This window comes from Anolis sagrei, chromosome X, assembly GCF_037176765.1.
Source record: "Anolis sagrei isolate rAnoSag1 chromosome X, rAnoSag1.mat, whole genome shotgun sequence".
In the NCBI taxonomy this organism is placed as follows: Eukaryota; Metazoa; Chordata; class Lepidosauria; order Squamata; family Dactyloidae; genus Anolis; species Anolis sagrei.
In genome coordinates this window covers 52,024,548-52,168,726 of record NC_090034.1, presented here as the reverse complement: position 1 = coordinate 52,168,726, position 144,179 = coordinate 52,024,548, and the positions used below count along the sequence as shown (strand labels likewise).

The 144,179-nt window shown below is 43.2% G+C and overlaps 4 protein-coding genes and 1 pseudogene across 5 annotated transcripts in view; 3 read left to right on the top strand and 2 right to left on the bottom strand.

The window, feature by feature from the left end:
- Positions 1-7,786, top strand: part of COPE (COPI coat complex subunit epsilon) — a 13,566-nt gene extending 5,780 nt beyond the window's left edge. Inside the window, exons 4-10 of the mRNA XM_060785088.2 lie at positions 253-405; positions 1,794-1,847; positions 3,769-3,850; positions 4,075-4,230; positions 5,605-5,673; positions 5,791-5,865; positions 7,507-7,786. Of these exons, the coding sequence (XP_060641071.2) occupies positions 253-405; positions 1,794-1,847; positions 3,769-3,850; positions 4,075-4,230; positions 5,605-5,673; positions 5,791-5,865; positions 7,507-7,554 (637 nt within the window). The 3' untranslated portion in view covers positions 7,555-7,786. The remainder of the gene's footprint in view (positions 1-252; positions 406-1,793; positions 1,848-3,768; positions 3,851-4,074; positions 4,231-5,604; positions 5,674-5,790; positions 5,866-7,506) is intronic.
- Positions 7,787-49,787: 42,001 nt separating this feature from the next.
- CERS1 (ceramide synthase 1) lies at positions 49,788-72,087 on the top strand. Its single transcript, XM_060785089.2, has 7 exons — positions 49,788-50,162; positions 62,734-62,893; positions 64,276-64,456; positions 64,877-65,038; positions 65,934-66,081; positions 69,363-69,469; positions 71,754-72,087. The coding sequence occupies exons 1-7, from the start codon at positions 49,881-49,883 to the stop codon at positions 71,794-71,796; spliced, it is 1,083 nt and encodes a 360-aa protein (XP_060641072.2). The 5' UTR covers positions 49,788-49,880; the 3' UTR covers positions 71,797-72,087.
- Positions 72,088-74,945: 2,858 nt separating this feature from the next.
- Positions 74,946-79,074, top strand: GDF1 (growth differentiation factor 1). Its single transcript, XM_060785090.2, has 2 exons — positions 74,946-75,407; positions 77,526-79,074. Exons 1-2 carry the CDS (start codon positions 75,131-75,133, stop codon positions 78,311-78,313), a joined length of 1,065 nt encoding a protein of 354 aa, XP_060641073.2. The 5' UTR covers positions 74,946-75,130; the 3' UTR covers positions 78,314-79,074.
- Positions 79,075-80,440: 1,366 nt separating this feature from the next.
- On the bottom strand, positions 80,441-129,188 carry UPF1 (UPF1 RNA helicase and ATPase). 2 transcript variants are annotated; one of them, XM_060785091.2, is made up of 24 exons: positions 128,804-129,188; positions 118,396-118,538; positions 117,175-117,264; positions 116,516-116,683; positions 116,226-116,406; positions 112,915-113,076; positions 112,665-112,749; positions 112,477-112,575; positions 111,962-112,079; positions 111,714-111,873; positions 111,503-111,621; positions 107,959-108,123; positions 104,850-104,964; positions 104,455-104,598; positions 103,378-103,591; positions 98,412-98,529; positions 97,897-98,053; positions 95,521-95,663; positions 95,068-95,242; positions 90,854-90,935; positions 87,862-88,023; positions 86,227-86,444; positions 84,842-84,961; positions 80,441-82,858 (listed from the first exon to the last, which is right to left on the bottom strand). In XM_060785091.2, exons 1-23 carry the CDS (start codon positions 129,044-129,046, stop codon positions 84,845-84,847), a joined length of 3,378 nt encoding a protein of 1,125 aa, XP_060641074.1. In that variant the 5' UTR covers positions 129,047-129,188; the 3' UTR covers positions 80,441-82,858; positions 84,842-84,844. The 2 variants fall into 2 exon arrangements, with proteins under 2 accessions (XP_060641074.1, XP_060641075.1); XM_060785092.2 differs by having other exon boundaries at positions 111,962-112,070.
- Positions 88,045-90,847, bottom strand: LOC132781123 (tuberin-like; annotated as a pseudogene).
- Positions 129,189-144,179: the final 14,991 nt, after the last annotated feature.

Genomic DNA, 144,179 nt, shown 5'->3' with positions numbered 1-144,179 from the left:
TTCATCTGATTGAGATATTTGTTTGATAGGTATATCAGAACCTTTAGAGTTGGAAATGACCCCCAGGGCTTTCCAGTCCAACTCCTTTTGCCAGACAGTAAGACACCATCAGATCCCTCCTGACAGATGGCCATCCCGCTTGAATGGGAAACCCTTTGATCTGTTTCTGCTTTGTGCAATGTCAAATACCACTCAGTCAGAATGTCCCTTGAGGCCATCTGACATTTGCCCTTGTGACCCTTGCCCTCTCAGGGATGCCATTGTGGCAGAGCTGGACAAGAAAATGGCCAAAAGTGTGGATATCACCAACACGACTTTCCTGCTGATGGCAGCCTCTGTCTATTTCCATGACCAGAATCTGGACGCCGCACTTCGGGCCTTGCACCAAGGAGAAACCCTTGAGTGGTGAGTACATTAACATGGGCATATATCCTTAATAATCAAAATAACAACAACAACATTTCTGTTTATCTCAGGGACTCAATCCTTCAAGCCAATGTCCATGTGATAGTCCCCCTGCCCCAGGACAACTTCTGGAGGAAACATATCATGAAATTACACTGGAAGACTAGCAAATTCTTAGAAAAATCATGTTTCCCCCAGAAATCATAATGCAGATACATTTTATTTGTTACGCATCTTGAGGTGGGGTACAGCGTAGTTAAAATACATAGACCACACAAAGGATAGATAGATTTGTTTATTGATTGGTCCACTGACCATATCAACAATGAAAGACAACAATACACAAACAGGTAAACACAAATCACTATCCTAAAGCTCTTGTAATAGTTAACTAAGATAAATTAAAACACTATAAAGGTTTATTAAAATGGGATGAAGTTACAAGTTGAAAGCAGGGGGAGTACATTGGCAAAGGACCATCAAATAGATACATTAAAAGACATAGATTAAAATGAATATTAATAAAATGTAAATGTAAAGATTATAATCTATATCTTATCTATACACATGTTAAAAGTGAAAAATGTGTGTGGCTAGCTTTGGCCTAATAACTCCAACAGGTTTCAGCCTACTATTTGAGTGCTTGACTCACACTTTTGTAATCAAAAATACCTAGTTAATATTTAATATCTCCCCCCCCCCCCCCCCCAAGTAATCAAATTTCTGCATATCAGATCCATTGGTGATGGTGTTCATAGTGCTCTCTGGATGTAGGTGAATTACAAGTCTCCCAAATCAAGGTGAATTTTCCCCAAAGACCTCCAGTATTTTTTGTTGGTCATGGGAGTTCTGTGTGCCAAGTTTGATCCAGGTCTATCGTTGCTGGAGTTCAGAGTTCTCATAGATTGCAGGTGAACTATACATCCCAGTAACTACAACTCCTGTAAATCATGGTGAATTCCTCCCAGTCCTCTCTAGTATGTTCAGTTGCTGATCAATACCTTTGTATTGAAAAGAATAGGAAAGGGTTAAGTGAGAGGCAGTGGATGGGGTCATGCAAATTCCACACCAATGGAGAGAGTAAGAAACACTGGGATGTCTGTGGTACAGGAAACATAAAATCTAGGATGAAATTGTCCTGGTATTAAAGCCTTGTTTGTAGAGGACGTTGGCAGGGTTCTTGCCTGCAATGTCATTGGAGGGAGGGACATTAGTGTCTTCTGAGTAGTGAGAGCAATAGTTGTTTGTGGAGGCAGGATCTTGTCTGTGTAAGTGGACATCCCAGCCACACACACACACATTTACACTTTGATTATGTGTATAGATGATTTCCGTATTGAGAGCCAGCCTTTCTTCTCATCCCTTCTTTTTTTTCTCCTTCTTTCCAGCATGGCGATGACCATCCAGGTCCTGCTGAAACTGGATCGTCTGGATTTGGCTAGGTAGGTGCCTCTATCCCTTTTGGTGCCTTCCTTCCCCAGGAGTAGTACTTTCCTGAACTCATTCAGATCCTTTCCTTTTGGGAGGAAATAGCAACTTCTTTCAAACTTACGATGCAAGACGTTTTGCTGTCCTTCCAGCGGCAGGCTAAACCTTTTATTCAGGCAGGCTTTTAAAGAAGGAAGTTTTTTCAAAGATCGAGTCAGGGGATGCTGTGGTTTTGGCTAGGAATGGGTCCTCAGGGTTTTAACTATTTTTATGTCCATTAATACTTAATTCTGTTTTGACTCGCATATGTTTTTTGGATTGTAAATTGCATTTGCATCCATTGTACTGGAAGACACTTTTTGAAGCGAAAAAGGCGGTATAAATTATAATAGAAATAATAATATATTGTTATTATATATATTATTATATAATATATTATAAAGAAATAATATATATTAAAGTGAATTGAGAATACAGTTATAATGTACTGTATATACTTGAGTATAAGCCTAGTTTTTCAGTCCTTTTTTTAGGCTGAAAAAGTTTCCCCCGGCTTATATTCGAGTCAAGGTTATTTATTATTTTACTTTGTTGTTGTTATTATTATTATTACATTTATTATTTTATTATTGTTATTATGACATTTATTATTTTAATCTATTTATTATTGTTATTGTTACATTTATTATTTTACTGTATTATTATTATGACATTTATTATTTTACTTTATTATTACTGTTATTATTACATTCCATTATTTTACTCTATTATTATTATTTTACTCTATTTATTATTATTGGAGGATATGTAAGCATATTTACATTGAAGAAGGTTAGAATAATGGTTTAATCAGAGTTGGACAGTCTTATCTTGAATTACAGTTTTATGTAAATATTCAAAAACATTTAACCTACTGATGCCTAAATTAATATAATTTTATTGGTATCTATTTTTATTTTGAAATTTACCAGTAGCTGCTGCATTTCCCACTCTCGGCTTATATTCAAGTCAATCCATTTTCCCAGTTTTTTGTGGTAAAATTAGGTGCCATTCTACCGCTTAATATGGGCCCAGTTGTTTGATTTTGTGTAAATTTACATGATGTGATTATGTCTGCTAGGATTGTTGGTTTGATTTTTTTGTATATTCTTATTTGGTATTAAGTTTACAATTAGGCTGTTTTATATTGTTTGATGTATCTCGTTTTGATGTAATTTGTTGATAGGTTTCTTTGTTGCCATTGAATGCTTGCCATATGTGTTGGAGGGTGGTGCAATGGGTTAAATCCTTGTGCCGGCTGAACTGCTGACCTGAAGGTCGGCGGTTCGAATCCATGAGATGGGGTGAGCTCCCGCCTGTCAGCCCCAGCTCCCCATGTGGGGACATGAGAGAAGCCTTCCACAGGATTGTAACACATCCGGGTGTCCCTGGGCAATGTCCTTGCAGACGGCTGATTTTCTCACACCAGAAGTGACTTGCTTCTGACATAATTTTAAAAAATGTGTTGGAAACCACCCTTGGGGAGATAAGGTTGTCTATAAATAAGGTATTATTGTTATTGTTATTGTTATTATTATTATTATTATTATTATTAATGTCCGAAGCAACTTGAGAAACTGCATGTCGCTTCTGGTGTGAGAGAATGGGCCGTCTGCAAGGACATTGCCCAGGGGATGCCCAGATGATTGACATTTTCCCATCCTATGGTAGTCTTCTCTCTTGTCCCTGCATGAGAAGCTAGAGCTTGAAAGACAGAAGCTTACCCTTTTCCCCGATTCGAACTGCTGACCTGTTGGTTGACCAGTCCTGCTATCACAGGGTTTTAACCCATTGTGCCACAGAGGGCTCCTCCTCCTCCTTCTTATTGTTATGTATTTTTTAATTCATTATTTTATCATCATTTTCAAATTCCTCCCTTTCTTGCTCCATTTTTAGGAAGGAGCTAAAGAAGATGCAGGAACAAGATGAAGATGCCACCTTGACCCAGCTAGCTACTGCATGGGTCAACCTTGCTATGGTAAGTTATACAGTCTTGATGGCAAAAAAGGGGAAGCGGGACTGTTTGAATTCCCTTCCTTTGTGCCTTCATTGTGACCTTGCCTAAGGGGCATTGGGGGAGAAATGGTGACTGTTTTCTGTTTTAAACAAATCTCTTCCTGGCTGGAGACAGTTGGACTTGTAGGATCTGAAGCATTGGTTGTCTTCAGATTCCATCCCTGCCTTTTCTGCTCTCGCTTCCAGGGTGGAGAGAAGCTGCAGGACGCCTACTACATCTTCCAGGAGATGTCCGAGAAGTGGTCGCCCACTCTTTTGCTGTTGAACGGCCAAGCCGCCTGCTACATGGCCCAGGGCAAGTGGGATGAGGCCGAAGGGGTGCTCCAAGAAGCCCTGGACAAGGTGGGCTCCTGGCTCTAGGGGTCTGTGATTCTCTTGCCCTTTTCTCCATGAGGCTGGGTGGCCATCTGTTGGGAGAGCTTGGATTATGTCTGCCTGCCTGGCAGAAGGGGGGTTGGACTGGATGGCCTTTGGGTGCCCCTTATGAAGTAAAGATAAAATGGAGGTATCAATTCAAAACCTCAAGAAAAGAGATTCCACCTGTTGTGTTTTTGGGCAGTGGACTATGCTGCCTGGGAATCCATTGGAGTCTCTTCCTTTGGATGATTTGAAGACGAGGCTGCCTGGCCATCTGTCGCAAGTGCTTTGATTGTGTCTTCCCAGATGGCAAGGTTTTGGACTAGATGGAGTCTCTTCCAACTCTAGGAATCTCTGATTCTAAAGCACTATTTCTATATGAACCTGCTCATATCTATGAGGCTGGATGGCCATCTGTTGGGAGGGCATGGATGGTGCCTTCCTGGCTGGCAGAAGGAGGTTGAACTGGATGGCTTTTGGGAATCTATTATTCTTCAATTTCTACACGAACCTGCTGATGTCTATGAGGATGGATGGCCATCTGTCAAAAGGGATTAGATTGTGTCTCCCCACCTGGCAGAAAGCCTTTAAGGTCTCTTCCATGAGCTGGCAAAGACATTGATTGATTTAGAAAGGCTTTTTGAATAGGAGCATTTTAAAGACAGGATTGTCAAGATATTATTATATGTAATATATAATATGTAATAATGTATTATTATTATTATTATTATTATTATTAGAAACACCACAAGATGAGTCCACAGCAGACATTCTGCTGGCTGTTGTATTGGATCACACGTCGGACACTTCCCAAGTGTCTAGGACTGTGTGATGCATCGGCGAATTATGCGTACAGATCCCAGTAAGGTGGCCTTTTGCAGCTGGCAGATGGTAATCTTGTCAGCTCCGATTGTGTTCAAGTGCAGGCCAAGGTCTTTAGGTACTGAACCCAGTGTACCGATCACCACTGGGACCACCTTGACTGGCTTGCACCAGAGTCTTTGCAGTTCGATCTTTAAATCCTCATATCGTGTCAGCTTTTCCAGTTGTTTCTCTGCAATCCAGCTGTCACCTGGGATTGCAACATCGACAATCCATACTTTGTTTTTTAACACGATTGTGGGGTCAGGAGTATTATGCTCCAAAACTCTGTCTGTCTGAATCCGGAAGTCCCGGAGTAGCTTGACGTGTTCATTTTCTGTAACTTTTTCCAGCTTGTGATCCCACCAGTTCTTTGTTGCAGGCAGATGGTATTTGTGGCACAAGTTCCAGTGAATCATCTGAGCAACGGTGTTATTATTATTATTATTATTATTATTATTATTATTATTATTATTTCTCCCTTGGCTTTTCTTTCAGGACAGCAGCCACCCTGAGACCCTGATCAACTTTGTGGTTCTCTCCCAGCACCTGGGGAAACCCCCCGAGGTGAGTCCTGTTCTTGGCCATAGAACTGCCTTATTATAGATGGATAGATAGCTCCTTCCTCTAACTCCTTTTTGAGGTGGTTCTGACCCCCTTAAACCCCTTAATTCCTCCCTCCAGGTCACCAACCGCTACTTGTCACAACTGAAAGATGCCCATCGAAACCACCCCTTCGTCAAGGAGTACCAGGCCAAGGTAAGGGAGCCTTCTCTTCCCCTTTCCCTCCCAATTTGGGGACCCAAAATTAAGGCCACTCATCGGGACAATTGATAGAATATGATATGTATTTGATTGAAATGCCTAAATCAGCAAACAGTCCATGGAAGGGAATATGCAACAAGCAAAGCATGTACAAACCAACATACACAAATACTTTGACTTTTATATTATACTAGCTTGAGTTCATAATGCACTCTGGAAGTAAGTGAACTACAAGTCCTACAAATCCCTCCAAAGAGGCCATGGGGGTTCTGTGTGCCAAGTTAGTTCCAGATCCATGGTTAGTGGTGTTCAACTTGGAGTTCAGACTTCGCCATGGTGAGCCATGCTTTTGTTACATCCAGGATAGACTACTGCAATGCGCTCTACATGGGGTTGCCTTTGAAGACTATTCGGAATCTTCAAATAGTCCAAGAGACAGCCAGGCTAATAACTGGGATGGCATAAAGGGAGCGCACAGCTCCCATGTTGTGTTAGCTCCACTGGTTCTCAGTTCGCTATGAGCACAATTCAAAGTGCTGGCTTTGGCCTATAAAGCCCTAAATGGCCCTGGCCCAGTTTACCTGTCCAAACTCATCTCTCTCTATGAAGCACCGCGGAGATCTCCCAGGGAAGTGCTGCTCTTGGTCCCGTCACCGTCATAGATTCGATTGGCAGGGACGAGAGAGAGGGCCTTCTCAGTGATTGCCCCCCGGCTATGGAACTCCCTCCCTGGTGAGATTGGATCAGCCCCCTTCCTCCTGTCCTTCAGAAAGATGGTAAAAACTTAGCTGTGGGACCAAGCCTTTGCGGTAGTGCAGTAAGGCAACAATAGGAAACTCTACCCTGCTGACCGGATCCAATATGGGTGATTTGAGGTGGTTTTAAACAATTGATTTTAAAGTGGATATAACTGATTTTAGTGTTTGTGTATATTTATAGTTTCTTTTATGTTTTGTCATTGAATGTTTACCGTATATATGTTGAGTCCCCTTCGGGGTGAGAAAGGCAGAATATAAATGCTTTAAATAAATAAATAATAAGTAAATAAGTTCAGAGTGCTCTTAGATTGCAGGTAAACTATTCATCCCAATACCCACAACTCCTATAAATCATGGTGAATTTATAGAATTATGGTGAATTCTCTCCAAACCAAAATGTCCAGTTGCTGATCAGTGGGCGGGGTCATACAAATTCCACAACCATGGAGAGAGTAAGGAACACTGGGATGTTTGTGGTGGAGGAAACACATAAAATCAAGGATAAAACTGTCCCCGTATGAAAGCTGTCACTTGAGTGGTGGGCAGTATGGTGTTGATGAAGGACATTGGCAGGGCTCTTATACATGTTCATGGTGCTCATTGTAACCTGCAATGTCATTGGAGGGAGGGTCATTGGTGTCTCCTGAGCAGTGGGAACTATAGTTGTTTGTGGAGGCAGGAGCTTTTCTGTGGAGGTGGACACTTCAGCCACATATACACATACAGTACAGATTTTAACTTTTATTATGTGTATAGATTAATATATGTTGTATTGTTCTATTATATCACATATCGTGTAATATGATATATTAATATATGTTATATTATTTTATTATATGTTAATATTATAATATATGTGTCTTTTATTCTTTCCAAGGAGAACGACTTTGACCGCCTGGCCTTGCAATACGCTCCTTGTGCCTGAGCCTCAAGGAGCACCAAAAAGGAAAGAGTCTTTCTCTGCTGCATATGGATCTCCCTTTTTGCTGTGGACGATCGAATATGATGTCTTGGAAGAAGACGGCGTGGGATTCCCCCTTTCCTGCCTGCCGGCCATACCTCCAGTATATATTTTTGCCTTTCAGTTAACACAAACACAAGGGGAAGGTGATTCCCAGCCCTGAAACATTCCTAATAAAAACATCCCTTCAGGTTTACCTCTATGGCTGTTTCAATGGCTGTTTGGTTGACCCTGTCTTCTCCGAAATACTTGGAGATTTGCAATATTTCTACATATATATAGATAGATAGATAGATAGATAGATAGATATCTTGGAGATGGGGCCCAAGCACATGTTGCGAAGGACACTCAAAACACAATATTCACCACCATTCTGTGCTTTGGGATTTATGTGCGTCTTGAAGCAACATAAAGCAAAGGGGTTACTCTTTTAGCTGTTTCCTTTGTAATAATACTAATACCTAATTCTTTTTGCCAGAGTTTCCAGTAATAATAATAATAATAATAATAATAATAATAATAATACATTCATTTTAGCCAAGGTTTCCAATAATAACAACATCACCACACTCCTTTTAGCCAAGTTTCCATAATAATAATAATAATAATAATAATAATAATAATAATAATAATGGGTTGCAGTGAGTTTTCTGGGCTGTCTGGCCATGTTCCCGAAGCATTCTCTCCTGACGTTTTACTCACATCTGTGGCAGACATCCTCAGAGGTTGTGAGGTCTGTTGGAAACTAGGCAAGTGGGGTTTATATACCTGTGGAATAATGTCCAGGGTGGGAGAAAGAACTCTTGTCTGTTGGAGGCAAGTTTGAATGTTGCATTTGGCCACCTTGATCAACATTGAATAGCCTTGCAGCTTCAAAGCCTGGCTGCTTCCTGCCTGGAGGGAATCCTTTGTTGGGAGGTGTTAGCTGGCCCTGATTGTTTCTTGTCTGGATTTTCCCTGTTTTCTGAGTGTTGTTTTTAATTTACTGTCCTAATTTTAGAGTTTATAAATACTGGTAGCTAGATTGTTCTAATTTTCATGGTTTCCTCCTTTCTGATGAAATTGTCCACATGTTAGTGGATTTCAATGGCTTCTCTGTAGTTTTACATGGTGGTAGTTGTCAGAGTGGTCCAGCATTTCTATGCTCTCTGATAATATTCCAAGGTTGGTTCATCAGGTGCTCTGCTAAGGGTGACTTCTCTGGTTGGATCAGTCTGCAGTGCCTTTCATGTTCCTTGATTCGTGTCTGGGCAATGCTGCTGCATTTGGTGGTCCCTGTGTGGACGTGTCCACTAGTGCATGGTATACGGTAGACTCCTTTAGAGGTGAGAGGATCCGTCTTGTCCTTTGCTGAACGGAGCATTGGTTGCATTTTCTTAGTGGATCTGTAGATGGTTTGTAGGTTGTGTTTCTTCATCAGCTTCCCTATGCGGTCAGTGGTTCCCTTGATGTATGGCAAGAACACTTTTCCTCTGGGTGGATCTTTGTCTTTACCTACATAAAAACTCCAACCATCACCCAAATCAAAAAAGAAGCCATTAAAGCATTGGCAGACCGTGCAAAATGAATCTGCGAAGCCCATCCCCTTCAAGGTGAACTGAACCACCTAAACCGGGCCCTACAGGCCAATAGAGACTCCACCACAGACATCAGAAGAGCTGCAAGACCAAGAACAAGCCACGAGAGGAAAGACAAAGAGCAATCATAATAGTAATAATAATAATACCACCACACTCCTTTTAGCCACACTTTTGTTTTTAATAATTATAATAATACATAACTCTTTTAGACAGGGTTTCCTTTAATGCTAATAATAATAATAATAATAATAATAATAATAATAATAATAATAATAATATCATATTCCTTTTTAGCCAATGTTTCCATAATAATAATAATAGGAAAAAATTGAGAGCAAAATTGACAAGGAAAAAACATGGATGTGGCTCACAAATGGAACTTTCAAAAAGGAGATGGAGAGCCTGATTCTTGCAGCCCAAGAATAAGCCATTAAAACCAATGCCATCAAAGCCAGAACTGAAAAGTTGACAACAGATTCCAAGTGTAGACTCTACAAGGAAGCAGGCAAAACGATGGATCGCATCCTCAGCTACTGCAAGAAGATCACCCAGTTGGACTGCAAGCAGAGGCATAACACCATTGCTCAGATGATCCATTGGAACTTATGCCACAAATACTATCTCCCTGTGACAAATAACTGATGGGATCACAAGCCGTAAAAAGTTACAGAAAATGAATGTGTCAAACTACTCTGGGACTTCCGAATTCAGACTGACAAGAGTTTTGTAGCGCAAGACTCCTGGCCTCACAATCGTGGAAACCAAACAAAGGATGGATCGTCGATGTTGCAATCCCAGGCAACAGCAGAAATGACAAGAAGCAACTGGAAAAGCTGACACAATACAAAGATTTAAAGGTCAAACCGCAAAGACTCTGGCACAAGCCAGTCAAGAGGGTCCCAGTGGTGATCGGCAGATTGGGTGCTGTGCCTAAAGACCTTGGCCTGCACTTAAAAACAATCAGCACTGACAAAATTACCATCTGTCAGCTGCAAAAGGCCACCCTCCTCAGATATGCACACATTACTCACTGATACACCACACAGTCCTAGACACTTGGGAAGTGTCCGATGTGTGATCCAATACAACAACCAGCATAGTGATCTTGTTTACTGTGTATGAATCCTGCTGTGTATCAAATAATAATAATATCAAACTCTTTTAGCCAGGTTTTTTTTTAAAGACGATGATGAGGATGGTGATAATGATAGTAATACCTCATTTGTTTTAGCCAGGGTTTCCATAATTATCATCATCATCATCATCATCATCATCATCATCATCATCCACATTCCTTTTAGCCAAGGTTTCCTTTATAATAATAATAAACTTTATAATAATAATAATAATAATAATAATAATAATCTTCATTTATACCCCACCATCATCTCCCCTACGGGGACTCGGGGCAGCTTACATGAGGCCAAGCCCATACAACAAATTACAATAAAATAAGATACAAGTTACAATAAAACAAACAATATCGCAGAAAAATACAGAACATATGACTACAATAAACAAAAAAAAAATCTCATCCCAAAGGGAACCCAGGGCAGATCACAGAACACCTATATGGCAAACATTCAGTGCCGTTATACACTGACAGGACAGACAACTCTACCTAGATAGAGGTATATAGGCTTTCCCATCTTTGGTGTCTTGGAGGTTATGCTCGATTCCATGGGGGAGTGCTGTCGCTCCATCCTCCATGTCACAGAGCCCTGTTCGCAGATTTTCTGGTATTTCCTTATGGTGCCATTAAAATACTTTCCTGCTTAAGTGGTACCTGTTTATCTACTCTGTTTTCGTTCTGCTAGGTGGGCATGAGCTGGGCTGAAGGTTGGGTGTTCACCCTCGACCCGGGCTTCGAACTGTCAACCTTTGATTGGCAAGATTTATTGCAGCCGTGCTTAACCTGCTGTGCTAAAGCCCGGCCCTAACTCTTTTAGCCAGAGTTTCCTTTAAGAATAGTAATGATGGTAATAATAATAATGGGTGGCCATCTGTCAGGAGGGTTCAGATGGAGTCTTTTTTATTATTTAGGATATTAAAAAAAATACCAGCCAAGGAGAGGGCAGGCCAAGCGTCATTGTGGAAAGACGCCACAAAAGGCAGAATGCCTTTGTGCCCCCCCACCCCTTGCCTTGTTTTTCTGAATGGGGCCTTTGTGGCCTTTGCAGTGCCTCCTTGGCAGATCCCTTGGGCAGCAATGAAGGGCCCCTTTGTCCGATCAGCAAAGGCCCCTTTGATTTTATCGCCTTTTATTACGTCCCCTGTGTTTGGGACAGCCGCTATTCATCCTTTTTGCAGCAGTTCTGTCGCCTATCCATCCACCCCTTTGAAAAGAATGAACAGAGAGAGTTGTAGTTCTCCCACTCTGTAGCCTATGGAGTTGCCTCCTTTCTCCATGGCTGAATGGGCCTCTGTCAGGAGGGATCAAATGGTGCCTTTTGACCTGGGATGAAGGGCTTAGACTGGATGGCTCTTGGGGTCTCCCCCACCTCGAGGATTCTATCAATCTTTCTATTTCTCTCCATTAATCTATTTTAGGGAGTTGACTGGATGACCTTTGGGAGTCCCTTCTGACTCTAGGCTTCTGTATCCATCCACATCAATATCTATCTATATTCTATCTACATATCCTCTCCATCCATATACATAATCTGTCCATCCATTGGTAGCTATATAATTCTATCCATCTATAACAGTGGTTCTCAACTTATTCGATATTAATTTATGCAATGCTTTTGATACGAAATAAATACATTTGTCAATTCTATATCTGTATGTGGTGCAAGGTTATATAATAATGATTTTTTACTATTTATAAATATTTTATATATTTGTATATATACTTGTCGTGTTTTTATTCTAGGTAATTTATTGTATATATTTTAATGTTTGTCGCACTCGAGCCATCGGGAGAGGTGGGTAATAAATAAAAATTAATAATTATTATAATGTTATACAATACAAATAATATAAATAATACTTTATAATATATAATAATAAATAGTCTTATATGTGTTGTCGAAGGCTTTCATGGGCCGAATCCCTGGGTTTCTGTGAGTTTTCTGGGCTGTCTGGCCATGTTCCAGGCGTTTCACCTGCATCTGTGGCAGGCATCCTCAGGGTTTGTGAGGTCTGTTGGAAATTAGGCAGGTGAGGTTTATATATCTGTCGAATGTCCAGGGTGGGAGAAAGAATTCTCGTCTGTTGGAGGCAAGCATGAATGTTGCAATTGGCTACTTTTAATGGCCTTGTAGTATCAAAGCCTGGCTGGTTCCTGTCTGGAGGGAGTCTTTTGTCTTATATATTCCATAAATGAAACCGCAGATAACAATACTAATAATATTAGTATTATTATCTCCCTCCATGTACCAACCCGGGCCCTTCGATCTTCGGGGGAGGTCCTCCTTTCACCTCTACCAATCTCACAAGCCCGTCTTGTGGGAACAAGGGAGAGAGCCTTCTCCTCTGTGGCTCCCCAACTTTGGAACTTTTTACCTTGAGAGATCAGGAAAGCCCCTTCACTAGAAATGTTTAAAAAAGAACCTTAAAACCTGGCTCTTCCGCTGCAGCTTAGGTGCACATCACGACATTTTGCACCCCCCAACGCTTTTGCTACTGGAGCTCACGCTCCCAAATGGGATGTTTAGCCTCACAGCTCTATGTATTTTATGAATCCCCCGTAATTGTCCTGCTCCTATTTTATCTCATTTCAGTCGGGGTATAAATAAAGTTTATTATTATTATTATTATTATTATTATTATATAATTATATGCTAATCAAGATGGTCAGTTGAAACATTCGCACCTAGCTCCAGCAGACAAGAGTCCTTTGTCCCACCCTGGTCATTCCACAGATATATAAACCCTTTTTCCTAGTTCCAACAGACCTCACTACCTCTGAGGATGCTTGCCATAGATGCAGGAGAAACGTCAGGAGAGAATGCCTCTAGACCATGGCCATATAGCCCGAAAAAACCTACAACCTACAACAACCCAGGTAATAATTTAAATAATAAATAATAATAAATAATCTTCTAGATTCCATAAATGAAACCGCAAATAAAAATATAGTATAATAAATAATAACTTGTATGTTCCATATATGAAACCAGATAATAATATAAATAATATATAATAATAATGTATAATAAATAATAACTTGTATATGCCATAAGTAAAACCGCCAAAAATATAAATGATATATAATAAATAATAACCTATCCATTAATGAAGCCACAGTTTATAATAATATGAATAATATATAATAAATAATAACCTATCTATTCTAGAAATGAAACTGTAAATGATAATCATAATATATAACAATACGATCCCCACAAATGACAGACCTCGACCAAACTTGGCACACATAACCTTCATGACCCGGTTTACGTCCTGGTGCAGTTTGGGGGAGGATGGACCATGGATGATGGGATTTGCAGTACCTTCAAGTGCTTCGGCACTTACAGACCACTGCGCCCCCCAACAATGTCAGATCATGACCAAACTTGGCACACAGAGCCCCCATTATCCATGCTACACCCTGGTGTGTTTTGGGGGAGGATGGGCAATGGATGATGGGAGATGCAGTACCTTCACTCATTTCCTGAGACCACTGCAACTGTTATCCTATGACCTATAATCACCAAACTCGGGACACAGAGCCCCCATGACCTACCTACTCTACATCCTGGTGCAGTTTGGAGGAGGATGGACCCCGGATGATGCAACTTGCATTATCTTCACTCACCTCCGGAGACCACTGCGATCTTCATCCAATGACTGATAAAGACCAAACTTGGCACACAGAGCCCCCATCACCCACTCTACATCCTGGTACAGTTTGGAGGAGGATGGGCCGTGGATGATGGGACTTGAAGTACCTTCACTCACTTCACTCACTTCCTGAGACCACTGCAACCCTCATCCAATTACCGATAAAGACCAAACTTGGCACACACAGTCCCCATGACCCCAGAGTCCTCATCCTGATACGATTTGGAGGGGGATCGACCATGGATGATGAGACTTACAGTACCACTGCAGCCCTCATCCATACTTGGCACACATGGGACTTGAATTACCTTCAATCGATGATGGGACTTGCAGTACCGTCACAGACTTCATGAGACCACTGAGACCCTCACCAATGACAGATCAAAATTGAACTTGGCCCAAAGAGCCCCTATAACCCACTCTAAAAGCTGGTGCAGTTTGGAAGACTTTGGACCATGGATGATGGGAATTGCAGTAACTTTGCTCACTTCCTGAGGCCATTGTGACCCACAACAATGACTGATCAGAATCGAACTTGGCATACACAGCCCCCATGACCCACTCTACATCCTGGTGTAGTTTGTGGGATGATGGACCATGGATGATGGGACTTGCAGTAACTGCGCTCACTTCCTGAGACCACTGCGACCTTCATCCAATGACTGATCAAGGCCAAACTTGGCACACACAGGGAAGGAAGGAAAACATCATTATCATGTATCTCTATACTTAGGAGCCAGTAGCTAATCCTTTCTATCTATATACTGCCCTCTTGTGGCTGCATTTAGCTCTGCAAACATACAGATATACAAAGGTCAATGGGCTGCCTTTGAGCACTGCATACATTTATACCTAGAGGCCCATACCTCGTTTTTCGATTTATATACTGGTCTCTCGTGGATGCATTAGCACTGCATACATTCATATCTAAAGCCCAGTAGCTAGTCTAGCTATATATTGTCCTCTTGTGGTTACATTAATAGGTAAGGGTCATTAGCCCTTTCTCTCTACTGCCATCTTGTGGCTGTACCTGAACACTGCATACATACTTAGAGGCCAGCAGCTAATCCTTTCTATCTACATACTGTCTACATACTGTCTTCTTGTGGTTGCATTTATTTGTAAGGGCCATTAGTCCTCTCTCTACTGTCATCTTGTGGCTGCACCTGAACACTACATACATACTTAGAGGCCAGCAGCTAATCCTTTCTATCTCGTCAATCTTATCTAGAGGCCAGAAGCTAATCCTTTCTTTCTTGTTAATCCTATCCATATACTTCTCTTGATAAATGAAATGGGGAGCCCTGATACCACAGATACGGGGTTTGTAATTTAAATGAAATGGAGTGCGTCAATACCACAGATACAGAGTTTGCAATGTAAATGAAACAGGAGACTGATACCAAGGATACGAGGTGTGTAATGAAATGGGGGACCGATACAATGGATATAGGGGTCATAATGAAACAGGGGACCGATGCCACCGACCCGGGGGTTTGTAAAGTCAATGAAATTCAATGCTTAAAACATCATAAAACAGTTTAAAGCAATTAAAACAATAACATGATAAACAATCAATTAAACATCATATAACATCTCATTATTGTCTCATAGTTAAAACCAAGAACCAGTCTCATCATCCAATTGTTCCATATTCCTATATTTGTTACACTGCCTATTCAATGCCTGCTCGAACAACCAGGTCTTCACTTTCCTCCGAAATGATAACACGGAGGGGGCCGATCTAATTTCTGTAGGAAGGGTGTTCCATAGCCGAGGGGCCACCACTGAGAAGGCCCTGTCTCTCGTCAGACTTACTTGTGATGCAGGTGGGACCGAGAGCAGGGCCTCCCCAGATGATCTTAACATCCTACCTGATTCATAGGAGGAGATGCATTCGGACAGGTAAGTTGGGCCAGAATTGTTTAGGACTTTATAGGCTAAAGCCTGCACTTTTAATTGTGCCCAGTAGCAAACTGGCAGCCAGTGGAGCTGGTGCAGCAGAGGAGTTGTATGCTTCTTGAGCGCCGCCCCTGTTAGTAACCTGGCTGCCGCACGTTGGACCATTTGAAGCATCCGGACAGTCTTCAAAGGCAACCCCATGTAGAGAGCATTGCAGTAGTCTATACGGGATGTAACCAGAGCGTGGACTACCGTGGCCAAGTCAGATTTCCCAAGGTATGGGCGCAGCTGGTGCACAAGTTTTAACTGTGCAAATGCTCCCTTGTTCACCGCTGAGACCTGGGGTTCCAGGCTCAGCAATGAGCCTGGGGACCGATACAATGGATATGGGGTTCATAATGAAACGGGGAGACCGATACTATGGATATGGGGTTCATAATGAAATAGGGGGACCAATACCATGGATATGGGGTTCATAATGAAATAGGGGGACCCATACCATGGATATGGAGTTCATAATGAAACGGTGGGGCTGATACCATGGATACGGGGTTCCTAATGAAACAGGAAGACCAATACCACGGATACAGGGTTCATAATGAAACGGAGGGACCGATACTATGGATACAGGGTCCATAATGAAACAGGGAGACCAATACCAAGGATCTGAGGTTTGTAATGTTAATGAAAAGGGGGGCATGGATACCACAGATACAAGGAAAATGAGTACCGGTCTAGTGGGTATGGGGTTCACATTCGTGCTTTGTACGTTAAATGAAACCAGGCTCTTGGGAGGCTATAGAAAGGACTCTTGGGGGGAGCACTCGGACCTGTGTAGTGACCCTGCAAGTAAATACAAAACAAGACCCCTTCCATGTCCATACCAACGAAGGCCGACAGGGGGTCATGGAAGAAGGGGTACCCAGCAAAGAAGAGCAGGTAGGTGCTGTAGGACCAGGAGAGGGTGTAGAAGGCCAGTTTCCATGCGCTCTCGGGCATCTTGGCCGCATCTTTGGGGGGCAGCTGGCACCATTCGGCAAAAGGCTGCAGGCAGGGAGACACGAGTCAAATCACCCAGTCCGAGCCCCCAAATGCTCCAAACCTCGACATTCTCTGAGCATCCAATGCAGTCCTGAGCATCCAACGCCCATTGCTTCATTCACAGGATGTTATAAAACAAGTTGCATAAAATTTCCTTCAGACTATGCATATAATCAGGTGTATATGAAACATCAACCAATTCGATATTTCAAATTAAAACTACCTTGAGGCTATATGTATAAACAGGTGTAATCAGGTGCCTACGAAACACCAATTCATTTCGTGTTTAGATTCGGGGAACCATCTCTAAGGTAACTCATTATGTGTATGTATACATATATGAGTGTGTGTGTGTATAGATAAAAGCATATGTGTATATATATGTCTGTTCCTATATGTGTGTGTGTATATGTATGTGTGGATGTATATGTTTATGTGAATGTGTGAGAATTTGTAAAAATAACTGTGTGCAAATGTGTGTATCTCCACTTGTATGCATACATGCACACACATTTCTTTACATATACATCTATATGCACATTGATAGATAGAAGGTGTGTATGTATGTATGTATTTATCTATATGTTCTGTCACTGGAGTACACGTCCGTCCCCCCCTCTTGTGGGAAAGTTTGATTCCACAACCCCTGCTATAATGAGCTCTCCTCCGCAAATAACCTGCTTCTCCTTTATCTCACCCAAGTTTTTAATTAGTTTTTAATTAGTCTCTCTTTTAATTACTACGTGTTAGCTGCACATGTTTTTTTATTATTATTTTTTTGGTCCTTGCACCTCCATTGAGCCCTCCCCTCGCCGATCCGGGAGGGGGTGAAGTGCTCCAGCAGGCCTTGCATTCTCTATCTGGCCCCCTTGCTAATCCAGGAGGGGGCTGAAGAATTGCTAGGTCTTCGTGTCTCCATTGCCCTCCCCCCCCCCCCCCCCCCCGCTGATCCGGGGTGTGTGTGTGAAGAGCTCTACAGGCCTTGCGCTTCCCATCGGGTCTCCTCGCCGACCCGGGAGGGGGCCAAAGAGCTCCAGCAGGCGTGCGTCCCCCATCGGGCCCCCTCACCGATCCGGGAGGAGGCTGAAGAGCTCTGGTGGGCCTTCCCCTCCTGCTCTGAAGAGGACGACCTTCATCCTGGTTTCTGTCGCAGTCCGTTATCTCAAATTTTTATTTTAATTTCCTTTTTTTTAGTTGCTATTAGTTCTCTGAATGTTGCGTGTTTGTTTGTCTGTTTTTAGTGCGAGAGTGAGATAATTTTAATTAATTTTTATGTGGAGGAGTAGTGGGGTCTCATGGGAGTAGATGGGGAGATTCTAAAAAACATAGGAAGTGATCACATAGGAATTGGGGTGGGAAGTCCATCGTTTCCCACGTGAGATCTTTGAGTTTGATTGACTGGTTTTTGATGGTCACGGAATGTGATCGATGGTTTGAGTAGGGTTCTGAATTATGATTGATGGTTTGTGTATGTGGAAGATCTGCGAGGTGCTAAGGAAGTTTGTCTGTGATAGAAAATAGGAATATTGTGCCAGCTGCGTAGGAATTTTTTGAAGGAAGTGAGTGGTTACTATAGGAAAGGTTTTTGTAGTGATAGGAACAAGTATGGCGGAAACTCATACGAACAATGATCTCTCCCATCTATGTGAACTCCTGGGGAAATCGCTCAGCCTCATGCTGCAGCAGATCGAGACTCTGAATAAGAAAATTGACTACCTTTTTAAAGGAATTTCCCTAATTGTGAAAAATCCCACTCCTGATGACATTCTGGAACCTGAGCTTGTTCTATCTACGAGCATCGCTGAGGATTTAGTTGCAATGGAAGGCCAGGAGAGGAATGAGTTTGAGGGGTGGAGGGTAGCTGATGAGTTTATATGTGAGGTTTCTGGGGGAGAGGATGGATTGACTCCTTTTCAAAAAGGACAAGGAAGGACGGGACAGGAAAGGACAAGCTGTGCTGAGCACAGTGGAGACAATGGTTTAATATCTGAGTCTGTTGAACAATTTCTGGAAACTCCACACCACTGCCAACACCTGTTAAGAACAAATAATCTGGTCGTGGAAGTCTTGGACTCGTTGTGGAATAGAGGCAGGTGGACATCAAAGAGAGTGGTCCAGATCTCGCTATCTCAAATTTTATCTGTATGCTGGTCAGAAGTGAAGATCAAGACCATTGACTGGCTCTATAGAGATTATCAAACTTGGGACCATTCCACGTGCCTTCTTGTTGCGTTAGAAGACAGGTTGCTAGTGGAGGAGCTGTTCTCATGTGGGCCTCAAGTGAAGCAATGGGGCATTGTTTTCAGAAAGGTGTTTGTGGATCCATCAATTCACCCTTTGGCCAACGGGCTGAGATCGCACCTACAGGTTTTCAAAAGCCCCAGCATTAGAGTGGAAAGCCCACCTGTTTTGGCCCCTTCCCCCCAGCTAGAATCCCATTTCGAGTCTCCCCCCCAGCTTCCATACCTGCCTCTTCCAATCACCAAACCTGCCCACTCACGCTTCAATTGTTCAGCCCCCTCCCTATGTCGGATGCCTCCTTTTCCCTATCTCCTGTGGAGATCTCCTCCTTCTCCAGGAAAACAAACTCATTAGGTGGTTCCCCAGTACTGAAGAGCTGACTAATTCCCTCAGAATTCCCTCAGAATATAAATCCTATCGGTCCAGCCTTCAGGAAGGTGGGGGTTCAAATGGGTCGGGTACCATTGAGGTGGTGTGGGGCAGGAGGAAGAACGGTCACTCTTTACCCAGGGAGAAGCGCAACAGAGTTCTTGCGACCCTGGAGAAGGATAGGTGTGGTAGTCTCCATGACAGACCCCTTGGACTTAAGATCCTGCTTCTGAATGCCAGATCCGTCAATGGCAAAACACCTGTCATTCAGGACTTGATCCTGGATGAGGCGGTGGATCTGGCATTCATCACCGAGACCTGGTTGGACGAGTTGGGCAGGGATAAACCTTACCCAGATGTGTCCTCTGGGCTTTGGGGTGCATCAGCAGACTAGGTCCGGGGGGTGGGGAGGAAGGGTCGTGGCGATCTTTCGGCAGACCATTGCCCTGATCAGATGCACCATTCCGCAATCTCCAAGGTTTGAATGTGTCTACTTGAAGGTGGGAACCCGAGACAGCCTGGGGATTCTGCTGGTGTACCATCCACCCCGCGACCCAGCAGTTTCCCTGCCTGAGCTAGCAGAAGTGGTCTCGAATTCAGCACTGGCCTCCCAACAACTTTTAGTTTTGGGAGACTTCAACATCCACACCGAGACCACATTGACAGGTGCAGCTCAGGATTTAATGGTTGCCATGATGACCATGGGGCTGACTCAAGTAATACACATCAGGCGGGGCACACGTTGGACCTTGTTTTTATTGTGGACAGTGGAACAGTCAGAGTGGAAGAGCAAAACATTATTCCATTGTCATGATCTGACCATCATCTGATCTGTTTAAGATTGGCTGTGCCCCCTAACCTCCGCAGGTGTGGTGGACCCATTAAGATGGTCCGCTCCAGGAGGCTTACGGATCCAGAAGGACTCCTGAGGTCTCTTGAGGATCTTCCTGTCCTGGAGACTGATGATCCTGTTGATACCCTTGTTGATCGCTATAATAGCGAGATGGCCAGGGTGATTAACACGATCACTCCCAAATGTCCCCTTTCCTCACGCAGAGTCACACCAACTCCTTGGTTCACAGAGGAGCTGGCTGAGATGAAGTGCTGAATGAGGGGTCTAGAGGGCATCTGGAGGAAATCTCGAGATGTATCTGGCCAAGCACGGGCTAAAGTCGTTATTAGGGCTTACTCCGTGGCTCTGCGGGCAGCCAGGAAAGTATTCTCGACTGCTCACATAGTGACTGCAGCAAGTAGACCATCGGAGTTGTTCCGGGTTGTTGGAGAGCTCCTCCGGCCTCCTGAGGTTGGGGAGCTTCCTGATGACTCGGCGACTCGGTGCAGCGATTTCATGCACCACTTTGCAGGCAAAGTTGCTCAGATATGCCTTGAGCTGGACTCCAGTTTGAACGCAGTACCAGATGAGGTAACCGAAGCACCTGTCTGTTCGATCTTATGGGATTCTTTCCATCTTGTTCAACCTGATGACGTGGAGGGGATCCTTGGGACGGTGGGAGCGACCACTTGCACTCTGGATCCTTGCCTGTCCTGGCTAATTAAACTGGCCAGAGAAGGGTTGTTGGAATGGTTTGTTGCAATAATAAATACTTCACTGGGTCAGGGAAAATTCCTGTCCTGCCTTAAGCAGGTGGTGGTAAAACCTCTGCTAAAGAAATCCTCCCTTGACCCGACGGTATGTAACAACTACAGGCCAATTTCCAACCTCCCTTTTTTGGGCAAGGTTCTGGAGTGGGTGGTTGCCTCGCAGCTTCAGGGATTCCTCCATGATACCGATTAGCTGGATTGCTCGCAGTCTGGATTCAGGCCTGGGCACAGTACCGAGACGGCTTTGGTTGCCTTGGTGGATGACCTCCGCAGGGAACTGGACAGGGGGAGTGTGGCCCTGCTGGTTCTCTTGGATATCTCAGCGACTTTCGATACCATCGACCATGGTATCCTGCTGGGGAGACTCACTGGGATGGGACTCGGGGGCACGGTTTTACTGTGGTTCCGGTCCTTCCTGGAGGGTCGTTCCCAGTTGGTGAAGCTGGGGGACTCCTGCTCGGACCCCTGGCCATTGATCTGTGGGGTCCTGCAAGGTTCTATTCTGTCCCCCATGCTATTTAACATCTACATGAAACCACTGGGAGAGGTCATCCGGAGTTTTGGAGTACGGTGCCACCTCTACACAGATGACACCCAACTCCACTACTCATTTCCATCTGATTCCAAGGAAGTCCTGAGGATACTGGACCAATGCCTGCCTGCTGTGGTGACCTGGATGATGAAGAACAAGCTGAGGATCAATCCTGATAAGACAGAGGTCCTCCAGGTCAGCCGCTCGGCTGACCGGGGTATTGGGTGGCAACCTGTGCTGGATGGGGTTGCACTCCCCCTGAAATCACAGGTCCGCAGTTTGGGGGTCCTCCTGGACTCAGCGCTGATGCTTGATGCACAGGTGTTAGTGGTCTTCATGCAATTAAAATGTGTGTGCCAACTGCGACCTTACCTCGTGAAGTCTGACTTGACCATGGTGGTCCATGCCTTAGTTACCTCTAGACTGGATTACTGTAATGCTCTCTACGTGGGGCTACCCTTGAAGACGGCCCAGAAATTACAACTTGTCCAACGTTCGGCAGCCGGATTAATAACTGGGGTGACCTACAGGGAGCGGTCAACCCCCCTGTTTAAGGAGCTCTACTGGCTGTCGTTTATTTTCCGGTCCCAATTCAAGGTGCAGGTTATCACCTATAAAGCCCTAAACGGTTTGGGACCTGTCTACCTTTATGACCGTATCTCCCTCCATGAACCACCTCGGGCCCTCTGATCTTCTGGGGAGGGCCTTCTCTCGCCCCTGCCAGCTTCACAAGCTCGCCTGGTTAGTACAAGGGAGAGAGCCTTTTCTGCTGTGACTCCCCAACTCTGGAACTCACTGCCTGGAGAAATTAGGAAAGCCCCTGCCTGGAGAAATTAGGAAAGCCCCTTCCCTAGAAATTTTTAAAAAGAACCTCAAAACCTGGCTCTTCCGCTGCGCCTTTGATGAGTAGGTATATAATCTCACATTATTGCTCAAGTTCTATCATCGGAGTATTCGTCGTTTCCCCCCTCGTGGGAAAGCCTGCTTCCACAACCCCCCCTTTAATTGAGTTCTCCTCCGCAAATTACCTGCTTCTCTTCTTTATCTCGCCCAAGTTTTTAATTAGTTTTAATCAGTTTGTCTTTTAATAATTACACGTAGCCCGCCCATTATTATTGTGTCTGTGCTTATTGTAATGTTACATTGTTATATAAGCATATGTTTTATGTTAATATGATGCTATTTTTTATTGTTTGCATTTTCGGTTTGTGTTTTGGGTTTTTTTTTTCTTTATTGTAATTGTTGTTTGGGCTTGGCCTCATGTAAGTCGCTCCGAGTCCCCATCGGGGAGAAGGTGGAAGGGTATAAATAAAGTTTATTATATTATTATTGTTGTTGTTGTTGTTGTTGTTGTTGTGTTTATTGTAATTCTATATTGTTATGTATTCACATGTTTTATGTAATTATGATGTTGTTGTTTATTGTCTGCGTTTTCGGTTTGTGCTTTCAGTTTTATTCTGCTGTAACTTATTGTTATCAATATACATACACATATACATATGTGTATATATGTGTGTGAATATCTATATGTATATATGTATATGTATGAGAATTTATAGGTGTGCGTGTGTGCAAATATGTATGTGTATATCTCAGTGTATGTATGTGTATACACACTCACATATATACACACATTTGTGTATATACAAGATATGTGTATATGATATATACATCGACATATATACTGTCGATGCCCTGGTCTCTCGCTGGGATAGTGAATTGACCAGGGCAATTGACACAATCGCTCCGGAACGCCCCCTCTCAAGTAACCGAGCTAAACCAGCTTCTTGGTTTACTGAGGAGCTGGCAGCGATGAAGCGAAAGAAGAGGAGGCTAGAGTGCGTGTGGCGCCGGAATCCCACCAATCCAGCTCAAACACACCTGAATGCCTTTCTAAGGTCCTACGGTGTGGCAATAACGGCGGCTCAGAAAATATTCATCACAGCCAATATTGCATCCGCGCAGAATCGTCCAGCTGAGCTTTTCCGAGTCGTCAGAGGCCTGTTAAATCCGCCAAAAAGCGAGGCCTCGGATAACTCGGTGGCCCGCTGTGAAGCATTTGCTCGATTCTTCGCGGATAAAATTGAGCGGATTCGGTCGGGTTTTGACGTCATGTTAACGGCAGTTTCTGGGGATGTAACGAGAGCATCTGCTTGTCCAGTTTTGTTGGATTCGTTTCAATTGGTTCAGCTTGAGGATGTGGACAGGATCCTTGGAGAAGTGCGACCCACCACATGCATCCTAGACCCCTGCCCTTCCTGGCTGGTCAAGGAAGCCAGAGGGGGTTTGGCGGAGTGGGTGAAGGTGATGGTTAATGCCTCCTTACAGAAAGGAGAGTTTCCAGCGAGCTTAAAACAAGCTATTATAAAACCGCTGTTGAAGAAACCATCACTGGATCCCACCCAATTCGACAACTTTCGGCCAGTTTCCAATCTCCCCTATTTGGGCAAAGTCATGGAACGTGTGGTGGCAACACAACTCCAGGGGTTTCTGGTAGACACTGATTATCTTGATCCGGCACAGTCTGGCTTTAGGCCGGGACATGGGACTGAGACAGCCTTGGTCGCCTTGGTAGATGATCTGCGCAGGGAACTAGACAGGGGGAGTGTGTCCCTGTTAGTTCTGCTGGACCTCTCAGCGGCCTTCGATACCGTCGATCACGGTATCCTTCTGGGGCGCCTCATGGACATGGGGCTCGGGGGCACTGCTCTGCGGTGGCTCCGATCCTTCCTTGAGGGTCGGTCCCAGAAGGTGTTATTGGGTGACACCTGTTCGACCCCACAACCGTTGTTGTGTGGAGTCCCACAGGGTTCAATTCTGTCCCCGATGTTATTTAACATCTACATGAAGCCGCTGGGAGAGATCATCCGGAGTTTCGGAATGAGATGTTATCTCTACGCGGATGATGTCCAAATCTGTCACTCCTTCCCACCTGTCACCAAGGAGGCTGTCCAGACCTTGAACCGGTGCTTGGCTGCTGTGTCGGACTGGATGAGAGCTAACAAATTGAAATTGAATCCAGACAAGACAGAGGTCCTACTGGTCAGTCGGAAGGCCGAACAGGGTATAGGGTTACAGCCTGTGTTAGACGGGGTTACACTCCCCCTGAAGACACAGGTTCGCAGCTTGGGAGTGATCCTGGACTCATCGCTGAGCCTGGATCCCCAGGTCTCAGCGGTGGCCGGGAGAGCTTTCGCACAATTAAAACTTGTGCGCCAGCTGCGCCCGTACCTTGGGAAGTCAGATCTGGCCACGGTGGTCCACGCTCTTGTCACATCCCGGTTGGATTACTGCAACGCACTCTACGTGGGGTTGCCTTTGAAGACTGCTCGGAAACTTCAACTAGTCCAGCGGGAGGCAGCCAGATTGCTCACCGGAGCGGCATACAGGGAGCATACCACCCCCCTGTTATGCCAGCTCCACTGGCTGCCGATCCAATTCCGAGCACAATTCAAGGTGCTGGTTTTGACCTATAAAGCCCTATACGGTTCCGGCCCAGTGTATCTGTCCGAACGGATCTCCCTCTACGTCCCACCTCGGAACCTAAGATCTTCTGGGGAGGCCCTGCTCTCGACCCCGCCTTTATCACAAGTGAGACTGGCGGGGACGAGGAGCAGGGCCTTCTCGGTAGTGGCCCCCCACCTGTGGAACTCACTCCCCGGGGAGATCAGATCAGCGACTTCCCTTCTTTCATTCAGGAAAAAGCTGAAAACTTGGATGTGGGACCAGGCGTTTGGAAACTCTGGCAGCTAGAAGAAAGACCACAATGATGGGCAAATAATGACGAAACGTAATGGACCTATGGAACTCGAAACACTGACCATGAGACTGTTACTATTGTGCCTTGTGTTTATTCTGATGTTTTAATCTGTTAATTGTTAATTATTTTAATTGTTTATATATGTATGTATTTGATATGGGCATCGAATTTCTGCCTTTTTTGTAAGCCGCCCTGAGTCCCCCCTCGGGGGTGAGAAGGGCGGGGTATAAGTAACAGAAATAAATAAATAAATAAATAAAATGTGTGTTTGTATATAGATAGATATGTGTATATATGTGTGCGTTCATATAGATAGATGTCTGTATGAATGTATATAGATGTCTATCTATCTATCTATCTATACAAAGACACATATACACACATATATATACACAAGCACACACACACGTATATACACACATCTATCTATACAAAAACTGATCTATATATGTACATATGCACACACATCTCTCTCTCTCTCTCTACATTTACGTATATATGTATTCACACACAATCTATTAACTAAAGGCATTGCACAAATCCAACCAACAAGTTAAAATCAGAATTATTTATGCATGTGCAGGACAGATCCCCCTCTTTCTGCATTCTTTCTTAGCGAATTTGCGGGTCATTTCCAAGGCTGGAAGGACTGGGAGAAACAGGAGAAGCCGGCCCTCCAAAAACCCCTGACGGCGGAGGGCTAAATTAAGCCTGCAGCTGCTCTTGGCAGTGAAAATACAGCCAGAGAAAAGAGCTGACTAACCTTGAGGGCAAGATGATTCAATTGGCAGAGATAACGCCATTGGAAGGGCACCCCAGAGGCTATCTAGTCTGGTCCTGTTCCTGGACAAACCAGGGCTGACCCTGCTTAGCAACACACAAACATCCAGATTGTACATTTATAAACCCTGAAAGTCAAAAGAGGTCTCGACATCACCTTATTATGACACTTGATCGATGAAGAATAAAATCAAAGTTAGTGGGCTAGATGGGACAGGATAATTGCTTCTTTTTGCCCCTAAACTCCTATATGATTCCTATTTCTATATTATTCAACAGCAATCATGTCCCACACTTGATGTGTGGTAACTGCATTGCAAAAAAGGCAGCATGAATTTGAAATACTTTATAATAGTATTTATTTCTTTAAAACATTTATATTCTGCCCTTCTCACCCCGAAGGGGACTCAGGGCAGAGCACGGCCTATATACAGCAAACATTCAATGCCGGGACAAGAATTCATATGAGTATACATAAACATTAAAAACATTTATCAAAATATTAAAATACACCGTTTAAAACCGTCTTGGTCATCTGCATCAAATCTAAATTGGCCGGGTAAGTTTCCTATCGCTGCCTTATTGCACTGTCCCGAAAGCTTGGTCCCACAGCCAAGTTTTTACCATCCTTCTGAAGGACAGGAGGGAGGAGGGAGGGGGCTGATCTGATCTCACCAGGAAGGGAGTTCCATAGGCGGGGGCAATCACCGAGAAGGCCCTGTCTCTCATCCCCAAAAATCGCGCCTGTGACAATGGCGGGACGGAGACCAGGGCCTCCCCGGAGGATCTTAATCTCCGTGATGGTTCATAGGGAGAGATGCGTTCGGACAGGTAAATCGGGCCTGGGCTGTTTAGGGCTTTATAGGCCAAAGTCAGCACATTGAATTGTGCCTGGTAGCAAACTGGCAGCCAGTGGAGATGGCATAACATGGGAGTTGTGTGCTTCCTGTATGCCGCCCCAGTTATTAACCTAGATGCCTCTCGTTGGACTATTTGAAGCTTCCGAGCAGTCTTCAAAGGCAACCCCACGTAGAGTGCATTGCAGTAGTCCATCCTGGATGTAATGAGAGCGTGGACCACCATGGCCAAATCTGACTTCCCAAGGTACGGGCACAAGTTTTAATAATAAGGGCAAAGTAATTAGAAATGATCTAACTGAGAAAGAGCCTGCCCATGCTATCGGCACAATGTTCCCATTCATAACTCCAACATACAGGGCTTTCGACATTGATGAGACTTTCTTAATGTGATAACCATAAAGTAATGATTACATACGACAAGGAAGTTGCATTTTCAAAATAAGCAAAATTAATAAGAAAACAATGCATTAAAGATGAGGCAATTAGCAAGGGAAGGCTTTGCATACGGTTCCCAAGGAAGATTCACAGAGGGATATATATATATATAACTATTCAGTGGACGTAGGATATATGGCTGGATGGGATGCAGGGCCCTCCCCAGAATAAATCCACTTTATATGGGATTAATATTGAACGGCGGATTACAACATAATCCTGTGTCAGAAGGCTTTGGAGGAATGAATGCAAAGGCCTTAAGTCAATCCCATGGAATAGAGCCTGGCTAACTAGCTGTATTTCTGAAGACAAAAAATTAATTAATTTGACAGAACTAATAATAATGATAGTAATGATAATCATTATTATTATTGTTATCTATACACATAATAAAAATGAAAATAAGTATGTGCGTATGTGGCTGGGGTGTCCACTTACACAGACAAGCTCCTGTCTCCACAAACAGCTTTAGTTCCCACCACTCAGGAGATACCAATGGCCCTCCGTCCAATGACAACGCAGGTTATAGCGAGCACCGTGAACATGTCCAAGAGCCCCGCCAGTGTCCCCCACAAACACCACACTGCCCACCACGCAGCTGAAGGCTTTCATACAGGACGATTTCATCCTAGATTTTTTGTCTTTCCTCCACCACAGACATCCCAGTGTTTCTGACTCTCTCCATTGGTGTGGAATTTGCCTCTCCCTTAATCCTTTCCTATTCTTTTCTATGGCACACAGCAAACAAAGGAATTGATCTGCAACTGAACATATTAGAGAGGTTTTGGGGAATTATAGGTACTGGGATGTATCGTTCACCTGTAATCTAAGCACTGCACTCTGAACTCCACCAACAATGAACCTGAAACCAACTTGGTACACAGAGCTCCCATGACCAGCAAAAATACTAGAGGTCTTTGGGGAAAATTCATCTTGATTTGGGGGAGTTGTAGTTCATCCTGAGAGCACTATGAACCCAAACAATGATGGCTCTGAACTAAACAGGAGTTGTAGGTCCTGGGGTGTATAGTTTACCTGCAGTCTAAGAGCACTCTGAACTCCACCAACAATGGACCTAGAATTAACTTGGCACACAGAAGCCCCATGACCAACAAAAATACTGGAGGTCTTTGGAGGGATTTATAGAAGTTGTAGTTCACCTACATCCAGAGTGAATTATGAACCCAAACAATGATGGATCTGGACCAAACCTGGGATGCATACCTGATATGCCCAAATTTGAATACTGGTGAGTTTTGAGGGGAATTCGCCTAGACATTTTGGAGTTGTAGGTACTGGGAGTTATAGTTCACCTGCAATCAATGAGCACCCAAAACTCCACCAAAGATAGAATTGGATTTATTATTATGTTCTACTTTATCTCCTTAAAAACCCAATACTACTACCACTACTACTACTAATAAATATTATATTAAATTATTACTACTGCTAATAATAAGTTATATTATTAATATTATATTAAATTATTATTACCACTACATTATTATTATATTCCACTTTAAAGTGGCAAACAATACATCAAACAAAAAAACCCTAATAATAATAATAACAATAACTGAATGATGATAATAAATTATAATATTATAAATATTAAATTATTACCACTAATAAACAATTATGATTACAAATATTATATTATTACTATGTAAAATAAATTTCTTTCTATTACTATGATGATTGTGATGACCCACCAAGGTAAAAGGAAGACGATATCTTTCAGACAAGTTCTGAGGCAAAAGGGCTAAACCAACTGAGCCAATCCTCTAGGGCAGTGTTTCTCAACCTTCCTAATACTGCGACCCCTTAATACAATTCCTCATGTTGTGGTGACCCCCAACCAGAAAATTATTTTCATTGCTACTTCATAACTGTAATTTTGCTACTATTATGAATCGTAATGTAAATATCTGATATGCAGGGTGTATTTTCAGTCACTGGAAATCCCAGCAACTACAACTCCCAAATGGCAAAATCAATCCCCCCCAACACCACCAGTATTCAAATTTGGCAAAAATGCCCAATAAGACCATATTTGAATACTGGTGGGGTTCGGCGGGGGGGATTGATTTTGTCATTTGGAAGTTGTAGTTGCTGGGATTTATAGGAGCCCCCGGTGGCGCAGTGTGTTAAACCCCTGTGCCTGCAGGACTGAAGACTGACAGGTTGCAGGTTCGAATCCGGGGAAAGGCGGATGAGCTCCCTCTATCAGCTCCAGCTCCTCATGCGGGGACATGAGAGAAGCCTCCCACAAGGATGATAAAAACATCAATTCATCTGGGCGTCCCCTGGGCAACGTCCTTGCAGACGGCCAATTCTCTCACACCAGAAACGACTTGCAGTTTCTCAAGTCGCTCCTGACACAACAACAACAACAAAAGTTCACATACAATCAAAGAGCACTCAGAACTCCACTAACGATGGAACTGAACCAAACTTGGTACACAGAACTCCCATGACCAACACAAAACACTGGAAGGGTTTGGTGGGCACTGACTTTGAGTTTGGGAGTTGTAGTTCACCTACATCCAGAGAGCACTGTGGACTCAAACAATGATGGATTGGGACCAAACTTGGCATGAATACTCAATATGCCCAAATGTGAATAGTGGTGGAGTTTGGGGAAAACAGACCTTGTCATTTGGAAGTTCCAGTCACTGGGATTTATAGTTTGCCTATAATCAAAGAGCATTCTGAACCTCACCAATTATAGAATTGGGCCAAACTTCCCACACAGAACACCCATGATCAACAGAACATACTGATGGTCTTTGGCGACCCCTCTGACACCCCCTTGCGACCCCTCCAGGGGTCCCGACCCCCAGGTTGAGAAATGCTGTTCTAGGGTTTGTTTGTTTTTTTTAAAAAAATCTTTATTACAAATTTCAATACACGTAAAAACAGGGGAAAAGGCGGGGAGGGGGGAGGGGGGAAAGGGTTGGGTATGGGATAGATGGGGAACTGGAAGGGGAAGGCTAGGGCGAAATACTAGGTGGGGAGTGTGAATGGGGAGAGGGATGGGAAGGTGGGGGGGGGTGTAAATTACAAATACTTCCAGGTTGAACAGACAGGTAATTGTTTCTCTTGTACAAAATAACAACTGATAATATATCAGATTTTATCCTATGACGATCGAGGTACCGCTCAAACTTCATAAGTTCTTATCTCTCCTTTTCAAGATACTCCATGAAATTGCCCGTATTTTTCTTCTTGTCTCCATTGACTCTTAGTCTCTGTGTCAGTAGGTCCATATTCATCACATCATATACCTTTAACGTCCATTGTTCTGTTGTAGGGACCTCTCTGGATTTCCAGAGCTGAGCCAGTTGGATTCTGGCCGCTGTCGAGAGGTGGAAAAAGATCTTACTTTCATTCCTATCTAAATCAAAATCAGTAATACCCAAAACAAAATATTCAGGCTTTAAGGGAAATGTCTTTTTAAAGATTTTTTCTGTTTCTTTATGAATTACACGCCAGAAGGCTTTCACTTTTTTGCACCCCCACCACATATGTATAAAGGTTCCAGTGGTTCTTTTACATTTCCAACATTTCGCCTCCAGTTTCCCTTTACTGAGTTTGGCTAGTTGTTCCGGGGTCAGGTACCATCTATAAAATAGTTTGTACCAGTTCTCTTTATAATCATTGGAATATGTACATTTCAATTTTTTGACCAAATTCCCTCCCATTCCGTAAAGTTGATTGAGCGGCCTAAATCCTTCGCCCATTTCACCATGTTAGCTTTAACTTGTTCTTTTTCTGTTTCCCACCTCAGTAACAGTTGGTATATTTTCCGTATGTGTTTACCCTCAGATTGTATGATTTTGTCCCAGAAGGACTCTTCTGTTTCAAAACCTGTCTTTTGATCTAAATTGTAGCTTTCTTTTATGTGGTGGTACTGAAACCACGAGAGTGTAGGATCATACTTTCTTCACTCCTCCTGGGTTTTTAGGGATGGTTCATGTGGGGTACCTTTTATTATCTCTTTGTAAGTCAGCCACTTTTCTCTTCTGGCCCCTCTAATTTGACTGGCCTCATTTGGAGAGAACCAGAGCGGGACTTTTGTGTGGAATTTGTTCTTATAATTTTCCCAGATTTGGATAAGTGGGGATCTTACAAAGTGGTTTTCAAAGAAACTCTGTTCTAGGGTTTTTTTAAGCTAAAACTAAGCACAAATGGAAAAGTCCACACCAAAGGGATAACAAAACAAGGAAATGAAACAGAGGAGGGAAAAAAGCTAGGCCAAGACATCACAATGATTATACTCTATCTCTTTTTAAAAGGCATTTAACAATACTACAAATGAGAAAACCTGAATAACATAATAATAAAAATATATGCTATAATAAATATAATATTTAATATTAAATTAGAGCCCCTGGTGGCGCAGTGGGTTAAAGCACTGAGCTGCTGAGCTTGTTGATCGAAAAGTCGCAGGTTCGATTCCGGGGAGCGGTGTGAGCTACCGCTGTCAGCCCTAGTTTCTGCCAACCTAGCAGTTCGAAAACATGCAAAATGTGAGTAGATCAATAGGTACCGCTCCGGCGGGAAGGTAACGGCGCTCCATGCAGTCATGCCGGCCACATGACCTTGGAGGTGTCTATGGACAACGCTGGCTCTTCGGCTTAGAAATGGGAGATGAGCACCACACCCCAGAGTCAGACATGACTGGACTTAATGTCAGGGGACTACCTTTACCTTTTTTAATATTAAATTATTACGATTTATAATAATGCATCATAATAGTATTTATATTTATTTATATCTTTATCATAATAATAAATGGAATATACATACTACTATTACTTATAATGATTAATAATCATTGTTATTAATGCTATAAATAAATAATAGCCGATGCTTGTTTTTCCTCCCATAGAAATTCTGCCTTTGCCTTATAAGGGCTAATAGAGAGCCTAATAGAGAGCATCATGACCTGGTCCTTGTTGCCCACTTCATCCCTGGTTGCCTTGGCAACAGAGGTCTTCCCCGCACAACAGTTGCCGTGGCAGCTGGGCAGCAACTGGTACCCTTCATTTGAGAAAGATGGAGGAAAGAGGCAGATGCAAGGTAAGTGCCAGAAAAGCACCTCAAAGAATGCGCTCTTCATTTCGAATCATTATTGATGTCGATAATAATAATTTATTGTTATTATTAGTATTAGTATTACTATTAGTATTAGTATTAGTATTAGTATTAGTATTAGTATTAGTATTATTATATAGAATAAAATAATAATAAAATTTATTACACAAATAGCCGGGAGGTCAAATAATAAATTGAAGAGCTCTTGAGATTTTCACGGCAACCGCCGGAAAAATTGAGCGATACGAAGCTAGAGTCATCCAATTCAAACAAAATCAACTCTCTTCCAATCTGATCAGAGGCAGTTCTACCAGAGTCTGAATCAGCAGGTGGCTTTGAAAAGTGAAAAACCAGAAAAAATAGCTACAAATGCATTTTGGAAAGTTCTGTGGGAAACAGAAAAAGGTTACAACAAAAAAGCTGAGTGGATAAAAGACTTTGAAAATAAATTTTCAGAGAACAAAATGAAATAACAACAGAAATAATCACTGAAAGAGCGAAGAAAGTCAAGAATTGGACATCACCTGGTAATGATCAACTGCATGGATTTTGGCTTAAATGGGTTGTTGTGGGTTTTTCAGGCTATATGGCCATGTTCTAGAGCAGTGGTTCTCAACCTGGGGTCCCCAGATGTTTTTGACCTACAACTCCCAGAAATCCCAGCCAGTTTACCAGCTGTTAGGATTTCTGGGAGTTGAAGGCTAAAAACATCTGGGGACCCCAGGTTGAGAACCACTGTTCTAGAGGCATTCTCTCCTGACGTTTCGCCTGTATCTATGGCAAGCATCCTCCGAGGTAGCTTAAATGTGATTTTGGCTTAAATGGGTTGTTGTAGGTTTTTTTGGGCTATATGGCCATGTTCTAGAGGAATTCTCTCCTGATGTTTCGCCTGCATCTATGGCAAGCATCCTCAGAGGTAGTGAGGTGAATAGTGGTAGTGGCAGGCGAAACGTCAGGAGAGAATGCCTCGAGAACATGGCCATATAGCCCGAATAAACCTACAATAACCCAGTGATTCCAGCCATGAAAGCCTTCAACAATACTTTGGCTTAAATATCTGAATAGCTTGCACTCAATGGCTGAACAAATAAATGAGATGCTGCAAACTGGAAACATCAGCAAATGGATAACAAATGGGAAGACATATTTGATACAGAAAGATCCATCAAAAGGGATAATACCAGGAAACTACAGGCCAGTAACATGTCTGCTTACAATGTTCAAACTGCTGACAGGCATAATCGCTGATCAAATCCAGGATTACTTGGAGGAAAATAACATCTTGCCAGTAGAACAAAAAGGCAATAAAAGAAGAAGTAGGGGCATGAAAGATCAACTTCTGATTGACAAAATGATACTGGAGAATTGCAAAAGCCGCAAAACAAACCTCAATACAACTTGGATTGATTCCAAAAAAGCATTTGCCTCACTGCCACATTGTTGGATTATCAAATGTCTAGATGTCATCAGAGTTTGTGAAAATATTAGAAAGTTCACCAAAAATGCAATGAAACAATGGAAAACTGAGTTGTTCGTGGTCAAGGAAAGCTATGGAACTGTTAACATCAAGAGAGGAATTTTCCAGGGCGACTCACTGTCACCACTGCTTTTCATCATTGCAATGATCCCTCTGACTAATTCTGCAGAAAACAAACCTGGGCTACCAAACAGCAAGAAATTCACCAAAGATTTCTCACTTACTGTACATGGATGATCTAAAGCTTTACTGAAAATCAGAAACTGAAATCCAGTCACTGACCAACACTGTCAGAATCTTCAGCACTGACATCAGTATGGAGTTCGGCCTAGACAAATGTCCCACAGTGGCATTAAAGAAAGGGAAAATTACTCACAGCGAGGGCATAGAGATGCCAAACAGACAAACCATAAGAGAAGAGAAAACTGGCAAAAGAAGGCTCTCCATGGACAGTTCCTGGCAAAAATTGAAAGCCAAATTGACAAAGAAAAAACATAGCTGTGGCTCACAAATGGAACTCTGAAAAAGGAGATGGAGGGCTTGATTCGGCAGCCCAAGAACAAGCCATTCGAACCAATGCCATCAAAGCCAGAATTGAAAAGTTGATGGCAGATCCCAAATGTAAACTCTGCAAGGAAGCAGATGAAACAATAGATCACACCCTCGGCTGCTGCAAGAAGATCGCGCAAACAGACTACAGAGGCATAACACCGTTGCTCAGATGATTCTGCGATAAAGAACTGGTGGGATCACAAGCCGAAAAAAGTTACAGAGAATGAACACGTCAAGCTACTCTGGGATTTCTGGATTAAGACAGACAGCGTTTTGGAGCACAATACTCCTGGCCTCACGATTGTGTTAAAAAACAAAGTATGGATTGTCGATGTTACAATCCCAGGTGACAGCAGGATTGAAGAGAAACAACTGGAAAAGGTGACACGATACGGATTTAAAGATCAAACTGCAAAAACTCTGGCACAAGCCAGTCAAGCTGGTCCCAGTGGTGATCGGCACTCTGGGTGCAGTACCTAAAGACCTTGGCCTGCACTTAAACACAATTGGCACTGACAAAATTACCACCTGCCAGCTGCCACCTTCCTGGGATCTGCACGCATACATAATGAAGGGGGCTTTGGGTGAAATTAGCAAGGAAACAAAGGAGAAATGTACCCCTCCCTGCAGAGAAAAAGCAACATGTCAGAAGGAGGAGGGTGTTCTAAAAAGACAAGAAGTTTTGCACCCCTCTCTTTCGAGGTAACATTTAAAGTGCCTGCTAGCTATATGCCTGACTTAAGTTACGTCAGGAGACTGAATTGACATGGATACAAGTGCTTCCAATGGCTCTACTCAGGGTCAGGTGTACCCCAACTAGGTTCTTAGGATTGTCCCCTTTTGAGTTGATGTACGGGAGGCCACCTCTAGGGCTGAGGCAATTAAAGGGAGACCCAGCTGAGCTTGGGAAGCAATAATTGATCAAAGAAGTACAGTTGCTGGATACTATTTTAAACAAGTTAACAAAATACACTTCAGAGTTAAGGCCCCCATTTCCTGTTACTGCCTTGCATCCTTTTTCACCAGGAGATTCTGTACTGCTCAAGGATTGGATGATTGAACCCCTGCAGCCACGGTGGAAAGGACCTTATGAAGTGCTACTCACAACCCCCACAGCAGTGAAGGTGATAGGCGTTCATCCTTGGATCCATTACACCTGAGTGAAGAAAGCTCCTCCCGAGTGGACAGTGACCCTGTTGCCAGATGACCCATTGCACCTGAGGTTTCAACTAGAGCCAAGGAGATCCGGAAATCAGGATCAGGACCAGGAACGACGGGAGTCAAGAGTTCCTCCCCGAGGAGGAGTTGGGATTGGGACCAGGAACGACGTGAGCCAAAGACTGACAACTTCTTAAACAACAGATACCAACTGGGCCGACACCAGGTTTTGACGCAATAGCACATCACGCAGCTCAGGTTCACATTCACATACAGCCAGGTTGCCAACAGTGTACCCTGATCTCTCAATATAAGGCCAAAGTTGCAGTTGAGGCCCAGATCTTAGATGAAATCCTAAGTGAGCCATCACCCCAGCCATCCTTATCCAGTGTACAAGTACATGGGGGGAACTACTGAAGGTTTAGTAACTTCTGTAACCACCACTACGGTCCCCAGGTACTTGATAACGGGTAATTGGTTTAGAGTGCTGATACGAAAATACCGTAGACATGCTAGAGAGATACACCCTAACTTGGTTCCCCATTGTGCAATTTGCAACATCCTAGCCCCTTACAGCACCACGCCAGGTATCCCCAACCCTTCCAGGTACATTACACGTTGTTTGCTAGGTTTTGAGTGGATAGTGATTCAGAACTAGAAGGAGAATTTGAAGCAGACTCTGAGTGGAGCACAGACTCGGAAGAAGGAGAACAAGATTCGAGACTGGAAAGGGCAGCCGTAGCTGCCAACTGGGAAGGACTGGATAGCTCTGATTCGTGGGAGACAGAAGGGGAGGAAGAAGAATTTGTGTAAACCCATGTTGGTGTGGTGGGAGTGGATTATTGTGACTATTATCAATAGCATATTGGTAATAATTGCCTTGTACTACTGTTATTCAGAACACCGAGCTTTCTTTGCACCTGTAAAGAACCAGGATTATTATGTGGAACTTAAAGAAACTTCTATCCTTGTGGGTGGGGGTTGCTCTCATGTTACCCTTGCCCCATGCAGAATGGAAGTACAACCTGTTCCACCAGTTAATCCAAGGGATTGTTAATGCAACGACTGCCACTGACTGTTGGGTCTGTACCCATGGTCCTCCCTCTCAGCGTCAGGGATGGCCCATAATGATAGGACCACTGCTAAGTCAGAAGGAGTGGAGTAATCTAGAATTCCAAAGCTATGAGATGTCCAAAAAGTTACAAGACCCAGGGCAAGCTATGGTGACCCACGGGGGAGTTTCACCTAAGGCCCCAGTGTGTATTACTTGGGAAAAAGATACAAAATGGGCAAGAGATCAGAGGGGCCTTCCTCTGACTGAGATAATAGATCTTGGTGACTATCCTACATGTAATCTCACCCTTCTGGTGTACGAATCTGAGATCCATGAGGATCACCCAGACCTCCGAGACCTTGCTAGCCCTCCCACCTGGGATCAGAACAATCCACGAGTTCTTTGTCTACAGAGGTTACGGAGAACTACTGGTTGCACAATTTGGCACCCTGGCGGTCGCTCAGAGCAAGTGACACAGAGTTATGGAAAAGTTGGTCCCGTAAAACAGATAGAAGCAAAACAGGTGCCGGTAGAGGCCGAGGGGGTGCCACAGATCAAGCAAGACCAAACGAGATATGGAAGAGGAGGCCTGCCTCCTGGGCTATATTGGATATGTGGACAATGGGCAGGAAAGATCCTACCCCCAATGTGGACAGGTACTTGTACAATAGGTACCCTGATTCCGGCAGGAATAAAGATTTATCCAAAACAACAACTCCCAGTGGATTGGGAGAGACAGTTCGGATGGTACCGCTCAAAAAGAGCTTATGATGAAAAATATGGATATGATCCAGACCACACCTACCTCAGTGAATGGGGAAGATTTGGTGAGATCTTATTCCCTCCTGCAGGAGTAGCTTTCAATATAAGACAGATCCGGAAACTGTCAGCACAGGTAGAAAGGTTGGCCAATCAGACCATCACCAGGATACAGGCCCTACAAACTAAGGTTGATTCACTGGCAGGAATACTAATGCAACACAAGCTTGCTTTGGATTATCTGCTGTCTAAAGAGGGAGGATTATGCATTTGGCTGAACACAACTTGCTGTCATTACATCAACGAATCTGGAGAAGTAGAGACCAGTGTTCAGAACATCCATAACATTGTGGCCACCATTCAAAATACATACTCCCAAAATGGCCATTGGTGGGAATGGCTAACTTCCTGGTTACCTGATTCGGCATCGCTTAAGCGTTTGTTTGTGCTGATATTAGGGATTGGAATAATATCCCTTCTAATTTGTTGTTGCTCACGTGTTGCTCGACTGTGTAGGAGGTCAATACAGGCCTTAGATACAACACAGAGACATATACCAATCAATGCGCCGGCTAGAAGCATATATGACAATTACAGTGATGGTGATTATATAACCCCAATATAACCAATTTTGCTACGCGCTTCTGTAAAAACGCTTTGCAAAAGAAAAGACGAGGGAGTGAAGGGGGCTTTGGGTGAAATTAGCAATGAAATAAAGGAGAAATGTACCCCTCCCTGCAGAGAAAGAGCAACATGTCAGAAGGAGGAGAGCGTTCTAAAAAGACAAGAAGTTTTGCACCCCTCTCTCGAGAGGTGACATTTAAAGTGCCTGCTAGCTATATGCCTTACTTAAGTTGCCAGAATATTAAATTGCAGAATTACTCAGCTTACATAGGAAATAGGTTTGCATTGAAGCACAAAGTTTGCAAGGAAAGAACAAATTGCAGTTTTGACAAACAAAGGTTCAGGCCCGGTGCAAGAAAATGCTGATAATCAAAAGGTTGGAGAGAGGGGGTGTTGGAAGGAGTGAAAGGTCAACTGTCAAAGGTACTTTCCATTTGCTTTGTTTACTTGAAGGTATAAAAAGGTCTACAGAAACCAAGGAAGGGGTGGCAGTCATTTGGAAGTGTTGGTGCCTTAGCACAGACTGTTTGTCGGGTTTCTTCATAGCCACGATGAAATTAAAATAAAAACCTTGCCTTTGATCTTCTCCTGGGGACTGTCTCTCTTCTTCACATGTTCTCATGACCTGGACCTGAATATTAAGACTCGATTTAGAGTCTCTAACAATAACACAGTCCTAGACACTTGGGAAGAGTCCGACGTGTGATCCAAGACAACAGCCAGCAGAGTGTCTGCTATGGACCCATCTTGTTCTGTTTCAAATACTAATAATAAGCCATTTGTGACAGTTGCATTGGGGAAAAACAACCGGAAAAACTCAGCCGTTATCAGGACCTCAAAATCGAGCTGCAAAGGCTCTGTCATAAACCAGTGAAGGTGGTCCTAGTGGTCATCGGCACACTGGGTGCCGCACCAAAATATCTCAGCCAGCATTTGGAAACAATAAACATTGACAAAATCATGATTTGTTAACTACAAAAGGCCACCTTACTTGGATCTGTGCGCATCATTCAAAAATACATCACACAGTCCTAGATGCTTGGGAAATGTTCGACTTGTGATTTTGTGATACGAAATCCAGCATATATGTTTCATTTGCTGAGACATACTGTTTTTGTATCAGTAAAATAATAAGCCAAAACTTTTATTATTGGGGAAAGTCAAGTAAGAAATTATTATTATCATTATCATTATTATTATTTTCACATAGTCTTTCAGCAACTTTGACTCTCCTTAAGATAAGAAAGTGGGATACAATTATTATTATTATTATTTGCATAGCCTTTGAGCTGCTTTGAGTTTCCTTAGAAAAATAGAATACTTATTATTATTATTATTATTATTATTATTATTATTATTATCAACAACAATAACATTTTCACATACACTGCTTTCAGTCTCCTTAATGGAGGAAAGTGTGATGCCAATCTATACACATAATAAAAATCAAAATATGTATGTATGTATCTATACACACAATAAAAATCAAAATATGTATGTATATGTGTGCCGGGGGTGTTCACTTACAAAGACAAGCTCCTGCCTCCACAAGCGGCCATAGCTCCCGCTACTCAGGAGACATCAATGGCCCTCCCTCCAATGACATTGCAGGTTGTATGAGCGCCGTGAACACGTCCAAGAGCCCGCCAATGCCCTCCACAAACACCATTCTGCCCACCACTCAAGAGAATGCTTTCATACAGGACAATTTCATCCTAGATTTTCTGTTTTTCCTCCGCCACAGACATCCCAGTGTTTCTTACTATCTCCATTGATCTCTCTCTCTCTCTCTCTATCTATCTATTCATATATAACCTTCTACCTTCTATATATAATCTATCCATCCATCCCTATATATATATATATATATATATATATATATATCCATCCATCTATCCATCCAGATATCTATCTAGCCATCCATCCATATATATCCATCTATCTATCTATCTATCTATCTATCTATCCTTCCTTGCATCTGGATATCTATCTATGTCTCTATCTATCCATCCATATATAACTTTCCTATCTATCTATCTATCTATCTATCTATCCATCCATCCATCCATCTATCCTTTCCTTCCTTCCTTCCTTCCTTCCTTCCTTCCTTCCTTCCTTCCTTCCTATCTATCCATCCATCCTTTCTTTCTTCCTTCCTTCCTTCCTTCCTTCCTTCCATCAATCCAGATATCTCTCTCTCTCTCTCTATCTCTATCTATCTATTCATATATATCCTTCTACCTTCTATATATAATCTATCCATCCATCCCTATATATATATCTATCTATCCATCCATCCATCCATCTATCCTTTCCTTCCTTCCTTCCTTCCTTCCATCAATCCAGATATCTATCTATCTATCTATCTATCTATCTATCTATCCATATATAACCTTCTACCTTCTATATATAATCTATCCATCCATCCCTATAATATATAGCCATCCATCTATTTATCCATCCAGATATCTATCTAGCCATCCATCCATATATATCCTTCTATCTATCTATCTATCTATCTATCTATCTATCTATCCTTCCTTGCATCTGGATATCTATCTATCTATCTATCTATCTATCTATCTACCTATCTATCTATCTTTCCTTCCATCCATCCATCCATCTCTATCTACCTATCTATTTATCCTTCCTTCCTTCCTTGCTTCCATCCATCCATCCATCCATCCAGATATCTATCCATCCATCCTTCCATCCATATATATATATATATATAGACATTAGTTTATCTATCTCTCTATCTATCTGTCTACATCTATGTATCTATCTATGTACATATTTTATCTACCTATCTATCTGCATATCTACCTACCTTTATATCTATCTATCTACCTATCTAATCTACTACCTACCTACATATCCACCTACTTACCTACCTTTATATCTACCTACCTACCTATCTTATCTAACTACCTACCTTTATATCTACCTACCTACTTACCTACTACCTATGCATCCAGTTATGCCTGTCTGTCTTTTATCTACCTACCTATGTATCTGCCTACTACATACCTACCTATCTTACCTACCTACCTAATCTACCTACCTATCATATGTATCTATCTACCTACATATCTTATCTACCTACCTACCTTCCTTTATACCTACCTACTTACTTATCTATCTGCATATCTACCTACCTTTATATCTATCTATCTATCTAATCTACTACCTACCAACATATCTACCTACTTACCTACCTTCATATCTACCTACCTATCTAATCTACCTACCTATCTTATATAACTACCTAATATCTACCTACCTACCTACTACCTATGCTTCCAGATATGCCTGTCTTTTATCTACCTACCTATGTATCTGCCTACCTACCTACCTATCTTACCTACCTACCTAATTTACCTACCCATCTTATCTAACTACCTACCTTTATATCTATCTACCTACCTATTACCTATGCATCCAGATATGCCTGTCTGTCTTTTATCTACCTACCTATTTGTCTGCCTACCTACACACCTACCTATCTTACCTCCCTACCTAATCTACCTACCTATCATATGTATCTATCTACCTACATATCTTATCTACCTACCTATCTACATATCTACCTACCTACCTTTATATCTACCTACTTACCTATCTATCTGCATATCTACCTACCTTTATATCTATCTACCTACCTATCTAATCTACTACCTACCTACATATCCACCTACTTACCTACCTTTATATCTACCTACCTACCTATATAATCTTCCTACCTCCCTATCATATGTATCTACCTACCTATCTTATCTACCTACCTACCTACCTACCTACCTACATATCTACCCAACTACCTACCTTTATACCTACCTACTTACCTATCTATCTGCATATCTACCTACCTTTATATCTATCTATCTATCTATCTATCTACCTACCTACCTACCTAATCTACTACCTACCAACATATCTACCTACTTACCTACCTTTATATCTACCTACCTATCTAATCTACCTACCTACCTATCTTATCTAACTACCTACCTTTATATCTACCTACCTACTACCTATGCATCCAGATATGCCTGTCTGTCTTTTATCTACCTACCTATGTATCTGCCTACCTACATACCTACCTATCTTATCTACCTACCTATCTACCTACCTACCTACCTACATATCTACCCACCTACCTACCTTTATACCTACCTACTTACCTATCTATCTGCATATCTACCTACCTTTATATCTATCTATCTATCTACCTACCTACCTAATTTACTACCTACCAACATATCTACCTACTTACCTACCTTTATACCTACCTACCTATCTAATCTACCTACCTACCTATCTTATCTAACTACCTACCTTTATATCTACCTACCTACCTATCTATATGCATATTTACCTACGTTCATATCTACCTACCTACCTACAAATCACCTACTTACCTATCTTTATATCTACCTATCTACCGATCTAATCTACCTACCTACCTATCTATATGCATATTTACCTAACTTCATATCTACCTACCTACCTACCTACAAATCACCTACTTACCTACCTTTATATCTACCTACCTACCTACCTATCTTATCTAACCACCTACCTTTATACCTACCTACTTACCTATCTATCTGCATATCTACCTACCTATCTATCCATCTACCTACCTACCTACCTACCTACCTAATCTACTACCTACCTACCTATCTACCTACCTACCTATCTATATGCATATCTACCTAACTTCATATCTACCTACCTACCTACCTACAAATCACCTACTTACCTACCTTTATATCTACCTATCTATCTTATCTACCTACCTACCTACCTACATATCTACCCACCTACCTACCTTTATACCTACCTACTTACCTAACTGTCTCCATATCTATCTATCTATCTATCTATCTATCCATATATATCCTTTTACCTTCTATATATAATCTATCCATTCCTCTATATCCATCCATCTATCCATCTATCTATCCATCCAGATATCTAGTATCTATCTATCTATCTATCTATCTATCTATCTTTATCTATCTTTCCTTCTTTCCTTCCTTCCTTTAATCCATCCATCTCTATCTACCTATCTATTTATCCTTCCTTCCTTCTTTCCTTCCTTCCATCATATATGTCTACCTACCTACCTACCTACCTACCTATCTACCCACCTACCTACCTTTATACCTTACTTACTTACTACCGATGCATCCAGATATGCCTGTCTTTATCTACCTACCTATATATCTGCCTACCCACATACCTACCTATCTTACCTACCTGCCTAATTTACCTACCTATCATATTTATTTATTTATTTATTTCGCATATATCTACCCCACCCTTCTCAACCCCCGAGGAGGGACTCAGGGCGGCTTACAAAAGGCACAATTCGATGCCTACACAATATGTATCTACCTACCTACATATCTTATCTACCTACCTACCTACATATCTACCCACCTACCTACCTCTATACCTACCTACTTACCTATCAATCTGCATATCTATCTATCTATCTATCTATCTATCTATCTATCTATCTATCTATCCATATATATCCTTCTACCTTCTATATATAATCTATCCATCCATCCCTGCATATATATATCCATCCATCTATCCATCCAGATATCTATCTGTCTATCTATCTATCTATCTATCTATCTATCTATCTTTCCTTCCTTCCTTCCATCCAGATAGCTATCCATCCATCCATCCTTCCATATATATATATATATATATATATATATATATATATATTCTAATATATAGATATTAGTTTATCTATCTATCTATCTATCTATCTATATCTATGTATCTATCTATGTACATATTTATCTACCTATCTGCATATCTACCTACCTTTATATCTATCTATCTACCTAACTATCTAATCTACTACCTACCTACATATCCACCTACTTACCTACCTTTATATCTACCTACCTACCTATCTAATCTAGCTACCTACCTATCATATGTATCTACCTACCTATCTTATCTACCTACCTATCTACCTATCTACCTACCTACATATCTACCCAGCTACCTACCTTTATACCTACCTACTTACTTATCTATCTGCATATCTACCTACCTATCTATCTACCTACCTATCTACCTACCTAATCTACTACCTACCAACATATCTACCTACTTACCTACCTTTATATCTACCTACCTACAGACCTACCTACCTACTTATCTACCCAACTACCTACCTTTATACCTACCTACTTACCTATCTATCTGCATATCTACCTACTTACCTACCTTTATATCTACCTACCTGTCTAATCTACCTACCTACCTACCTATCTTATCTAACTACCTACCTTTATATCTACCTACCTACCTATCTATATGCATATCTACCTACCTTCATATCTACCTACCTACCTACAAATCACCTATTTACCTACCTTTATATTTATTTATTTATTTATTTATTTCTTGCATTTATTGACCGCCCCTCTCAGCCCGAGGGCGACTCGGGGCGGTGAACAGCAACAAAGAAAGACAGTGTACAGTGAATCACGACAATACAAACCAGACACATACAACACAACATATACTTATACTAAAAATCCGCTTCGTCAAGTCCTGGGGTCATAGCCAAAATTCGTAGTCCTAGTTCATTCCTGAGTCATTCCAAGATACACTCAGTTGAAGGCCTGCTCGAAGAGCCATGTTTTCAGGCCCCTACGAAAGGCCATCAAGGAGGGCGCCTGTCTAACTTCAGCAGGGAGGGTGTTCCACAGCCGGGGGGCCACCACCGAGAAGGCCCGCTCCCTCGTCCCCGCCAGACGTGCCTGTGAGGCAGGTGGGACCGAGAGAAGGGCCTCCCCGGATGATCTCAAGGCCCTCGTGGGCTCGTAGGCCGAGATGCGGTCTGCAAGGTATTTTGGGCCGGAACCGTTTAGGGCTTTGTAGGATAACACCAGCACCTTAAATCTACCTACCTATCTAATCTACCTACCTACCTATCATATGTATCTATCTACCTACCTAATCTACTACCTACCAACATATCTACCTACTTACCTACCTTTATATCTACCTACCTACAGACCTACCTACCTACTTATCTACCCAGCTACCTACCTTTATACCTACCTACTTACCTATCTATCTGCATATCTACCTACTTACCTACCTTTATATCTACCTACCTGTCTAATCTACCTACCTACCTACCTATCTTATCTAACTACCTACCTTTATATCTACCTACCTACCTATCTATATGCATATCTACCTACCTTCATATCTACCTACCTACCTACAAATCACCTATTTACCTACCTTTATATCTACCTACCTATCTAATCTACCTACCTACCTATCATATGTATCTACCTACCTACCTATCTTATCTATCTACCTACATATCTACCCACCTACCTACCTTTATACTTACCAATCTATCTGCATATCTACCTACCTTTATATCTATCTATCTATCTATCTTCCTACTTACCTACCTTGATATCTACCTACCTATCTAATCTACCTACCTACCAATCTTATCTTTTTATCATATCTACCTACCTTTCTAACTACCTACCTATGTACGTATCTATCTACCTACCTTCCCATCCATCCATCCATCCCTCTATCTTGATTGCTTGGGGGACTGTACTGGACAAACTTGACATCTGGACCCCTGGGGGGGGGGGGGTCACAAGAGGGTGTCAGAGGGGTTGCCAAGTGCCATCAGAAAACACAGTCATGGGGGTTCTGTGTGGGAAGTTTGGCCAAATTTTATCGTTGGTGGGGTTCAGAATGCCCTTTGATTGTAGGTGAACTATAAATCCCAGCAACTATAACTCCCAAATGGCAAGGTCTATTTCCCCCAAATTCCACCAGGGTTTACATTTGGGCATATTGAGTATTCATGCCACGTTTGGTCCAGATCTATCATTGTTTGAGTCCACAGTGCTCTCTGGATGTAGGTGAACTACAATTCCCAAACTGAAATTCAATTTCCACCAAACCCTTCCAGTATTTTCTGTTGGTCATCGGTGGAGTTCAGAATACTCTTTGATATTAGGTGAACTATAAATCCCAGCAACTACAATTCCCAAATGACAAAATCAATCACCCCCAACCCCACAAGTATTCAAATTTGGGTGTATTGGGCTTTGTGCCAAATTTGGTCCAGTGAATGAAAATACATCCTGTATGTCAGATATTTTCATTACAATTGATAACAGTAGCAAAGTTATGAAGTAGCAATGAAAATAATTTTATGGCTGGGGGTCACCACAACATGAGGAACTGTATTAAGGTGTTGCGGCATTAGGAAGGTTGAGAACCACTGGCTAAGGGGACTGGACTGGATGTCCTTTGAGGTTCCCTTTGCTGAGCTGCTGAGCTTGTTGACCGAAAGGTCGCAGGTTCAATTCCAGGGAGCGGAGTGAGCTTCCGCTGTCAGCTCCAGCTTCTGCCAACCTAGCGGCAGGAAGGTAATGGTGCTCCATGCAGTCATGCTGGCTACATGACCTTGGAGGCGTCTATGGACAACGCTGGCTCTTTGGCTTAGAAATGGAGATGAGCACCAAAGCCCAGAGTCTGACACAACTGGACTTAATGTCAGGGAAAAACCTTTACCTTTACCTTGCATCCTTGGATTCCTCGGTAATAGTATGAAAGCTGGGTCCGGAAGCTCTGAGCCTTACGCTCTTTCCGCTTCACCCCTTCAAGAGCGTTGTTTGCGCAATGCAGAACGGAACACGGATATTATAGAAGGAATGTAAGAATTCTTTAAGGGTAAAACCATAACCCTTAACCCTAACCTAACCCAAACCAGTTGGGAGCCCCCCCCCCCCCCCCGCCCAGCACCAACTACTGCTCTAAGATCAGAGTGAAGAGAGGGGCCATGAAGGCAGTTCCATCTTGCCTCTAGTGTCATCAGTTGTAAGTAATCTCCCCAATAAAAAGTGTCAATTAATTGTAACCTTTCCCTCTGCCATAGTATTACTTTGTGTCCTTTACTGCCTCAAAACTTCTCTTTCAATAAACCTTTCTCCTCCTGGGCTGCAGATGGCTGCCGGCCCTCCTGGGATGCGATTTTCGTGTCCCAGGGAGACCGAAGCTGCGCTCCTTTGAACCGTGGATATCGAAACCCACTGGGTCCCCGTATCCACGAGTCAACGGATTGCTTCAAAAATGGTGTCATTCTTCTCCTGGGAGAATTCTAAGACTAATGGCTATCTCGGTTTTGCTCTGCTGCCCCTTCCGCCCCGGGAATAACCTTTTTTGCCTCTGAAACCCCAACCTGGAGTCCAGCTGTTTTTCCAAAGATGTTGCCTCGCTGCCACCATTTTGTGGATGTCCAAGGAGCCTGCTGATCCTGGGAAACTGTTGCGGTCAACCCATGGGATCCCTAAGATGTCGGCGGGCCGCCTTGGTCCTTGATGTGGAGGGATCTGTAGTTCTCTCCATGGATCTCGATCTTCAGCGTTGGTGGATGGCCATAAAGACTCTGTGGACACTGGGACACCTTTTCTCGCTTGCCTTTTCTGGATTTTACAACTTTGAACAACTTTCCCAAACTTTTGAGGACTTTTGAAAACTTTATGGAACTTTTCCCCAAGCCCTATGGACTCCCTTCTCATGATAGAGGGATGATATGATTTCTTACTTATGGACCTATTCTTTTGGACTCCGGTGGGTGGGATGGGTGTATATGAAATTCCCTTATGCTTCATTATTCCTTATGTATCTCCTGACCCCTGTGTGTATGTCTGTATATGAAATATGGAAAGCCACCTTTTCGTGACCTCCGGCATGACATCAGCCTTGGGTAGCCCATTTCCCAAGGCTTATCCCTATTGATTCAAGGTTTTAAACAAAGACTGATTGCATGACAATATCCTGGCCCCCTCAAGTATCGGAGCAGGACCACTTGAGGGGAGCCCCCTGGTGAACTAGTCATCTACCAACAAAGAGGCATTCTGCTTTCAAGGGAAGTCGGGATGTCCCAGATTTCCTCCCTTTTGTCATTTCCCCATGGACCAAGTAAAGCTTAAGATAACCAAATGAACTTCACATGTGTGACAAGGAAATACCAGAACTGGGTGATCGTACCAGCCATATCTGCATATCTCAACCTTTCAAGGAACATGCCCAGTTTGAGGAATCTATTTTTAGATTTATTGCCGGCCATTCGGACACATTACGTGACTTTAAATCGATCATCTGGACATTTGCTTCATTGTTCTTCCCAAGGACCGCCACCTTCGCTCCCATTGGCTGAGGGCTTGAAGCGGCACTGGCTTTCTGATTGGCCGAGGTGCGGCTAAACCGGCTGCACCTCCCCTCCAGCTGATGACAACAGCCAATCAGGGAGATGCTGGCTGAGGGGCGGGGGGCGGGAAATTTGAACTTTGACAGCTCTGTTTTTCTATAAAAATGTACTAAAATGCATTGCATGTATGTCTTTCCTGATGAATTATCGCGGTTTGATATCCATTCCAGCTGGACGAAATAAATACAACTTGGTGGCTTTTCTTCAACTTTGAGGAAATTTATTTGGGAAAATTCAGGGAAAATTCTTGGCTCTTTTCTCTTCGCTCGCCAGAGTACCGGACTCTCTTTGGTGGGTCTAAGGGCTCCTCTCTCCTGGGTGGGAGCCTCTAAATTCTAGCTCGATATCACTTCCAGTGTCATCAGTTGGGAGCCCCCCCCCCCCCCACACACACACACCATCCAGCACCAACCGCTGCTCTGAGATCAGAATGAAGAGAGGGGCCAGGAAGGCAGTTCCATCTTGTCTCCTGCACTTTGCTCATAAGAGTCCCTCCAGAACTGCAAGCACTATCTCAGGCAAATATTGACAATTTATTCACACTGTCATTACTTGCAGCAATAGCTGATGTAGTGAAGCAACCAAGTGGGAGTGTGCATGTTGAATGCTCTCATTAAGGAGGCCAGACTTGGTGGAGGTGGTTGACAGGGATGGAGCTGCAGGCTATTGAAGGCTGCTCTGCCCTCTGCTGTTCTCTTTGCTTCAGCGTGAGCTAGGCGGCAGGTTTCAACCCTCCCCCCCCCCGGCCGAAAATTTCAACACCCCCCCCCCCGAAAATTTCAACCCCTCCCGAATTTTTTTTCTGGCTACGGCCCTGAGAGAGGGGCTAGGCAAGGCTCAAGGACCCGGCCCCTTTGGGAAGAGGATCGCCCGGCAGTGAGGCAAGAAAGCCGAGGCTCCCCCCGGACTGCTAGGGCTGTTGTGAGTTGAGGGGGCGCTCCTCAAGTGGCGGTCGAGGGGCATTTACAGAGGCGCCTCTGCGCCCCTGGCAAAACAAAGTGTTCTGTGACCGCTTACTTCGCATAATGGACGAGCCGCCCCTGCCCAAACCCTACCCTATACCTTATCCTAACCCTAATGCCCTCCTTTCTATCCCGCCCTCCCCTTCCCTTATTCTCCACCGCCCTTGCGGAATGTGCGTAACCCTCGGAGCTTCCGGACCCAGCTATCATACTATCACCGACCCCTCTTCCTCCCTCCCTCCCTCCCTCTCTCCGAGGCGAGTGTGCTTCTCTGGCGCGCCCTCTGGCGTCGGCGTGGCGCGTGGCGCATGCGCGAGGGAGCCTCCGCCGCCGCCGCACCTGCCGCGCTCTCTCGCTCTCTCTCTCTGAGCGTCTCTCTCCCAGCTGCAGAACCGCTGCCTGCCTGCCTGGAGGATGGAGGCTGCTGCTGGACTTCCCTTGGCTGCTTCGCCGGCGGGGCGCTCTCCGGAGCCGATGCCGGGCTACTCGGCGCTGGCGGGGCTGTGCTGGGGCAGCCTGTCGGGGGCGGCGCGGGAGTGCTCGTCCAGCGGCGCGGGAGGGGGCTGCGGGTGGGAGCGCGCCCTCCACTCCTGGCACCACTACGCCCAGCCCGCCGCCAAGGAGGCCCTCCTCTGCCTCCTCGGCGCCCTCGCCCTCACCCTCGCCCGCCGCGCCGCCGCACACACGCTCCTCCGGGTGAGAGGCAGGGCCAGGCTAGCGGGGGGCCAGGCGGGGGGCCAGGGGGGAGCTCCAGGCCCAGACCCACCTCTGCCTGGCATGGCATCGATGGGCACATAGGTAGATCGGTCGGCAGGCAGGCCTTTCCAATGCCCTCCCTCGCATTGCTCTACATTCCTCTTGTATGGCATTGCCTTTGGACTGCATCGCCTTGCCATTCCATTCCATTGCCTTGCCTTGGGTGGAGAGAGAGAGAGATACCTGGGTGGATGGATAGGCTTTTCCCGCCGTCTTCCATTGCATTGCATTTACTGCATTGCCTTTGAACTGCATGGCCTTGCCATTCCATTCCCTTGACATTGAACTGCCTTACTGGATGGAGGGATAAAGACAGATAGATATCTGGACGGAAGAAAGGAAGTTGAGATGGATGGATGGATGGATAAATGGATAGGTAGATAGATATTTGGATGCATTGATAGATATATGGATGGATAAATGGATATATGGATAGATAGGTAGATATTTGGATGCACAGATAGATAGATAAATGGATGGATAGATATATGGATGAATAGATATTTGGATGGATAGATCGATATTTGGATGCATGGATGGATGGATAAATGGATAGATAGATATTTGGATGCACAAATAGATATATGGATGGATGGATGGATGGATAGATAGATAGATAGATAGATACTTGGATAAATGGATAGATATATGGATGGATGGATAGATATATGGATGGATGGAAAGATATATGGATGAATGAATGGATGGATAAATGGATAGATAAGTATTTGGATGGATACGTAGATATTTGGATGCGCAAATAGATATATGGATGGATGGATGGATGGATGGATAGATAGATAGATATATGGATGGATAGATAGATACTTGGATACATGGATAGATATATGGATGGATGGATAGATATTTGGATGCTGGATGGATGGATGGAGAGATAGATGGATGGAGAGATAGATGGATGGATAGATATTTGGATGGATAGATAGATATTTAGATGTATGGATAGATATATGGATGGATGAATGAATGGATAGTTGGATGGATGGATGGATGGATGGATGGATGGATGGATAGATAGATATTTGGATGCATGGATAGATATATGGATGGATGGATGGATGGATGGATAGATATTTGGATGCATGGATAGATATATGGATGGATGGATGAATGAATGGATAGTTGGATGGATGGATGGATAGATAGATATTTGGATGCATGGATAGATATATGGATGGATGAGTGGATAGTTGGATTGATGGATGGATAGATAGATACTTGGATGCATGGATAGATAAATGGATGGATGGATGGATGTATGGATGGATAGATAGATGTTTAGATGGATGAATAGATATTTGGATGGATGGATATTTGGATGGATATTTGGATGAATGGATGGAGAGATATATGCATGGAGAGATATATGGATGGATAGATATTTGGGTGCATGGATAGATATATGAATGGATGGATATTTGGATGGATGGATGCATGGATAGATACTTGGATGCATGGATAGATATATGGATGGATGGATGGATAGATAGATAGATAGATATTTTGATGGATGGATAGATATGATAGATAGATAGATATCTGGATGGATATGCCTTTAACTGCCTACCCTTGCATTGCATTACATTGCCTTGTATTGAACTCCCTTGCATTGCCTTTCCGTTGCATTGCCTTGCAATCCCATTTCATTGCTTTGGCTTCCATTGATTTGCATCCCTTAGAACAGTGGCTCTCAATCTGTGGGTCCCCAGATGTTTTGGGCTTCAACTCCCAGAAATCCTAACAACTGGTAAACTGGCTGGGATTTCTGGGAGTTGTAGGCCAAAACACCTGGGGACCCACAGGTTGAGAAACACTGCCTTAGACTGAACTGCCAACATCTCATTGGCTTGCATTGCATTGTTTTGCATTGCAGTGCATTACTTTGCCTTAGATTGAACTTTATTAATTGCACTGAACTGCTTTGCCTGTAAACTGCCTTGCACTGAACTTGGTTTTATTCCATTGCATTGCTTTGCATCAGATTGCCTTATCTTGCATCGAACTGCTTTGCATTTCATTGTGAAGCATATTTTCAAAGATCTAGTATTGTGTAAACCCTTTGCATTAATAGTCCATTGCATCCTCTTTCTGTGTATGTATGTATATATGTATATACACACACACACAAACATTCACACACACACACACACACACTGGATTTTAGATGGAGGGATGGATAGATAGAAATCTGGGTGGATGGCTAGATAGATGGATAGACAGACAGAAGAATGAATAGATAGATATCTGGGTGGATGGATGGATGGATGGAAAGACAGATAGACAGACAGATAGCTGGAAGGAAGGATTGATAGAAGGATAGATAGAAGGATATATAGATAGATGTCAGGATGGATGAATAGATAGATATCTGAATGAATGGATAGATAGATGGATGGATGGATGGATGGATGGATGGATGGAAGGAAGGAAGGATGGATGGATGGATGGATTGATAGAAGGATAGATAGATAGATAGATAGATAGATAGATAGATATCTGGATGGGTGGGTGGGTAGGTGGAAAGACGCAAAGATAAAGAGATAGATAAATATCTGGATGGATTGAATGGATGGGTAGATATATAGATAAATATGGATGGGTGGATGGATGGATAGATAGATAGATAGATAGATAGATAGATAGATAGATAGAGAAGGATATATTTGGATGGATTGATAGATAAATCAATCGATAGATGTCTGGATGGAAGAAAAGAAGGGAGGGAGGGAGGGAGGGAGGACAGACAGACGGACAGATAGACAGATAGATATCAGGACGGATGGATGGATAGATATCTGGATGGATGGAAGGAACGATGGATGGATGGATGGATGGATTGATGGATGGATGGAAGGAAGGATAGATAGAGATGGATGGATGGAGGGAGGGAGGGATGGATAGATAGATAGATAGATAGATAGATAGATAGATAGATAGATATCTGGATGGAAGGATGGATGGATGGATGGATGGATGGATAGATATCTGGATGGATGGATGGATGGATGGATGGATGGATGGATGGAAGGAAGGAAGGAAGGAAGGAAGGAAGGAAAAATAGATAGGTAGATAGAGATGGAGAGAGAGAGAGAGAAGGATATATATAGGGAGAGGGGGGTTGGATAGCTATAGAAGGTAGATAGAGTGATATATATGGATAGATAGATAGATATATTTAGATGAATTGATAGATAAATAGAGTGCTATCCGGATTGATGGAAGGAAGGAAGGAAGGAAGGATATGGATAGATGGATGGATGGATGGATGGATGGATAGATAGATAGATAGATAGATAGATAGGATAGATATATATGGATGGATAGATAGAGATATAGATAGATATCCGGATGCAAGGAAGGATAGATAGATAAATAGATAGATAGATAGATAGATAGATAGATAGAAGGATATATATGGATGGATGGATGGATAGCGACAGATAGAAGGATAGATAGATAGATAGATAGATAGATAGACAGATAGATAGAGATGGATGGATGGATAGCTAGATAGGTATTTGGTTGAATGAATGGTAACGTGCTTTTGCTTCTTTGTACAGAGAAAAGGAAAGGTGCCTTTAATGGAGATTTCTGTATAAAGTAATATGCAGTTCAATTTGTGATTTTTTTTTGCCTGGAGGAGATTTATTCTTCTCCTCCTTTCACTGTCTTTCTTTTCCATTTTCTCCCACGTTCTTTTCTTTTTCTGTATTGGGCCATTAGCTGAGATGGGATGTCAAAAAAATCTCTTTTGAAATAGATCTATAAATATGTACACATATCTGACTGCAAAGAGATCTTTCATTTGTACTGACCATCACTTCACGAAACAGGATGAGGACATTGTTGTTGCAAAACCCCCTCCTGCCTTCCCTCATGTGCGTTTCATGGCGGCAATATTTATCAAATGATTCTAATGTCTAATATTCATTATGCAGATGAGGGTTGAGCTGCCTTTGATTACAACGACTGCGACTTTTCTTTTTTGGAGATGGTTTCAATGCACAGAATTTAGTTTGCTCAAGATGCATCATGGGTGGGATTCATTGTGCTCTTTGGCTGTAGGGTAAACTACAACTCCCACTATGGTGAGTCAGTCCCCTCAAACCCCGCAGTAGGTTGATTTAGTCATGAGGGCTCTGTGTGTCAAGTTTGGTCCAGGTCCATCATGGGTGGAGGTCACAGTTTCTCTGGTTGTGGGTGGACTACAACTCCCAGAAAGGAAGGTTAGTTCCCACAAACCCCTCCAGTAATCAAACAAGTTTGATCCAGATCCATCAGTGTTTGGGTTCACAGTGCTCTCTGGATGTAGATGAGCTACATCCAGAGAGCACTACAATTAACCACAACTTCCCCAAATCAAGGTAAATTTCCCTCAAAGACCTCCAGAATTTTTTTGCTGGTCATGGGGGCTCTGTGTTCCAAGTTTGGTCCAATTCCATCTTTGGTGGAGTTCAGAGTGCTCATTGATTGCAGGTGAACTATACATCCCAGTACCTACAACTCCACAATGCCCTGGCCAATTTCCCTCAAAACCCACCAGTATTCAAATTTGGGGATATCGGTATGCATGCCAAGTTTTGTCCAGATCCACCATTGTTTGGGTTCATAGTGCTCCCTGGATGTAGGTGAACTACAACTCTCCCAAATCAAGGTGAATTTCCACCAAAGACCTCCAGTATTTTTGCTAGTCATGGGAGCTCTGTGTGCCAAGTTGGTTCCAGGTCCATTGTTGGTGGAGTTCAGAGTTCTCTTAGATTTTAGGTGAACTATACATCCCTACAACTCCTATAAATCATGGTGAATTCTCCCCAAGCTTCTCAACTGTTCTGTTGATGATCAATTCCTCTGTTTGCTGTGTGCCACAGAAGATAATAGGAAAGGGTTAAAAGAAAGTCAGTGGGCAGAGTCATGCAAACTCCACACTAATGGAGAGAGTAAGAAACACTGTGATGTCTGTGGTGGAGGAAAAACAGAAATTCTAGGATGAAATTGACCTGTATGAAAGCATTATCTTGAGTGGTGGGCAGAATGGTGTTTGTGGAGGGCATTGGCGGGCTCTTGGACGTGTTCACGGCGCTCATACAACCTGCAATGTCATTGGAGGGAGGGCCATTGATGTCTCCTGAGTAGCGGGAGCTATGGCCACTTGTGGAGGCAGGAGCTTGTCTGTGTAAGTGAACACCCCCGTCACACATATACATACATATTTTGATTTTTATTGTGTGTATAGATACATACATACATATTTTGATTTTTATTATGTGAGACTGAAAGCAGTGTATGTGAAAATGTTGTTGATGATAGTAATAATAATAATAATAATAATAATAATAATAATATGTATTCTATTTTTCTAAGAAAAGTCAAAGCAGCTCAAAGGCTATGCAAATAATAATAATAATAATAATAATAATAATAATAATAATAATAATTGTATCCCACTTTCTTATCTTAAGGAGAGTCAAAATTGCTCGACTATGTGAAAATAATAATAATAATAATAATAATAATAATAAAAATAATAATAATGTCTTACTTGACTTTCCCCAATACTAAAAGTTTTGGCTTATTATTTTACTGACACAGAAACAATATATCACAGCAAACGAGATATATATACTGGATTTCATATCACAAAATCACAAGTCGAACACTTCCCAAGCATCTAGGACTGTGTGATGTATTTTTGAATGATGAGCGCAGATCCAAGTAAGGTGGCCTTTTGTAGTTGACAGATCATGATTTTGTCAATGTTTATTGTTTCCAAATGCTGGCTGAGATCTTTTGGCGCGGCACCCAGTGTGCCGATGACTACTGGGACCACCTGTACTGGTTGATGCCAGAGCCTTTGCAGTTCGATTTTGAGGTCCTGATAATGGCTGAGTTTTTCCTGTTCAATGTGACTGTCACCCGGTATGGATGATGATGATGATGATGATGATGATGATGATTATTATTATTATTATTATTGGGTTTTTTTTAGAGATGTCCTTGAGGGCCAGGTTGGGTTCTGCACAAAGGGTTGGACTGGATCACTTTTGGGGCTCCCTCCCAATTTAGCCAGGTCTCCCTTGGTATGCGCTGACTGATTGACCGTGGAAAAAGCAGAACACGATAGCCCTCATCTCAACTCGCTTGTGGTCAAAAGGTTGATAAAGCGTCAAGCAGGGCTGTGTTTTGCATTTGATCCATGTCGGTTTGGTTACCGGGTTGGTTTTAATGTCTCCTTGAAGTGTGAGCTTTCAGGAGTATTGCCTGAGCATGCGCTCCCTAAATGCACAAAATGATTCAAAATATTATGCATAAAATGACCTCCAGGCTATGTGTGTAAAGATGGTGGTGATGATGATGATGATGATGATGATGATGATGATGATTATTATTATTTGACCTCCAGGCTACTTGTGTAAGAAATTTTATTATTATTTTATTCTACATAATAATAATAATAATAATAATAATAATAATAATAATAATAATAATAATAATATAAACATCCATAATGATTCGAAATGAAGAGCACATTCTTTGAGGTGCTTTTCTGTCACTTACTTTGCATCTGCCTTTTTTCTCCATCTTTCTCCAATGAAGGGTACCAGTTGCTGCCCAGCTGCCGTTGCCACGGCAACTGCTGTGCGGGGAAGACCTCTGTTGCCAAGGCAACCGTGGATGGAGTGGGCAGGGAGGACCAGGTGATGATGGCTCTCTCTTAGCCCTTATAAGGCAAAGGCAGGATTTCTATGGGAGGAAATACAAGCATCGTTTATTATATATTTATAGCAATAATAACAATGATTAATTATTAATCATTGGAAGTAATAGCAGTATGTATATTCTGCTTATTATGATGATGCATTATTATAAATAGTAATAATTTAATATTAAATATTATATTTATTATAGGATATATTATTCAGGTTTTCTCATTTGTAGTATTGTTAGATGCCTTTTAAAAAGAGATAAAGTGGAACCTAATCATCATAGTAATAAAAATAATTTAATTTACATAGTAATAATATAATATTTGTAATCATAATTGTTTATTAGTGGTAATAACTTAATATAATATTTATAATATTATAATTTATTATTATTAGGTTATTATTATTATTTTTATTAGGTTTTCTTATTTGATGTATTTTGCCACTTTAAAGTAGAATATAATAATAATATAGTAGTAATAATAATAATTTAATATAATATTAATAATATAACATTATTAGCAGTAGTAATAATTTAATTTCTAAGCTGAAGAGCCAGCGTTGTCCGTAGACACCTCCAAGGTCATATGGCCAGCATAACTGCAGGGATCACCGTTACCTTCCCACCAGAGCAGTACCTATTGATCTACTCACATTTGCATGTTTTTAAACTGCTAAGTTGGCAGAAGCTGGGACGGACAGCGGAAGCTCATGCCGCTTCCTGGATTTGAACCTGTGCCCCTTTGGTCAACAAGCTCAGCAGCTCAGCGGTATCGTTGTTGGGATTTATCGTTAACCTACAATCAAAGAGCCTTCTGAACTCCACCAACGATGTAATTGAAACAAACTTGGCACACAGATATCCCTTGACCAACAGAAAATACTGGAAGGGTTTGGTGGCCTTGACCTTGAGTTTTGGAGTTATAGCTCACCTACATCAGGAGAGCACTAATATTACTAATAATATATTAGTAGTAGTAGTGGTAGTAGTATTTTTTTTTTGGGAGATAAAGTAGGATATAATAATAAATCCAATTCTATCTTTGGTGGAGTTCTGGGTGTTCATTGATTGCAGGTGAACTATAACTCCCAGTACTTAACAACTCTAAAATGTCTAGGCAAATTCCCCTCAAATCTCACCAGTATTCAAATTTGGGCAAATCAGGTATGCATGCCAGGTTTGGTCCAGATCCATCATTGTTTGGGTTCATAATGCACTCTGGATGTAGGTGAACTACAACTTCTATAAATCCTTCCAAAGACCTCCAGTATTTTTGTTGGTCATGGGGCTTCTGTGTGCCAAGTTAATTCTAGGTCCATTGTTGGTGGAGTTCAGAGTGCTCTTAGATTGCAGGAAAACTATACACCCCAGGACCTACAACTCCTGTTTGGTTCAGAGCCATCATTGTTTGGGTTCATAGTGCTCTCTGGATTAACTACAACTCCCCCAAATCAAGATGAATTTTCCCCAAAGACCTCTAGTGTTTTTGCTGGTCATGGGAGCTCTGTGTACCAAGTTGGTTCCAGGTTCATTGTTGGTGGAGTTCAGAGTGCAGTGCTTAGATTACAGGTGAACGATACATCCCAGTACCTATAACTTCCACAAGTTATGGTGAATTCTCCCCAAAACCTCTCTAATATGTTCAGTTGCAGATCAATTCCTTTGTTTGCTGTGTGCCATAGAAAAGAATAGGAAAGGATTAAGGGAGAGGCAAATTCCACAACAATGGAGAGAGTCAGAAACACTGGGATGTCTGTGGTGGAGGAAAGACAACAAATCTAGGATGAAATTGTCCTGTATGAAAGCCTTCAGCTGCATGGTGGGCAGTGTGGTGTTTGTGGAGGACACTGGCGGGGCTCTTGGACATGTTCACGGTGCTCGCTATAACCTGCGTTGTCATTGGACGGAGAGCCATTGGTGTCTCCTGAGTGGTGGGAACTAAAGCTGTTTGTGGAGACAGGAGCTTGTCTGTGTAAGTGGACACCCCAGCCACATACGCACATACTTATTTTCATTTTTATTATGTGTATAGATAACAATAATAATAATGATTATTATTACTATCATTATTAATAGTTCTGTCAAATTAATTAATTTTTTTGTCTTCAGAAATACAGCTAGTTAGCCAGGCTCTATTTCATGGGATTGACTTAAGGCCTTTGCATTCATTCCTCCAAAGCCTTTTGACACAGGATTATGTTGTAATCCGCCGTTCAATATTAATCCCATATAAAGTGGATTTATTCTGGGGAGGGCCCTGCATCCCATCCAGCCATATGTCCAACTTCCACTGAATAGTTATATATATATATATCCCTCTGTGAATCTTCCTTGAGAACCATATGCAAAGCCTTCCCTTGCTAATTGCCTCATCTTTAATGCATTGTTGTCTTATTAATTTTGCTTATTTTGAAAATGCGACTTCGTTGTCGTATGTCTTTCTTAAAACTCGTGTGCCAGCTGCGCCCGTACCTTGGGAAGTCAGACTTGGCCATGGTGGCCCACGCTCGCATTACATCCAGGATAGACTACTGCAATGCACTCTATGTGGGGTTGCCTTTGAAGACGGTTCGGAAGCTTCAAATAGTCCAACGAGAGGCAGCCAGGTTAATAACCGGAGTGGCATACAGGCAGCACACAACTCCCATGTTACGTCAGCTCCACTGGCTGCAAGTTTGCTACCGGGCACAATTCAGTGTGCTGACTTTGGCCTATAAAGCCATAAACGGCCACGGCCCGATGTACCTGTCCGAACACATCTCTCGCTATGAACCACTGCGGAGATTAAGATCCTACGGGGAGTCCCTGGTCTCCGTCCCGCCATTGTCAGAGGCGCGATTTTTGGGGACGAGAGACAGGGCCTTCTCAGTGATTGCCCCCGCCTATGGAATTCCCTTCCTGGTGAGATCAGATCGGCCCCCTCCCTCCTCCCTCCTGTCGTTCAGAAGGATGGCTTGACTGTGGGACCAAGCTTTCGGGACAGTGCAATAAGGCAGCGATAGGAAACTCACTAGGCCAATTTAGATTTGATGCAGATGACCAAGACGGTTTTAAACGGTGTATTTTAATATTTTGATAAATGTTTTTAATGTTTATGTATACTCATATGAATTCTTGTCCCGGCATTGAATGTTTGCCATATATATGCCATGCTCTGCCCTGAGTCCCCTTCGGGGTGAGAAGGGCGGAATCTAAATGTTTTAAATAAATAAATAAATAAATAAATAAATAAATATTATTATAAAGTATTTCAAATTCATGCTGCCTTTTTTGCAATGCAGTTGCCACACATCAAGTGTGGGACGTGATTGCTGTTGAATAATATAGAAATAGGAATCATATAGGAGTTTAGGGGCAAAAAGAAGCAATTATCCTGTCCCATCTAGCCCGCTAACTTTGATTTTATTCTTCATCGATCAAATGTCATAATAAGGTGACATCGAGACCTCTTTTGACTTTCAGGGTTTATAAATGTACAATCTGGATGTTTTTGTGTTGCTAAGCAGGGTCAACCCTGGTTTGGGCAGGGACAGGACCAGACTAGATAGCCTCTGGGGTGCCCGTCCAATGGCATTATCTCTGCCAATTGAATCATCTTGCCCTCGGGGCTAGTCGGCTCTTTTCTCTGGCTGTATTTTCACTGCCAAGAGCAGCTGCAGGCTTAATTTAGCCCTCCGCCGTCAGGGGTTTTCGGAGGGCCGGCTTCTCCTGTTTCTCCTAGTCCTTCCAGCCTTAGAAATGACCCGCAAATGTGCTAAGAAAGAATGCAGAAAGAGGGGGATCTGTCCTGCACATGCATAAATAATTCTGATTTAAACTTGTTGGTTGACTTCGTGCAATGCCTTTAGTTAATATTTATTTATTTATTTACTTTATTTATATACCGCTTTTCTCAGCCCTCAGGCAACCCTAATAGATTGTGTGTGTGTGTACACAGGTATATGTAGAGAGAGAGAGAGAGATGTGTGTGCATATATACATATATAGATCAGTTTTTGTATAGATAGATGTGTGTATATATGTGTGTGTATATATATGTGTGTCTGTGTATATATAGATGTATGTATATGTGTCTGTGTATGTGTGTTTGTATAGATAGTTTCCCTGTGTGGTCAACTGTGAATATGCACAAATGGTACCTATATACACACATAAACACACCTATATATATACAAACACACATGTATATATCATACACACATATACTGTATATACACAAATGTGTGTATCTATGTGTGTGTGTATACACACACACTGAGATATACACATACATATTTGCACACAGACACATATATATATAAATTTTCATGCATATACATACATACATATAGATATTTACACACATATACACATACATACATGTGTATGTATGTATATTGATATATGCACACACTTATATATACACATACATATAGATCAACACACACATCTATATATCCATACACACACATCTCAATATACATACATATGTGTAGATACGTATATGCATATACATGGAGATATACACACACACATTTGCAAACACTTATACATACAAATTCTCAAACAGACATATAAACATATAGATACACACATATCTAACATAAATACATACATATATACATACACACATTGTATTTATCAATGTGCATGTATATGTATATTTAGAAGTGTTTGTGTATATATAACATACACATACACAAATATATACATACACACATCTATCTATTTATCTATCCAAAGATGCACACATTCATATATATCTGTATATACATACATACACACATATATAAGCACATCACACCCATATATATAAACACACATGTATGTATGTATGTATACACACACACATATATATATACAGAAATGTGTGTGTATGCATACAAGTGGAGATACATACACATTTGCACACACTTATATTTACAAATTCTCACACATTCACATAAACATATACATCCACACATACATATACATATACACACACACACAACGGGGGCCCAATGGAGACACAAAGGCCTAGCAGAGGGGGCCAGATAGAGAATGCAAGGCCTGCTGGAGCACTTCACCCTCTCCCGGATCAGCGAGGGGAGGGCTCAATGGAGGTGCAAGGGCCAAAAAATATATAATAAAATGGGCAGGCTACATGTAGTGATTAAAAGAGAGACTAATTACAAACTAATTAAAAACTCAGGTGAGATAAAGGAGAAACAGGTTATTTGCGGAGGAGAGCTCATTATAGCAGGGGTTGTGGAATCAAACTTTCCCACAAGTGGGGGGGGGGGGGACACACACGTGTACTCCAGTGACAGAACATATAGATAAATAAATACATATATACATACACACCTTCTATCGATCAATGTGCATATATATGTATATATATATAAAGAAATGTGTGTGTATGTATGCATACAAGTGGAGATGCACACATTATATTTACAAATTCTCACACATTTACATAAACATATACATCCACACATACATATACACACACACACACATAGAAACACTTTTATCTATACACACACACACTCACATATGCATACATATACATAATGAGTTACCTTAGAGATGGTTCCCCAAATCTAAACTTGAAATGAATTATAAGCACCTGATTATACATATAGCCTCAATTGAAATATTGAATTGGTTGATGTTTCATATATACCTGATTATGCGCATAGTTTGAAGGAAATTTTGTGCAATCCGTTTTATAACATCCTGTGAATGAAGCAATGTTTGTGGGCGTTGGATGCTCAGGAAGGCATCGGAATGGGTGATTTGACTCGTGTCTCCCTGCCTGCAGCCTTTTGCCGAATGGTGCCAGCTGCCCCCCAAAGATGCGGCCAAGATGCCCGAGAGCGCATGGAAACTGGCCTTCTACACCCTCTCCTGGTCCTACAGCACCTACCTGCTCTTCTTTGCTGGGTACCCCTTCTTCCACGACCCCCCGTCGGCCTTCGTTGGTACGGACATGGAAGGGGTCTTGTTTTGTATTTACTTGCAGGGTCACTTCACAGGTCCGAGTGCTCCCCCCAAGAGTCCTTTCTATAGCCTCCCAAGAGCCTGGTTTCATTTAACGTACAAAGCACAAATGTGAACCCCATACCCACAAGACCGGTACTCATTTTCCTTGTAACTTCGTATCCATGGTATTGGTCTCCCTGTTTCATTATGAACCCTGTATCCATAGTATTGGTCCCTCCGTTTCATTATGAACCCCGTATCCATGGTATTGGTCTTCCTGTTTCATTAGGAACCCCGCATCCATGGTATCAGCCCCACCATTTCATTCTGAACCCCATATCCATGGTATTGGTCCCCCTATTTAATTATGAACCCCATAGCCATAGTATTGGTCTCCCCATTTCATTATGAACCCCATATACATGGTAACAGTCCCCCCGTTTCATTATGAACCCCATATACATGGTATTGGTCTCATTTAATTACGAGCCCCATATCTTTTTTATTGGTTCCCTAATTTCATTAAGAACCCCATATCCATGGTATTGGTCCCCCTATTTCATTATTAACCCCATATCCATAATATCGGTCCCCCTGTTTCATTATGAAACCCATATACATGATATTGGTCTCCCTGTTTCATTATAAACCCCATATCCATGGTATCAGTCCCCCAGTTTCATTTACATTGTGAATCCCATATCCATTATATTGATGCTCCCCATTTCATTTACTTTACGAACCCCGGGTCAGTGGCATCGGTCCCGTTTCATTATGACCCCCATGTCCATTGTATCGGTCCCATATCTTTTTTTATTGGTTACCTCATCTCATTATGAACCCCATATCCATGGTATTGGCCCCCCTATTTCATTATGAACCTCATATCCATAGTATCGGTCTCCCCATTTCATTATAAACCCCATATCCATGGTATCGGTCCCCCAGTTTCATTTACATTGTGAACCCCATATCCATGATATTGATGCACCCCATTTCATTTACTTTACGAACCCCGGGTCAGTGGCATCGGTCCCTTTTCATTATGACCCCCATATCCATTGTATCGGTCCCCCATTTCATTACACACCCCGTATCCTTGGTATCAGTCCCCTGTTTCATTTACATTGCGAACCCTGTATCTGTGGTATCGACACACCCCATTTTATTTACATTACAAACCCTGTATCTGTGGTATCAGGGCCCCCCATTTCATTTATCGACATCTGACAAAATTTGTCACAAAATCGGGAATTTATCCCCTGCGGATTCAGGGGTTGTACTTGTATTAGCATACTCTCCCGATGCTATAAATACTCTTCCCCCTCCCCGAATTATTCGAATGTGACCCTCCTCCATCTCATTCTGACTGGTTCTCCAGATTCAGAGTTGGGCACAGAGGTGCCGACGGACATCGCCATCGCCTACCTGTTGCAGTGCAGCTTCTACGTCCACTCGCTCTACTCTACACTCTACATGGACGTCTGGCGCAAGGACTCAGTTGTGATGCTCGTCCACCATGTGGTCACCCTCTTGCTGCTGGCCTTCTCCTACATTTTCAGGTAACACTTTCCTTCCATTTACACTCATAATTGACAGTCATAAACATTCCTCTCGCTGTGCCAGAAAACCATTCAGTTGCTCGAGAATTGGGCCTCAAAACGAGATGGGGATTTGGAGGAATAGCAATGGGTTAAACAAGTCACAGAAGCAAAATCCAGGTTCCGGTCTCTTGTTATTAAGAAAATGTTTATTTCCCCATCATTTGCTCTATTTTGGTGAAATATCAACAGGTTAAATGGATCACCAAAGCGGGTATTAAGAAGGTGTTTATTTCCCCGTCTTTTTGGCAGAATATCAGTGGGTTAAACGAGTCACAGAAGCGAAGTCCAGGTTCCAGTCTCTCATTAAGATGGCATTTATTTTCCTACATTTGCTTTGTTAAACTTGGGGCTCTGATCCTGGCTTCCGGATCGTTCCAGGTACCACAGAGTGGGGATCCTGGTCCTTTTCCTTCACGACATCAGTGATGTCCAGCTGGAGTTTACCAAGCTGAATGTCTACTTCAAGTACCGTGGCGGAGTCTACCACCGGCTGAACGATGTGATCTCCAATGCCGGCTGCCTCTCCTTTGGCATCAGCTGGTTAGTCGGCCTCCGTAAGATAAATAGGCCAATAAGTAATAAGTACTAAGTCAATTATGATTATTATTTGGTGATGTGGCCCCAAAAATGAACAATTTCAAATGTATGCAGTACTCAAAGTAAGCCAAAAGAGAGCAGTATAGAGACAGAAGGGATTAATTATTTACCTCTAGATATGTATTTATGCACGTGTGGACCATAATGATGGAGTGTGTGCAGTGCTCAGAGGCAAACATAAGAGGGCAGAAAAGAGCTAGAAAGGAATTGCTGTTGGCCTCTCCATATGTATGTATGCAGTGCTATAGGCAGTCAGAAGAGGGCAGAAGAGAGAGAAAAACTCACAACTGGCCTCTACATATGTGTGGATGTCGTGCCCAAGTGCAACCACAAGAGGGGAGTATTTAAATAGCAAGGATTAGCTTCTGGTCTCTAGAAATGTATGTATGTATGCAGTGCTCAGAGGCAGCCACGAGAGAGCAGTATATGGATAGGATTAACAAGAAAGGAAGGATTAGCTGCTGGCCTCTAAGTATGTATGCAGTGTTCAGGTGCAGCCACAAGATGGCGGTAGAGAGAGGACTAATGGCCCTTATGTATAAATGCAACCACAAGAAGACAGTATGTAGATGATGAGATAGAAAGGATTAGCTGCTAGCCTCTAAGTATGTATGCAGTGTTCAGGTGCAGCCACAAGATGGCAGTAGAGAGAAAGGGCTAATGATCCTTACCTATAGGTATAAATGTATGCAGTGCTCAAAGGCAGCCCATTGACCTTTGTGTATCTGTATGTTTGCAGAGCTAAATGTGGCTGCAAGAGAGCAGTATATAGATAGAAAGGATTAGCTACTGACCCCTAAGTATACATGATAATGATGTTTCGTTTCTTTCTCCACAGGTTCTGGTTTCGTCTCTATTGGTTCCCACTCAAGGTGCTCTATGCCAGCTGCCACACCTGCCTCCAAACCATGGTCTTCGTCCCCTATTACTTCTTCTTCAATGGCCTGCTTTTCCTCCTCACTTTGATGAACCTCTACTGGTTCCTGGTGAGTGGGATTCCAGAGTGGGAAGGGACCCCCAAGGCCATACAGTCCAACCCCTTCCGCCTTAAAGGGGCATACTATCCGATCCCTCCTGACAGATGGCCATCCAGCACCATAGACGGCTCATGGAGAAATAGGGCTACCTCCTGGAGGTCCTAAAATGGCTAGAGGTGATGTGTTTTAGATAAACATAATGCTATTCTTAAGCCCAATTTGGCTCCCTTTGATCTGCGGTTTCATTTGTGGAATGTATAAGTTATTATTTGTTATTATATTGTCAAAAGCTTTCACAGCCGGAATCACTGGGTTGCTGTGCGTTTTCTGGGCTGTATGGCCATGTTCCAGAAACATTCTCTCCTCACGTTTCGTTGGCAGGCATTCTCAGAGATTGTGAGGTCTGTTGGAAACTAGGCAAGTGAAGTGTATATATATATATATATACCTGTGGAATAATGTCCAGGGTGGGAGAAAGAACTCTTGCCTGCTGGAGGCCAGTGTGAATGTTGCAATTGGCCACCTTGATTAGCACTGAATGCAGCTTCCAAGCTTGGCTACTTCCTGCCTGGGGGTATCCTGCGGTTTTGTTTATGGAATATATAACTTATTATTTATTATATTTTATATTATCTGCAGTTTCATTTATAGAATATATACATTATTCTTTATTATTATACTAACTTGGGGACCCGGCAGTGCCTGGATTATTTAAGATAGGCATTGTTTGTAGGTGCTGCAGTTTTAGTCTAGATCCAATGTCATCTGAGTTCAGTGAGTGCAGGCGAACTACAATTCCCATATGCAAGTCCCATCGTTATTGCTCCATCCTCCAAACTGCACCAGGATATAGTGTGAGTCATGTGGCTGTGTGTACCAAGGTAGGTCTTGATCAGTCATTGGTGTGGGTCTCAGTAGTCTCAGAAAGTATGTGAAAGTACTGCAAGCCCCATCATCCATGGTCCATCCTCCTTCAAATCACAAGAGAATGTAGAGTGGATCATGGGTGCTCTGTGTGCCGAGTTTGGTCTTTATCAGTCAGTAGATGAAGATCGCAGTGGTGTCCGGAGGTGAGTGAAGATACTGCAAGTTCCATCATCCATTGCCCATCATCCCCCAAACCACACCAGGATGTAGAGTGGGTGATGGGGGTTCTGTGTGCCAAGTTCGGTCCAGGTCTGGATTTGTGGGGACCACAATGTTCTGTGGCAAGCGAATCAGATGAAGATACTGCAAATCCCATCACCCAAGGTCCATCTTCCCCCAAACTTCACAAGGGCTTGAGGTGGGTCATGGCGGTTATGTGTGTCAAGTTTAGTCCAGATCTGTCATTTATGCTGGTCTCAGTGGTCTCACAAAGTGGCTGGTGGTACTGCAAGTCCCATCATCCATGGTCCATCATCTGCCAAACTGTACAAGGATGTAGAGTGAGCCATGGGGGCTCTTTGTGCCAAGTGTGGCCTTGATCAGTCATTGGTGTGGGTCGCAGTTGTCTCGGGAAGTGAGTGAAGGTACTGCAAATCCCATCATCCATGGTACATCCTCTCCCAAACTGCACCAGGATGTAAAGTGTGTCATGTGGGCTCAGTGTATCAAGTTTGTTCTTAATCAGTCATTTGTGTGGGTTCACAGTGGTCTCTGGAAATAAGTGAAGGTACTGCAAGTCCCATCATCCATGGACCATCCTTCTACATACCGCACCAGGATGTAGAGTGGATCATGGGTGCTCTGTGTGCCAAGTTTGGTCATGATCTGTCAGTGTAAGCGCCAAAGTGTTTGAAAGTACTGCTAATCCCATCATCCATGGTCCACCCCCACCCCATCCCCAAACTGCACCAGGACGTAAAGTGGGTCATGGGGGTTATGTGTGCCAAGTTTGGTCCAGGTCCATCATTCGTGGGAGTTGCATTGTTATATATTATGATTATCATTTACAGTTTCATTTATAGAATAGATAGGTTATTATTTATTATATATTATTCATATTATTATAAACTGTGGCTTCATTAATGGATAGGTTATTATTTATTATATATCATTTATATTTTCAGTGGTTTTATTTGTGGCATATACAAGTTATTATTTATTGTACATTATTATTATATATTATTTAAATTATTATCTGTAGTTTCATTTATGGACTATACAAGTTATTACTTATATATATTTATAATATATTTATATTGTTATTACCTACTGTTTCATTTATGGAATATACAAGTTATTACCTAGGTTTTTTCGGGCTATATGGCCATGGTCTAGAGGCATTCTCTCCTGACGTTTCGCCTGCATCTATGGCAAGCATCCTCAGAGGTAGTGAGGTCTGTTGGAACTAGGAAAGTGGGTTTATATATCTGTGGAATGACCAGGGTGGGACAAAGGGCTCTTGTCTGCTGGAGCTAGTTGTGAATGTTATTACTTGTTATTAATGTATATTATTAATATTATTATCTGTAGTTTCATTGGAATATATAAGACTATTTATGAAATATATAAGACAAAGGACTCCCCCCAGACAGGAACCAGCCAGGCTTTGAAGCTGCAAGGCCATTAAAAGTAGCCAATTACACATTCACGCTTGCCTCCAACAGACAAGAGTTCTTTCTCCCACCCTGGACATTCCACAGATATATAAACCTCACTTGGCTAGTTTCCAACAGACGTCACAAATCCTGAGGATGCCAGGTGAAATGCCAGGAGAGAATGTTTCTGGAACATGGCCAAACAGCCCGGAAAACTCACAGCAACCCAGGGAAGTATTATTTATATTATTTGTATTGTATAATATTATAATTACTATTAATTTTTATTTATTACCCACCTCTCCTGATGGCTCGAGTGCAACAAACATTAAAATATATACAATAAATTACCTAGAATAAAAACACAAGTACATATACAAATATATAAAAATATTTATAAATAGAAAAAATAATTATTATATAACCTTGCACCACATACCGATACAGAATTGATAGATTTATTTATTTCGTATCAAAAGCATTGCATAAATTGGTATAAAACTGATAAAAATAGAAGGAACGCAGGCGGCTAAATATCTTTTGATCAAAAACGGGCAACAGCAATGGCATTGTCTGTAGCCTCCAACAATTCTTCTTCTGTATATGAGGCAGGGCATAGCGGACAAGCATACAGATGCGGAGTTGACAGATAGGAGCAATAGAATGCAAATCGGAGCTATCTCGACATTTCGAGCATGATTCCATGGCAACTATAATGGAGTCCAGTTCATTGCAATAGTAATGGATTTGTTTTCCTTGTTTCCGCAGTACATTGCCTTCTTCCTGGCAAAGGTTCTGCTGGGACAGGTCCGGGAGGTGGACGACGTACGCGAATACGACACAGTGGACGGCAGGAAATGGGGCTTGAAGGAGGGGTGAGTTCCCCCTTTTGTCGCCACCATAATTCCTCCCTTGAGGCTCTGGAACGGGACCACATTGGGCTCATTTGCTGCCACATCACACCCTTGGCTCAGGTTCAGTTCATGGTCCACGAAGACCCCTAGATCAATATTCCTATTGATGTAAACTAGAACAGGCATGGGAAAACTTCGCCCCTCCAGGTCTTTTGGACTTCTATTCTCACAATTCCTAACAAGCAATATCTGGGATTCCCTTCCTTCCCTTTTTCCTTTTACTCTCCTCCATTCCTTTCTTTCCCTTCTTTTTCTTTCTTTCTCATACTTTTTTCTTCCTTTCCCCTTCTCTTTCCCTCCTGCCAGTTTTTTTCTATCTCATTCCTTTCCTCCTTTTTCTTTCTCCCTCCTTTCCTTCCATTCCTTTTTCCCTTTCTTTCTCACATAACTTTTCCCAGCTTCCTTTCACTTCCTTTCCTTTTTCCTTCTTCTCTTCTTCCTACCTTCCCCCCTTTTCTCTTCCACTTATACCTTTTTCCTTTTTCTTTCTCTTCCTTCCTTTCCTTCCCTCTCTCCTCTCTCTCTTATACCTTTCCCCTTTCGTTCTTTTCCTTCCCTTCTCCCTTTCTATTCTTTTTAATTTATTTCTCCCTCTTCATTTCCTCTTATACCTTCTCCCTTTCTGTTCTCTTCAATCCTTCCCATCTCCCTACCTTTCTGTCCCTTCTTTCCCCCCTCCTTTTTTATATTTTCCCCCTTTCCATTCTCCCCTTCTCCCTACTGTTCCCTTTCTCTCTCTCTCATACCTTCTCCACCTTCATTTCCTTTCTCTCTTATAGCTTGCCCCTTTTTGTCTTCTCCCTCTTCCCCTTTCTTTCCTTTTCTTATGCCTTTGCCCTTTTTCTGTCTCTTCTGTACTTTTCCCTTCTTCCCTTCTCCCTCCCTTTCTTCTTTTCCTTCTTTTTCTTTCCGTCTTTCCCTTTCCATTCTCTTCCTTCCCATCTTTTTCTTTCTCTTTTTCTGTTCCTCTCATACCTTTCTCCCCTTTCCTTTCTATCTTCCCCTTTTCGTTCTTTATCCTCTCCCTTCTCCCTACCTTTCTTTCCCTTTCCCCCCCTCTTTCTCTCATACTTTCCCCTTCCTTTCTCTCCCTCCCTCCCTGTTCCCTTTCTTTCCTTCAATCTTTCCCCTTACCTTTTTCTTCCTTTCCTTCTGCCTCCATTCCTTGCCATCCTTTCTCTTTAATAACTTTTCCCCCTTTCCGTTCTCTTCCTTCCCTTCTCCCTTTCTTTCTTTTTTCCCTTTCATTTTTCTTTCTCTCATCTTTCTCCCTTTTTCTTTCCTTCCTTTCTCTTATACCTTCCCTTCTTTCTACTTCTTACCTTTTCCCTTTCTTTCTCTCATACCTTTCTTTTCTCTCCCTTCATTTCCCTTCCCTTCGTTCTCGTATACCTTCCTCCCTTTGTTCTCTTTCTTCCCTTCTCCCTACCTTTCGTTCCCTTCTTTCTCCCTTTCTCTCATACCTTTCCCCACTTTACTTCCATTCCCTTATACCTTTCCTTCCTTCTCCCTTCCTTTTCCTTTCTCTCTCTCATACTTTCTCCCTTTCAGTTCTCTTCCTTCCCTTCTCCCTTTCTCTCCTTTTCCTTTCTTTCTCATACCTGTCTCCTCTTTCCTTTCCTTTCTCTCTTATACCTTCAACTTTCCGTTCTCTTCATCCCTTCCCTTCTCCCTACCTTTCTTTCCCTTCTTTTTCCTCTCATACCTTCCCTCTTTCCTTTGTCTCCCTTCCTTACCTCCTGTTCCCTTTCCCCTCTTTCCTTTTTCTTTCTTATCTTTTCCCTCCCTCCCTTTCCCCCCTCCTTTTTGTTCCTTCTCTTATAACTTTCTCCCTTTCCATTCTCTTCCTTCCCTTGACTTTTTTTCCTCTCCCTTTCCTTTCCTTCCTCTCTCTTATGCCTTCCCTCTGTTCTCTTCGTTCCTCCTTTTCTTTCTTTCCCTGCTGCCTTTCCTCCCTTTCCATTCTCTTTGTTGCTTCCCTTCTCCCTATCTTTCTTTCCCTGCTTTTCTCTTTCTCTCCTTCCCTTATTCCTTTCTCCCCTTTCCCCTTCCTTCCTTCCCTTCCTTCTTTTTCTCTTGTCTTGTCCATATCTTGGATGGGGCCTCATGACTTCCCTCCACCTGGACTTCTGTGGATAGAAGCAGCCTGGAATTGCATTAGCCTTTTTTGCCGCCGCATCATGCTTTTGGCTCATCTTCAGATTTCCCTCTTATTTTAATCTTTTTTTTTCTTCTCTTTTTTCAGCCATCATTTGAAAAATGGGCTGGTGAAGGACAAGCGGCTATAGGCGTGGAACCCAAGAATATTCCCCTGCAGGGGCAGAGTCAGGAATCCCCTTGGCTCCGCCCACAAGGCCCTGATTGGTTGGAAAGAACCAGGAAGTGGAGCCGAGGGAAAAGCACATGTTCTGTTTCAGCCGGGAAGGACCCTCCTGTCCACTTTGCCCTGCTGCACTTTATTAAGATAGGGATCTATATTTTTTTGTTTTGCTCAATTCAGTCTTGTGTTTTGTCTCAGGAGATATATAGCTATATGTCAGGCATGGGCCAGCTTGGGCCCTCCAGGTGTTTTGGACTTCAACTCCTAACAGCCGGTAGGCTGTTAGGAATTGTGGGAGTTGAAGTCCAAAACACCTGGAGGGCCCAAGCTGGCCCATGCCTGATGTATATGATTTCCTGATTTCTTCCAAGGGGCCAAAAATCAAACCGGAGCAAATGGCACATAACGTCTTCTTGTATTTAAATATAATCGTGCTTAAATTATGCTGAAAACGAGCCTTTTTTATCCCGTAGAGAAGCAAGAGAGAGGGGAAAAGGACAAAGAAGAAGGGCGGCCGCTTTCAGAGTCGCCAGGCAAGAAATCACAAGAGTAATACAGTGTAGACCTTTGAAGCAAAAACACACATCGAAGTAGCACTATATCTTCATATATCTTCTCTATAAAACTCAAAAGGATGTGTGTTTGTCTGTTTCTACCACAAAGATGTGAAGTGGCCCTTTGGAGAAATACTATGGATTGCCTGTTGCTAGGTGGAGTGGCCCTCTGGGGAAATACTACTTGGTTGTCTTGTCTGTTGTTAGGGGAAGTGGCCCTTTTTGGGGAAACACCGCTGGGAAAGACACGTTTGACTTGTATATCTCATAAATTAATTTAAATTTACTGGTCAATTAAAATGGATTTAAATTAATCTATTTCCAAAAAATAAATAAATCTATACATTTATTCCAATTGACTTGCACTGAAGAAATGGGTTGTTGGGATTTTAAAATAATTTCCTTCCATTGGATTGCATGCGTTTGCCATAGAGATCTATATATGAAGGCCAGAGCCTTGCGCCTTGTGCATTTTTCCCCCCCGCAACACAAACGACAACAATGGGCCGAGGCTTTTGAGCCGGATTCCGCAAACAAGACACTTTCTTATAGGTTGATTATTGTTATTCCTGAATTAAAATGGATGATTTTGGGGGGTGATTTTGTACAAAGCGGGGGATATATATATTCCAAGCACTGATGGAAAAGAGAATAAAGGGAAATAAGGTGTTTTCCTTTTTGATTTTTTTTCTCTGTTTATTTTATAAAATCTATATCTATAATCTATACACATAATAAGAGTGAAAAATATGTATGGAGCGACATGAACATGTCCAAACCCTATCTAACACAACGGCCCACCACCCAAGGAATGCTTTTATTTGGGACAATTTCATCTTAGATTTTAGGTGTTTCCTCCACCATAGGCAGCCATCCCAGGGTTCTCTCTCCATTGGTGTGGAATTTGCAAGACCCCTGCCCACTGCTTCTCCCTTAACCCTTTCCTACCCTTTCCTATGGCACACAGCACACAGAGAAATTGATCAGCAGTTGAACAGACTGGAGGGGTTGGGGGGAATGACTCAACAGGATGGAAATTGTAGTTCACCCTGCATCAAGGCAGAGCACTGTGACCCCCTTTGATAATGGACCTGGACCACATTTGGCACACAGAACCCACATGACCAGGTTTGGAGGGAGCTGACCTTGATTTATAGGAGTTGTAGTTCACCTACATCCAGAGAGCACTGTGAACCCCATCAATGATGGATCTGGACCAAACTTGCCATGGATAATGGGAGTTGCAGTACCTTCACTCACTTTCAGAGACCACTGTGACCCCCCCCCCCACATGACAGACCTGGACCAAACGTGGCACACAGACACCCCATGACCCACTTTACATCCTGGTGCTGTTTGGGGGAGGTTGGACCATGAATTATGGGATTTGCAATACCTTCATCCACATCCAGGGACTACTGCAACCCCCACAAATTACAGACCAGGACCAAACTTGCCACACAGAGTTTCCATGACACACTTTATGTCCTGGTGAGGGTTGGGGGAGGATGGACCAAGGATGATGGGAGTTGCGGTATCTTCGTTCCCAGAAACAGCTACGACCCCTACAAATGATACACCTGGACCACATTTGGCACACAGACTCCCAATGACTCTCTTGATGCAAGTTGGGGGTGGACAGACCACAGACAATGGAATTTGCAATACCTTCACCCACTTTTACAGACTACCAAGACCCCCACGAATGACAGGCCTGGACCAAAATTGGGACACAAAACCCCCATAACCAAAAGAACATACTGGAGGGGTTTCGGGAATTGACCCACCTGTGTGGGAATTGTAGTTCACCCTGCACCCAGAGCACTCTGAACCCCACCAGTGATGAATCTGGACCAAATTTCAAACACAGAACCCTGGTGACCAACACAACATACTGGAGGTGTTTGTGGCGGGGACGGGGGGACGGAACTGACTCGCCCGCATGGGAGTTGTAGTTCACCCTGCACCCAGAGCACTCTGAACCCCATCAATAATGGATCTGGACCAAAATTGGCACACAGACTCAATATGTCCAAGTGTGAATACAGGCGGGGTTTGTGGATGATTGCTCTCAGAATCTGGGAGTTTTAGTTCACATGCATCCAGAGAAACTGACCCCCAGCGACAATGGACCAGGACCAAATTTGCCACAGAGAAGCCCCATGACCAACTGAACATACAGCAGGGGTTTGTGGGAGTTGACCTTTATTTTGGGAGTTGTAGTTCACCTGCATCCAGAGAGAACTGAAATCTGCTGGAATCGAATCTGGACCAAACTTAACACACAGACCCAACATGGCCAACAAACATGGTGGGGTTTCAGGGTGATTGCTCTGGGAATCTGGGGATTGTAGTTCACCCACATCCTTATGCAATTTCTTATGGGAGCATTCATACAAAACAAAAGCAAAGATTGGCTTTTCCCCCCTAATAAATAGTGTTACACATTACCAAACTGATATTAGGAAACTTCCCAAAACACACAATGCCTTTTTCAAATAACCCGGGCACCACCGGGTCCCCAAGCTAGTGATAAAATAAAATACAGTCAAAGATGAAAATGAGCGAACTATCCCCCTCAATGAGGTAGGAAAGGGTTAACCTTCCCAGCTGCTTCCTGTTGAGGATCAAAGGGGGAGACCTATTCTTATGGACCAAACCCCATTGAGCTTCTCACTCCTCTCCTTCCTCCCAATCCAGCAGCATCTTTTATTCCTTTGCAAAGGTTGAGAAAAGGGATCCCATGCAATGAGGTCTTGGCTTTTCTGCATGGCTTTGGTGGAAGGCCTGGCCTTGCTGGGCTTGGCTTTGCAGAGCCAGGAAGGGTCCTTCTTCCTCAAGGCTTTAAACCTCAAAGCCCGGCCTAGGCCGAGGCCTCCAAGCAACACTACGCATTCGGTGCCTCCTTTGCTCTGGAAGATCTTCCAAAGGAAAAACAGAGAAAAGGAAGCCAAGGATGATGGAGGCTGCTGGCTGGAGGAGTTCAACGCCCCCGGAAACATCGTCCGCCTCTTTGCAGATCAAGGTATATATATCCCATTGGATTCATTAATAATTATTATATTTTATTGTATTCAGAATATTTTAAAATATTATTTTGGCCATTTTATTGTAATGGTTTATTTATTTTATTGTTTGAGAATATTACTATATCCATTATAATATGTAAATAGTTTATTTTATTTTTTAGTTTTTCCCCCAGGTATATTAAAAACATTATTTCAGCCATTTTATTGTAATGTGTTTATAATAGTTTATTTTTTAGGATATTTTTAAAATATTAGTAGAGCCTTTATAATATGTAAGCAATAACTTATTTTATTTTTCAAAATATTTTAAAAACTTATTTTAGCCATTTTTTCTGTAATATGTAAATATTTTTATTATTTTTTCATATTTTAATTATTTTATTTAATTAATTATAAAATATTACTATAGCCTTTATAATAGGTAATTAATAATAATAATTTATTTTATTTTTTGAGAAACATTTTTTAATTTTATTTTTTTCTGAATATTTTTAAAACTTATTTTAGCCACTTGTAATAGTTTATTTTTTCAGAATATTTTGAAAATATTAGTACAGCCATTATAATATGTAAATTATTTTATTTTTTCAGAATACTTTAAAAATATTTTTTTTCGGAATAAAATTTATTATTTTAGCTATTTTATAATATTATTAATAATAGTTTCATTATTTTTGCAGAATATTTTTAAAATATTAGTACAGTATAGCCATTATATGTAAATAAGTGTTTATTTATTTTAGAATATTTTTAAATTATACCATCGGCCTCTTCCAAGCTGTGCCCAGGAGGGTCTTGTCATTGCCCTCCACCAGGCTGCCATGGCTCCAGTGGATTTGTTCTTTGTTCATTTTGGCATTGAATGTTTGCCACTGTTACTTTTGTTGTAAACCACCCTGAGTACTTTTGGGAAGATAGGGAGGTGTATAAATAAAGTATTATTATTTTAAAAATATTTTAGCCATTTTACTGTAATATGTAATTTTTTAAGAATATTTTAAAACTTTTATTTTAACCAATTTATTATAATAGTTTAATTTTATTCATATTTTAATTCTATTTTTTCAGAATATATTTGTAACATTATAGCTATTAAGTTAATAGTATTTTATTTTTTCTGAATTTTTTTAATTATAGCCATTATAATATGCAAATAATAATTGTATTTATTTCAAAATAACATTTCTAAAATTATTTTAGCCATTTTATGAAAATACATTAAACTAAAATACATTATTAAAATGAATTATTTTTTCAGAATATTTTTAAAAAATTATTTGAGCCATTTTATTTATTATTATGAGACACATCAAATTTAATCTTAGCTGGTGGAGTCTCCTCTGGAGGTTTTCAAGCTAGATGGCCATCTATCAGGAGGGATCACATGGTGTCATGGCCTTAGGATCTCCTTCCCAACTACGTGATTCTGCATGGTTTGGGTCCAGGATGACTTCTTCCTATATATTTAAAACCCCCATAGGTTCCCCCTAGCCAGTGTGCCTCTGTATCTGCCTATAGCTTATGGGTTGCTATTAAGAACTACGTGTTTGTTTGCCTGTCTATAGCTATCTATCCAGACATCTGTCCATCAAGATATCTATGTATATATCTATCCATCCATCCATTCATTCTATCCACCCACCCAGACATCTATCAATCACTTTCTGAATCTATAGATCCATCCAGGCATCTATCTATCCACCCATGTATGTATGTATGTATGTATGTATGTATGTATGTATGTATCTTTCCATCCGTCCACCCATCCAGGCATCAATCAGTCCACCCAGACTACCTACATATATCTATCCACCCACCCATCCATCCAGATATCTATGCAATCTATGTATCGCTCTATGAATCTATAGAACTATCCATGCGTCCATCCATCCATCCACTCAGGCATCTATGTGACATACATACATCAGTCCACCACCCATCCAGATACTTGTCTGTCTGTCTGCCTGCCTATCTTTCAGCCCCCTAACTTCTAAAGTGCACCTCATTTACAGAGATGTTTCTATGGGGGAAAGTGTGACTTGGAACGGAGGAAATAAGACAATAGTCTGGGCCTTCATGGAAATTGATTGTTTTCATGACCGCTTCTTTTCCAGGTGGCTCCGTTCACCTCCAGGAGCCCCCCTTATGCCTGCAGAAGCGGCTCTATTTCAACCTCTCCGCTTTGGAGGTGGGTGAGACAGTGACAGCGGCCCGGCTGGAGATACGCTTTCGCCAGAACCGCTACCGGGCGGCCTCCACCTCCTTCGATCTGCGGCTCTTCCGGGTGACTCGGGCGTGGCTGAAGGGGATGTCTGGCCACCCCCACAGCCGCCGGGCCTTACTCTCACAGTCCTTCCTTCACGTCCACAAGTCCTTTGCTTTTGACGTGACCCTGGTGGCTGGCGAATGGCAGACGCCATCTCAGAACTTGGGCCTGGTTCTGGAGATCGCCGCCCAAGATTGCTCTGGTCTGGACTCCTTCCTGGAGGCCTCCCTCTTCGTGGTCTCGCTCTCCTCAGACCAGGACCGCTGCCGGAGCCCCCGGAAGAAACGTAGCGCTTACTACGTCCCGCCTGCCGCTGGCGCCAATGTCTGCAAGCCCCGGCGGCTTTACATCGGCTTTGGCGACGTGGGCTGGGAGAACTGGATCATTGCCCCGCAAGGTTACCAGGCCAACTACTGCCTGGGCGAGTGCCCCTTTCCACTGACCGAGGAGCTCAACGGCACCAACCATGCCATCCTCCAGACCATTGTCCACTCCTTGGACCCCCAGGGCACCCCCCAACCCTGCTGTGTCCCCGTCCGCCTCTCGCCCATATCCATCCTCTACTACGACAACGACGACAATGTGGTGCTGAGGCATTATGAGGACATGGTGGTGGATGAGTGCGGGTGCCGCTAGGCTAGGCATGGGCAAACTTTGGCCCTCCAGGTGTTTTGGATTTCGACTCCCACAACCTGGAGGGCTGAAGTTCGCCTATGCCTGCATATTCAGGTGCCAAAGGGCAGCTCCTTTCCCCGTCAAAGGCCGGACGTATATTATGAGACCCCTTTACTGCTATGTTCTGGCCCTATAATGCCCCCACTCTTAACATAGCTATTTCCTTGCTTTATGGGGAACGCATCCGTCTCGTTTTCTCAGATTTACCATGACAAATAGTATAGGAAAACATCGGACGTGTCCCTGCTCTCTGATATACACTCCGACACTATCGTGTCGAGATCCCTCAATGGGAAGTGTTACAAATGTGACACTTGGCTTTTAAGTCCTGATTCTTCCCCTCAAAAATGGCCCATTCCCCCAGGTCTTCTCTTTTAAGATACAAGAGGCAATTTTCACAATGTTTGGAGAGTCCAGTGTCAACCCTCGATTTCCTTCCCTGTGGTTCTCAACCTTGACCAAAGAATAATAGTTCTTGCTCCTATACCAAATGTTTTGTTCAAACCCAAATGTGCGTGTTTTGAAACTTGTGAATATTTCCATACGGTTTTAAAATATCATGTTTACCTCAATGGTTTGTGTTGAAGGAATGGCGTTAGAAGCTCCCTTGCCATAACTGGCCCAAAGTGAGGAGAGCGGCCACATCCTGTGGGATTTTCATACCTTTTAAGGGGTTAAGTCCCCTCTGCCTATGTATTAAAAGCATCCTTTGTTCTAATAAAAAAGCAAGTGCACGGAGTGTTTGCCACTGTTAATGCTAGGGCCATACTGTACCTTCCATTGACACTTCTGTGTCAAGATGTAGAAATGCATTTCAGACAAAGAGACTGCTGGGGTTTTGACCAAGGAAAAAAGGGAATGTGATTATTACATGATGAAAAAAAGCTGCGCCTAATTATCCGGTTTCTCTTTTTAAATAAAATGCCTGACCTCCGAAAGGGAAGGAAGAGGAGGAGGGGTGACCCAGCCTCAGACAAACAGCCCTGTTTCTTTCTCATTCTTTAAATTGCCTTTAAATGCAAGAGGAAGGGGGAAAGAAGATTCCTCATTCTTCTGAGCCCTTAAAGTAGAAAGGAAGGAAGATCCAAGTTCCAGAGACATTCATTTTGGGTACTTTAAATTGACTTACAACCTTGGAGGAAGGCAAGAGGAGAGAAGAGTGGAGCTCCAGAGATTTCAATTTTGTAGGCTGGACTTTAGCACAGCCAGGTTAAACCACCAGCTGCAGTAAATCTTGTCAATCCAAAGTTGACAGTTTGAAGCTTGGGTCAGGGTGACCTCTTGGCCTTTAGCTCAGCTTCAGCCAACCTAGCAGTTCCAAAGAACAAAATGTGAGTAGATAAATAGGTACTGTTTAAAAGCAGGGGAGGTATTTTAAGGGACCCCAAAGGAAAAATCATGGTGATCCGATGGAAAAAAGGAGGGTGTTTACGAACAAAAAGGTCTTCGGCAGGGAGATGGAGTGAAAGCACCCTCCATGGATGGAACCGAGCACAAGCCTCAGAGATGCCGAGGATGGGAAAAAGCCTATATATACACCGCCTTCTATGTACAATTGTCTGTGTATAAACAACATTGAATGTTTGCTATATATGTATGTTCTGTGATCTGCCCTGAGCCCCCTTCGGGGTGAGTAGGTTGAAATATAAATACTGTAAATAAATACTGCCCTTCTGGCCAAAGAGGAAAGAAAGAGGTGAGAAGAGTGGTGCTCCAGAGACCCCCCCATTTTTAAAACTGCCTTTTGTCCTTGGAGGAAGAGGCAAGAAGAGTGGAGTTCCAGAGAACCCCATTTCCTACTTTTTAACCACCCTGCCTTTGGAGAAAGAAGGAAGGGGGCATCAGCCCCAAATAATTCTGCAACTATTATGCAGGGAATCCTAAAATAGCAATTTTGGGGACCCCCAAAAAGGGAGGTGTGACCATTACGTGATGGCGACTATTACCAGACGGAATACACTGCAATTGTCATACCTTTTTAAAATATACCTGGGGTTGCGAGTGGAAAAAGTACCAAGAAATCCCAGATGGGACAACTCTTAAATCCGCCAAACGCCCTTAAGAGAAATAGAAACCCCCTCCCAAGAGTGAATGCAAGAGCTCTTTATTAAGTTGATGACAAACAGTTTTAAAAAACAAAAAGGAAACAAACTGGGACCAAAAGGGGAGGGTAAAAACCAGCTTCAACACCGCGCTATTATTGGCGACCGGGTGCTGTTTTTTTTTTCAATAGAAAAAGAAAAAGAATGACTTGCAACAGAGGGAAAGAAACCCAGCGCAAAGCGGAGGCAAGCGTCGATAACTAGAGGGAGGGATCGGGGAAGTGGAGGCGGGAAGAAAACGGGGTACATTTAATCCGCAGAGGGTCAATAATGGGGAAGGGGAAGGCAGCTATCACTTTAAAGCCTATCTCAAAAAATAAACCTACGCAGCAGCCTACCTGGGGGGTGGGGTGGAGGAAGGGGTTCGTCCTCCAACGGTCCAGATCGAGAGGCAGCCCCTCGGCAGGACGTTTGGCTTGCAGCCCTTTTCCCGGAGAAGTTCAAATCTTGGAGACCCTTCTTGTGTATTTCCTGCCACCAGCCTGTCTGCTACAGCACCGACGTTGCACTTCTGTGGCTGGAAAACAAGTCTCGGGCGGTTTTTTATGTTATTTACTTTATTCCAAAAGGGATCTGAAATCCCACCTTTGCGGGACGGGTCTTTTTTCTTTCCTAGGAAGCGGGATGGGTTTCTTAAGCAGAGTGTCGTCTGTTTTACATTCGTGAAAAGTAACCTCGCATTCCTCAAAAGGTGAAACGACATCAGAAGAAAGGGGGGAAATTCATACGGATGATTTTTGTACAAAACCGCCTCTCGAGAGGCAAAAGGGCCGAAGTCGAGTTTCAGAGGCATTGTTGGTGTTTTTGCTGAAAAAAGCTATCAATGCGGATTGTAAAAAGGAAAATGTTTTCCGTCGCAAAAAAACAAAACAAAACATTTTTGGTCACTTGAATGTCGCGTTGTTTTCTTCTTTTCCGTGGTCTCCGGCTGTTTCAACTTCTCCTTCCTGCAAAACATCACCCCGATATCCTTGCAATAACTATCTGCTCTCCACGCCACTGACCTGCTTTGAAATATTACTTTTTGATAGAGAACCTTTTACTTCAAAACCAATATAATCTAGTCCCCCCTCCTCCTCCCTTTTTGCTAAAAACGCATCCCCCAACCCAGCGTCCCTCAGGCCAAAGATCAGCTCAATCTACCTTTTCTTTTTGTGAAGCGTTACGTCTTACAGAAAAAGGAAGAAGAAAACAAACAGCAGGGGGAAAGGGAAATAAAACCCCAAAACGTTGCGCGGAGCAGAGCCCAGAAAGAAGTAGCCGATAAAAGCAAGACAAATGTCCTTCGGAACCTAGAAAGCGCTGACTTCCTTTCCGCGACTCTCCTTCGGGAGAAGAGGGCGACCAACTGGACAAAATCGCGCCAAAAAAAGAGTGTTCTCAAAGTTAAGCAGCACGCTTTTTTCTTATATATATGTGTGTAGAGATATATTTATAGATTTTTCTACTCAGCTTTTCAGAACAAGGGTTTTTTTTGTCCCGCACCCGCTCCACTACCAAGATACCATTTCAGAGACAAAAAAGGGTCTAGAAATATATAATATATATATCCAGCACTTCTCTCTCCTTTAAAAAAAAAGTTGGGGGAAAAAAGAACCACTCCATCTTTTCACAAAAAAAGAAAAAAAAAAGAAAAAAAAAGATCCCATTTTTGCAAATGCGAGATTCACAAAAAAATAAAAATAAAAAAATTGCCAAAACCACTCCGTCTCAGAATTGGGTACCAGCCGAGAGCGGAGGACCGCTTGCTCTGAAGGAAAAAAAAGAAGGAAGGGAAAAATAAAAATACAAACAAAGGGAGAGACAAGTACACAAACCAACTCTGAGATGGAGGGTTTTTTTCCCCTTCCCTCTCCCGCCCTGCTCTGAAAAGTAAAGCCCTGCTCGCAACAATGAGAAGAACGGAACATGAAGTGAATCTTGCTTCGAAGGTCCTTCTCTCTTTCTTTTCTCTCTCCTCCTTTCTCTCTCTCTCTCTCTCTCTCTCGCCTCTTCAGTATGTTTGTTGATGGCGGGAGTCCGCTGACCGACGGCCGCCAGCCGGTCCCTCCTCCTCCTCCTCCGGTGCTCAGCTTCCCATCTCCGGTCATTAGTCTCCTCTCATCTCAGTGAGCTAGCAGTGGGCTCTTTATTGTGTTTTTATTATTATTATTCTTTCCTCTTCTTCTCTCTCTCTCCTTCGCACGCGCTCCTTCCTTTCCCTCTTCTCTCACTCCTCTCTCCGTTGATGTCGCTCTCTCTTTCTCTCTCTTTTCTCTACCTTTCTCTCTCTTGTTGCTCTCACAAGAGTTGCTTCAGTTTTAGCAGTGGAAAACAGGTATCCATTTTATTTTAATTTTTTTATGACCCAGAATAAAACGCTGTGGAACTAAGCTCCACGCAAGCTTAGCTCTTCTCCTTCAACCTAAAAGGAGGAAAACAAGAGGGAGAGGCGGTCATTGAAGGGCTGTTTTGAGCACCCAGCAATCTTTAACCTACGGCCCTCCCGATGTTTGGGACTCCAACTCCCACAAGCTCCTAATGGTCAGGGATTCTGGAAGCTGGAGGGCTGAAGGTTGATGAGTCTGGTCCTGTCTCTCTCTCTCTCTCTCTCTCTCTCTCTCTATATATATATATATATATATATATATATGGCTAATGGGCAAAATGGTGCTGCAGTGGCGCAGTAGGTTAAACCGGTAAGCTGCAGAACTGGCTGACAGGAAGGTTGGCAGTTCGAACCTGTGGGATGGGGGTGAGCTCCTGATGTTAGGCCCAGCTTCTGCCAACCTAGCAGTTTGAAAACATGCAAATGTGAGAAGAATAATAGGTAACAGCGGGAAGGTAGCAACACTCCATGTAGTCATGCTGGCCACATGACCTTGGAGGCGTCTACGGACAATGCCGGCTTTTTGGTTTAGAAATGAGGATGAGCACCACTCTCAAGAGTCGGACTCGACTAGACTTAATGTCAAGGGGAAACCTTTCCTTTAATAATGAGCAAAATGGGGATTAGATAAGCCTTTCCTCACCAGGCTTTGAAATATAAGGATCCATGGCCAAGAGGTTATTTCCAATATGGCTGCCAGTATGGATCTGAGACCTTTAGGGTATGTTTAAGGCACTTGTCTAAAAACAACTAGGTTCTCGCCACTTCGGCATTTGGGGGCTATCATTGTGTCTGTTGGGAGGGTGTGCCGGAGGCTGAAAAGAATCTCCCAAACACATCTCACTTGCTCATCCCCAACTTTAAATGGTTATTAGTGTTTTACCCCATTCTTCAGAAAGCCTCAAGAACACAAACCCTTAACCAGGGGGTGTCAGATTCCTTTTAAATTGAGGGCCACAGAAGCCTTATGGATGACCCCATGGAGTGAGAATCCGTGAATAAAGAGGGCCAGTATAATTTTTTTCACATAGTGGCTAGTGCTCTTTGGTTTTTACCCAATTTGGATCCCTAGATTACTGTTATTGTTATTAACAGTAATCATGCGATTTTCCTGCTTCTTGGCAGAGAGTTGGACTGGATGGTCCAGGAGGTCTCTTCCAACTCAATGATTCTATGATATTTATTTATACCCCAGTTTATCTCTCCTCGCAGGTGACTCAAAGCAGCTTAACACAAAAGCATTAGCATACAATTTAAAATATACCAATATGCAAACATTAAAACAGGATTAAATATGAACAGCATTTGGAAATTTCCAGTTAAAAATAATTAAAAACCAGATGTCACTGAATGACAACTCCTATCACTTTCAGTTATCTGCCATGCAGACTGGGGATGATGGGAATTGCAACCCAACAGCCCTTGTGGCTCTTGGGTAAGAGGGAAAGGCAAAAGGACATTCTAAAGCCAGACACAGATCCACAAATCTTGCATTTAAATTCTTACGCCCCTGACTGCAAACGGAACGAACTGCATCCCTACCTATGTTCCTGTATCCTGACTCCCAACATCTATAGTCCTTCCAATGAGGAATACAGGAGTTCTAGTCCAGCATTAGGAGGGATGCATAAAAGGACACAGTGGGCCTTCAGTTTGACACATGTGCCATAAACTGACCTCCGCTTGGAAAAAATACTTTTGCAGACTGTATTTTCTCAGCACATTTGTTTTGTGTTCATGCTCAGAAGGTCCCCAAAAGCCAACTTTCTCCGAGCTACAGACATACATTTTATTCAAGAATGAGACCAATATGTAGGGGAAGTCATCTGGAGTGAACTTTTGCCTGAAGCTGGGACGGAGCTGGAAAGTCCCAACACTACCACAATCCACTGTAATTATAATTCAATCATACACTTCTATCCACAGCAGCTATCCCAAAAGGGGAATGAATCAATATGCCAGGCATACATGGATTAGAGAGAGCAAATTCCAGGGAAAGTGCTCAATTAATTGCCTTACATTTTAATACTGTGACAGTCCGGTCACTCCGTGTTGATAAGCGCGCTCCCCTTGGTACGTCGAGTCCTGTGACAGGGCCACATCGATCTGGGACTTGAACTCATCGCCCAGGTAGCTATCCTGAAGATGAGCAGAAAAAAAGGTACATGTCAACAGCTGAAGATGGGAATGGAGACACGTTTCTTTCAGTATGGTACAAAATCCACATAATTTATTTTTTTACGCACAACTTTGCTTTTCTGAGTATTCTAAACCGCCATTTTGTCGAGAAAATGTTGGGGCACAATAGAAGCACCTGAGGAGCATCAGAGCATTCCTGACAATATCCTGATAGGTATCTTTCCTATTCTTCTTGCTAAGGAATTGTGGGAGTTTGGTTAGGTTAAAAAATGGTCAAGTAAACTTAAAACGCAAGAAATATTTCAGAAAGTGAGTTGCTTTGAGTTTTCTGTGCTGTCTGGCCATATTCTAGAAGCATTCTCTCCTGACATTTTGCCCACATCTATGGCAGGCATCCTCAGAGTGTGAGATCTGTTGGAAACTAGACAAGTGTGATTTATACATCTGTAATGTCCAGGGTGGGAGAAAGAACTCTTGTCTTCTCTTGGCAAATGTGAATGTTGCCATTGGCCACCTTTATTAGCATTGAATGGTCTTGCAGCCTCAAAGCCTGGCTGCTTCCTGCCTAGAAGAATCCTTAGTTGGGAGGTGTTAGCCGGCCCTGATTGTTTTCTGTCTGGAATTCCTTATTTTCTGAGTGCTGCTCTTTATTTACTATCCTGATTTCAATGGAGGGGGTTCCTAGAGCAATTGCCGGCTGCATGCCATATGTAACTAGTCTGTTGCTTTCTCCATTAATGGGGGAAGTGCTGTATTTAGTCGGATCGGAAGTACTGCATTTAGTTGGATCTAATTTTCACCTTTTGGGGTTAAATGGCTGTGCCAAAATTGGGATGCACATTAGATAGATTCGCATTATACGGTCATCACGTCTGCAAACCAAGCATGGAAATGGGAGTTGGATCTGGTACAAGGGAGCAATTTTTCAAAGCCTTCTATTTGAAGGACACCTATTTGGGATGTTCCGGTTTTCTTTCATTTTAAGGAGACCCAGAGCTTTCCGCTCTTGAAGGGATTTCCGTTTTTTTGGCTGCCCCTTTTCCCATTTTTGTGTCTTAAGCGTGAGAGCAGCAGCCTCCTTTGGGTATTTGTATGAGTCTTTAGCAAATGAAATAAACCCTTAATATTTATCCATCCACACTTTCTCCTTCCTCTCCTTTTTGTTCCCCCCTCCCTTCTTTCTCTCTTTACATTTCCTCTTCAATCTAACTTTATGAAATTAGTTTTACACATTCTCCTGGTCTCCGCAACAAGATGCCGGTTACCTGGGAAAGCTCTGGCTGGGAGAGGCCTGGCTGGCTCATCTGGGAGGGCTGGCTCATGGAGATGTAGCCCTGGGTCAAGGGCCCCTGGGAGAAGGGCTGCGAGGCCACGTCTTGGCTGGCCTGGCTGTTGGGCAGGTTGGACTGGCCGGTCCCCGGGAGCCCAAAGCGATTCTTCTGCCGCCCGCCCCGGCTAGCCTTGCCCTTCAGGTTCCCCCGGCCTGCAAGAGAGCCAACAAACCACTCAACAAGTTGCACAGCAAGAGCCAACACCAGCAAGTTGGAAAAAGCACCACTGAGCAAAACAAGGGAAACCAGCAGCTGCTTTAGCAACTAACATTCCAAGTTCAAGGATGGGAACAGCAGCCCGACACAAATCTGGATCATCGGTCTGCATTTCCCATCACTGGGTATAAAAGAATCTTTACCGAATCAAGTCATACTGTATCACTATTACACTATGTAACACAATTTGAAGAAAAAAAAAGATTCTGGGTTTAAAGCGTTATTTCCCATTTATTTTTGCAGTCCTTACTTTGAAAGTTGTTCTACTTCAGAAAAATAGTTTTTTTTTTGTTTTGTTTTTTTGTAACTGCCACAAACCAGGTTGAATTGGTTGAGACTCGATGACATACTCATTGAGAAACCACAGCAAAACGTGCTTCAGGATGTTTGGGCAGCTTAATATGTCAGAAATATTAAATATTAACTAGGTAATTTTTTATTTCAAAAGTGTGAGTCAAGCACTGAAAGAATGAGTAGGCCGAAGCCTGTTAAGAGTCAGTGGGCCAAAGCTAGCATCGTCCTGAGGAGAGTGAGTAGGCTGAAGCCTGTTAAGAGTCAGTGGGTCAAAGCCAGGGTCGTCCTGAGGAGAGTGAGTAGGCCGAAGCCTGTCAGAGTCAGTGGGCTAAAGCCAGTGTCATCCTGAGGAGAGTGAGTAGGCTGAAGCCTGTTAAGAGTCAGTGGGCCAAAGCCAATGTCGTCCTAAGGAGAGTGAGTAGGCCGAAGCCTGTTAAGAGTCAGTGGGCCAAAGCCAGGGTCGTCCTGAGGAGAGTGAGTAGACCAAAGCCTGTTAAGAGTCAGTGGGCCAAAGCCAGGGTCGTCCTGAGGAGAGTGAGTAGGCCGAAGCCTGTTAAGAGTCAGTGGGCCAAAGCCAATGTCGTCCTAAGGAGAGTGAGTAGGCCAAAGCCTGTTAAGAGTCAGTGGGCCAAAGCTAATGTCGTCCTAAGGAGATTGAGTAGGCCGAAGCCTGTTAGAGTCAGTGAGCCAAAGCCAATGCCGTCCTAAGAAGTGTGAGGTAAACTTCAATGCAAGAAGCCCCAAGTTAAAGGCCTCGTTATTTACTACAAAGAATAGCCTCCTATAGAAGAGGTAACATTGGTTTGTGTGTTTTGTTCTTGTTGTCACTTTGGGCTGCTGGTGCTGGGTCATGCTGCTGCTCGTAGGTTACTCTGTTGTGCATTTATGAGGGTGGTCTTTTTAAAACCCAGGAACAAAAAATTGTGTTACATAGTGCTTTCTTGGTACACTGCTCTGTGAGCACAGAATTGCAAACCCAGCAAATGAAGAGACTGTGACCCCGTCCCTCTTTGCTTTCCACCCTCAGAGCAGAGCCCGCAAGATTCAATAACATCCTACCGGCAGCGGGACCATTGGCCTGCCCAAAGTACCCCGGGGGCGGCATGGGCGGCATCACCAGGTTGAAGGGGATGGGGATGTTCATGGCGGTGACATGGCTGGGCCCGGTGCTGATCATCCCAATCTGGTCATGGGTTTGGAAGTACATGTTGGAGGGGCGGCCTGGAAAAACAGGAGCAGAAACAGAGAAGGCGCTTAGAAAGATCTGATTAGCCAGGCTTTCCGTGCCAAAAGGCTCAGAGGCAACTTTCTCTCTAACCTGCAATGATCTGAAAATAAATGTATTTACTTTATTTTTACCCCGCTGTATCTCACCCCAAGAGGGATTCCAAATTTGGCAAACATTCAGTGCCGCAAGTATACAAAGATCAAACAAAACATACACAATTAACTATTAAAATCAATTAAATGTATAAATACAAATAAAAAGGTAAAGGTTTCCTCTTGACATTAAGTCATCGTGCCCAACTCTGGGGGGTAGTGCTCATCTCTATTTCTAAGCCAAAGAGCTGGCGTTGTTCATTGATGCGTCCCAGGTCACGTGGCCAGCATGACTGCATGGAGTGCTGTTATAAATTAAAACCAATTAAAAATGTAAAACATACAAAATGTAGCACTAATCCCAAAATCATCATCCCGGCTATTTCATATGTTGGTCTGTAAGGCAATTCTCCCTAATAATGTTTAGGTGGAGTCTGCTTTCCAATGCTCCGCTTAGTCCAACTCTCCAGGTAACAGGAAATTTCTCTGACTCTTACTGGTCTTTCATTGGCACATCTTTCCACCATCTCAAAGTATCTCTCCTGCGATCCATGGAAGTCATTCTGGTTGTACAGCTCCTCCACTGGCCTTCAGCAGGTGGCCAGAAAGTCGTGGATGATGGACTTCAATTCCTGGCTGTCCAGGTCTGCAGCTGCAGCAGCAACTGCTCCATGATGTACAGGAGGATATATAGGTTGCTTACCTGTAAACATAGTTTCCCGAGTGGTAGCCTGTTGCTGCCTGCGCGCACGCAGGAGTTACCAAATGTGTGATTCACAGGCTAGCCACACGGGGAAAGTCTGTATTTCTTGATCAGCCGTGTGATGGAAAGGACTATTTCATAAGATACAATGGCATTGGGACAAGTCATGGCCTTCAGGAAAGAAAACAGTACCAACGTGCAATGATTGGTTAATGAACACTGGAATAGATCAATGGATGATGAATCTGGATCGTGTTTTTGATGATGAGATGATAGTGAATGGCTATTGTAGAAATTGTTAATTGTTTATTGTTTATAAATTGGGTAATGTGTTAAGTTGTTAACTGTTTTTATACTGTAACATTGAATTCTTCTGTCTCTTATTGCTGTGAACCGCTGTGAGTCGCCTTCGGGCTGAGAACAAGGTAAATAAATATAAGCAAGGTAAATAAATAAATAAATAAATAAATAATGTGGCTGAGTTTTTGAGGGTCTGCAGTCGGTGGGCCCTCCAAAAGTCCATCCCCATGAAGAATACGGCCCCTCGCAGCAAGACGGTGTCCTCCATACAACAGCACTCCATGCAGTCATGCTGTCCACCATGATTCGGCACATTTTGTAGATTATGCCCCAAGTGAGTTCCCAACAGGTTCTTCATGAGCTCATGAGCTCCCAGCACGGCTCACAGAGTTCCTTCACGCTGATGGTCCAACACAAAATGACAATAAAGGCAGGGAACATTTCAGAAGGCAATTTTTTTTTAATGTCAGGAGCGACTTGAGAAACTACAAGTCAGCTCCAGCCCCCCATGTGGGGACATGAGAGAAGCCTCCCATAGGATGGTAAAACATCAAACATCTGGGTGTCCCCTGGGCAATGTCCTTGCAGATGGCCAATTCTCTCACACCAGAAGCAAAGAAGCAGGTGGTTATAACACACCGTAGCATCCAGAACCTGCAGTGAGACTTCAATATCAACAGCAGAGGACATATGGATCCATAAAAAGCAAATTGTGAGGACCATGGTGGCAATATAGTCATCTAAGTAGCAGCTGTTGAACGTGACCAAGTTGACCAGCACCAGAAGGAATTCAGACATCAGACCAACTTGCATCCAATGGAGGACAAATTCAGCCAGTTTTTCCTCCAGGTAGGTTATGTATCTCCCATTATCTGTCAGAGCCTTGAAGACTTCAACCCGTTTGTGCAGGTCTTCATTTGAAGGGCAATCTTTGATCACTTTAAAGGAGTGAGAATGGAGGACCCCCAGCCTCTGTCCCTGTCCTTGAATAACGGCATTCTGCAGGTGAAGCATGGCATGTCTGGCCTCAGTCGGCCAGTCGACTACAGCATATTCACAATAGTCTTTCAGATTGCTTTCACTGCATGCTCTTCAATTTTTTTATTTTATGCTACTTTACAGATTTGGCCAATGGCCTTAATTCGGTTGTTCAAGCCACATTCTGGGCTCAGTTCCTTGAGTATTTCTGACAGGTGAAGAGTTTGGTCTGCTTCCCTTCTGATGACGTCAAATTGGACGACTCCCCGAGGCCTAAGAGGCTCTTGAACTTCTCCTTCAGACCTGGGTCCTTGCTCTGAGGCTTGGTCATCCTTTACTGGGAGAGCATCGAGGAAATGGCTCCCTCAGCTGCTCTCTCCTCTTTCTGGTTCCCAAACTGGCTCCTACTCCCTCTATTCAAGCTCTGGATGTGATTAGGTTTCATACTAAGTATCTGCAGTTCCTGACATAAAGTTTCTTCTGAGCCTTTGGTGTAAAAAAGCCTGGCTATATCCCACAGCAACAGCTCCTCTCCCTTCCACCCCAACCCTTTGTTTACATATTCCCAATTAACAGCCTGTTAATCATTCTGTAACATGGATTCATCTGAAGTCTTATTCCTGTGAAGTCTCAGAAGGAACCATGACAGAAGATGCAAGCCACACACCAAAAAAGGTACAGGATGAGGCTGCAAGGCACAGAAAACATGGTGACCCCACCAAGGAGTCTCCGCCTCGAGATGGCTCTCACCTTGGCTGCTGCGGTCGTACACCGATCCGGGGATAATGGCCTCACGGGCATCATACATGGCGGTGGTCATGAAGCGGGCCCCCTGGGGAAGGAGATATAGAATGTCCACATGCTTTGAGCAGCAACTTGTCCCTCTTAAACAGGACAGCTATACTCAGAAAGCAAAGGTTATGAGGAAAGAGCTTTCCCTCGATATTTAGAAAAGAATTTGGGGGAAATCTGAAAGGCAGCCCATGCAAATATAGGCAAAATAGTTTCTAATCAAGAGGAATGCAAGCTACTTTCCTTACCTCCAGGTAAGCCTAGTCACAAATAGTTTTTATATTATACTAGTTTGGGTACCCAGTGTTGCCCGGGTTATTTGAAAAAGTCAAATTTTTAATTGCAAAAAATGCATAAGGTTGTGGGTGAACTACAACTCACATCTTGCCAGGCTAACCCCGAAAAACTCTATCAGTACTTAAAGTTTGTTATATTAGGCAAGTTTGCTATAGATCAGCATTTCTCAACCTGGGGGTCAGGACCTCTGGGGCAGGGGGGTTGCGAGGGGGTTTCAGAGGGGTCACCAAAGACCATCAGAAAATATATATTTCTGAGGGGTCTTAGGAACTCCTTTGGAAGAGAAGGCTGAAGATCTCTCCCCCTGACCTCTTCCTTTTTTGAAAACAGAAGGCTAATCCTGCACCAAAACCCCTCCTCCACTGTCTCAGCCAAGGGGAGGCCTGTTTCTGAGACTCCAAGCGAGGAGGGGAGAACAGGTGTGCTTGGCGCATGAAAGCATGGTGCGCACGTGTGGCCGAGGGAGAGCATGCGAGGCTGGAGGGAGGCTCGCACCAGTGAATTCCTTCAAGGCATGGAGGTTCTGTGTGGGAAGTTTGGCCCAATTCTATTGTTTGCTCTTTAATTGTAGGTGAACTATAAATCCCAGCAACTACAACTCCCAAATGTGAAGGTCTATTTCCCCAAACTCTACCAGTTTTACATTTGGGCATATTAAGTATCCGTGCCAAGTTTGGCCCAGATCCATCATTACTTGAGTCCACAGCGCTTTCTGGATGTAGGTGAACTCCAAAACTCAAGATCAATGCCCACCAAACCCTTCCAGTATTTTCTGTTGGTCATGGGAGTTCTGTGTGCTAAGTTTGGTTCAATTCCATCGTTAGTGGAGTTCAGAATTCTCCTTGATTGTAGGTGAACTATAAATCCCAGTCAACTACAACTCTCAAGTGACAAAATCAATCCCCCCAACCCCATCAAATTTTGGCCTATTGGGTATTTGTGCCAAATTTGGTCCAATGAATGAAAAAACATGCTGCACATCAAATATTTACATTATGATTCATAACAGGAGCAAAATTACGACTGTGAAGTAGCAACAAAAATGTTATGGTTGGGGGTCACCACAACATGAGGAACTGTATTAAGGCATTACAAAGGTTGAGAAACACTACTCTAGATGGATCCTTGGTGCGATTCAGTGTGCTCTCTGGCTGTATGGTAAACTACAACTCCCACTGTGGTGAACCAGTCTCCTCAAACCCCTCCAGCAGGTTGAGTTAGTCATGGGGGTTCTGAGTACAAAGTCGGGTCCAGGTCCATCATCCGTGGAGGTCACAGTTTCTCTGGTTGTGGGTGAACTACAACTTCCAAAAAGGAAGGCCAGTCCCCCCAAACCCCTTCAGTAACCAAATTTTGGCCTATCAGGTATGTGTGCCAAGTTTGGTATCAGGTATTTGGTCCAGATCCATCGGTGTTTGGGTTCCCAGTGCTCTCTGGATGCAAGTGAACTACAAATTCCCTCAAATCAAGGTGAATTTTCCCCAAAGACCTCCAGTATTTTTTGCTGGTGATGAGGGCTCTGTTTGCCAAGTTTGGTCCAATTCAGAGTGCTCTTTCATTGCAGGTGAACTATAAATCCCAGTACCTACAAATCCAAAATGCCCAGCCAATTCCCCTCAAAACCCACCAGTATTCAAATGTGGGCATATCATGCCAAGTTTGGTCCAGATCCATCATTGTTTGGGTTCATAGTGAGCTCTGGATGTAGGTTTACTGTGTGCCACAGAAAAGCGTAGGAAAGGGTTAAGGGAGAGGCAGTGAGTGGGGTCATGCAAATTCCACACCAATGGAGAGAAACAGAAACACTGGGATGTCTGTGGTGGAGGAAAAACAGAAAATCTATGATGAAAATGTCCCCATATGAAAAGCTTCACTTGGGTGGTAGACAGTATGGCGTTTGTGGGGGACATTGGCAGGGCTCTTGTAAATGTTCATGGCACTCACTATAACCTGCCATGTCATTGGAGGGAGGGTCATTGATGTCTCCTGAGTGGCGGGAGCTATAGCTGTTTGTGGAGGCAGGCAGTTGTCTGTGTAAGTGGACATCCAGCCACACACACACACACACACATTTTCACTTTTATTATGTGTATAGAGAATTATTATTGCATCACTGTTTGTGGAGGCAGGAGCCATGGACATTTTGGAGTTGTAGATACTGGGATTTATAGTTCACCTGCAGTCGTGAGCACTCTGAACTCCACCAAAGATAGACCTGGAACTAACTTGGCACACAGAACTCCAATGACCAACAAAAATACTAGAGGTCCTTGGAGGGATTTATAGGAGTTGTAGTTCACCTACACCCAGAAAGCATGAACCCAAACAATGATGGACCTGGACTAAACTTGGCACACAGAAGCCCCATGACTAACTCAACCTACTGGAGGGGTTTGAGGGGGCTGACACAGCATAGCGGTATTTGTAGTTTACTGTGCAGCCAGAGAGCACACGGACCTCACTGATGATGCATCTAGAGCAAGGGTCCTCAAACTAAGGCCCTCCAAGGTCATTTACCCGGCCCTTGCTCAGGGTCAACCTAAGTCTGAAATGACTTGAAACCACACAGCAACAACAACAATTCTATCTTATCAGCCAAAAGCAGGTCCACACTTCCCACTGAAATATTAATAAGTTTATATTTGTTAAATTGTTCTTCATTTTTATTATTGTGTTGTTTTAAAGTGTTTTTTGCACTACAGATAAGATATGTGCAGTGTGCATAAAAATTCATTCATGTTGTTTTAAAAAATTATAATCCGCCCCCCCCCCCCCCCCCGGTCAGTTTGAGGGACTGTGACCTGGCCCTCTGTTTAAAAAGTTTGAGGACCCCTGATCTAAAGCAAACTTTCTCAACATGACAAACTTAAGTAGTGATGGAGGTTCGGAGGTTAACCTGGCATGATATGATTTGCAGTTCATCCACAACTTTATACATTTTGTAAAATAAAAACATTGATTTCTTCAAATAACCCAGGCAATGCCAGGTACCCAAGCTAGTGTTTGTGTATACATACATAGTTGTGTTTCTGTTGATGTGTTTAGACTGTGTTGTACCTCGACTCAAGCTATGCGTAGAGGCAGCTAACAAATAAAATTCATATTATTATTATTATTATTATTATTATTATTATTATTAATACTGTTACCTGTAACAGGGTGTAAGATGCACCCTAATTTTAGTACACAAAAAACCCCTGTAAGATATTTCTGATTATAAGCTGTACTCTATTTTAGAGATGTTTATCTAGGGAAGAAAAGCGAGTCTTAGAACTGAAGAAATACATTATTATTAATTTTACTATTATTATTATTATTATTATTATTATTATTATTATTATTAATAATAATAATAATAATAATAGTACCACCACAGCCACCAGCAGCTTTTGGAAAGAGTCTCCTAGTAAAGGTTTCCCCTTGACATTAAGTTTAATCGTGTCCGACTGTGGGGGGTGGTGCTCATCTCAATTTCTAAGGCGAAGAGCTGGCGTTGTCAATAGACACCTCCAAGGTCATGTGGCCAGCATGACTACATGGAGAGCCGTTACCTTCCCGCTGAATCTACTAATATTTGCATATTTTCGAACTGCTAGGTTGGCAGAAGCTGGGTCTAACAGCGGGCGCTCACCCCGCTCTCCAGATCTGAACCGGTGACCTTTCGGTCAGCAAGTTCAGCAGATCAGTGGTTTAACTCGCCGCACCTATACAGCAGTAAATATTCCTGGCAAAGGCAGGAATAAAGTGACTTGATGTCTTCTCTCAGTCATTGTGGCTCAGTGTTCCCATAACTGTGGTTGAGCCCTGGATGGCTCTCAGAGTCCCCAAATGCCAAATGGATGCCAAGCGGAGGGTACTCCAGTCCTGATCCTTACCGGGTTGATGGTATTGACCAGTTTCCGGGGCTTGCTGAACTGCATGAGGCTCTCGCGTAGGTTGTTCAGGGGGCCTTCCACCAGCACCTTTTGCTCCTTGTAGTAGTTGAGCAGGTGGTTCCAGAGGGGCTGCTTGGATAGGGCCTTGGGGTTCCCCACAATGATGACACCATACCTGGAGAGGAGAAGGAGGCAGGGTTTGGTTCCACAGTTGTATAAGGAGAGCATCATCATCAGATTCATGAATGCTCTGATCCACCAAGCTGAACCGCAAAACATGGAAAGCTGACTGTACGGAGAACCATCTTCCAAGGCTGAAGGGTTCATTTTTGGACCTGGATTTTGGCATGAAGAAGTCTGAACTTTCAACAGCCAGCCAGAGCTAGAAATGCAGTGTTCCTGTTTCTAAATAACACAAGGCGAAGGGGAGTGAAAGGCGGGGACAGGGCCTACCTCGCTCGGGTCAGAGCCACGTTGAGGCGCCGGGGGTCATTCAGAAAACCGATGCCTTGGTGCTCATTGGCCCTGACGCAGGAGAGAATGATGAAGTCCTTCTCACGCCCTTGGAAAGCATCCACGCTGGCAATTTCCACTTCCTGGGAAGAAAAGGGGAAAGGCATCCTGATCTTCAGAATCAACGGACCAAATAGTAAATATTGCAGACCTCGCTGGGTCCTAATTAAAACTGTATCACTAACAGATATGAAATGGTTTCCAGTTTTTAGATGGCATCCAGGAAGCGAGGGACAAAGTAAAGCATGCCACTTTGAACAATTCTACCAACAAGTTGAAAAAGGATAGGTTTGAGGTACAGCAAAGTACAAAGACTCCTCAACATGTTCCCTGTCTAGGAAAGGAGCAGCCGGCTTCCCACCAACAAGGACAAGCCTTAAGGGAAGTTACTGTCAGAAATATTAAAAATTAACAGGTATAATTGATTACAAAAGTGTGAGTCAAGCACTGAAAGAGTTAGTAGGCCGAAGCCTGTTAGAGTCAGTGGACTAAAACTAGTGTCATCCTGGGGAGTGTGAGGTAAATCTCAATATGAGAGAAGCCTCGTGTGAGCAAGCTCCAGTGTGAGCTTTACTGTGTATTTGTTTATTTGTGTATGGAAACCTTGCTGTTGTAAATAGTGCAACCATATTGTTTTACTACAAAGAAAATCCTCCTATGGAAGAGATAAGATTGCTCTGTCTGTTTTTGTTCTTTTTATCACTTTGGGCTACTGGTGCTGAGTTGCACTGCTGCTGGGTTACTCTGCTGGCCTAACAGTTATTTCTCTGTCACAAACCGGATTATTTTTTATTACCTTCCTTCTGGTGTCAAACCTGTGGCCCTCCAGGTGTTTGGGACTTCAGCTTCCAGAATTCCTGGCCATTGGGCAAGCTAGCAATAGGGGCTTCTGGGAGATGGAGGCCCAAAAGTTTGGCACCTTTGTTCTATTGCTTTGTGTCCCAAGTCCTTACATGGTCAAAAAGGGCCTGCATTGAGATGTCGAATCTGTGGTCCTTTTCTGGTCCTCCAAAACACCTGGAGGACCAGAGGCTGGACAACACTGCTGTACACTATCATAGCTAAGAGGTCTCACCATTTTTCTTTTTGTCTCTATAGAGCCTGCTCCAAAGACTAAAATACTTTATACACACTTTCATAACATATGGCTTCCTCATCAGGCAAAAATCTTTGCCTGATGAGGAAGCCATATGTTATGAAAGTGTGTATAAAGTATTTTAGTTTTTGGAGCAGGCTCAATAAAGACATCACTGCTTGCAGAGTTGGCTTTTGGTTTTCAGTTATGTTCTTGTTGGGCAAGTGGGCTTATTAACAAAAGACCCTCCTCATAAATGTACAGCAGAGTAACTTACTAGCAGCAGTGTGACCCAGCACCAGTAGGCCAAAGCGATAAAAGGAATAAACATTTATTTATTTATTTAATTATTTATTATTATTATTTCTTGCATTTATTTAAAACTTTTATATCCCGATCATCTCTACCTCCGTAGAGGGACTCAGACTGGCTCACAGCAAGGATTCAATGCTAATAATACAGTCTAAAAAATCATACAACAACAAAAGATTAAAATACATATAGAATAAAAAACATATAAGCCAAATCGCCAAGATAAAATCATGTCCAACTCTCAGTCCACATATGTGGTCGATAACTTTGGTCTGTAGCCAGTCTCAGCCATTATTCTGGGAATGCTTTGTTCCATAGCCAGGATTTCACTAGCTTCCTGAAGGTCAGGAGGGAGGGGGCAGATCTGATGCAGTTTCGCCAAATGTGACCCCCCCCCCCCCAAGGCCCCCTATGAGACCCGAGCTGATCAGTGGCGAGGATAAGACTTGAGGGAAGATCTGGATGGGGAGATTTAACTCGGATTAAGATTTCCTCTCCGGGCCGCTGGGAAGGCTCACTGTTACCTCACCACCATCATACCGGAAATCCCCTTCCACACACCCCAATGTTATCTCTTCCATAGGAGGCTTTTCTTTGTGATAAAACAATATCGTTACACTATTTACAAGAAATAGGTTTCCATAACACAAATAAACAAATATATATTAGCTTTACACACCTTCACACTTGAGCTTTCTCACACGAGGCTTCTCTCACACAGAGGTATACCTCACACTCCTCAGGATTTAGCTTTGGCCCACCAACTCTAATAGGCTTCTGCCTACTATCTCTTTCAGTGCTTGACTCACACTTTCGTTATGAAAAATACCCAAGTAATTTTTAATATTTCTGACATAATTTACATGACACTGCTGTCCATAGGGAACTCTCAGGCAAACCTGTCATGCAGAGGGGGAGGCAGTCTGTACCTGATAGAGCTTGGTGTGCAAGGAACCGCTGAATTGCATGTACTGCACCAGGTAGGAGCGCTGCCCTTCATACGGCGTGATGATCCCAATCTGGTCCGGCTTCGCCCCAGCCTTCAGCAACTTGGTGGTAATCTTCTCCACATTTGCAGCCTCCGTTCTGGATGGCAAGACAGGTGGCGAGAGATTATTATTATTCCCTAATTAATATGGCTTCTAGGATTCAATTTGGCAGAATGGGAGCAGTATAGAAGGGGAGATAAATACGAGAGGGATGGATACTACCCCCTGCTAACTGCATTTTGGGGAGTTACTCAGGCTGCATACAGACTAGAATTAGAAACCATTGCTACCCTTTTTCTTTAGAAACTACCATGGCATGACAGCCGAGCAGGATGAATTGAACACACCTTTATGTTACTAAGGAAGGCAAGGAGGGAGAAATGTGAGGGCCCTAGCAAGAAAATCAACTGCAGAGGTTCAGCAGGAGTGGCGCCTCCTTTGTCATACAGTTTTACCTGTTCAGGTACGAAGTCCCGGAACTTGCGATCTCCTCTTGCCCTTGGGTCACATAGAAGAACATGGGCTTGTCTGGCTGGGGCCACTGGAAGTCAAAGCCTTTCTTCACACGGTCCGCTGCAAGACACAAAACCAGTCGGTCAGGGCAAGCTACCCTTTGCGAAGAGCTTTCCTTCCCGCCACTCTCCTTCCTTTCAGGAGAAGCGGCCCTCAAGCACAGTGTCCCAAAATGGAACAAACAGAGACTAAGCATGAAGGTTCATCCTCACCAAGGAGAGAAAGAGGGTGGCCAGGAATGAGCCCACTCCTCCCGACACTAAAACAATGTGATGTGTTGTTCATTCGTTCAGTCGTCTCCGACTCTTCGTGACCTCATGGACCAGCCCACGCCAGAGCTCCCTGTCGGCCGTCACCACCCCCAGCTCCTTCAAGGTCAGTCCAGTCACTTCAAGGATGCCATCCATCCATCTTGCCCTTGGTCGGCCCCTCTTCCTTTTACCTTCCACCTTCCCCAGCATAATTGTCTTCTCCAGGCTTTGCTGTCTCCTCATGATGTGGCCAAAGTACTTCAACTTTGTCTCTAGTATCCTTCCCTCCAATGAGCAGTCAGGCTTTATTTCCTGGAGGATGGACTGGTTGGATCTTCTCGCAGTCCAAGGCACTCTCAGCACTTTCCTCCAGCACCACAGCTCAAAAGCATCGATCTTCCTTCGCTCAGCCTTTCCTAAGGTCCAGCTCTCACATCCGTAGGTTACTACAGGGAAGACCATGGCTTGGACTAGGCGGATCTTTGTTGCCAGTGTGATGTCTCTCTACTCTTTACGATTTTATCGAGACTGGACATTGCTCTCCTCCCAAGAAGTAAGTGTCTTCTGATTTCCTGGCCACAGTCTGCATCTGCAGTAATCTTTGCACCTAGAAATACAAAGTCTGTCACGGCCTCCACATTTTCTCCCTCTATTTTCCAGTTGTCAATCATTCTTGTTGCCATAATCTTGGTTTTTTTGACATTTAGCTGCAACCCGGCTTTTGCGCTTTCTTCTTTCACCTTGATTAGAAGGCTCCTCAGCTCCTCCTCACTTTTGGCCATCAGAGTGGTGTCATCTGCATATCTGAGGTTGTTAATATTTCTTCCAGAAATTTTCACCCCAGCTTTGCATTCATCAAGCCCCGCACATCGCATGATGTGTTCTGCATACAAGTTAAAAAGGTTGGGTGAGAGGATGCAGCCTTGCCGTACGCCTTTCCCAGTCTTGAACCAGTCTGTTGTTCTGTGGTCAGTTCTTACTGTTGCTACTTGGTCCTTGTACAGATTCCTCAGGAGAGAGACAAGGTGGCTTGGTATGCCCATCCCACCAAGAACTTGCCACAATTTATTATGATCCACACAGTCAAAGGCTTTAGAATAGTCAATGAAGCAGAAATAGATGTTTTTCTGAAACTCCCTGCCTTTCTCCATTATCCAGCGGATATTGGCAATCTGGTCTCTTGTTCCTCTGCCTTTTCTAAACCCAGCTTGAACATCTGGCAACTCTCGCTCCATGTATTGCTGGAGTCTTCCTTGCAGGATCTTGAGCATTACCTTACTGGCATGAGAAATGAGGGCTACTGTACGGAAGTTTGAGCAGTCTTTCGCATTTCCCTTTTTTGGTATGGGGATATAAGTTGATTTTTTCCAGTCTGATGGCCATTCTTGTGTTTTCCATATTTGCTGGCATATGGCATGCATCACTTTGACAGCATCATCTTTTAAGATTTTAAACAGTTCAGCTGGGATCCCGTCGTCTCCTGCTGCCTTGTTGTTAGCAATGCTTCTTAAGGCCCATTCAACCTCACTCCTCAGGATGTCTGGTTCTAATTCATTCACCACACCGTCAAAACTATCCTCAATATTATTATCCTTCCTATACAGATCTTCTGTATAGTCTCGCCACCTTCTCTTGATCGCTTCAGCTTCTGTTAGGTCCCTGCCATCTTTGTTTCTTATCATACCCATTTTTGCCTGAAATTTACCTCCAATGTTTCTAATTTTCTGGAAGAGGTCTCGTGTCCTTCCTATTCTGTTGTCTTCTTCCACTTCCATGCATTGCTTATTTAAAAATAGTTCCTTATCTCTTCTGGCTAACCTCTGGAATTGCGCCTTTAACTGGGCATATCTCCCCTTATCACTGTTTCCTTTTGCTTTCCTCCTTTCTAGGGCTACTTCCAGTGTCTCAGCAGACAACCATTTTGCCTTCTTGGTTTTCTTTTTCTTTGGGACGTACTTTGTTGCCGCCTCCTGAACAATGTCGCGGACTTCTGACCACAGTTCTTCTGGGACTCTGTTTACTAAATCTAGTCCTTCAAATCTGTTCTTCACTTCCACTGTATATTCGCTAGGAATGTTAGTGAGATCATATCTAACTGGTCTGTGTATTTTCCCTGATCTCTTTAGTTTTATTCTAAACTGAGCAATAAGAAGTTCGTGATCTGAGCTACAGTCAGCCCCAGGTCTTGTTTTCACCAACAGGATGGATGTCTGCCACCTTTGGCTGCAAAGGATGTAGTCAATCTGATTTCGGTGCTGACCATCTGGTGAGATCCATGTATAAAGCCGTCTTTGAGGTTGTTGGAAGAGAGTGTTTGTTATACACAGCGAGTTTTCCTGACAAAATTCTATCAGCCTGCGTCCCGCTTCATTTTGTTCTCCCAGACCATGCTTGCCTGTGATCCCAGTTGTCATTTCACTTCCCACCTTGGCATTCCAGTCTCCTGTAATGAAAATAATGTCTCTAAATGTGATGTAAATTTAAAAAAAAAATCTGTTCCTGCTCTGAAAATGTTATTTCCTGTTTAATTGTGCAGTCCCTACTTTGAAAGGACCTGATCTACTCCAGAAACTTTGTATCTGTAACTGCCACAAACTAGGTTGAACTGGTTGAGACTCAATGAGAAAAACTAGAGCAACATGTGCTGCAGGGTGATGCAAAAAACCCAGAAACAAAATTTGTGTTACATAGTGCTATCTATCTATTGATGTTAGGCCAACAGACAACAATAACAATACAACATAAGCATAAGACTTTCAAACAGTCGAAAACCAACTTATGAATGATCTCTCCAGCTACTTCAAAGATAACCACATGAAGCCGAACCACCTGAAGCCGAACCACCTGAAGCCGAACCCTGCCAAGACACAAGTGTGTGCTTTCCACCTATGTTACCTGGGAAGGCCAAGAGCTTGAACACTGTTCTCACCCTAAATATCTTGGCATCACCTTAGATCAAAAAGTACAATTTAGGAAACGCCATGTGAACACCAAGCACAAAGTAGCACGCAATAACATCCTGCAGAAACTTACCAATAGCGTATTGGATGCAGACACAACATAAGAATATCAGCCCTGGCCTTTTCTCACTCAACTGCTGAGTATGCCTGCCCTGTTTGGCACAAGTCTGCCCACGTGAAGAAGGTGAACAGAGCACTGAATGAAACATGCAGAATAATCATAGGATGTCTCAAACCTACACCTGCTGATAGACTTTACAAGCTAGCTGGCATTGCTGCCCCCCACCCCCCAATTGTGCGATGGGAAGTTGCTGCTAATTGTGAGAGAAATAAGGTTGAATACTCTGAGTCGCCCACTGCAAGGCTATCAGCCTTCTTCCAGTAGACTTAAATTCAGAAGAACCACCACGCCTCTTAATGCCCCCCCCCCCCCCCCCCCGGAAACAGTAAGAGCATCCCTCTGGACAGCTAAACCAGGCAATCCCAACTGGATGCCCACCACCACCACCACCACGAGGATCTGCCACCAAGGGCAAAGCAACAATGGGCAACTTGGAAGTCCCCAAACAGACTCAGAAGTGGAGTGGGCAGATCAAAAGGCAACCTGGCAAAATAGCCCTACCTGGAACAATGGTTCTCAACCTGTGGGTCCCCAGGTATTTTGGCCTACAACTCTCAGAAATCCCAGCCAGTTTACCAGCTGTTAGGATTTCTGGGAGTTGAAGGCCAAAACATCTGGGGACCCACAGGTTGAGAACCACTGACCTAAAAGAATCCTCCACCTTGTGCGACTGTGGAGCAGAACAAACAACTCCGCACTTGTACATTTGTCCACAATGCCCTGCCTCATGCACAGAGGAAGAACTGTTTAAAGCTACAAACAAGGCGGTCACTGTTGCCCATTTTTGGTCTAAAACTATTTAGCTGCTCGTGCTCTCTTTACTTTATCAGTTTTGAACTTATGTATTTATGCAATGCTTTTGACACGAAATAAATAAACTCTATCTATGTACATCTATCTATCTATATATCTATCTATATAGTTTAATCAACTTTTTCCATGTTTTTATGACAGAACCAATTAGGAAATTACATTAATAACCTGGGAACAAAAATTGTGTTAGAAAGTGCTACTGATCTATTTATCTATGTATCTACCTATCTATATCAATCAATCAATCAATTTAGTTCAACAAACCTTTTCCATATTGGGTTGTTGTAGGTTTTTCTATATGGCCATGTTCTGGAGGCAATTTTTCTCCTGACGTTTTGCCTGCATCTATGGCAAGCATCCTCAGAGGTAGTGAGGTCTGTTGGAAGACAGACCTCACTACCTCTGAGGATGCTTGCCATAGATGCAGGCAAAACATCAGGAGAAAAATTGCCTCCAGAACATGGCCATATAGCCCGGAAAAACCTAAAACAACCCAGTGATTCCGGCCATGAAAGCCTTCGACAATACCTTTCCATATTTTTATGATAGAAACAATTAGAGAATGACATTTGTAACCCAGAAGAAAAATCGTGTTACAGTGTGATAACTCATTTTAACCGATACTTTGCTTTGGCCAGGTTTCTAGGTCCGCTGCTCAGGTCCAATCAGGACCTCTCCTCCAGATTGCAAATGCTGAAAAGGTCCTGAATCCAAAGAGAGTGGCTCTTGAGATGAGCGAAGCCATGCTCCCTTCTAGTCTTACCTGCCGTGACACCATTCTGCAGGGATCCCTCGTAGAAGATGTTCGACGGGAAGGCGCTCAGGGCCGGGTGCATGCGGTACTGGACCTGGAGGCGGATGGGTCGGATGCCCAGCACCACCAGCCGCTCAAAAAGGGACTGCGACAGGCCAGCTTTGGCCGCCTTCTTGCACATCACCACCGGGCCAAGCTGGCAGTGGTCGCCCACGAGGATCAGCTATGAAGAAAAGGAGTCAGATATCAGCAGAGGAGGACCAGCTTCACAAAGACAGATATACAAATAATGTAGCTCAACCCAGGTCAAGTCCCCCTCTCACTATGGGAAAACTCAAGGCCTTTGATTCTTGAGTTGAAAGCAACTCTCAGAGTAGAATTCTAGCTCAAGCTGGACATTTATGCTGTCTTTGCTGGGGATCCCATCAACCCCCAACAGTCGTGTCTTTTGCAAGCTACGTCTCTTGGGCTGAACATGCCATTCCTCTGAAGTCCTTCTTTCACTCTTCTCTACAGCCTCATGGAAAATGTTTAGGACTTGCTATGTTTTGGGATTATAATGCTGTGCTCTCCTATTATATTCATACTGTAAATGCCATAATGAAATAACAAATAATAGACATTTCACATAGCTATGTGCTTGTAGCCTTAGAGTCAATGGAATTAGGAGTTAGATTATGATCAGCTACCACTGACAATTGGTTGGAGACCGTGGCATTTCTTTCGCTGCCTGTGCCCCTTGTGGCTTGTTGTGGAAACAAGGATTAGGGATAAAGCTTCAGTGAAAACACTTCCCTCCCATGATAATAATTCTTCCGGGAGTGGATTTCCCTCCCAAGGGACAGATTCTTCTTACTTTCTATTGTCTCACCCCCATTCTTAACAATGATATTTGTAACTCAGGGACTGCCTGTACTGTGTCTTCAATTAAGTTCTCCCATTGTCAAATTGGAGTTATTACGGAGACACATTAAGGTCTGCAGCTGACCTAGGCTCAGAAAGGCAAACATAACAGAAAATGCAGCGGCTTCAAAACCTCTTGGGTCCTCAAAAGATGGCCCTACCCGAGCAGGGTGGGTGTCCTACCTGCTTTGCCCCCAGGACCACCGGCACCATGCACTCAGGCTCTGTGGCTTGGGTGCTCTCGTCAATCAGGATGGAGCGGAACTGCATCTTGGCCAGCCGTGGGTCGCCAGCTCCCACGCAGGTGCAGCAAATGACGTCCGCATTCTGTGGGCAGGACACAACGTCAGAAGCAGGCCCAGACATGTGAACCCTCCTTTTCCACCCTGACTCATTAAAAGACCCCCAGAAGGCTACGGATGTATATCACACGGCTTCGTCTACCCCCAGAGGTTTGTGAGAAGATGAGAGCATTCTAGAATAGGACCAGAATGGGACTTGAGCACCTCTCTTGTACCACATTTGGCAACTCATTTGGCCCAACCCTGTGTGAGACAAGAGTGAAAAGGCACATGTACCATGAGCAATTCCCGCTCGGCTGTCCTTTTCAGGGCCCGGTAGCGCTTCTCGTCGGCAGAGGACAGCTCCCCAGTCTCATCTTTCAGCTGCTGCAACTTTTGGAGCTCAGGCATACTGCAAAACCAACACACCAAGAAAACCCATGAATGGCCATACCATACTTTTAACTGCCCAGGAGTACTCTGTAAAGAAGCCATATCTGAAAAAATTGGCTGTCTGCAAGGACGTTTCCCAAGGGACGCCTGGATGTTTTACCATCCCATGGGAGGCTTCTCTCATGTCCCCACATGAGAAGTTGGAGCTGACAGACAGGAGTTCGCCCCTCTCCCTGGATTCAAGCTGCCAACCTTTCGGTCAGCAGTCCTGCCAGAACAAGGGTTTAACCCATTGCGCCAGTGCTATGGAATGATAGGAGTTGCACTTTAGTGAGGTACCTGTCCTTTTTGGCAGAGAAGGCTAAAGGCCTTGTGAAACTACAGCTCCCATGATTCCATAGTATTGAGCCATGGTAGTTCAAGGGATGTCAAACTGCATTAATTTGACAGTGTAGATGCACCCTGAGACACTGAAGATAGTTCCTGAGAACTCTGATATTTGCCTCTTTTCTTTGGACATCTAAACTGTATTTATATAACACTCAGCTGAAGTTTGAAGCTACTGCAATAGAGACTGAAGGAAAATATAAGCAGGGGGCAGAATTGTTATTTAAAGGGCCATGTCCTTATCCCACTTCTCCATATAGCTGTATCCCTGGATTAGATGAAAAGGATACATTCCTCTCAGACTTTTCACAACATTCAGCATTTTCTTCCACAAACAAAACAATCAACAGGTGTCTTTAGTTTGTGGAGGCTTTGTAACCTGTGGTTTGGCCAATTTGTTTCCTATTATGGACCTCCTCTTCCATGGTATGCCCTGTCTAGAGGCCAGAGCAGTGACAGGGAAACTGCAGATTATTTTGAACTTCAACTCCAAAAACATGGCCATGAGATTTGTGGAACTGGCAGTGCAAAGTACCCGGAACGCCAAAATCTCCCTGAAAAAACAAAGGCTTCAACCTTTTCTAGTATTCGAGATCTTGACCAGGAGGTGTTTACGGATAACAGGCTCCTTGGCTAGGAAATGGAACAAGAGCACTCCCCATGGCTTTCTGGAAGCATTGCCTCCAGAAAGCCGGTGATCAAAGTTCTGTGTACTTCTATGTTATTGTTATTCCACTGTATTAAAGACATTCCATGTTTGCTTATCTGTGTATATTGTAATCCGCTCTGAGTCCCCTCAGGGAGATAGAGCGGAATATAAATAGTTGATGTTGTTATTATTATTATTGCAAAGCAAACCGACAAATACATACACACGAAGAAAACCCGTTAGCAGCCATACAATACTTTCACTGCTCAGAAATCCTCTGTAAAGAAGCCATATCCTGATTCTAAATGAGTTAAACGACAGCAATAAATACCACATTTCTCACATTATAAGACAAACTCTAATTTCAGTACTAACAAAAATACGTAAAATCCACTCTCGATACTATGATGCAAAGTGTGTCTTAGAATTGAAATAATAATAATAATACTATAGCAACAATAATAACTTGGGTATCCAGGGATCAGGAAGACCTACTTTAGCACCCAAAACTGAGATCAAAAGAGACATCTATACACATAATAAAAGTAAAAATATGTATGTGTGTGTGGCTGGGGTGTCCACTTCCAAGGAAAGCTTCTGCCTCCACAAACAGCTGTAGCTCCCACTCCTCAGGAAATACCAATGGTCCTCCCTCCAATGACTTTGCAGGTTTTAGTGAGCACTGAGAACATGTCCAAGAGCCCTGCCAATATCCTCCACAAACACCATACTGTCCACCACCCAAGGGAAGGCTTTAATACAGGGACATTTCATCCGAGATTTTGTGTTTCCTGCACCATAGACATTCCAGTGTTTCTGACTCTATCAATTGGTGTGGAATTTGCATGACCCCACCCACTGCCTCTCCCTTAACACTTTCCTATTCTTTTATATGGCACACAGAAGAGGAAATGATCAGCAACTGAACATAGTAGAGAGGTTTTGGGATAATTCACCATGAGTTATAGGAGCTGTAGGTACTGGGATGTATAGTTCATCCGCAATCGAAGAGCACTCTGAACTCCACCAATGATGGACCTGAAACTGACTTGGCACACAGAACCCCCATGAACAACAAAACATACTGGAGGTCTCTGGAGGGATTTACAGGAGTTGTTGTTCACCTAAATCCAGAGTGCACTATGAACCCAAACAATGATGGGCCTGGACCAAACTTGGCACACAGAACCCCCGTGATTAACTCAACCTACTGCAGGGGTTTGAGGGGACTGACTCACCATAGTGGGAGTTGTAGTTTACCCTACAGCCAGAGAGCACACCGAACCCCACCCATGATTAATCTAGATCAAACTTGCCCAGTATAACAAACTTTAAGTACCGATGGAGTTCCTCGGAGTTGACCTGACATGATGTGAGTTGTAGTTCACCCACAACCTTATGCATTTTGTAAAATTAAAAATCGACTTCTTCTAATTACCTGAGCAAAGCTGGGTACCCAAGCTAGTTAATAATAACAACAATACTCACAATAAAAATAGCAATAATAATATCTTGGGGTCTCCCATTCAGGTAACAGGAAGACCTAGTTTAGAACCCAAAACCAAGATCAAAAGAGACATCACAACAGAACAACAACTTGCAGGGATCATTCAGGGAAGACCAAGGTTAGCACCCAAGGTTAGCACCCAAACCAAGGTTAGCACCCAAAAACGTGGATCAAAAAAGACAATAATAACAATAATTAAATGGTGTCTCATGCAAAGAGAGCACTTTGAATCAGTCTTGTATTGAAACACTGTTCCCAGGGCAGTTCAGTAGCATATGGGGAAAATGTAGTGGGAGGAATAGTAGCCAAGGCCTCAGGAATCGAATGGAGTGAATAGCAGAGAATTCACAGAGGGAAGCAGACAGAGCAGAGGTATCAGACTTCTGGCCCTCCAATTCCCAGAATCCCTAACCAGCTTGTCCAATGGCTAGGAATTTGGGAAGGCATCCCAAACGACACGGCAGCCTCACCTATCCATATTCCTGATCTGGTTGTGCAGGGCCAGGAAGGAGACAGGCGAGTCGATGGCTTCGCGGCTCTTGGCGCAAAGGCGAACCACCTTCAGTCCCGTCTGGTGAATCTTCTCTGTCAGCTGGTCCACGGCGATGTTACTTGGAGCGCAGACGAGCACAGGCCTAGTGGAGGGGGATAAAAGAGAGAGCAAAGGGATTGGGTCTAGGCCCCAATTGGGATGCCCACTGCAAGTAGACCTGTTGTGGGTTCTGCAAGGATGAAATCAAACACCAAATTTCAAAGCCAAACAGAAACATCCTCAGAGTTAAGGGTTGCACCGAAATGACTGCAATGACATTAAAGCGGTTGGAAAAATACTCAAACCAGAGGAGAAAGGGAAACATGGGATGCTGCGGCCCAAACTTTGGGATCAAAAAGTTTGGGATGTTTCCGGGCCTCTCTGTAAAACTTTGACACATTTAGGCCTGGTTAATTTGGAGGGGGAAAAGGCTTTCCATAAACCCTTTGTCTGGCTCTTTGGTGGAATAAAAGTGCTACATAAAGGTATAAGTTGTCATGATGACAACTTTACAGGTTTGGATATTGAGAAAATTGGTCCCTCTCTTGGGCTCTGAGAATCAGAGTTGGAAGAAATTGGTTAATGAACACTGGAATGGAACAATGGATGACGAATCTGGAACATGTTTTTGATGATGAGACGACAGTGAATGGGTATTGTAGTAACTTTTTATTAATTGTGTAATGTGTTAGGTTGTTAACTGTTTCTATACTGTAGCACTGAATTTTTGCTGTTCGTATTTGTTGTGAACCGCTGTGAGTCGCCTTCGGGCTGAGAACAGCGGTATATAAGTAAGGTAAATAAATAAATAAATAAAATAAGAAACACCCAAGGGCAATCTAGTCCATTCAGTAAGTGGCAAGGCACCATTCAAATGAAATAAAATCCATCTTCCATTATCAACATCACCACTATCATCTAATCCAGTGGTTCCCAACCTGGGGTCCATGGACCACCAGTGGTCCTCAAGAATGAAAATATGGTCCGTGGCCTCACCATTACTACACCGTTGCCTCAAAACCACAGGGCAATGAGAGTTACTGGTCTTGTAAAACCCTCAACGAGGATGATGGGAGGGGAGAGGCTGACTACCCACAAAAGATTACTACAACCACATCGGCTCTAGATTATTAAATAAGGTTTTCTGTGAGCAAGCAGATGGCGACTACTGGATGGCATGTGCTCTGTATCAGAAACTAGAGCTGATGTGGTCTATCCAATGTAATTTTCTGAATCAGCACCACAAATTACCTAACCAAATCTAAAGTTGACCAAAAAAACTGATTTGGTCCTGGTAAAAAAATAGTTAAGAACTGATCTAATCTTTATGCATGCAGCATTCCCGGGACCTCCAAAAGCATAAGAAACCAAAGGAATGGAAGCTGAACATAAAGAAACAGATTACTAAATGAATACATTCAAAACTAATTGTTAACTCCCCACTCTTACTTATACAAACTACCCACCCAGGTACATCAACACCATTGAATGAATGCAGTCTGGTCCTGTTTTAACTGTGGAATCATTGGAATTGTAGTTCGGCAAAGTCTTTCCAGCCAAAGAGTGCCGGCACCCCTGGAAAGTACAACTCCAGGATTCCACGGCGGTAAAAGTGGTGTCAAGCTGCATCAGTTCTACAGTGTCGTTGCACCCTCAGACCTTTAGTTTTAGCCCATATTATCAAAAGCACAACAAAATTATGTTGACATAAAAGTGGCGAAACAGGAACCTTTCTACACATGTGGTGGGAATGTGACAACATACAACAATTTTTATCTATCTATACCAGGGATCCTCAAACTAAGGCCCAGGGACCAAATACGGCCCTCCAAGGTCATTTACCAGGTACTCGCTCAGGATCAACCTAAGTCTGAAACCACTTGAAAGCACACACAACAACAATCCTATCTCAGCAGTCAAAAGCAGGCCCACACTTCCCATTGAAATACGAATAAGCTTATATTTGTTACAATTGTTCTTCATTTTAATTATTGTATTGTTTTTAAGTGTTTTTTTGCACTACAAATAAGATATGTGCAGTGTGCATAGGAATTTATTCATATTGTTTTCAAATTATAATCTGGCCCTCCAACAGTTTGAGGGACTGTGACCTGGCCCTCTGTTTAAAAAGTTTGAGGACCCCTGATCTACACACATAATAAAAACGAAAATATGTATGTGTGTATGTGGTTGGGTGTCCATGTACACAGACAAGCTCCCACTTCCTCAAACAGCTATAGCTCTCATGACTCAGGAGACACCAAAGGCCCTCTCTCCAAAGACACTGCAGGTTATAGTGAGCGCCATGATGTCCAAGAGCCCTGCCAATGTCCTCCACAAACACCACACTGCCCACCACCCAAGTGAAAGATTTCATACTGGGACAATTTCATCCTAGATTTTATGTGTTTCCTCCACCAAAGACATCCCAGTGTTTCTCACTATCTCCATTGGTAAGGAATTTGTATGACCCCGCCCACTGTCTCTCCCTTAACTCTTTCCTATTATTTTCTAAGGAACAAAGCAAACAGAGGAATTTATCAGCAACTGAACATGCCAAATATGGCCAAATTTGAATACTGGTGGGTTTCGAGGGGAATTGGCCTGCCATGATTTGAGTTGTAGTTCACCCACAACCTTATTCATTTTGTACAATTTAAAAACTGGCTTTTTCAAATAACCCAAGAAACGCCAAGGACCCAAACTAGTAGGAAAATAAAGGGTGAGATGGACAGATATTATAAAATATATGATAAGGAGTGGCACAAGCAACAATTGCAATGGGATGGAAGAGTACAAAAAATTGAAATTAAAAAAATGGTACAAATATTTAGCTGATTATATGCTCCAGGATGATATCATTGAAAGAAAAATAATCTATACACTATGGGGAACCGGGTCTCAAATGGGAAAGTACTGATAGCCAAAGTGAAGGGAAAAAGAAAAGACAAGGAACTAAATCAGACCATCTCCATGATTCAACAAATAGAATTGAGTCACAACTGCTCCTGGAGGGGGGGGGGGGCAGAGGAAGAGGGATGGGTGCGAAATAATAATAATAATAATAATAATAATAATAATAATAAATAGGTATAAGTAGGAGACTGGGATGGAATGAAAAAGGAATAGAAAATGAGCTGTACCAGAAGAGTATGCAGTCTCTTTTACTTGCATTGGTTAATATTGTTTAATACTTCTGTAATATACTGGTGACAGTTGTACTCTACTTATACAATCTAATTTTTAAAAAATGGGGAAAATGCTATTAGTAGCCACCTATTAATTCCCAAGCCCAACTCTGGCCCCGTTCTCATCCTCACAAATTGTCAGATACCAAAGTTATTTAAATTCCATAAAATGGTTCTCAATAGTCCCCTTTCCTCCCCTCCTGCCGGCTCCATACCCCATCACCACTATTAGTGTATAGCATTTTGCAAAACAAAAAGAAAAAAGAAACTCATGGTGCCCAAGGCCCTCCTTACCCATTTCCTTGCCTCGCCAGGTGATAAACGATAGTGGCCGAGGTCACAGTCTTCCCAGTCCCAGGGGGCCCCTGGATGAGGCTCAAGGGTCGCTGCAAGACAGTCTTCACTGCATACACCTGAGGCAAAGACAAGAGCAAGTTCACACACTGTGCGCTGGTGGGGAAAAACAGGCTTCCATCACTCTCTGGGGCTGGGCAAGTGAGCTCACCTGAGAGTGGTTGAGGTCTGGCAGCCCTTGGGCAGTGAAGCGCTTGGGCAGCTGGCACTTGATGATGACATCCTCCACCTCATGGCCCAGGAGCTTGTGGTAGATGTAGCCAGAGACAGAGGTCTCATCCACCGCGAAGGTCTTCAGGGCGCTCTGCATCCTGGGAATGGGAAGGGGTTGGAAACGGCGTGAAACACCTGCCGCTGGGACCCTTGAGAGAGTCCAGTGACCAAAGGACTTCCCCTTACCTGTCAAAGGAGGTTGACTTCCACACAAAGTCCACCTGGAAGTTGTGGGTCACCTCCACGGGGGCCCCCACGCTGCTCCGCAGCTCAATGGCAATCTCGTCGCCGTAATCTTCGAAACCTAGTTAAGTAGTAATGTCTCTGGAGAAGGGGAAAATAAACTCGCACCACTTTTAAGAGCTCTGTTGACCTCAGTAGTAATAATCAATGATCATAGAATCATTCTCACAAAGCATTCAGCAAAAACATACCTTAAAATCTATTTCCACAAAAAATACACATATTAAAATACCCAGAACAAAGATTAAAAGACACAGGACATGACTCTAGAACTGACTGGACGGGCCTCTTGCCGGAAGAGAGAGTTCTTCTACCATCTCTTACATTTCACTTTCACTGCCAAAGTTCTTCCAGCAGGTCGTTCCAGAGTTTTAGGACAGCTTTGGAAGTTTATCTGAACCTACTAAGCGATGGACAGGTCAGCCCCGATCCTCCAACTTTCAAACCCCAAAGGATACTATCAGGAACTTTGATCACGTGGCCAATCCCTTTCCAGAGTGGGGCCAAGTCCCCCTTGTACCTCAGGCAGATCTCATCTCCCTGCATCAGACGCATATCTGCAGAGGAGACAGAGGCACATTCACATGTTTAGGACATTGGCAGAGCCGTTCCAAACAGTCTTGCAACCAAAATAATGAATTCTGACCTGAATCTGTCTTCGGCAAAGTGAAGTAGGCAATCCTCTTCTTGTTCAGACCCAAATCCCACCTCACAGTGATGTTGTCTTGGGTCTAAAAGGGGGAAAAGAGTCTATCCTGACAAGTGGGCAAGATGAAGCCAAAGGCAGTACAAGTTCTTCTTAAAAGGTTTGCATCTTCAAGCTACAGACTCTCATCTGAGGTTTAAGCCCATATGGGAAGAAGAGGCTCACAATGATAAAGTACAGTACAGCTGACCTGAGACTCTTTCAGCTTCTTGTCGTAGTCCGCCTCGAGTTTCACCAGCGGCCCAAAGATGTTCTGGTACTGATAGGCGTCCTCATAGCGGAGCAGGACGTGCTGTGGCTCCTCGTCGACGCCAGGCTTCTCCAAGTCTTCGAGGGTGGCAGAGGGGTTCTCCTGTGAGGAAACAGAAGATAGGGATCAGGAGAGAGGGACAAAGCAAACCTCCCTTATCCTGCATCCAGAGAGCCCCACGACTCCCACCACTGGAGGATCTGGACCAAACTTGGCACACAGTTTAAATACTGCCAGGGTTGGGGGGAATGACAGAGAATAATAGGAGTTAAAGTACGCCAACATCCAAAGAGGACTACAAACCTCACCAACGACGGATACAGACCAAAACTGGCACACAGACCCATCCTGACCAACTTTAAATACTGGCGGGGTTTGGGGGCAATGCAAGAAGATGCTGGTAGAAGCATAGAATCATAGAATTAAAGAGTTGGAAGAGACCTCATGGGCCATCCAGTCCAACCCCCTGGCATGAAGCAGGAATATTGCATTCAAATCACCCCTGACAGATGGCCATCCAGCCTCTGTTTAAAAGCTTCTAAAGAAGGAGCCTCCACCACATTCCGGGGCAGTGAGTTCCACTGCTGAACGGCTCTCACAGTCAGGAAGTTCTTCCTCATGTTCAGATGGAATCTCCTCTCTTGTAGTTTGAAGCCATTGTTCCGCGTCCTAGTCTCCAAGGAAGCAGAAAACAAGCTTGCTCCCTCCTCCCTGTGGCTTCCTCTCACATATTTATACATGGCTATCATATCTCCTCTCAGCCTTCTCTTCTTCAGGCTAAACATGCCCAGTTCCTTAAGCCGCTTCTCATAGGGCTTGTTCTCCAGACCCTTGATCATTTTAGTCGCCCTCCTCTGGACACATTCCAGCTTGTCAGTATCTCTCTTAAATTGTGGTGCCCAGAATTGGACACAATATTCCAGGTGTGGTCTAACCAAAGTGGAATAGAGGGGTAGCATTACTTCCCTAGATCTAGACACTATGCTCCTATTGATGCAGGCCAAAATCCCATTGGCTTTTTTTGCCGCCACATCGGCCACATGTGGCTTTTTTTGCCGGCACATCGGTAGTTGTAGTTCATCAGAATTGACCCTGGACAATCGGAGTTTTAGTTCATCCACATCCAGAAAGCCCTGTGAAGTCAGCTGTACAACCCAAGGAGAAGGGCAAGGAGCTGTCAAAGGCTTTCCCAGCTGAAATCACATGTTGTGTGGTTTCCAGGCTATGTGGTCATGTTCTAGAAGCATTTTCTCCTGACGTTTCACCTCCAACTGTGGTCAAGATCCTCTCAAGATGACAGACTTCTGGTGGAGTGCCATGGCAGCTGGCATGGCACACTGAGAGCTGAGTGCCAACCTTGTTAACAGGTTGGGTAGAGCACATAGCTCCCTCTCTCTGATGGACTGAGTTGGGAGAGACAGCCAAACCCAAAGGGTGCATAACCGATGGTCAAAGAGACCTCTCCCCTCAAGGGGGAGTGGCTCAAAGACCTGGGAAAGGTGACCACAGGGCAAAGCAAACCCAAACAAAGGTGAGGTGAAGCTCTGCCTGGGGTTTTGGCAAAAAAGATGACTAGCGCACATGTTAAAAATATGAAGAAGGAAGGGGGAGGAGCGAACACAAACAAAAAGTAATTGAAGTGAAAGAAATTGATCCACAGTGGGGGGAAGGCTTTCCCGAGGGAGAGAGAAAGAGAACGTGGCAACAATAGAACTTTCAAAAGGCACATCTATATATATATAAATGCTCTGTGCATAATGAGTACCTTAAAAACAAAAGAACCAATGAACGAAATAGCACAAAATTTGGCAACAAAACATCTCACAACACAAGGAGTGACCAAAAATTATGATTTTGTCATTTGGGAGTTGTAGTTGCTGGGATTTATAGTTCACCTACAATCAAAGAGCATTCTGAACTCCACCAACGATGGAATTGAACCAAACTTGGCACACAGGCCTCCCATGACCAACAGAAAATACTAGCAGCGTTTGGTGGACATTGACTTTGAGTTTGGGAGTTGAAGTTCACCTACATCCAGAGAGTACTGTGGACTCAAACAATGATGGATCTGGACCAAACTTGGCACAAATATTCAGTAAGCTCAAATGTGAACACTGGTGGAGTTTGGGGAAAATAGCCTTGACACTTGGGAGTTGTAGTTGCTGGGAGTTATAGTTCACCTACAAACAAAGAGCATTCTGAACTTCAGCAACAACGGAATTGAACCAGTCTTGGCACACAATTCTCCCATGACCAACAGAAAATATTGGAAGGGTTTGGTGGGCAGTGTCCTTTGGTTTTGGAGTTATAGTTCACCTACATCTAGAGATCACTGTGGACTCAAACAATGATGGATCTGGACCAAACTCTACACGAATACTCCATATGCCCAAATGTATACATTGGTGGAGTTTGGGGAAAATAGAATCTTGACATTTGGGAGTTGTACTTGCTGGGATTTATAGTTCACCTACAATCACAGAGCACTCTGAACCCCACCAATGATAGAATTGGGCCAAACCTCCCACACAGAACCCCCATGACCACCAGAGTGGGCCACAGCAATGCGTTGCAGGGGACGGCTAGTATAATATAAAAAAGACTTTTAACAAGCAATAATAATCATTATTTTATAGTTGTAAATGGTAATATTTATGTTTTAATTGCTTTTAACCTCATTTAGAGTTTTAACTGAATGTTTATCTAACTGTTGAATTGTTTAAGGCATTAAATTATTGCCTCTGCTGTAAGCCACCTTGAGTCCCCTTTGGGGTCGAGAAAGGTGGGATATAAATATAGTAAATAAATATTTAAATTATTGTTATTTTTTGTTTTTGTTTTCTTTTACCTATCAGTCTGTTCATACTATTCCCTCTTTCTATTCCCACTTTCCCTCTTTGCCCCCCCCCCCTTTTATTAAGATACTGTAAATATGTAACCAATAAAAATTATTTACAAAAAAAATCCAGCCACAGATGCAGGTGAAACATCAAGAGAAAATGCTGCTAGAACACAGCCACACAGCCTGGAAACCACACAACACCTCATGGGGAAGGAGCTTTCTAACTGGAACTCTTTCGCAACCACTTCTTCCCCTCCAGGGAGGCCACCTCCCATGCCCAAAGCCTCAGGGCCGAGAAACCTATCAGGAATCCAAACCCTGAGCCCAATACCACCCCAGGCACATAGTTCTGCTTTAGGACTTGTTGCCTCCTCCTCAACACTCCTTGACTCTCTCCCTCACTCACCTTCCACAGCTCTTCCAGCTTGTTGATTTGCTGGGCGGTGATCTGCCGGGCCCTGAGCTGCTCTTGCTCTGAAGGGATCTTGACCAGCCAGGAAAGGAAGCAGCGGTCTTGAATCAGAGGCTGCCACTGAGAGCTGTCCCAGTTGATGTCCTTCAGGCTGCTCTGACTTGCACAAGGTTGCCTGCACAGCCAAAGGGGCCAGAAAAGAAGCACTTCAGACCATTGCAGGCGCAAGAACATTGCCTGGAGATTTGCCTGGAGACTCTACTGAAGGAAGGAGGTACTCTTACCTGCACAGCAAGACAACCACAGAGTCGGCTTTGGCCGGGATGAAGCCCAGTAGGAAGACATTGCGGCAGCCACAGTTATAGCACTCCAGGACTGTCTCACCCAGAGGACCGTCCTTGTGGAGAGTCACCTCTTTGCACTTGGCTCGCACCAGGTGGTTCACGATGTGGCTGACGGAAAGGAGAGAAGAAAGGTGAATGCTGGGTAAAACCAACTGCTTTCACGCAGTTTGGCACCAATCCTCCACCTCTTCTATGTTTGGCACCAGTCCTTCACCTCTTCTTCCCCTATTTCATATTTTAGAGATTGTGGCTATCAAATTAAGTCATTTCCCCTTTCAAAGTCTGCTTTAAGTGTTGCAAATCTAAATACATTTTTAGCCATCTGATATCATTCCGCCATTTGCCTCTGAGAAAACAACCGCATATTAAAACCATCCATGGTTAACCCCTTGCTTGTCTTTAATCTACATAGATGCTTTTGCCACATTTAACAAGCCTCCATAGGTCAACCATTTTCCTTGGAAAGGAATTTCTCTTTGAAATGGAGTTTCATGCGGAGAACAAGCCATGTATTTCCCTGCTAGGCTGAACTATAACTCCCAGCCTAGGACACCAGGTTAGGGAAGGCTGACCACAGACTACATCTGCCAAAGGCCTACCTGCCAGAGGTATTCCCGCGTCCATTGCAGAACCACTTTTTGCTGGTGTTACAGTAGACCACACAGGCTGGATCATGGATGCCGCAGTAGCTAAAGAGGAAACCACACAGAGAGAAGAACCCCCCATTAGGCCAAGTTTTGCTTTGAGTCATTTATTTATTTATTTATTTGCAGCATTTATATTCTGCCCTTCTCACCCTGAAGGGGACTCAGGGCAGACCACAGAACACATACACAGCATTCAATGCCATTAAACAGATAGGCCAGACAATAGAGGCATATGTCAGCATTTTCCTGGAGGTTGTGCTCAATTCTAGCCACAGTGGGGTGCTGTCACTCTATCCTCTATGACGAAGAGCCCTTGATCACAGACTTCCTCCTTTCTTTGATCGCTGGCATTTCCTGCTATTTCTTTTATGGTGCCGTAAAATACCTCCCTGCTTAAGAGGTGCCTATTTTCTCATCTCACAACTGTTTTCGAAGTGCTTAGGTGGACAGTAAGCTGGACTGAAGGTCGGGTGCTCACCCCGACCCAGGCTTCGAACTGCCAACCTTTCGATTGGTATGATCTATTGCTGTTGGTGATTAACCAGCTGTGATAAGCCTGGCCCTACAAAAAGTAGATTTCCCCTGGTCCTTTCCATCAAATCGCTACAGAAAACCGTTCTGCGGCTGCTTTATGTTCTCCACTTCTGCATGAGGAAAAAGACCCAGCTCTGCTTTATATGCCACTGTAATGCAAGCAGCAACTCAATCGTGGGAAGGGAATGCTGCTTGAATATATCAAACCCTGAACACTACAGCATCTCAATGGTCTTTGATACAGCACTGCCTGTCAAAGATTCTAAACCGGCCGGGCCTTAAAGATAAAGACACCCTAGAGGTGTGTGGTTGACAGTGCTATTTATTATTATTTATTATTTACCCCATTTATACCCTGCCTTTCTCTACCTCAAAGGAGACTTAAGGCCGCTTACATATAGGCAATTATTCAATGACTTAAAACACATACAATTCCAGTAACATTAAAATTAAATTTAAATTAATAGATATTAAGTATTTAAAATGTTTAAAAACATTACATTACATTCAATAATTACATTACAGTTCTAGGCTTTGTCAGCTGTGAAACTGCATGAGATACCGATCTCTTAGTCCCCTTGCACTCAGAGAGTGTGTGCTTTGTGTTTTGTATTATGACCAGAGGCCCAGGCGCCTTACCTGCAGGCATGCACAGGGAGGTCCTTGGTGTAGTAGGTATCCTCTTCATCCTCCTCAAAGTTGAGCTCGGCAAGGAGCTGGCTGGTCTTCGGTACACTGTCATCCACAGCCCCGTTCTGGAGGATGCCATCCGGCCCGTTGACCTGAAAGAAACAGGTTTCTCAGTCAGGCATTGGGTCCAAGGAGCCACTTAGCACAACTTTAGCTTTCTCAATCTATTCTGAGACACAGGTAACTTTGTTTGAAAAATTCCCAGGGAGCGTAAGAAGTTAGACTTGGCCTACCAAGTGGCCTTTTAATAAAGTAGTTCCTAATAATCTAAATACAGCCAGTCCCTGAGTTACAAACATGCAACTTACATATGGCTCCTCGTTAAAAATGGGGATAAGACAACAGGAAGTGAGAGGAATCTATACCTCGGAAGGGAAATTCGCTCCTGAAAGAGTTACTATATATACTCGAATATAAGCTGCGTTTTTCACCCCCTTTTTTAAGGCTGAACCCCCCACCCCGCCAGCTTATACTCGAGTCAAAGTTATTTATTATTTTACTCTATTTATTATTATATTACATTTTTATTATTTTACTCTATTATTATTTTATTTATTATTTTATTTTATTATTACATTTATTATTTTAGTCTGTTATTATTATTACATTTATTTTTAACTCTCTTTATTATTGAAAGGATACATAAGCACATTTACACTGAAGAAGGTTAAAATAGCATAATCAGAGTTGGACAGTCTTATCTTAAATTACAGTTTTATGTAAATATTCAAAAACATTTAACCTACTGACGCCTCAATTAATGTAATTTTATTGGTACCTATATTTATTTTGAAATTTACCAGTTGCTGCTGCATTTTCCACCCTCAGCTTATACTCGAGTCAATATGTTTCCCCAGATTTTGTGGTAAAATTAGGTGCCTCCGCTTATATTTATACTCGCGTATATATGGATATTACCCTGGGGAAAAGGTATCTCCACTGAAGTTTGTTCTCCAATCCTTGTTTCCACAACAATCTACATCTTTCAAAACAATTATCACAGGGACAAAAAGTTAGGTGAAATCTTCTGATCAGGGGCATAGGTGGCAAAAAGGGTGTTAACCCTTTTCTATGTTCCCCAAAACTAACATTTATAGATATATACAGAAGTCAGGCATAGCAGAGCATTGGATGAGCCAACCTGGACACGGCATATTACCTGAGAACACAGGAATGCCAGACCACTCTAACAACTACCATGTCAGACTACACAGAGAAGCCAATGAAATACACAAGCACGTGGACAATTTCAACAGAAAGGAGGAAACTATGAAAATGAACAAAATCATGACTATAGAGAGCAACAAGAATCAATCAGGGCCAGCTAACACCTCCCAACAAAGGATTCCCCCAGACAGGAAGCAGACAGGCTTTGAAGCTGCAAGGCCATTAAATGCTAATCAAGGTAGTCAATTGCAATATTCACACTTGCCTCAAGAAGACAAAAGTTCTTTCTCCCACCCTGGACATTCCACAGATATATAAACCTCACTTGCCTAGTTCCCAACAGACCTCTTAACCTCCGAGGATGCCTGCCATAGATGTGGGTGAAACGCCAGGAGAGAATGCTTCTGGAACATGGCCATACAGTCAGAAAAACTCACAGAAGCCCACCAACCTAAAGAACCTATCTTGTTCATAACCTGGGGACTGCCATGGGCTTTTAAGAAAGTCTTCCCCAATAATCTAAGTATTTTAATAGTTCATTCTTCCTCTATAACCTTTATGCCTGCCTGCTCCCCATACTGGCCTTATTTTTTTTTTTACTGTCATTCTCTATTTTCTTTCGTATTACTATCAGGCCATTTTCAGCATACAAATAGAGCACAAAATGTAGTATCCAATAAAAATAAGAAACTCATAAAGTGATCATATTTCAAGCTACGGCGAAAACGGTAAAACCAAAGAGGTCTCAAAAGCCTTCCTGGAGATATCCATTAAGACGACTGCGGAAGTTCCAGAGTCCAAGGGCAACTCTGAAAAGTCCTATTGATCTTCTCTGTCTTTCTATAACCTCCTGCGGCTGTCATGACCTTAAGAGGCAAACATCTATATCTTTAGGTAGCACTCCATGCTGTGCGTATGTTTTTCCATCTTCACAAGCTACAAACTCTTTGACTTTTCTATTCTTTATCAAAGCCAGGTGCAAGGATAACTGGAGAAAGCAAAGCCCTAAGTGGGCTAAGCACTCACGATGTGGAAAGCCCCTGATTGAGAACAAGAATGGCCACTTTCGGCACAGTTTTAACCAACAAACTGGGGAGTTAAAGCAGTGGTTTATTGCACACACATTTTCCTGCAGCAACTGCAATACCTTGCGTTTCTTCCTTTTGATTCCTGCCAGAGCAACACGCTTCACTGATAAGAAGAAAACATTCTGCCCAGGCCTCTCTTGCTTTTTAAAAGTGCTAAAAGCGTATGCAAAGAGAACATCTACACGGATTGCAAAACCAAGACATATCTGAACCACTGTCTGGCACCCAAAATATCAAATGATCTTGCAGCACTTTGCAAATCATGATAGCATAAACGCTTCCATATAAAACAGTCCACAGAGGGAGGGATGAGAAGAAAACCTGTTAGCAGGGAGGCCAGGGAGAATGAGGTTATTGACAGCAAGCAGTCACCACATAGTGGCTGAGCAAGGCATCCTGGTCTCCAGGAACGGTGATGCAAAACCTTTGCTTCTATTCAAACCAAGAGGGATAAAAGCCTCTTAGCAAAGTCATCTCTAAAGTTATCATAATCAAAGAGGCCATGCCCACCAAGAAAGATTCAAGACAGCTCTCAAAAAGGAAAGACACAGTCTAAGGAAGGGATTTGCTGCAAGTTTTCCTCAAATCCAGATAGATACATCGCGTATTGCAGGTTCTCAACCTTCCTAATGCTACGACCCCTTAATACAGTTCCTCATGTTGTGGTGGCCCCCAACCATAGAATTATTTTTGTTGCTACTTCACAACTGTACTTTTGCTACTCTTATGAATTGTAATGTAAACACCTGATATGCAGGATGTATTTTCATTCATTGGACCAAATTTGGCACAAATACCCGGCCCAAATTTGGCACAAATTTGAATACTGGTGGGGTTGGGAGGGGGGAATGATTTTGTCATTTGGGAGTTGTAGTTGCTGGGATTTATAGTTCACCTACAATCAAAGAGCATTCTGAACTCCATCAATGATGGAATGGAACCAAACTTGGCACACACAGAACTCCCATGACCATCAGAAAATACTGAAAGGCTTTGGTGGATGCTGACCTTGAGTTCTGAAGTTGTAGTTCACCTACATCCAGAGAGCACTGTGGACTCAAACAATGATGGATCTGGACCAAACTTGGCACAAATACTCAATATACCCAAATGTGAACACTGATGGAGTTTGGGGAAAATAGACCTAGACATTTGGGAGTTGTAGTTACTGGGATGTATAGTTCACCAACAATCAAAGAGCATTCAGAACCCCATCAATGATAGAATTGGGCCGAACTTCCCACAAAGAACCCTCATGACCAACAGAAAATACTGTGTTATCTGATGGTCTTTGGTGACCCCTCTCACACCCCCTTCGTGACCCCCCCCAAGGGTCCCGACCCCCAGGTTCAGAAACACTGCCGTATTGGCTCGAGTTGAATGCACCATCAAATCTTATGTGTACCTCAATTTTCAAACTCATGAAACCGAAAAAAGATTTGATGCTGGATGCAAAAAAGTGCACTCTTTGTCATTTGGCCATTGCACTTCTGCCTACAACAGTCTTGCCCTCCTGACAATTCTTGAAATCAAGTCTCCTGTTCTGAACTGTGTATAGATTGTCTTTGAGTTACAAACAACTCATAGTTAAGAACGGGGCTGAGACAACAGGAAGTGAGAGAAATCAACACCTCGGAAGGGAAATCCACTCCTGGTAGAGAAAAGGGGTCTCCACTGAAGCTTTAGCACCAATACTTGTTTCCACAAGCCATATTTTTCAAATTCCTATGATCACAGGAATGCAAAGTAAGGTGAAATCTTCCACACAGGGGCACAAACAGCAAAACAAAAACTTCAGGGGTGTTAACCCGTCCCTATGTAATCGAAAGCTACACACACACATTTATATTTATATACCTGTTCCAACTTACAAACTCAACTTAAGAACAAATCTGCAGAATCTATCTTGTTCATAACTTGGCGACTGCCTGTACCTTGTATCCTAACCAATGCCCCCCAACCAATTGGCACAGCAAGGAAAAATTTCTGATGTGCAACTAAATGCAGCTTTCCATAAAACTGGGAGGACCAGTTAAACTCTCTGGCCCTGCTGCTCTCTTGCTCAGTTTCCCTTCAAAATGAAGGAATTGGGAATACCATTATTTCTGAATCATCCAGTGCCCTCCTTCGAACCCTCGGCCTCTCTGGAGGATCCCAGTTATGTGGCACTACAAATCCCAAACCCCCCAAAGGATGATATAGAATAATAATACACATCCCAAAACCCAAAGGATGATGAAGATATAACAATATCTCCAATTTCAAAGGATGATAATATATAACCTATCTATCTATACACATGATAAAAGTGAAATTGTGTATTTGTGTATGTGGCAGAGGTGTCCACTTACACAGACAGCCTCCCACCTCCACAAACAGCTTTAACCAACAGTGCCGAAGAGCCATCAATGGCCCTCCCTCCAAGGACATTTCAGGTTACAGCGGGCACCGTGAACATGTAGCCCAACCCCTGCCAGTGTCCTTCCCAAATACCATACTGCCCGCCACCCAAGTGAAGGCTTTCATTCGGGGACAATTTCATCCTAGATATTCTGTTTTTCCTCCAGAATGGACATCTCCAGAATGGACATCCCAGGGTTCTTTACTCTGGCCCCACCCACTGCCTCTCCCTTAACCCTTTCCTACCGTTTCCTATGGCACACAGCAAACAGAAATTGATCAGCACCTGAACAAGAGGTTTGGGAAGAATTCACCATAATTTATAGGAGTTGTAGTTCACCTAAATCAAGAGAGCACTGTGAATCCAACCAACAATGGATCTGGACAACACTTGCCATGGATGATGGGATTTGCAGTACTTTCATCCACTTCCACAGACCACTGTGACCCTCACGAATGACAGACCTGGACCAAACTTGGAACACAAAACCCCCATGACCAACAGACATAGTGCAGGGGTTTTGGGAACTGACCCACCCGCGTGGGAGCTATAGTTCACCCTGCATCCAGAGAACTCTGAACCTCATCAATGATGAATATGGGTCACACTTTGAACACAGAACCCGGAGGGCCAACAAAACATACTGGAGGTGTTTGTGGGGGGACCGACATGTGGGAGTTGTACTTCACCCTTCACCAAGAACACTCTTAACCCCACCAACATGACCAACTGTAAATACAGGCAGAGTTTGGGGGTGATTGCCCTGGGAATCTGGGAACTGTAGTTCACCTGCATCCAGAGAAACTGTGGCCCCCATCGACAATGGACCACACTTGGAACGGAGAAGCCCCATGATCATCTGAACATACTGCAGGGGTTTGTGGGAATTGACTTTCATTGTGGAAGTTGTAGTTCACCTGTATCCAGGAAGCACTGAACCCAGCTCTCTGGGTCTGCATCAAATTTAGAACACATACCTGATATGTCAAAATTTGATTATTGGAGGGTTTTGGGGGGAACTGGCCTTCATTTCTGGGAGTTGTAGTTTACTCACAACAAGAGAAACTGTGACCTCCACTGATGATGGACCTGGACCAAACTTGGCACACAGAATCCCCATAACTAACTCAACCTACTGGAGGGGTGTAAGGACACTAACTCACCATAGTGGGAGATGTAGTTTACTCTGCACCCAGAGAGCACACTGAACTCCACTGATGATGCATCTAGAGCAAATTTGCCCAACATAACAAACTTTAAGTACTGATGGAGTTTTCTGGGGTTAACCCAACATTATGTGAGTTGTAGTTCACCCACAACTTTATGCATTCTGTACAATTAAAAAATAACTTTTTCAAATAACCCTGGCAACGCCAGTTACCCAAGCTAAAACGCACACTCCCTTCCAACCTTTTACAAAATAAAAATAATAAAATATGTTCATCTCCATTTAGACGACAGACCAAGCTTCTTTAGAGTTTGAAAGAGGATAAAAACAACAATACTATAATTACACATACATATGCACAGACATACACACACACCCCATACTATATTCAATCAAGCTCGTTTCTGAACAAACACAGCTTTGAGTTGAATTATGTGTTCAATGTACTTTCCTTTCTTGTATTGTTGTTTCCCCACTTTGGGAGTATAGTTTTGATTGCATATAAAAATCTTTAATTAAAAAAAAAACCATTTTTATGGGACTTCTGAGAAAGAAGAGAGAGCAACTCAGCTCACTTCCTCCTGGGATAGAGAACAAACATCAATTTTTTAGGGCCGGCAGTGGCAAACACCAAAACATGGGAACCGAAAGCACACTCGAAATGCAGATCATCAGAGGGATAATGACGGAGTCTGCAAAACACCCCTATGGACTTGGCCAAGAGGAAGGAGGCCACTGTTTTAATTCTAGCAACCATAAACTGTGATGCCTTTGATTCTAGCAACCCCTCGAAAAGCCCTTCCAGCAGGCAAAGACCTTGTTTAAGTAGCCTTTTAACATGGAAGCAGGGAAGTACCTTATTAGTCTGTGTCCTTTATTTCTTTTAAATGATCAAGGTAGCAATTTTATATTCTTTGTTTTTTAAATTAAAGTTTTTAAACCAATTCTTTTTGGCGGCTCCCTTGGGCAAAATGTGGCACCCAATTAAAAATATAATTTATTTTAAATATATACCATCGATTTCTCCATCATCTGTTCAGAGTGGATTTGCCTCTGAAATCGAGAGAGTGTGACTCTCCCAGTGGGATTCTATGGCTGAGCAGTGATTCATAGCACCTGCAAATGTAATTATTTTATAAAACCCTATAGCCTTTGGGTTGTTGTGAATTTTCTGGGCTGTATGGCATGTTCCAGAAGCATTCTCTCCTGACGTTAGCCTTTTCATCTGTTTAATTACAGCTCTGTGAAAACATAATGACCTTCTGCTTAATGCCCATTGTCTCGCTGCTTAACAGGGAAGACGTTTTTTGGAAAGGAGGACCTTAGAAGTTTGTGTTTAACTTAGGCTGGATGTACATAACAAATCCATTTCAAAGTAGATAATGTGGATTCAGAAAAAGGACTATATGGCCCTGTAGATCCAGCCCCAGTCCTCAATTACAGGAAACACAACAGAGGGAACTGCCATGTTTCCCCTGTCCACCTATTAAACCAAAGGTTAGATCCCTATAGAAACGGCATTGAGAGCAACAAAGGCAAGCTTTTCAGAATGGCAGCTGAATTCTAGGGTCCCTTAAAGTCCTCACATAACTATGATAATGAAAACCAAACTGAAGGATATAAATAGTTTTGTAGATGAACTATAACTATTTTAATGTCTGTATATTTTGGGATTTTAAAATGCTTTGAGTCTTTTTTGTATAGAGAAAAAGCAGGGTAAAATAAAAAAGAATATTATAAGACATCTATCTATAAATGATTGAAAAAAACGTTTAATTCTATTTTAATGTTTGTGTATTTTTTTTATTTAAAATTACAATGAATTGGTTGGAAGCCACTTTTGAGTCTTGTGCATAGAGAGAAACAAGTAAGGTACAACAACAACACAACATCACTTCTCTACAGTTTGTCCTGCATCCCAGGACGGACGGACGGACACATATGGATGTGTGTGTGTGTCGTTTTACACATACACATATATAATAAAATATAGTATTATTATTAATATCACAATAATATAATGGGCCAGTCCTATGTTGTCTTACCTTCCTTTAACATTATATGATATAAAGGGCCAACATAATATGCTTTGACAGATATGTACAGATATAGATCTATATTATAACAACATAAAGGGTCAACACTCTGTTGTTTTATACACACACATAACAACAATATATTAATAATATAATAATAAAAGAAATAGAAAGGGCCAGTCCTATAAACACACATAAAGATGTATTATGAATATAATAACAATAATAATAATACACAGAGCCATTCCTATACAGTCATAATATTATATTATTAATATAACAAGTATACAGAAAGAGTCAGTCCTAGACACACATTTAATAATAATAATAATAATAATAATAGGGACAGTCCTATACAAACATATAGTATACTATTATTATTATTATCATCATAATAATATTGGAAAGGGCCAGTCCTATACACACATATAATATATTAATGTAATACTATTAGGAAGTGCCATTCCTATACACGCACATATAAGGATACATCATTATGTTTAATAGAATAATAATAAGTATAAGAATAGAAAGGGCCAGTCCTATACACACATAATATATTAATATAGAAAGTAGTATAGAAAGGACGAGTTCTGCACACACACACACACATATTATTAATATAATCATAATCATAATAGAAAGGGCCATTCCTATACACACATATAAGGATATATTATTATGCTTAATAGAAAAATAATAGAATAGAAAGGACCAGTCCTACCCACATAGATATTATATCATTAAGTTTAACAGAACAGTAAGAAGTAGAATAGAAAGGGCCAGTCCAATACACACAATATAATGTTATTAATATAACAAAAATAATATTGGAAAGAGGCATTCCCATACACACATATATATTATTAATATAATAAGTAGAATAGAAAGGGCTAGTCCTATACACACACACAAAATATATTATTAATACAATAATAATTAGAAGAACAGAAAGGGCCCATCCTATAAACACACATATAATGATATATTATCAATATAATAACAACACAAATAATATTTACTTACTGTATTGGAAAGAGCCTTTCTATTCTTCTACTTCTTATTATGCTATTAAACATAATGATATATCATTATGTCTGTGTGTATAGGACTGGCCCTTTATATTTCTATTATTATTATATTAATAATATATTATTTGTGCTTGTATAAGACTTGCCCTTTCTGATATTATATGTGTGTATAGCAATGGCTCTTTCTATTATTATTATTAGGGTACCTGTCCAAACATATCTCCCTCTATGAACTAGCACAGACACTAAGATCTTTTGGGGAGGCCCTGCTCTTGGTCCCACCTCCTTCAAAGGTGCAACTGATGGGAATAAGGGACAGGGCCTTCTCCATGGTAGTCCCTCGACTGTGGAGCTCCCTTCCCAGTGATATTTGACCTGCTCCCTCCCTCCTGGCCTTTAGAAAGAAAGTTAAAACCTGGCTGTGGGACCAATTACTCTGAGAGTAGCACAATGCAGTAGGCAGCTATGAAATTATTGAAATATGACTGAATGGCTCCTGGATTACGATTTTGGGTCTTTGTGCTTTTAACAATTTATTTAATATATTTTTGTGATTAAATTTTTATTAATATAAAAGTTCACCATAACATTCAAGCAACAACACGACATATTGTAGACCATAAATACTCCCAATACCCCATCCCACACAAAATGAAACCTCTTCCCCACACCCTTCACTATCAATACTGACACCAAAGCACTATGAAGCTTTTAAGCCAGTAGTTCTCAACCTGTGGGTCGTCAGGTGTCCCAGAAATCCCAGCCAGTTTACCAGGCCAAAACATCTGGGGACCCACAGGTTGAGAACCACTGCTTTAAACTAATTTATCTATCCTTATTCACAGTAATCCTAAATTCCCAATGGTACTCCTCTATGTCACCAACTCTCCACTCAGATATGCCATGGCCAACTTCCACTTTTCCAAAAAAAAAAAAAAAATCTCGTTGCTTTTGTTTCTCCTGATATTTAGTTAATTTGGCCATTAGCAGATATTCCCGCATTCTTTCTCCCAAATTATTTTAAGTTTATTTATTATTATTATTATTGGAGTTCAGAATGCTTTTTTATTGTAGGTGAACTACACATCCCAGTAACTACAACTCGCATATTTCAAGGTCTATTTTCCCCCAAGAGCGCCCCAAGAGCACCCCTGGGCAAAATCAACTACACTGCGAATGCCCACCCTGTGCAATGGGCTGTTTAGTGTATATTGTATTTCTATGATTATGTCTATAATGGCACTGAATTGTTGCCAATTTGGAAGCCGCTCTGTCTAGGGCTGTAAGGAATTGTGGGAGTTGGGAGTCCAAAACACCTGGAGGGAGGGCCGAAATTGGCCCAGGCCTGCTATGCACACACATACTATAGTATCAACAGAATACGATCAACAGGCGTGTAAAGCGCCAGTGCGGAGTCTCAGGCCCGTCTGGACGGGGTGCGCGGACTAGGCCCAAGCCCTGCTCACCTGGGCGTCGAGGGGCCCCGGGGCGGCGGCAGAGGGCGGGCCCCCGTGGCCTTGAGCGGCGGAGGAGGAAGAGGCGGAGGCCCCGCTCCCGGCGGCGGCGGGCGGCGTCTGGCCCTGGCTGGGCAAGGTGAAGTCGGTGAACTCGAACTCGGAGCCCTGCGTGTCGGCACCCAGCAGCTCGGCCTCCTCCGTGTCCAGGAAAGTCAGCGTTTGGGAGCTGGGCCCGTACGCTTCCACGCTCATAATGGCGGCGAAGCGGCAGCGGCGAAGGCGGGAGGAAGGAAGGAAAGAAACTGTCTTTTTTCTCTCCTCACAACGGCGTCGAACCTCGGAGCAGCTTCGGGAGCCGACTGCGCCTGCGCAGAACGCTAGGCCACAACCGCCGCCGCGCCGCCAACCAATAGGAAAGCGCCTCGAGTGGCGCGAGGAGGGGGGACGAGGCTCAGACTGCGCACGCGCCGACCTCTCTCGATTCCTCGCTCTACCGCTCCCTCGTGGCTCCTCCCACCCACCCGCCTGGAAAGCCTCGACTGCGCAAGTGCAAGACGGAGACAATGCTCGACTGCGCACGCGCTGGCCTCTTTCTGTCTTTCTCTGTCTACCCTTCCCTCATGGCCCCTCCCACTTACTTGGAAGCTTCGACTGCGCAGGCGCAAGACGGGGGGGACAATGCTCGACCGCGCATGCGCATGCCTCTTTTTGTCTCTATCCTTCCCTCACGGCTCCGCCGGCTACTGGTCGCTTCTGGTATTGCACCACCTGACATCCGCCGTGGAGTAGCAGCCAATAGTGAAAGGACGAACGCAGTGACATCTCCAGCCCATCCCTTGTTTGGGTATCAGCCAGCACGTCGATGACTTAAATCAAGAAGTAGTTCCACCCAGAGGAAAATTGTTCCTGCCATACATCAAGGGAACCACTGACCGCATAGGGAAGCTGATGAGGAAACACAACATGCAAACAATCTACAGACCCACCAAGAAAACCCAACAAATGCTACGTTCAGCAAAGGACAAGAGGGATCCTCTCACCTCTGCAGGAGTCTACCATATACCATGCAGCTGTGGACAAGTCTACATAGGGACCACCAAACGCAGCATTGCCCAGACACGCATCAAGGAACATGAAAGGCACTGCAGACTACTTCCACTAGAGAAGTCAGCCATAGCAGAGCACCTGATGAACCAGCCTGGACACAGCATATTATTTGAGAACACAGAAATGCTGGACCACACCAACAACACCATGTCAGACTACACAGAGAAGCCATTGAAATCCACAAGCATGTGGACAATTTCAACAGAAAGGAGGAGACCATGAAAATGAACAAAATCTGTCTACCAGTATTAAAAAACTCTAAAATTGCAACAGCAAAACAGCAGAGAGGAAACAACCAGGCACATCTTAACACCTCTCAACAGAACATTTTCCCAGTCTCAGCCAATGCTAATGAAGGTGGTCAGCTGAAACATTCACACCTAGTTTCAGCAGAGAAAAGCTCTTTGCCCCACCCAGCCATTCCACAGATATATAAACCCATTGTCCTATTTCCAACAGACCTCACTACCTCTGAGGATGCTTGCCATAGATGCAGGCGAAACATCAGGAGAAATGCCTCTAGAACATGGCCCTATAGCCCGAAAAAACCTACAAGAACCTAGAAGTAGTTTTCTAAGATCTACAGAGACACTCGCTGGAACACCCCAGCAAGCGAGAGTCCAAAAGTGGCAGGCTCAAACCCAGAACCTCAACTAATGGCTGGTACCAAATGAGAGACTCCCCCCTGGGCACACAGAAGACTGGGAGACTTGGAAGGCGCTGAACAGACTGCGCTCTGGCACCACCTTAAAAAATGGGGCTACAAAGTGGAATTCTCGGCAAGAGAGTGTGGAGAAGAGCAAACCACTGACCACCTGCTGCAATGCGACCTGAGCCCAGCCACATGCACAATGGGGGACCTTCTTGCAGCAACACCAGAGGCACTCCAAGTGGCCAGATACTGGTCAAAGGACATTTAATAGAATACCAAGCTTGTTAACGTTGTGTTTTGTTGTTTGTTTGTTAAAAAATGCAATGCAACTGTTTGGTCTGCTCCTGACACGCTAAATAACGGCTCCGCCCATCCGCCTCCACTGCGGACACGCGCCGGACTCTTCCTGTCACCCGCCTGATCTCCCTCCTCTCAGAAAGGGAGGAAATGAATGAGGCGGGATGTGAAACGAAAGCCTAGGCTCGTCCTCCCTCTAACCAATCAATGTGAAAAACTACGGAACAGCGTTAAAAGACAGTCCAAACAGCCAATCGCAACGGCAAGGAGAGATTGAAGGAGGGGTAGACGGGATTTCACACCTCCTAACCAATCAGCAAACGGAGGAATAACGTTAAAAGACAGTCCAAACAGCCAATCACAACGGCAAGGTCGCCAAGGCGGGATTGAAGATAAGGTAGGCGGGAGGAGTTTGCGCCCTCTAACCAATAAGAGTGAATTAACCATGGAACAGCGTTAAAAGACAATCCGAACAGCCAATCATTATGGCAAGGGTGCCAAGGAAGGAGGGGTAGGGCGGGGCAATCACAGGGGCAGTCTGCGTTGGAGGCCACACTCCTTCTGTCAGTGGAAGGCGGGCCAAGTGACATAGCGCTTTCTGATTGGCCGAAAGCGTTTAAAAGGCGTAATTGATGCACCTTTCAAGGGTTTGCACCAGGTATTAATTTAAAAGGAAACTGGACAATACATATACGTATACTCACACACATATATATGTATATTAATTTTAATAGTTTTGGGGGAGACGACGGGATCCCAGCTGAACTGTTTAAAATCTTAAAAGATGATGCTGTCAAAGTGACGCATGCCATATGCCAGCAAATACGGAAAACACAAGAATGGCCATCAGACTGGAAAAAAATCAACTTATATCCCCATACCAAAAAAGGGAAATGTGAAAGACTGCTCCAACTTCCGTACAGTGGCCCTTATGCCAGTAAGGTAATGCTCAAGATCCTGCAAGGAAGTCTCCAGCAATACATGGAGCGAGAGTTGCCAGATGTTCAAGCCGGGTTTAGAAAAGGCAGAGGAACGAGAGACCAGATTGCCAATATCCGCTGGATAATGGAGAAAGGCAGGGAGTTTCAGAAAAACATCTATTTCTGCTTCATTGACTATTCTAAAGCCTTTGACTGTGTGGATCATAATAAATTGTGGCAAGTTCTTGGTGGGATGGGCATCCCAAGCCACCTTGTCTCTCTCCTGAGGAATCTGTACAAGGACCAAGTAGCAACAGTCAGAACTGACCACGGAACAACAGACTGGTTCAAGATTGGGAAAGGCGTACGGCAAGGCTGCATCCTCTCACCCAACCTTTTTAACTTGTATGCAGAACACATCATGCGATGTGCGGGGCTTGATGAATGCAAAGCTGGGGTGAAAATTGCTGGAAGAAACATTAACAACCTCAGATATGCAGATGACACCACTCTGATGGCCGAAAGCGAGGAGGAGCTGAGGAGCCTTCTAATCAAGGTGAAAGAAGAAAGCGCAAAAGCTGGGTTGCAGCTAAACATAAAAAAACCCCAAGATTATGGCAACAAGAATGATTGACAACTGGAAAATAGAGGGAGAAAATGTGGAGGCCGTGACAGACTTTGTATTTCTAGGTGCAAAGATTACTGCGGATGCAGACTGTGGCCAGGAAATCAGAAGACGCTTCCTTCTTGGGAGGAGAGCAATGTCCAGTCTCGATAAAATAGTAAAGAGTAGAGACATCAGACTGGCAACAAAGATCCGTCTAGTCAAAGCCATGGTATTCCCTGTAGTAACCTACGGATGTGAGAGCTGGACCTTAGGGAAGGCTGAGCGAAGGAAGATTGATGCTTTTGAGCTGTGGTGTTGGAGGAAAGTGCTGAGAGTGCCTTGGACTGCGAGAAGATCCAACCAGTCCATCCTCCAGGAAATAAATCCCGGCTGCTCATTGGAGGGAAGGATACTAAAGTTGAAGTACTTTGGTCACATCATGAGGAGACAGCAAAGCCTGGAGAAGACAATCATGCTGGGGAATGTGGAAGGTAAAAGGAAGAGGGGCCGACCAAGGGCAAGATGGATGGATGGCATCCTTGAAGTGACTGGACTGACCTTGAAGGAGCTGGGGGTGGTGACGGCCGACAGGGAGCTCTGGCGTGGGATGGTCCATGAGGTCACGAAGAGTCAGAGACGACTGAACGAATGAACAACAACAAGAGTTGGTTTTGTTTGGTGTTGTTTTATGAAAGTGCTATCTGCCACGAGAGGGGTGTCAAGAGCCTCTCTTTCTACTAACAAGTCTCAGATTCATAGATTTCTCTATAAGCATGATGAAAAACAACTTTAGCTATATAGACTGGATTGCCATCAGTCGGGAGGGCATTGATGGTGTCTCCATACACAACTAAATGTGGTTGGATTTGATGGCCATCTGTCGAGAGGGCTTTGATAGTGTCTCCATAAACAACTAAATGCTGTTGGATTCGATGGCCATCGGTCGAGAGGGCTTTGATGGTGTCTCCATACACAACTACAGGTGGTTGGACTGGATCGGCATCTTTCGGGAGGGCTTTGATAGTGTCTCCATTAACAATTAAATGAGGTTGGACTGGGTGGCCATTTGTCGGGGGGACTTTGATGGTGTCGTAATACACAACTAAATGTGGTTGGACTGGATGACCATCTGTCAGGAGAGCTTTGATGGTATCTCCATGCACAATTAAATGAGGTTAGATTGGGCGGCAGTCTGTCGGGAGGACTTTGGTGGTGTCTCCATACACAACTAAATATGGTTGGACTGGATGACCATCTATTGGGAGGGATTTGATGATGTCTCCATACACAACTACATGCTGTTGGACTGGATGGCTATCTGCCAGGAGAACTTTGATAGTGTCTCCATACACAACTAAATGCGGTTGGATTGGATGGCCAACTATTTGGAGGGCTTTGATGGTGTCTCCATACATGGTCATTGTTCAGGATGTTTTTGTTTTGGATGCAGAAGAGCGCAGACGGTTGCATGTTTTGTCACAAATACATGTATGTTTTTCTTCCAGGCTGTAATGAGTTTTGCAGGCGGCTGCATGAGGCCAGCCAAATGGCACAAAGCCGGCGGACCTGATGGGATCCATTCAAAATGGCAAAGGAAACGCTGGACATTTTTTCCTTTGCGACTCATGTTGTCTTGGATTTAAAAGACACGATTCTCATCACAATTATTATTATTCATCTCAGCTACTGGTTGCAAGGCGGCACAGGTGGCAATTTAATCATTGAAATATTCGATATACAAAACAAATAGGCCATGAAGTGATGGCAAAGGCCTCCCCGATGGCTCATTCCTTCCCAAATTGGAGTCAAAAATGCTTTGGCACGAGGTCTCTGACTTTTACCAGAAATTGTCTTTTTCCTCCCTTTTTATTATGATGATAATAACACTATATATTGTTATATATATCGTGTGTTTTGTACCTGGCTTTGCTTTGTGTCTGACACAATTTCCCCTTCTTGAGAAAGGCAGGACAGTGAAAGTAAAAACAAGAATGGTAATTATTATTATTATTAGTTTGTGTCCCTGGCATTGCCCAGGTTATTTGAAAAAGTCAGGTTTTCAATTGTATAAAATGCATAAGGTTGTGGGTGAACTACAACTCACATCATGCCAGGTTAACCCCAAGAAACTCCATCAGTACTTAAAGTTTGTTATGTTGAACAAGTTTACTCTAAATGCATCATTGGTGGGGTTGAGTGTGCTCTCTGGCTGTAGGATAAACTACAACTCCCACTATGGTGAGTCAGTCCCCTCAAAGCCCTCCAGTAGGTTGAGTAAGTCATCGGGGTTCTGTGTGCCAAGTTTGTTCCAGATCCATCATCGGTGGAGGTCACAGTTTCTCTGGTTGTGGGTGAACTACAACTCCCAGAAAGGAAGGTCAGTTTCCCCAAAACCACTCTTATGATAAAATGTTGGCATATCAGGTATGCGTGTCAAGTTTGGTCCAGATCCATCAGTGTTTGGGTTCACAGTGCTCTCTGGATATAAGTGAACTACAACTTCCCCAAATCAAGGTGAATTTTCCCCAAAGACCTCCAGTATTTTTTGCTGGTCATAGGGGCTTTGTGTGCCAAGTTTGCTCTGATTCCATCTTTGGTGGAGTTCAGAGGGCTCATTGATTGCAGGTGAACTATACATTCCAGTACCTACAACTCCAAAATGTCCATGCCAATCCCCCATAAAACCCAACAGTATACAAATTTGGGCATATCAGGTGTGCATGCCAAGTTTGGTCCAGATCCATCACTGTTTGGGTTCATAGTGTGCTCTAGAGGCCAATGAACTACAACTCCTAGAAATCCCTCCAAAGACCTCTGGTATTTTTTGTTGGTCATGAGGATTCTATGTGCCAAGTTAGTTCCAGGTCCATCTTGAATGGAGTTCGGGGTGCTCTTAGATTGCAGGTGAACTATGCATCCCAGGACCTACAACTATAAATTATGGTGAATTCTCCTCAAACCTCTCTAGTATGTTCAGTTGCTGATCAATTCCTCTGCTTGATGTGTGCCATAGAAAAGATTAGGAAAGGGTTAAGGGAGAGGCAGTGGGCGGAGCCATGCAAATTCCACACCAATGGAGAGTCAGAAACACTGGGATGTCTGTGGTGGAGGAAACACATAAAATCTAGGATGGAATGGTCCCCATATGAAAGCCTTTACTTGGTTGGTGGGCAGTATGATGTTTCTGGAGGACATTGGCAGGGCTCTTGGACATGTTCACAGCACTCACTATAATCTGTAATGTCATTGGAGGGAGCGTCATTGGTGTCTCCTGAGTAGTGGGAGCTATCGCTGTTTGTGGAGGCAGGAGCGTGTCTGTATAAGTGGACACTCCAACCACATACATACATGTTTACACTTTTATTTTGTGTATAGATAGACGGTAGCTAGATAAGATACATAGGTTATAATTATTATATTTATATCTCCCTTCAGAAAATAAAAGCTATAGAAGTGGCGAGGAAAAGGAAGACAAGACCCATAAGAGGTTAGAAAGTGGTCTACAATGCAGCCATTCAAGGTCAATAAGAGACCTACAACACCCATCAAGGTCAAAACAAGGACTACAAGAGTCATCAAGGATCAATACAAGGATTACAAGGGTGAGAAGGAGTATAACACCCATCAAAGATAAGTAAGAGAACTTTCACATCCATCAAAGCTCAATAAGAGGACTACAACACCAATCAAAGATAAGTAAAAGAATTTTCATATCAATCAAAGGTCAATAAGAGGACTACAACATCCATCAAAGATACGAGAACTTCCACATACATCAAAAGTCAACAAGAGGACTATAACACCCATCAAAGAAGAACTTTCACATTCATCAACAATTAAGAGGACTATCATACTCATCAGAGGTCAATAACAGGACTACAACATCCACCAAAGGTCAGGAAGAGCACTACAACATCCATAAGAGGTCAGGAAAAGTTTTAACTCCCATCAAACAGCAGGAAGAGGATTCCCATACCCATCAAAGCAAAAAAATAAATAAATACACCAACAGTGCTAAGTTGGGCATGTGTTGTTGCACTGTGACACCCATCATCCCCAGACAGCCTCTCCAATGCAAAGGGGGTCCCAGAACAGGACAATCAGCCCTCTGTATACATGGATTCGGCAAAAATATTCCAATTCCCTCTTTCCCTCCCTCCCTTCCAAAAAAGCAAACTTTGACTTTTGCCATTTTATATAAGAGGGAGACAGCAAATAGTGACTGTGTGCACTGGGTTTGCACTGAAGTGGCTCCACAAAGTAACCCCGCTCCACCTGTTCCAACACAAATTTAATGCTTCTGAATATGGGTTTGTGGTATGAACTCTCCAGCGCTTAGGGAAACACTGGACTACAACTCCCAGGCTTGATCTAGGAGTTGGGAGTATCAACGCAGCAATGTCTCCCAAACCAAATTGGAGGAGCCTCCGTCTTCCAAAGCAAGGAGCAATGGGATTTGTAGACGTTTCCTGAATGAAGGGCAGTGGAGTGGCACCTCCATGTCTAGATGCAGTCTACCTGCAGAGAGTAGATGTTATTTGCAATGATTATGTAATAGTAGTTTATATTCATCTATCATATCGATACACCCATCTTTCTATCATCTACCATACCTATCTACTCATCCATCTTATTTATTTATTTATTTAAAACTTTTATATACCGACCTTCTCACCTCTCTTGAGGGACTCAGACCGGTTTCCAACCATAATATCACATACAGTCAATAAAACATCATAATTCATATTACAATAAAACCTTTAAAAAGCAATTACATTCAATAACTATAATGGTCAGTCATCACACTAAAATCGTTGTTCATCATCCTCCATCCATATCTCAGGGCATTGGCTCACTCGTCGAATGCCTGTCTCCATAACCACGTCTTCACCTGTTTCCTAAATGTCAGGATAGAAGGGGTGGTTCTGATCTCCAGTGGGAGAGAGTTCCAGTGTCGAGGGGCCACCACCGAGAAGGCCCTGTCCCTTGTCCCCACCAGACACGCTTGCGAGGCCGGTGGGACCGAGAGCAGGGCCTCTCCAGACGATCTTAATAGTCTTGATGGTTCATAGGGGAGAATACGTTCAGAGAGGTAAACAGGGCCGGAGTCGTTTAGGGCTTTATAGGGCTTCATCCATCTTTCTATCATATCTCTCCATCCTTCTGTCTGTTATAAACCCTATCTATCTATCTATCTATCTATCTATCTATCTATCTATCTGTTCATCCGTCCTTCCACCCATCCTTCTATTTATAACTATCTATCCATCCTTCTATCACCCTATCCACCCATCCATGTATCTACCTATTAATCCATCCTATCTATAGCAATATATTCATCCTTCTATCAATTCATCCTTCTATCATCAGTCATATCTATCTATTCATCCATCCTCCCATCCATCCTTCTATCATCAATCCTATCTATCTACCCTTCTATCTATCCATTCTTCTATCATCAATCGTATCTATCTATTCATCCATCCTTCTGTCATCTCTATCTTTCCTTCCTTCCTTCCTTCCTTCCTTCCTTCCTTCCTTCCTTCCTTCCTTCCTTCCTTCTAATTATAGCTATCTATCCATCCTTCTATCATCAATCCTTCCCATCCATCCATCCATCCATCCATCCATCCATCTATAACCATCTAGTCATCCATCCTTCTGTCATCTATCTATCCATCCATCCATCCATCCATCCATCCATCCATCCATCTAGTATCTATCTATCTATCTATCTATTATCTATCTATCTATCTATCTATCTATCTATCATCTATCTATATAGTGTGAAACGTGGCTATTTCTTCAAAAAGAGGGCCTTAGAGTCAGCTAAGAGGCCATCCGAGATTTCGAGAACTAACTAGATCAGCTGGGGAGTACACTGTCTCGGCCCAATCGGGTTCTTAACATTTCCTTTTGGTAGTTCATTATGAGAAATGGAGTTTCGCTGTGCTCCTGTTGTCTGGAAACAGTGGTTTGGGAAGAAGTGCCGGACAACCAGGCAGAGCTTTTTTTTGTTGTTTCCCAAGGAAAATAAAGGAAAGGCGGTGATCTCACCCATTTGGGACACTGTGTGCCGGGCCAAACCCTCTGCCAGAAGCTCTCAGCATTGGCTACTGCATCCGTTTACAAAAAAGCGGGAGGAAAATAGCTTCCAGACCATGTCCTGGAGAAAGAAAGTACGAAAGAAAGAAAGACCACCTCCCTGTTTCCAAAAGTCCAATCCACGCTCATCCAATTTCCTGGCTCCTGGAATTTCCAGTCAAACAGGAACTGTTTTGTTGTGTTTCTTGAACAAACGGCTGCATGAGGCCATAAAATAGTTGGTTATTTAGTCATTTTGGGCACAAATCCCACCGATCTTTTGTGTGGCGTTATTGCATTGGAAACCCACTCGTGATGGTCAATGCAATCTCACCATTGTCTCATTTCAGTTGAATCCTTTGCACTGTTTTGTCATTCATACTGATCACGTCATTGGCAACTCAATGCCCATCATGTCATGATTTGCTCCTGTCAAAAACCATGATTCGCTACAGCGAGAAAACCAGACACAGTCGAATGTTATAACGTTACATTGATATGACAGCAAATCCAAAAGAAATCCAAAGATTGCACTACAACACTGGCGTCATAATCTAACATAGAAAGCACCATGAGACACCCGCACCCAAACGGGTTTCCTTAATGGCTTATTTCTAGCATGAGGAAAGAAATATCACATTGTCAACCACATTATTATTATATTGTTGCTGTTATGTTTATTTATACTCCACTTTTTCTTTCCACAATGAAGACTCAAAGTGGCTGACATTAAAAACATAATGCTATTAATGCCAAGTGAGCAATGGCGTTGTGCAATAAAGCCAGACGAATGCATCGCAATGGTGGAACAACGGCCTGATGTCATAACGCCCAATGTGTTGAACTATCTATTGTTAACAACAAATAATGCTGTGAGTGCAATGGCATCATTCACTAATTCCAGGTGAAGACATTGCAATGACGGTATAACTGCCTGGTGTTGTAACGCCAATGTCTGAAAATATCCCACTGTCAACTACAAATAATGCGAAGATCACTTCAGTGTTTCATGATGATGTCGGGTGACTGCATCGCAATGGCGAAATATCAGGGCGGAGTCATAACGCTTGTTGACTGCATCGCAATAGCAGAATAACAGCATGAAGCCACAACGCTGGGTAACTGCATTGCAACGGCGAATCGCAACGGCGGAATAACAGCGAAGAGTCATAACGCCCAATGTAACTGCATTGCAACAGCGGAATAACTGTGCAGAGTCATAACGCTGGGTGATTGCATCGCAATGGCAGAATACAGCGTGGAATCATAATGCTGGGCAACTGCATCGCAACGGTGGAATAACAGCTTAGAGTCATAACACCCAATGTGTGAAAATATCCTACTGTCAACCACAAATAAGGCTAAGAGTGCAACAGTGTTTCATAATGATGTTGGGTGACTGCATCGCAATGGCAGAATAAGAGTGCGGAGTCATAACACTGGGCGACTGCTTTGCAATGTTAGAATAACAGTGCAGAGTCATAGCGCTGAGCAACTGCATCGCAACAGTAGAATAACAGCGAGGAGTCATAACACCCAATGTGTGAAAATATCCCACTGTCAACCACAAATAAGGCTAAGAGCGCAACATTGTTTCATGATGATGTCGGGCAATTGCATCACAACGGCAGAATAACAGCGCAGTCATAATGCTGGGTGAATGAATCGCAACAACAGAATAACAGCGAGGAGTCATAACGCCCAATGTGTGAAAATATCCCACTGTCAACCACAAATAAGGCTAAGAGTGCAACAGTGTTTCATGATGATATCGGGCAATTGCATCACAACGGCAGAATAACAGTGCAGTCATAATGCTGGGTGAATGAATCGCAACAGCGGAATAACAGCGAAGAGTCATAACGCCCAATGTGTGAAAATATCCCACTGTCAACCACAAATAATACTAAGAGTGGAACAGTGTTTCATGATGAGGTTGGGTGACTGCATCGTAACAGCGGAATAATAATGCTGAGTCATAATGCTGGGTCACTGCATTTCAATGGCAAAATAACAGTGCAGAGTCATTACACTGGACGACTGCATTGCAACGGCAAAATAACAGCTCAGAATCATAACGCCCAATGTGTGAAAATATCCTGCTGTTAACCACAAGTAAGGTTATAAGTGCAACATTGTGGTGCAATCATACTGGGTGAATGTATTGTAATGGGGAAATAACAGCACAGAGTTATAATGCTCAGTGTGTTGAACTAGGGAGATTTCTAGCATGGCTTCTGTTCATTTCAAGGAAGGGAAATACAAACACCCCCTTCAGTTTCCGTCCCAGACCGTAAAAGCAAGAAAAGTGATCTCTCCCTCTCTCCAGAATGGATTTTCAATCCAACGTCCCTAAGGGAAGACTCAGCCTCTGACAACTTTCCCTTCTTGTTTTTGCACATTTTGCCAACTCTTTTCCCAGCTCCTGGAAACTTATCTGGAGATGTTTCGTCCTTAATGTTGTAAGCAACGCCATTCATTTTATATTCTCCTAAGAGGCGGAGGAGCCTTGTTGGGGGGAATAAGTTGGCGACCCAGAGGCAGAAGGCCACACTGCCACGTGGCTCGTTCTCTTTTACGAGGCATTTGACCTTCAAGGTTTGGGGAAAAGGTGGGGACATTCAACCCATTAACACCTCACTTGGAAAAATAAAATGTGGAAACTATCGCCCGCATGTTATTTTCTTTGAAATCAGACCATTCCTAGCATTTCCCTTTGAAAACAGAGGGACTTTTAGGGTTGGCTGGTCTGAACGTATGGGCGCTGGTGGCCACCTCTTCCAGGGTCTGCAAACAGCACTCTTCCTTCTCCTCCTCCTCCATCATCCGGGACAAGAGCCGCTTGTCCCTGTTCTTTCCACTCAGCAACATTGGGGCAACAAGAAGCCCTTTCATACATATTGCGAATAGGGATTCGAAAGATGTCAAGAGACTTCTTTTGATGTCGGGGTTTTCCAAATTAAAAATCCCTAAACCGCTTTCCCAGATCTTAATGCCTTGTGGCAACGTGGGAGGCCCATCCGTCGACCCACTGGGGAAAAACTCACTCCCATAATATCCCAAACGGCATCCCACTCCCCTTTGATCGTTCCCTTTTTGTTTGTGTGCCTTCAAATCCTACCAAATTTAATCCCCATTGCATTATACAAATACAGCTCTATTCTTGCCTCTAAGTCCATTCATTACATAATAATGATAGGAATATGTTTTCTGTCCCCACTCTTCCTAAATCGTTTGATGCTCTGGGTTCGCCTTTACTTTGACTTACAAAAGTAATAAATGACTTTGATGTATTATCAAACAGATCTCCTTTTACTAATGTTAATCTGTAGGCTAACTTTTCTGATAGGGCTATATTTACTGACAGATTCTCTAGTTTGCTCAGAGGCCTGCGATGCATAACAGGAGCGATGTACGATTGTTAGTTACGCCAAATCCTTACTTTCAAATAACAGGGATCATTACTAGAAGTATGCTGTTTCCTCCTCGCCTTTTCCAATAGGAAACTGATAGATTCATTTGGTTTGTCCAGAGACCTGCGGCACATACCAAGAACAATGTACAATTATTAGTTAGCAGATCCTTACTTTCTAATAAGCAGAATTGATAATTGCTTTATCATGTCAGAAGCAAATTGAGAATACAGTTATAATGTATAAAAAACCACAAACAAAGTTAAAAACTTTGCGTCTTCTGTGCGCCCAGGAGGGAGTTTCTTATCCAGTCTCAGCCACTAATTGAGGCTCCAGGTTTTCCTCTGCTACTTTTGAACTCTCACTTGCTGGGGTGTTCCTGCAAGTATTTCTCTAGATCTTAGGAAGTTATTTCTTGATTTAAGGTGTTGATGTGTTGGCTGATATCCAAACAGACGAAGGGCCGGAGATGGCAATGACTTAGTCCTTTCACTGCTGGCTGCTATTTCCCGACGGATGTCAGGTGGTGCAGGACCGGCTAAACAGTAAAATTTCTCCAGCGGTGTTGGGCATAAACATCCTGTGATAATGTGGCATGTCTCATTAAGAGCCACATCCACTGTTTTAATGTGGTGAGATGTATTCCACACTGGGCATGCGTATTCGGCAGCAGAGTAGCAAAGCGCAAGGGGAGATGTCTTCACTGTGTCTGGTTGCTCCAGTGGGATTCCTTCTCAAGTAATCCTCAGAGCTCAAGATGCTTGTCTGTTCTTAAGATGAAAAGCACACATCTGCGTTTTAGATGGATGAGGAATCAGCTGGTTTTCCCTGTAATAGGCAGTAAGAGCACCTAACACTTTGGAGAGCTTCTGTTCAGCCATTTCAAAGCTCCCTGCTTGAACAGTGATGGCACGATCATCAGCATAGATGAAACTCTCTGTCTCTTCTGGCAGTGGCTGATCATTTATGTAAATGTTAAACATTGATGGAGCAAGCACACTCCCCTGAGGCAGGCCATTCTTCTGTCTTTGCCATCTGCTTCTCTTTCCCTGGAACAAAAAAGCTCCTGTCTTGTCAAAGGCTTTCATGGCTGGGATCACTGGGTTGTTGTAGGTTTTTTGGGCTATATGGCCATGTTCTAGAAGCATTATCTCCTGCTTCTAGAACATGGCCATACAGCCTGAAAAACCTACAAGCCAAAAAAGCTCCTGTTTTGTAGCAGATTTCCTATGAAGCAGGTGAGATGGTAGTCAGGTTCAACACTTGTGATGTGGAGCTTTTGCCTTTCCTGAAGCCAGCTTGCTGTGGGAATTTATTTCTTCAATAATTCTGTGAAGGATAATTCTCCCCAGATCTTTATAAAGATGGCGCAACAAGGAGATTGGTCTACAGCTTTTTGGATCATTACGGTCTTTGCCTGGTTTCACAGTGGCTATGACTCTTGTTTTCCTCCAGATTTTAGGGATCTGACAGGATGCAGTGCAGTTGTTTATCAGTTTCGGCAGACAGCACCTTGCTTTTGGGCCAACGTTCTTAATTTGTTTGTCCGTAGAGAGCCAATTCTAATTTGGTAGATGTAAAAGGTTCATGAAGGTTGTTCTCATTATCTGGTTGTCTGACTATTGGTTTCCTTCCTAGACTGGTGGCAAGGCTGAGTTTCCCATTCTTTGATATTGATAATAGAAATGTACTGTTTCCTTCCCCCTATTATTTGGCTTCTCCGTGACAGAACCTCACGTAAGAATATTTGTACTTTTTGGGAAGGATGTGTTATAGAAAGGGCTTCCCTTGAGGTTGAGAGAGTGTGACTTTGGCTGAGAGGAGATTCTAACCCTGCTCTCCAGAGCCATGGTTCAGAGGATGTTGTTGGAGAATGCAAGGAATCAGTGAATGTGTGTGTGTCAACTGTAAAATAAGATGCATGAAGCTGAATGGTCAGGTAATGACCAGGGAGATGGCTGAACCTGGGACTTTTGGATACTGTTACTTTTTTGTTCAGGCTTGAGCTATGCAGGTGCAGAGAGACAGGAAGAGAGAAGCAGAGAGAGACACAGAGTTAGGAGTGTACTCTCACTTCATGAGCTGCTGAATGAGTTTATCCAAATGGACAAAGAAAGACTGTTTTAAAACTCTCATAAAAGGACATTATGTGCGTTGATGCAACTGATCACATTGTACATATGTTGTTCTGAACTATGAAGAGTAAGCTACTTGTTCTTTATTGTTCATCTGCGTTGCATATTTTCTTTCTCTGGCAAGGCAGTCTATGGGCTGATCAAACGTGCACTACATGTGGTTTATTTTA

What these genes read in the sequence shown, in the direction of transcription:
- CERS1 (XM_060785089.2), top strand. Translation starts at nt 49,881, where the DNA reads ATGGAGGCTGCTGCTGGACTTCCCTTGGCTGCTTCGCCGGCGGGGCGC. An exon ending in GCCTTCTCCTACATTTTCAG is followed by an intron (nt 64,457 to 64,876) that starts GTAACACTTTCC and finishes GGATCGTTCCAG; the next exon opens with GTACCACAGAGTGGGGATCC. An exon ending in CTCTCCTTTGGCATCAGCTG is followed by an intron (nt 65,039 to 65,933) that starts GTTAGTCGGCCT and finishes CTTTCTCCACAG; the next exon opens with GTTCTGGTTTCGTCTCTATT.
- GDF1 (XM_060785090.2), top strand. Translation starts at nt 75,131, where the DNA reads ATGAGGTCTTGGCTTTTCTGCATGGCTTTGGTGGAAGGCCTGGCCTTG. An exon ending in CCGCCTCTTTGCAGATCAAG is followed by an intron (nt 75,408 to 77,525) that starts GTATATATATCC and finishes CTTCTTTTCCAG; the next exon opens with GTGGCTCCGTTCACCTCCAG.
- UPF1 (XM_060785091.2), bottom strand. Translation starts at nt 129,046, where the DNA reads ATGAGCGTGGAAGCGTACGGGCCCAGCTCCCAAACGCTGACTTTCCTG. An exon ending in CAGACCTCAACCACTCTCAG is followed by an intron (nt 111,622 to 111,713) that starts GTGAGCTCACTT and finishes TCTTTGCCTCAG; the next exon opens with GTGTATGCAGTGAAGACTGT. An exon ending in CTGGCGAGGCAAGGAAATGG is followed by an intron (nt 108,124 to 111,502) that starts GTAAGGAGGGCC and finishes CCCCTCCACTAG; the next exon opens with GCCTGTGCTCGTCTGCGCTC.